The 144,179-nt window shown below is 35.7% G+C and overlaps 1 protein-coding gene and 1 long non-coding RNA gene across 5 annotated transcripts; both read right to left on the minus strand.

The window, feature by feature from the left end:
• Positions 1–234: 234 nt before the first annotated feature.
• On the minus strand, positions 235–5,191 carry LOC127878952 (uncharacterized). The gene is made up of 2 exons (XR_008048860.1): positions 1,442–5,191; positions 235–1,396 (listed from the first exon to the last, which is right to left on the minus strand). It is a non-coding gene; the product is annotated as an uncharacterized LOC127878952 (long non-coding RNA).
• Positions 5,192–5,664: 473 nt separating this feature from the next.
• Positions 5,665–111,739, minus strand: LOC127876986 (uncharacterized). Of its 4 annotated transcripts, none has more exons than XR_008048181.1 (11): positions 111,698–111,739; positions 94,481–94,645; positions 31,838–31,984; positions 28,489–28,611; positions 20,379–22,742; positions 19,717–19,803; positions 19,025–19,278; positions 13,206–17,256; positions 9,448–9,537; positions 8,700–8,858; positions 5,665–8,000 (listed from the first exon to the last, which is right to left on the minus strand). XR_008048181.1 is itself a non-coding variant. In XM_052422552.1 (10 exons), the coding sequence occupies exons 2-10, from the start codon at positions 94,614–94,616 to the stop codon at positions 8,788–8,790; spliced, it is 7,323 nt and encodes a 2,440-aa protein (XP_052278512.1). In that variant the 5' UTR covers positions 94,617–94,645; positions 103,658–105,022; the 3' UTR covers positions 5,665–8,787. The 4 variants fall into 4 exon arrangements, 1 of the variants encoding a protein (XP_052278512.1); XR_008048180.1 differs by having other exon boundaries at positions 111,686–111,738; XR_008048179.1 differs by lacking the exon at positions 111,698–111,739 and adding an exon at positions 103,658–105,022.
• Between the last annotated feature and the right edge of the window lie 32,440 nt (positions 111,740–144,179).

The raw sequence follows: 144,179 nt of genomic DNA on the forward strand, positions 1-144,179 counted from the left end.
TCAACAAGTTGAATGGGAGGGGGGGGGGGGCTGGTGGAAGGACAAATAAAACTAGCTCAGACAATGTGTAAGTAACGTTACACTATTGCTTTTTAAATATCAATGAACACTATTGACACACAAACAAATTATGACAGTATATTGCGATGAAAAATCTTCTGGCCCTTATGGAGAAGCATTTATAAATTATCAGATGATATCAGATGACATTCTTCATACATAAATAACAACCAATTCTTTGAAACTACATTTAATCTTCTTCTCAAGATAAAGCATTACACTTGAAATAATTTAAACTAGTATTTACATCGTGTTACAAAATAACTATATACATAGCATAATACAAAACAAGAAATGTGTTTATCAGAAACACAATGCCCCCTAATGCACCGCTTTGATTTTTTTTACCTTTGACCTTGAACGATGACCTTGACCTTTCACCACTCAAAATGTGCAGCTCCATGAGATACACATGCATGCCAAATATAAAGTTGCTATCATCAATATTGCAAAAGTTATGACCAAGGTTAGAGTTTTGGGACACATACAATGACAGACAGACACATACAATGACAGACAGACAGACAGGCCAAAAACAGTAAACCCCGGATCATTTGATCCGGGGGAATAAAAATACTGATGGCCATTATGTGTACATATTCTAAAATAAACAAAGTATATAAATTTGGATTACTACTTTAACATAATTGATAAAACAACTTCAATCATAGCAATGTTAAGTGCCATTAGTTTGGAAACAAGAGAGTCGTGATAGCCCTTAGCGCTCACCTTAGTTAACAGACACCAACTGTTGAAGACTTGACTTGATCTAGTTTATGACTCCATTTGACCCAGATTCAAACATGACCTTCATATTTAAACAAACATTTTGGCAAAGTTTCATAAAAATTAAGTAAAAATGTGGCCTCTGCTGTGGTAACAATGTATTTTTTTTAACTTGAACTAGTTTTTGGAAAAACTTGGCCAAAATTTGAACTTGCAATTGATATTTTTTTCAAATACACATTCTGACCACATTTCATCATGATTAAGACAAAAATGTGGCCTCTGTGTGGTTACAATATTTTCCAAGATTTGACCTGGTTACCTAGTTTATGAATACACACAACCAAGATTTACCCTAGATACTGTTATGATAAACACTATTAACACGTTTATCTGAGACTGAGTCATAAATGTGGCCTCAAGAAACGAATAAGGGCTTCTTTTAGACAGGACCTTATTAAATAGTTTCTAGACAGACATGAATAAGATTTAAAAAGCAGTCTAGATATTGTACAAATATACATTATGATCAAGTTTCATCAATATTTAGCCATATGTTAATATATATTATGACCAAGTTTCATCAATATTTAGCCATATGTTAATATACCTTATGACCAAGTTTTAATAAATATTAAGCCATATGTTAATATACATTATGACCAAGTTTCATCAATATTTAGCCATATGTTAATATACATTATGACCAAGTTTCTTAAATATTTAGCCATATGTTAATATACATTATGACCAAGTTTCTTCAATATTTAACCATATGTTAATATACATTATGACCAAGTTTCTTCAATATTTAGCCATATGTTTGGCCTCTAGAGAGGTAACACGGTTTTTCTTAGGATTGATCTGATGAACTCATGTTTTGAGGTACATCACTTACATTACAACTTTGCTTAGAGCGTGTCCATTTATATATTTTAACCAAGTTTCATCAAGGTTTACTCTTAAATTTGCGCTCTAGAGGGGTAACAAGTTTAAAAAAAAAATATAATACTTGAACCTGCTGACCTGGTTCTTAGATGCATGTGACCCAAATTCGAACCCAGCCTAGATACTTTCTAGATAAAACATTGTGACCAAGTTTCATTAAGATTTGATGAACAAATGTGGCCTCTAAATTTTCAGCGAGTTAAAAGTTGACAAAGCACACTACAAGCAGTACAATGCTGGACATAGGGCGATAGCAATAGCTCACATTAAGTATCTCTTATTCTACAATAAGTAGACAATAACATGAAAAGTCTGTTTCTATTGCATGTAAGAAGTTCCATCTAGAATTAGAATTTACACACTTACTTGTTCAAATGTATCAACAGTACAAAGAAAATATTCCCAGCCATTATTTTAGCATTTCCGTTAGTGTGAAATTTGTTATTTTCAGCTGTCAATCCTTTATCATGGATTGTTTAAATTCAATGTCCATTAGGAGCAATATTCAATTTGGCATTTATTAATGAAAGTGACATCTTTGGATATACATAAACAATATGGAATATTAACAGATGAAGTATGCAAATTGACATTGCAATATGAAATGAATACAAACATTGAACCAATAATATGTATCATATATATTAAAATTACATATGCATATGCAAAATTGTCCAATAATATCAATGCGCATTGCAGTGTGGTAGGCATGACATGGAAAATTGATAAAACACGTGCATAGAAAGGTGGTATTCCAAATTTCATAAAATACATCTTTTAACAAACTGAAAAACAAAAGCACTCTAAAACTTTGCAAAATTGTTTTTGGATTGTTCAAATACTGAACAAGATTTATAAGCCATTTCCAAATAGTACATACACAACCAATACGTCTCTTAAACACATATACTTGGACAAATGTTTTATAAAACAGTATGCGTAAATTAATACAAAAATATAAAAATATTATCTAACAGCAGTTTGCTTCTTGCATAAACCAGTCAAATGACTTGTATACAAAACATGTTCATATAAACACAAACATATGCATAGTTTTACATACATGTCCAATATAAACATTCAGACTAAAATTTACTGTATTAAGGTCAAACATGCAACATTTACAGATTTTATAAGTTGTTTTTAAAGATATTACCTTGTGACCTAGACTTTGACCAAACTTGACCCCAAAAAACAAGTCCTAAATTTAAGAAAATTCAACAAAAAGCGTGACATTGATGATTAAACTGTGTTCTTCTTAAAATTGATCAAAAGTATTTGCTTTAGTATTTGTCCGCACACTATGTTATTAATAGGGTAAATAACAGCTCTTAATATTAAATTCGACAAGATGTACAAGCTGTCAAAATTGACATATGTACTGATATACTGCACCAATATTGAGCGCTGTGTAAGCATATGTAGGGATATAATTGTATTGTAAGCAATCATGGCTTTTGATATAACCTTGACAAAATATGCTTGATATATCAACATACTTTTCAGCATTTTTTTGTTTTTGTCAAGTTGAAACACTGTACATAAGCATTGATAATTATTGATATACATAAACAAAATGCTGAATTTTAGTCAATTTTTTTTTCAAAAAAAGGAAAAGAAAACCAAAATGTCTTCTTCCGACAACATGATAAATGTTTAGGCCTCAAAAATAAACTGTCAGAACCAGACACATATATCAATACAGAGAGAGGATACAAAAACTACAATAACTAACACTAAACAGTTTAATTACTATATCCTGGTTTTTACAAAACAAAAATTTGTCATTTTTATTAACAAAAATAAAAACTAAACATAAGGGAATAACAAGAGATGTGTTTGTCAGAAACACAATGCCCCCTTCTGCGCCGCTTTGAAGTCATATATTTGACCTTTGACAATGAAGGATAACATTGACCTTTCACCACTCACAATGTGCAGCTCCATGAGATATACATGCATGCCAAATATCAAGTTGCTATCTTCAATATTGCAAAAGTTATGATCAATGTGAAAGTTTTCGGACGGACGGACAGACTGACAGACCAACTGACGGACAGTTAAAACAAGAAACAGTCGGAGACGGGTGATGCTCCCAAAGGTTTCTTTTGTCACAATATTGCACTATATATTCAGATAAACATCTTGAGGGCACAGTAGTTGGGGGGACAATATTTTTTTTTTATATTAAATTTCAAAGGGCCATAACTCTGTGAAAAATCATCCGACCATAACCCGCTGATAATATGCACATTTCCACTTTGGTATTGAAGCTTCCCATAAAGTTTCATTGAATTCCGGTCATTAGTTGCTGAGAATTGCCCGAACAAGAATTGCACTACATGTACAGTTAATGGTAAATTTCAAAGGGCCATAACTCTGTGAAAATCATCCGACCAGAACCCGCTGATAATATGCACATCTCCTCTTGGTAGTGAAGCTTCCCATAAAGTTTCATTGAATTTCGGTCATTAGTTGGTGAGAAATAGCGGCGACAAGAATTGCACTATATGTACATTTAATGGAAAATTTCAAAGGGCCAAAACTCTGTGAAAAATCATCCAACCAGAAACCGCTGATAATATGCACATCTCCTCTTGGTAGTGAAGCTTTCCATAAAGTTTCATTGAATTACGGCCATTAGTTGCTGAGAAATAGCCCGGACCAAAATTGTGCACGGACGGGCACACGCACTGACACATGGAAGGACGGACAGACGAAGCGGCGCCTATATGCTCCCCTCAAAATTTTTTGGGGTTGCATAAAACTATATGCCGCCCTTCAGGGGCATAAAAAACAGGCATAAAACATCAACAATATGTTCTTCGTCACTAACAACTCTGACACACACCATCTAAAAAATCCCGTACAATCAGCAATTTAATAATGCCCATGAACTTTGTAATAACTGATCAAGTAAAAATTGACTAGCACTTCAAATACTTATTAACTGCCCAAACACGCATAAAGAAAACAATTAAAATATAAAAATAAACTTACTCTCGATTCTTTTAAAAAAGGGGCACATTCAAATGGTGCCTTAAACAAAAAGGCAAAAGCCCCTATGCCGCTCACCAAACACCTGAAGGAAGTGAAATGTTCAGAAAAGCGTTTGTGATGTTTACAGAACCATTTTTGAATGGGATATCATTAGGAAAAATGTTCTGAAAAAGTTTCATAAGTTTGGGAAACAAAATGTGACTTCAAGGGTGTTCACAAGATTTCACTATAGCCATATAATTGCAATTATCATGCCCCCTGGCCACCATTCTTTTTAAAACATTTTCAAAATCAAAGCATATATAATTATGAACAAGAGCTGTCAGAGGACAGCGCGCTCGACTATTCGAGTGCTTGACAGTATAACGTAAGCCATCATGGGGAAATTGTTCATATTCAATAATTTATTAGACGATCTTTCACAAATAAAAAAAGGCAAAAAAAAAATTTTTTTATGGGGGGGGGATGAGAGGGGGGTATAATGTGGGGTGTGGTAATTTATTAGATGATGTTTATAAAAAAAATTGGGGGGGGGGGGGTAGGGGGGGTGAGAGGGGGGTATAATGTGGGGTGTGGTAAATTAATAGATGAGGTTTAAAAAAAATTGAGGGGGGTGGTGGGGGGTGAGAGGGGGTATAATGTGGGGTGGGGTGATTTATTAGATGATGTTAAAAAAAAAAATTGGGGGGGATGGGGGGTAGGGGGGGTGGGGGGGTGAGAAGGGGGTATAATGTGGGGTGGGGTAATTATAAGATGGTGTTTAGAAAAAAAATTGGGGGTGGGGGGGTAGGGGGGCAAGAGGGGGTATAATGTGGGGTGTGGTAATTTATAAGATGTTTAAATCAAATTGGGGGGGGGGGGGGGGAAGGGATTCTGGGTAGGGGCGTGTGGTATTGTTTGGGTGGAATCCATTGTGGTATTCAGGTGTTGTTTTGTCAAAGTAATAATAAAATGTGATCATAAATAAGTTACGGCAATTTAAGCAAAATATTTAATTATCTAATTAATTTATATATATCAATATATATATATATTTATTGATATTATAGATATAATAATAATAAATATCTAATAAGTGTAAAAGGGACCATAATTATGTCAATGCTTGATACAGTGGTCTGCTCTTGTTTATAGGTTGGGGTCATGTTGGTAAACAAGTATGCAACATATAAAAGCAATATGTCAAAGCATATAGGAAATATTTGGGGTAGTACGCAAACTTTAACATAGATTTATCAATAATATGCATATTCTAAGTATAACAAGATGTGTTTGTGAAACACAATGTCCCCCTATATGACGTTTGACCTTGAAGGATGACCTTGACCCTTCACCACTCAAAATGTGCAGCTCCTTGAGATACACACGCATTTCAAATATAAAATTGCTAGCTTCAATATTGCAGAAGTGACATTACATGAGCAATTTTGACCCATATATTTGACCTTGAAGGATGACCTTGACCTTTCACCACTCAAAATGTGCAGCTCCATGAGATACACATGCATGCCAAATATCAAGTTGCTATCTTCAATATAGCAAAAGTATTCATAAAATAAGCGATTTGGGCCACAAATATTTGACCGCTGACCTTGAAGGATGACCTTGACCTTGACCTTTCACCACTCAAAATGTGCAGCTCCATGAGATACACATGCATGCCAAATATGAAGTTGCTATCTTCAATATTGCAAAAGTATTCATAAAATGAGCGATTTTGGCCACATATATTTGACCTCTTACCTTGAAGGATGACCTTGGCCTTGACCTTTCACCACTCAAAATGTGCAGCTTCATGAGATACACATGCATGCCATATATGAAGTTGCTATCTTCAATATAGCAAAAGTTATTGCAAAATGTTAAAGTTGGCGCAAACCAACCAACAGACCAACCAACCAACAGACCAACCAACAGACAGGGCAAAAACAATATGTCCCCCACTACTATAGTGGGGGACTTAAAAAGGGCAATAAATTATAACAAAATGCTTGATAGAGTTGTCTGCTCTTGTTTATTAGGTTGGGGTGATGTTGGTTAACAAGTATGCAAAATATAAAAGCAATATGTCAAGGGAAAATGAAAATAAATGGGGTAGTACGCAAACTTTAACATTTGCTGCATATTCTAAGTGGAAAAGGGGCCATAATTATGACAAAATGCTTGATAGAGTTGTCTGCTCTTGTTTATAGGTTGGGGTCATTTTGGTTAACAAGTAGGCAAAATATGAAAGCAATATGTCAAGGGACAAAGAAAATATTTGGGGTAGTACGAAAACTTTAACATTTGCACGCAGACGCCAGGATGAGTAGGATAGCACCACTATATATATTTCATATATAATAGTCGAGCTAAAAATGACCAGAGCAAATTTCATTATGATCAGACAAATAACAAGATTTCTAGAGCGTTGTTTTAAAGATTACACCAAACAGCAATAAACGGAAAACTTTCCTGCAAACTGCCAACCATGATTTTCAAGCAACAGGACCATTTAAGAACTTGGCTAAGAAATCATTTAGAACAAATGATAATTGGAAAGAAAATATGACTTGTAGAATGACTACAGGGTTTCATTATTGCCGAATAAAGTAAATTGCCCCACCCGCTAGTGGCCATGTTTTTGAATGGACTAGAACCATTTTTGAACAGAGACAAGCAACAACTAGATCAAAATAATGCTCCGAGCAAGTGGTATGATTAATGGCAAAAAATGCTATGTCTAGAGAGTTCACATTGTTTAAATATAGAAATAAAATGAACACTGCCTAACAACCTGGCCCTTCTTTTTTTCACACACCAGAATATTTTTTGCACTCAGCTAAGATAACTCTAGAAAAAACATACTGCACAGTTTTTGCAATCATTGTAAAAGCTTTTTGCTTAGTTTTACCAATCAACACATTTTTTTTTACACCACACAACCCAATATCCAATGATGCTGAGATTTAATGGGGACAAATGTTCTTACAAAGTTCATGAATATCTGGCAAAAAAATTTGCCTTAAGAATGTTCACAACGTTAATGTTTCATAACAGATGACTCACAAAGGATGACAAACAAAAGGTGATAACAAAAGCTCACCATGAGCACATAATGCTCTTATGAGCTAAAAATACATAATACTGTACAACAGATTTAAGTTCAAAAGCAATTTTCCAAGAATAAAAATTGCAAGGCAGAAACATTTATGAGTAACTTTCAGTTATTATCATTTCCTTTCAATCTTTCACATCCCCTTCATTTCAGGAACATATTGATACAGGCCTCAGGGGTGTCAATTGTCCCAAATTTGAAATCCGGAAAATTAAGCCGAGAGTCTGAGGCCGTAGGATAAAGGGAAGAGAGGCCCCCCCCACCGAGCCCTAGCTTATTGTTCTTTTCTTATAGTCTTTCTAGGTGCAATTTCTGGTGAGTACAATGCGAAATATTATAAACCAAACCATCCGTAACACCGCATGTGTATTTGTCATTCTAAACAAATGATATTAAGAACTTCAAAATTAAATTAAAATCGACAAACCATACCGTATCCGAAAACGACTGTCCGAAAACATGTCCCGATACATCATTTGCAAATGAAATAAATATGCATATCGTTTGACTGCAGAAAATGTAAACCAGTAACCAGTAACCTAGCAAATACGCAGTCAATAAATAATTTGATTAACATATTGTTTTAAAATGATATTGCAGTGCTTTACTTTGTAAGTTACTGCTCATGTCAGTGCCAGCCGCTTACCAATCAAAAATCAATAAATAAAATCGGTACCAAGCGCAAATGTCCGGAATGCCGACGATGCTATAACAATATTCGTTTTGAAATGATCCCGCACTAAAAGAATTTTGTCCCTACCCCCACCCCCCTTAAACAAACTCATCGGATTTACATTCACCTCAAAATCAACCCTGGACGGCTCAAATCCGGATTTCCGGAATAATCCGGAAAATTGACACCCCTGAGGCCTATATGCATTTAGTTGAAACTAAATGTGTCATATGATCGTTGATATGCCCAAGCCCGACATTCCAGAATATATATGGTCGCCGTTCTAGGTGAAGACTTTGGTAGGTAGGAGTCCTGACTTCTCTAAAAGCTGAGCAGTCTCTGCTGAAATCATACCTGAAACAAACACATAAAAGACACATAGGTTTTAAAAGTAACATGATGATTATAAAACATTAAGATGATGAATATGCGTGTGTATTTTTTTCTAACCGTCATGTTGCTATCTTTCTATAGACAGGAAATTAACAATAGCACTGCTGTAGCAAACTGACTACCTGTACAGTGATCTGACAAAAAAATACTGCTGAAGTGCAAACAAAGCAGTCTAAAGGACAGCTATATCCCTCGCTAAATTTTTTATTATCTTGGTGACCTTGATTTTGAGCAAGCATGAATGGCTCACGCCGTTTGCACATCATCCAAATAACCTTAACACTTTGACCAAGTTGAATGAATATTTGTCGAAGAGATTTTGGAGAAATGGAAATATGAAGCGAACATGAAAATGTAGGCTCAAACTTCTATGACCAAGTATGACTGACTAATGCCTTTAAAACATTGAATCAATGCTCTTACGTTTTGAAGCAAGTTCTATACAAATATTTCACATTGTGCTAAGATAAGCTGAAAATGTGTTAATTGGTCTATTGGACTCCTTACACAGATACATGATATACATAAATGGGTGTACATGTACAAGTACCTCTGTCAGCAAAGAGATCAGCTGTCATGGTATTCTCCAAAATCACAGCAGTCCAGTGTCTCATCGGCCTCGAAAAGTGTGTAGCCTCTTCTTCAAAACGACAGATCAAACCGTTGATAAAATAAGTATATGCATACAGTCATAACAAAACATGTTAACAATAGGTAAGTTCTATCAAACAAGAGAGCCAAGATGGCCCTAGTTCGCACACCTGAGAGGAGTCGGTTCATTTAATCTTTACCAAATGTCAAACATGACCTAGATATTGTCCAGACAAACATCCTGGTCAAGTTTCATCATAATTGAACCAAAACTCTGGCGTATGGAGTTTTTTTTTTTTGTGACCTATATTTTGAGTTGACCCCCCTTACCAAACATCAAATTTTGCTTACAAAAATAAATATTTTGACCAAGATTCCTTAACTCTGAAACAAAATTGTGACCTCTAGAGTGTTTACAAGGATTTTGTATATTATACTGTTAAACCATTAAATTTCGTGTGGTACGAATTTTGGTAGATTTCGTTGGTCTGTTGAACCACGAATTCAAGTACCAACGATAATAAATACATTTTTAATCCGAAATCGGTCATTTCCAAATGTCATTTGTACTTTTCAAGCACAGTATTTAAACTGAACATCAACGATTGTTCTCTTTTACGTGACGTCGTCAAATTCATAGTTTTCAGATTTATCACATATGTCAATTAGTGCCGATTAAAGTTAAAAGAAATTTAACGGTTTTCACACGTGTATTTTGAGGACCTTATTACTCAATTGTTACTACATTTTGTATTAGGGGACTGCTTGTGCTGAGAATTGCAAATATTGTCAAAACATTGATGGAAATTAGCGAGCAGGGACCCACATGTGCGCCGCTTTATTGCTCTTATCGAAAATTATCAGCAACACTTTCATGCTTCAGCGCACATTAACCTCAAGTCTTGCTGTCAACACAGATAGCAGATTATGCTTCGTTATTACTCTGGTTGTTTTAATAAAAGTTTAATTATTATGACGGTCAGTCATACCGGAAAATTTGAAATGCATGAAATTACGTATATATATATATATAAACAAATTAGTTGTTTTTTATTTGAAATCCATGAAATTACGTGTCAACGAATTAGTTGTTTTTTATTAAACCACGAAATTTTATACCAACGAATTTATATAATTATGTTTACAGTAATGAAAATTTGGACAATTTAAGGGCAATACTTATGGCATTAATTATGTGATTTTGCTCATTATCAAACTTGACTGAGATCTTTCAGCAACTTTCATAAAGAATGCTTGAGAAGTGTGAATGCTAGAGTGTTTATGAACCAAATGTGGACGAAAGGACGGCGGACAAAGACCAATTAAAAAACCTCACCTGAGCAATCAGGTGAGTTAAAAAGTGTGTTTCACCGATCTGAGCCATTTTCCAACTTGTCCGAAAAATCAATAAAACCAATGTATTGACTAAGTTTCACGATGATTAGGCAAAAAATGAGACTTCTATAGTGTTCGATCACAAGGTTTCTCTCTAGTCACATAAAGAAAACTGCCCCCCCTGGCGGCCATGTTTTTTGACCTATCGGGACCATTTGCAAACTCATCTGAGATATATATAAAACCAATCATTTCACCAAGTTTTATGATGATTGGGCAAAAAATGTGACTTCTAGAGTGTTCACAAGCTTTGTTTACCATATAAATATAAGAAAACTGCCCCCGCTCCCCCGGCAACTGAACGGAACCATTTTTAACTCAACTCTCGTATCAAGGAAACAAATGTTCTGACCAAATTTCATGAAAATTGGGCCAAAAATGTGACTTCTAGAGTGTTCACATGTTTTCACTATATACATACAGAGAAAAATGCCCCGCCCACTGGCGGCCATGTTTTTCACCAATCTATACCTAATCTATACCATTTTCAAACTTGTCCGAGATATCAATAAAACCAATGTTTTGGGCAAAAATTGTGACTTCTAGTGTGTTTACAAGGTTTCTCTAGAGCCAAATAAGGAAAACTGCCCCACCCACTGGCGGCTATGTTTTTCAACGGACCAGAACCACTTTTGAATTCAACCAACATATCATTCAGGGCTCGACACTTAACGGTGGTCCGTTGACCCGGGGTCAGTAAAAAATAGGGAGGACCAGTGAAACTAGAAATTGGTTGATCCGTCGGACCAGTTAAAAATCCTGGCCAGCTTATTGTGAAATACTGTTGGAAAGCAGTTTTAATCAATATAACAACTTTATATGTTCATAATAAACTGATAATTTCATCATTATTTTATGGGCCGACTCGAGACCGGGATAAAAATAGCAACATATTGGAAATTCCAACTTTTCTAGATGCCCGGATAACAAAAACCTGTTGTTGGATCAAAAAATCGATTTGCGTTCCACAAATGTCTCTGGACTTTGCAGTGATCGATACACAAATTAACATAACATTCAAAGCATTTGGATCGAGAAATGAACAAAATGGTATTTATTATTTTGAAAAAGCAGCAATAATCAGCATTTTATCGATCTTAGTACCATCAGAAGATACTTTATTTACCGTGCGAATTTACACTGGAGGGCGCCAAATAATGTTTTGATATTGCCGGAGAGTAAACGTGCGTATTTTTAAGATTACAAGTTATCGCAATGTGGAATTTCTTTCCGGGGTTGGTTGAACCTCCGCCTAAAAAACCTAAAACTAATGAAGAGAAGCTTGAAATTTAGGTAAAATAACATACAAAAATTGTCGGACCACTTTATATCTTGCAGGACCAGTAATATCTGAAAGCTGGTGGTCCTTTGGGATAGTAGGTACAAAAGTTAGTGTCAAGCCCTGTCATTAAGACAAACATTTTGACAAAGTTACATGAAGATTGGGAATGAAATGTGACTTCTACAGTGTTTACAAGGTTTATCTTTTTTTTGACCTAGTGACCTAGTTTTAGACCCAACATGACCCAGTTTCCAGCTCCATCGAGATATTATTGGGACAAATCTTCTAACCAAGTTTCATGAAGATCGAACAAAAAATGTGGCCTCTAGAGTGTTTACAAGGTATCTCTATAGCAAAATAAGGAAAACTGCCCCGCCCACTGGCAGCCATGTTTTTCAACAGACCAGAACCACTTTTGAACTCAACCAACATATCATTAAGACAAATATTTGGACAAAGTTACATGAAGATTGGGCATAAAATGTGACTTCTACAGTGTTTACAAGTTTTTTCTTTTATTGACCTAGTGACCTAGTTTTTGACCCAGCATGACCCAGTTTCAAACTCGACCGATATTTCATTGGGACGAAGCTTCTGACCAAGTTTCATGAAGATCGGACAATAAATGTGGCTTCTAGATTGTTTATGAACAAATGTGGACGAACGGACAAAGACCGGTCACAAAAGCTCACCTGAGCATTCAGGTGAGCTAAAAAGTAAAGTAAGTTTTCATTACACGTATGGCTTTTCTATTTTTCTCTACTTTTTAAGTGTGAATATGCTATGCAGCAAATCTTGCTTTTAATGTTTAAATTCTGGCTGGTTTATTTATAAATTGTATGAAGTTAATGAAATCCTGAAACTTTGCAATATCAAACAAATCCAAAATAGCCGACAGTGTTCTTAAAATACAGATAGCAAACAGCAAATCATTTTGAAATTGGTGAAGAATACATTATCCTTAAATTTGTATAGTTCAACAGATATATTGTTTAAAAACAAAATTTAACAAATCAGAGTGGAAAAGCAAATATACTCACTATACACAGACTCTAATTCATCTCCACTTGCACGATTTGCTTCTTGGATCAGTTTGTCAAGTTGTGCTTGTGCAGAATCAAGTTTGGCTATAGCATCAAGTCGGAACACAGTCTTTCCATTCTCCTTTTCCAAACTGAGATCTAGCCTTTTATATGACATTAGGTCATCATCTGTGTCATCACTGGCATCATGAATTAGACATGAGGAAACCTCTGTGTTTTTGGGGGGTTCTGTTGGCATAAACATATCACTTCCATCATTTATGTTCCCAATGGTAAAACCATTTTTTATGAGTTTTTCAACTTCAAGTGTGTCATGTTTTTTTGAACACAGTGGTGATATATCTGTTCTTTGTATATAATCAGATATTTCATCAGTTGCTATTGAAATGCTCATATGATTGTCTTGTTCATTTTCCACCTCACTGTCACTAACATTTTCCAGTTCAGGCAGGTACATGTAGTAATCTGCATAATTTAAACTTTTAACATTACACTTGTCTTTTTTTTCTTCTATCACCACCTTTTCATTAAACACTTTTCCATGCGAAGCACCCTGTAGGTAATCTTGCTTATCACAATCAATGTTGTCTTCACAACCTTCAGAATCTGACATTTCGGTACCATCTAATTTCCTGCTATTGATTTCAGATTTATTTTTGCCAGCATTATTAAGCGTCATTGCATTTGAGTCATGAGTTTTCTTTCCAAAGCACACAAAACGTTCCGATGAGTTTAACTCTTTATTGGCATTAACATGCTTAATTAAAAGTGTATCATCTGCATATCTGATACAATGCTCCATATCTAAACCTAAACCCTTAAGTGCTAACTTACGAAGACTGTCAAAGTTTTTTTCCAAATGTACATGACAAGTGGTGCTTTCAATCTGGTCTGTACTATCAGCATTTTCTTCCATCAAGTCTGCACTTTCAATAACTTCTACATTTTGATTGACATCTTGATTTTCAGTTACCTCATATATTCTCCTTTCAACATCTGGATCTTTCACTTTTTCATGAGAAACACATGATATGTTCATTGTATCTTCAATATAGGTATCAATTCTGCTTTTAACATCTGGATCTTTCACTTTTTCATGAGAAACACATGATATGTTCATTGTATCTTCAATATTGGTATCCATTAAAACAATCTCCTCTTCGCCACTAGTATAACAATAATCATTTCTGATGGAGTCTGTATTCTCTGGATTCACTTCAAAAGCATTTTCTTTCTTCACATGTGATTTCTTGTCAGCATTTGCAACACGAATCAAATCCTGAAGTTGTCTCTGAGCAAAAGCTATGAAATTAGAGGGCAATCTAGGAACAGTTTTCAGCTTATTTTGTTTCTTTCCATCAACCGTATCATCTTTGTTAACATAAGCTGTTGATGGAATTGCATCAACAATATCAACTTTGTTAACATAAGCTGTTGATGAAATTGAATCAACAGTATCATCTTTGTGAACATAAGCTGTTGATGAAATTGAATCAACAATATCAACTTTGTTAACATAAGCTGTTGATGGACTTGTATGAACAGTATCATCTTTGTAAACATAAGCTGTTGTTGGACTTGTATCAACTGTATCATTTGTGTGACCCAAAGCTGTTGATGGACTTGTATCAACTGTATCATCTGTGTGACCCAAAGCTGTTGATGGCATTGCATCAACTGTATCATCTTTGTGACCCAAAGCTGTTGATGGACTTGTATCAACTGTATCATCTGTGTGACCCAAAGCTGTTGATGGACTTGCATCAACTGTATCATCTTTGTGAATATATGCTGTTGATGGAATTTCATCAGACTCCATAACTACTTGGCACACTTCTTCTGTTTTAGCCTTATCTGCTTTCTTCACAGGTGAATTAACAACATCGGGCATATCACAGGGTAAAGATTGTAGTATCATATCCTCATTGATCTGTTGTTGACAGCCTTCAGTATGGATGTCATCTTCTACTATTATTACATTGTCACTTTGAAAATCATATATGTTTTTATTTTCTGTTTGGACATTCAAAGGACCCTGTCTATCATCTTCTGTTGAAGCTGTTACAGCTTTCTTCTTGCCGTTATCATTTTGTGTTATAGTTACAAAGTTTCTTGTTTCATCTTCTTCCAATGAGATTAAATAAAATTCTTGGTTTTGCTTCTCAATGCTTTCTTTCAAAATTGCATCCTTCTTTAATTCTTCATTATTAATTTGTTTTTCCATGACCCCTTCATCATTTTCTATTATAATAACAGCCTTTTCTGTTTGCCTTTCTTCCAGTGGGATCAAATAGACTTCTTGAGCTTGCTTCTCAATGGTTTCTTTTGAAACTGCATCATTATTGAATTCCTTATTATTGACATGTTTTGCAGTATCTGAACAGTTTGTTGACTGTACTGTGCTCTGAATTCCTGGTTTAATTACTTGTTTTTCATTGGTTGTAGACTCAGTAATGTTGCTTACGTACGCAACTGAACTATCCATTGATTGGGATTTCATATTTGATTGTTTTTCAAATTCGCCAAGTCTGTTACCAGCTTCACCATCTACATAGGGAATAGTTGTGTCACTTTTGTATCCATCTTCCTCATCAGAACACAGGTCAATCACCTCCTGTCCCTTGTGCATTTCAAGAGACTTAAAAATATTTCTCTCTGGAGTTTTAATTTCAGTTTTAAGTCCTGTCTGCAATTTCTGATTTCCAGATTGTTCTTTTGTTGCTTGTTTCTTTGACCCCAACCATGGCAATACACAGCCATCTCCACAGTATTTTTTATCACACACATAGTGAAAAAGCCTATTTGCATCTTCTTCACAAATAACTGAAAATGTTTTTGGCACTGTTTTTATCACTTTGCGCTCTTTCAGATTTTTCACAACAGTTTCATAAAATGTTTCCTCCAGATTTAAGTCTGGTATTTTCAACTCTTTGTTCTTTAGAATCAAAATATTCTGAATTTTGATGTTTTTGTTAGGTTCTTCTATTCGAAAGCATCTTCTTAGTATTTCGGACATAATGAAAAATTTTCCACTTGGAGAAATAAGTTTTGTTACCACTTTTTGATGAAATCTAACCCAAGTCATTTTGTGTGTGGCAGAAATATTTACAACTTTTGTGCCAATACAACCATAAATGTCATTGCTTGGTTTAACTCTAACTGCGCTATTTTTAATTTTTTCCTTCACTACAGCCTTGGAATCTCTTTGCATATTTGTGTCAATGGAGGATATAGATGATTCCTTCCTTTTCAGCTCTGTACTACCAATTTGTTCCTTGTGTAATTCATTCAGACAGGAATTTCCTTCCTTAACATCAACTACTGACTTGATTCCTTCTTTTTCATTAACAGTGCATAGTGTGGAAACCTCATTTACTGCACTTGTTTGTTTCCCAGCTGTTCCTTCTACAGAATGATCTTGTTCTAGAGATGTTAAATTCTTTTCTTTATCTGATGACACAAGATTTGTTGCAAAAGCGACCTGTTGAGTCTCAATATCTGATATTATAATATTCTCACATGTCTTTGTTTCATCTGTCACTATTTCGCCAGTATTAGTTTGTCCAGCCTTTTGAGCATTCTGCAAAGCTTTGTGATTTGCAACTCCCTGTTCCTGAACATTCTTTTCCTTATTTACCATATTTTCTAGCTTAGGAATGCAAACACGTACGACTTTTTCTGGACAAGCTTTTTTGGCTAACTGCAAATCACTTGCTGAACACATATCCTCAGCTAACAGTTTTCTTTTTAGGCTTGGTTGTTTGTCGGACTTTTCTGACAAACTGAAGCACTCTGCATGCAACGACTCCGAAACATTGTTATTTGCTTCAGAATTTGCATCATGAACATTAGCATTTTTATCTTTAGCTAAAACAGGCGTTTCAAGGTTTGATTGGCCTATTGAAGTTCCACTTGTACTACTTTCAGTTACCCTTAATTCATTTCTTTGTCTTACAGGCAATTCCTCTACATGGTCTTTATTGGCATCAATTCCTTTATTTTCTGATTGCACTTTCTTTGCATACTTTATGACATATTCCAGCATCACCTTAAAGAAAACATGAACTGTTATAACTATCATGCATTAATACTAAAACATGGAAATATAAAAACAATATCTGACAAAAATGCATATAAATCAATCAATGAATATAAAGTGATATTAAAATGTCGATACCAAAGATATTTTCGAGTACTATGTAATTCGGTAGATCTTAAAACATTTAATAATCATGAATTCTCTTCTGTAAAGAAAAAAAACTTCAAAATATTATGAGTTGAGACAGTTAACAAAGGTTACAAAACATCAAAAAATGATACAAATGTCAACAAATCTCCATGTGTAATGATTAGTTAACTTTTTTCTTCATATGCCAGATATATTTTTAATATTGACAATACTAGTATCTAATTTTCAGTCATTAGACTAGTTAAATGCAAAGCAAGTCATTGGGACTACTCATGCAACAAATACATTGACAGCATAAAGGGCATATCAGCCTTGTACATATATTCTGATGCAGCCTTTTAACTTTCAAGAATCAATTTATTTTATAAAGACATTTGATGAGTATTGCCTAATAATTCGAAAAAAGAAGTCAGTTTTTAAAATATGTGGCATAAATTATTGTGTACCCATTTTAAACAGTTTTCATCAATAATTACAAAAGTAAGCCAAACACTTAACAAGAGCTGTGTTTGTGAAACACAATGCCCCCTACTGTGCCACTTTGAAGCCATATATTTGACCTTTGACCTTGAAGGATGACCTTGACCTTTCATCAGTCAAAATGTGCAGCTCCATGAGATACACTTGCATGCCAAATATCAAGTTGATACATGTATCTTCAATCTTGCAAAATTGTAAGTTTTGGGACAGAATGACAGACATAATGACAGACAGACAGGCCAAAAACAATACAACCCCAATCATTCTATCCGGGGGCATAAAAATCCATGAACAAATTATTATTTAAAATCATTTTGATCAGAATGGCCTTATTATTTTGTGACAAAAAAAACAACTGAACAAATAAGTTTATACCGTCAGTTTGTTCCGTTTTGCTTGCTGCAGGTACTAAGGTTCATTAACATGTACATTTGTGGTGCCAGTCATGGGGTTCCTAAACATTTACCTAAATGGTGTTGGTCGCCTACAAGAGTCAGTCGGTCTGTCTCGTACCTTGATGGTGTCAGTTATGGCGTTCTTAACTAACATAGGTGTCAGTAGGTCTGTCTCATACCTTGATGGTGCCAGTCATAGCGTTCCTAAACACATACCTTAATGGTGTCAGTCGGTCTGTCAGGTACCATGATGGTGTCAGTTGGCCTGTCACATACCTTAAAGGTGTCAGTCGGTCTGTCACATACCTTGATGGTGTCAGTCGGTCTGTCACATACCTTGATGGTGTCAGTATGTCACATACCTTGATGGTGTCAGTCCGTCTTTCACGTACCTTAATGGTGTAAGTTGGTCTGTCACGTCGCTTGATGCTGTCAGTCGGTCTGTCATGTACCTTGATGGTGTCAGTCGGTCTGTCACGTACCTTGATGGTGACAGTTGGTCTGTCATGTACCTTAATGGTGTCAGTCGATCTGTCAGGTACCATGATGGTGTCAGTCGGTCTGTAACATGCCTTAAAGGTGTCATTTGGTATGTCACATACCATGATGGCGTCAGTCTGTCTGTCACATACCTTGATGGTGTCAGTCTGTCTGTCAAGTACCTTGATGGTGTCAGTCGCTCTGTCATGTACCTTGATGGTGTCAATCGATCTGTTGCATACCTTGATGGTGTCAATCGATTTGTCACGTACCTTGATGGTGTCAGTCATGGGGTTCTTCAACTCTTCCTCAGTCAAGGAGTCCATCTGTGACTTCAGATACAGAGGGTCCTCGTCCCCACGTTGAATGGCATCCAGGATTCTACGGAGGTTGCTGTCGAGGCCAGGAGACGACACCCCAGAGGTGGTTTCTGAGGTTACACATATTTTTGTTGTCTCCATAGGGAACTCATCCTCATGTAATTGCTCTCTAGTAATAGTTTCTGCTGATTTTCTTCCTCTTCCACCTAAACATTGTGCACAAAGACAGCTGTGTATTATTGAATTGTAACTTAACCCAGTAAAATATGAAAACAGATCAATACATTATGAAGGCATTGATAAATAATTGATAAAAGAAATTGTTCAGTTTTAAAAAGTACTTATTCAAGATTTCCAGTGTACAAACAATGTACCTTAGATATAGAATAACTCCGATGATTTCTGTCAACAATTACTGAATAAGCATGAAATGTTCTACAATACATTTGTATTAGTTTTTTTCACAACTTTGGATAAAACTATTGACATTTTCTTCTGAAAGTTTAAGAACATATGTTGAATTATCTTTTAATTTGTTTTAGTATACTTAGTCTAATGCATATGGCATAAAGTAAATACATTCCATTTAAAATATCTTTGCGAAAGCCAGTTAAAAACAATTTTTTCAAAATACAAATGCTCACCAATTCCACGACCTCGCCCTCTGCCTCTCACATGGGATGGCTCCTGGGTCTTGGGCTCGGCCCACCTTACTGTCCATGCTGGAGGTACTGATGCAAGAACAAAACAAGGTTGCTTAACCCTTTACCACGAAGATACATATTTTTACGCATTTGTAGTCCCTATGAATCTTAAATTTAATTCAAAACCTTTCTTACTAGATTTATGTTTAAAGGTTTCATTTGCAACCATTAGATACTCGCAGGCTGTTCTGGTTTTATGCTGTTTGCACATAGCCATTTCAACTTTGGCTCTGAGTGGGAAAGGGTCAAGGCTTTGTCTTATGGTCTTGGTCACTTCAGTGAATAAATGCTTACTAAATCTATTTACTAACACACTTGACATGTGATGCTTTTCAGTGACAAGTCATGAATTTAAATTGTTAACACTTATCAAAGAATGCAACATTCGTTTATTGACTTTGTTTAAAAATGACAAATTTGATAAGACGATATGTCAACATGTGAAATTCCACTTCTATATACAGTGTAAAGCTAAACATCACCAGACAATAGTAAATTTTAATATGGAAAATACTGCTTCTCAAAACCTTATGCAAGTTCACATAATACAACAGAGTTATCTTCTTTTTAGACCGTTTAATAAAATATATAAACAGCAATACCTCTCCTCTTTGGGGGCCTTCCAACCCCTCTTTTTGGACCTTGAGCCCGACCCCTCTTTGGTGCTGGAAGAGTTGAGTGGCTGCTCATGCTTTTCCTTTTTTCTCTTTCCATTGATAACACTTTAAAACAGTCATCTGTTGAAAATTCATCTAAATTTGGTCTTGGTTTTGGAACCAAAACCTCTGACGTCATGTCAACTTCTGCCATTTCCGAACTTGCTGCTACAGGCATTTCAGGGCAGTTGCTTTCATCAGAATCACAACTGGCTACTTGCAATGGCACATGTGGAGTAGTCACGGACAATATTACAACTTTTTGGTCCATATCTGTTATATCACTTGCTCTATTTACTGATTGATTGGTAGGAACTTCTGGTTCAAGGGATTCATCATCAACAGCCATTGAATCAGCTGCAACATTAGCTTCAGGACTACCGGCTGTCATGGAAAGGGTGTTAATACTCGTAAGCAAAACCGGATATGGTGAAGTTCTCAAAACATTTGCCTCAGATTCTGATGCCAAATGACTAAGAAGAGTCAAATTAGAATTAAAATTTGGTTCACTCGTCATATACTCATAATCTGACAAAACATCTTGAGATCCAAATGGACTAAATTGCAACTCATTTAAAACTCTAAGCTTTTGTTCCTCTAAGATCTGGCTTGCGTTCTGAAGTTCATCAAAGACTGGATCGTTGACATTCATGGCCTCATACTGAGGTTGCTGAACCTCGGCAACCATTTGTGGCTCCTGGTACTCATACTGCTGCTCTTGTGAACTCTGAGGTGAGACAGGTCGCTGAGGAATATTAGGTTCCTGAAATGTGTTGGAAGGTCCACTGGGGACTGAAGGCAATGGCGGTGGCATGACAGATGCCACAATTGTGGAGCTTGAGCTTAAAATACCCGCATCTGACACATGACCACTCATTGTTTCTGTTTCTGGTGTTGAGAGAACTGGTTTAACATCAATTGACACATTCTGATTCACAAATTCACAATTCTGAGAGTCTAAAGAGCGTCTTTTATCACTGATACTTCCAGAAAATTGTGATGTTGGCGTTGTATGAACTGATGCGTTTTCACTGGAAACAGAGGTTTCACCTCTAAGGTTAACACAGAGAGGATCAAACATTTGACCAGTATAGTCTGAAACACTTCTAAGTAGAACGCCTCTGTTCTCCCTGTAACTGCTTTCTAATATCCTCTGAGTGTGTTCATTCTCTGAGGGCAATGCATACCAGCGTCCCATTAACAGTCTGTCATCAGCTTCTATAGGAATATCTGATGGAATCAATTGGTTAGTTGATTTTGTCTGCTCATTCAAATGGTCATCATTCACATTTCCAGACATGTGTGAATTGATCTCACTAGGTAAAAGCTGATGAGCAGATTTGCCAAATAACATATTCACAAGTAAAGAACTTTGGCTTGAAGTACTGGAGGGTGAATAGTTTGCTGCTGTGTGAACAGGTCCAAGAGAAGAAACTTTCTCCCGCTGTGCATTTTCATTCCTGACAGTGCTGTTTGAATTCCCAGCATGTACTACTGGATTTGGAAATCTGTACTGGTCAGGCTTTTGCTGATGAGCAGGAGGTGGGGCAGGCATTGTTGACAACTGGGTTCTAGGGTAATTCATTGACTTTTGCCCCATTGGAGGCACCTGTAGATTGCCCTGATTTGCTGAGATTAAATTATGAAGGTTATTTATAGAGAATGAATAATCATCCCTTGATGGTATTTGTACATGGTACTGGTATGGTGTTGCAGTTTGGGGCAGGGAATGTGACTCACCAGGATATAAAAGTCTACTCCTTGGGTCTGAGCTTGAAGGCGGCATTGAGGATGTTCGTTGGTAAATAGTTGCCTGCGATATTGCAGGCGTTGAGAGTGTTCGTTGGTAAACATTTGTCTGCGATATCACAGGTGTTGAGTGAAGATTTGCCTGCGAGACCACTAAAGGATCAGTTCGGGCCAAAAGCCCTGGCCTCTGCATAGTTACGCCCGCATCTGACCGTGCAGGAGGGAGTCCATATTGATTGTAATGACCGGAAGACTGTTCCGGAACCCGATACCTGCCTCCAGGCTGCATTTGTGTAATCCCCTGATTTGGGACAGATGTAAAGCGAGGTTGTTGTTGCTGTAAGCGCTGTTGCTCCTGCGAATTCTGTGGCTGAAGGCGTTGCTGAAGGTTCAGTTGATGCTGATGCTGCTGTTGCTGAGCATTTTGATGGAAATTGTAGGGAGGTGGCTGCAGTGATGGATAACTATACTGTTGTTGCTGTTGGCTGATTTGCTGTGTCTGCTGCTGTTTTTGATGCTGGACATATTGGTGGAAGGCATTCAGAGTATTAGCAGAAGGGTCTGGAATATGAAAAGATAAAACAAAACAAAATTTCTACAATATTCAGAATATGCATTTTATGACAAAAGGACCATTGGCCCTAAGGTGCTCACCTGAGACCCAAAGGAACTTGAATATTCTTAGAAAGTGGGAGATCATTAATGACAAAAGTACCATAATTGTGACTTGTGACTTCAATTAACGTTTTTTATTTGACCTAATGACCTGATTTTTGAGCACACATGACCCAGTTTCAATATCAGCCAAGATAACATTGGGACAAAATTTTCTGACCAAGTTCCATGAAGATTGGCCAATAAATGTGCTAATATAGCATCAACAAGTTTTCACTGTAGCCATATAAGGAAAACTGCCCCACCCACCTGGTCGCCATCTTTTTCAATACACCTGAATATTTTAAAAACTGGTCAAAGAGGTCAACAGGACAAGTTTTTTAACTAAGTTTTATTTAGATTGGACTAAAAATGTGACTTCTAGAATGTTTATATGATTATTCTATAAGCATATAAAGAAAATACCCGCCCAATAGCGGCCATGTTTTTGTATGAATCATAACCTTTTTTGAACTCATCCAAGATAAATAGAACAAAATAATGTTCAGACCTAGGTTAATGAAGATTGGACTAAAAATGTTAACAATGTTAACAAGGTTTCACCATAGCCATATTAGGAAAATTGCCCCACCGCCTCACGACCATGCTTTCCAACAAACCATAACTATTTTTGAACTCATCCATGCTATTATTAGAACAAATCGAGGGGTTAAAGCCAGAACGTGATAACTCCTTTTTTCAAATAGTGGAGAAAAACGCAAAATTAAGGTTTGACAGACTACAACTTTTAAATGAATATGAATATCAGCGTAATATTTGGTTATAATATAGGTAATAGTATTGTTATGACATTGTAAACATATTATATGATTGCATACAATATTTTAATGCTTTTGTATTCAAAATAGCACTTACTTCATTCTGGCATAAACGTAAAACATATATATTTTCAGAGTACAACTGTGTTAAGTGCACTTGGTGCTATTTTGCATAAAAATTGAACGCTGCTTTTCCTATGCCATACAGGACTTAGTGCAATTAAAGCATAACAGCCTTGTGCTATGCATCTATTTTACGAGACTAAACGAAACATGTGCACTTAAAACAAGTTTATTTTAATAATTATAATGGTAATTCTTTTTGTAGAAGTACATACTTATTTTCTTTTGCATTCTAGATTTGAACAGGACATGCAAATGTGTCTCCAACCTTAACAATGGAAGAAAGTTAAGATTCAGATATTCTTTTCCACATTTGCATCTTATCTATCTTCTATTGTATCTGGGTCTGGAATAATCTTGAAATACTGGTGATATTCTGAAGGAATTATCCCTTCAGAGCAAAGTGATGGCAGGTCTTTCTTCTTTGTTGCTGTAATTGGAAGTTTGGAATCTACAAGGGTTGTATGTCACATTTTATAGAAGGTCCTTTGATAGAGGATTTGATTTGATTTTATAGAGGATATGAGTTTACTACACTGAAAACTGGTGTCATCAAAACTGCACTTAAAAAACACACACCCTGATCACAATTGTAGTTTTATCAATTTTATTTTTGTCCATATAACCTTTTGTCCACTTACATTTACAACATTTGGCGGCATTACAGTTTAAGCTACATGCTTGATATAAAAAGCGTCATAGTTTTTCATAGGCACTACAACATACGCAGTTCTCTTTGGTGTAATCCTCACAATTGGTTCCCCATTAGTAAATATACCAATGTAAATTTCTTTGCTCATTCAATGTAAGCAGGTACTATACCACACTCCATCTAAGTATGTCCACTTTCTAAATACCTTTGTTCAATGGTGTCTATGTTTTTACATTTTTCAATGCAACAGTAATAACCTAATTTCGATTTTGACCACTACAACAGTCAGAATAAAAACAGACATTCTTTACTGTGATGGGAAGGGATTTCATGTAAGTAAAAAGACAGTTTCCCATTTCACAGCCGCATTTTCCTTCAGTTTCGTTCCACAATAAACATGTCAAACTTGTGTTTTGTAAACAGTAAAAAAATATTGAAACTTTTTCTTTTTCTTTTGTAATAAACTTGGCTCACACGAGAACATGGAATCGGTAAAACAGCCTCTAGATCAAATCTTAATTTACCATCTTAGTGGGAGAATAATGTCTTTTAGATAAGCACCAATGAAGGCATATTCTCCCTATCTAATTACAAATTAGCACAATAGTTTGTGTATTCCTGTTTAAATAAACAAGATGCAATAATTCCTTAACAAGGAAAGGGCTTCATATTTTGTTTTTACCTTAAAATATATGCACACATGGCTTATGTTTAAATGATTTAAGTGCACGTAAATCCTTTTGGCACATGTTTTTCCTCTCAATATGTATGAAAACTTATTGTGCCAAAATGACTTAAGTGCACTTGAAGCATTCTGGCATACACCAGATTTGTCGATAAGCACTTAGTGCACCTTGGTTCTTTCGGATAAACTATGTTGTATTCATTATGTGATTCCAGGGAATAGTGCATATTGTAGAGCGTTGGAATAACTCTATGAAAGTGCAAAAAAGTGATTTTTGATAAAAAGTGCACTTATCACGTTCTGGCTTTAACCCCTCGAAATATTCCCAACAAGTTTCATAAAGATTGGACCATTAATGTGACTACTATAGTGTTGATAAGGTTTTACTAAAGCCATATTACTAATATTGCGCAGCCCCCTGGCGTCCATACTTTTTAATAGACCCAAACCATTTTTCTAACTCATCCAAGATATCATTTGAATAAGTTTTTTTTATTTTCATGAAGATTGGACAATGAATGTGACTTCTTGAGTGTTAACAAGGTTTCACTAATGCCATATAGGGAAAACTGTCCTGCACTCTGGAGAAAATGTTTTCAACCAACTGAACCCATCTTGACACTCTTCCAAGATATGATTTGTGTTCTGAAAAAACTGGGCATAATGCATGTGCGTTAAATGTCATCCCAGAATAGCCTGTGCAGTCCGCACAGGCTAATCAGGGACGACATTTTCCGCCTAAATTGGATTTTTGCTAAGAAGAGACTTCATTTAAACGAAAAATGTCATAAAGCAGAAAGTGTCGTCCCTGATAAGCCTGTGCGGACTGCAAAGGCTAATCTGGGACGACACTTTACGCACGAGCATTATGCCAAGTTTTCTCAGAACGCAGCTCATATGTGGTCATTTTCCTAACAACACTTAAATCTTACCATATTACATTTCAGTCAGCTGAATAAGCAATGCAACTTGTTATTTAGTTTATGGCGGGTTGAAAGACAACAAAAGATGATACATTCACATATTCACATTGCATACAGTTATTTTTCTAGGGCAACGATATATACACATAAATGAAAACACAATGTCTTATTGCCAGCATACTGTTATCCGACAAATCTATTTTTATGCACATCATGTGTTTGCTAAGCTAGATGTGTTATTTTGTTTTGAAACTCTTTGTTTATTGCTTTAGACATTATGAACAGTGCCAGCAAGTATAAATGTGTCGCGTTCTGAGTAAACTGGGCTTAATGCATGTGCGTAAAGTGTCGTCCCAGATTAGCCAGCACATGCATTAAGCCCAGTTTTCTCAGAAGGTGGCTCAAATATTGTACACTGAAAAGGGTAAGAGAATGCCTTTGGACAGAAAGACATCCACTGTGATTCCAGCATACACCCCTAACTTGGTATTGGGGGTTGGGATGGGGCAATAATTAAATTCAATCATTAAACTAACTATATATATTACAATTATGACAGTGCTAACTGTTACACATGATACACAGATGGACATACTATGGATGCACTCATATTGGCTTGACTCAACAAAACTTGAACCCTGGGCCTGGTTTTGACCAACCACTCCACCTTGAGGCGTTGCTAAATCAATAGTTTCAATATTGAAATGACACAATTTTCAATATAGGACACAAGAATGCTAAATAAATAGTAACAAGAGCTTTCACCATAGGATGATTTATGCCCCCTATAAACGCTTGATAGAAGTTATGAGCTTTTTTCGAAACCTAAACGCAGATTTCGAAACCTAAACACGGACCCTAAGTTCAAGGTCAAGGTCACAGGGATCAAAATTGTGTGCGTATAGAAAAGCCGTGTCCATATACACATGCATACCAAATATGAAGGTTATATCTCAACGGACATAGAAGTAATGAGCATTTTTCGAAACCTAAACGCAGATTTCGAAACCTAAACGCGGACCCCAAGTTCAACGTCATGGTCACAGGGGTCAAAATTTGTGAACGTATGGAAAGGCCTTGTCCATATACACATGCATACCAAATATGAAGGTTATATCTCAAGGGACATAGAAGTCATGAGCATTTTTTGAAACCTAAACACAGATTTCGAAACCTAAACGCGGACCCTAAGTTCAACGTCAAGGTCACAGGGGTCAAATTTTTTGTGCGTATGGAAAGGCCTTGTCCATATACACATGCATACCAAATATGAAGGTTACATCTCAAGGGACATAGAAGTTATGAGCATTTTTCGAACCCTAAACGCAAAGTGTGACGGAAAAACGGACAGACGGATGGACAGTCCGATCACTATATGCCCTCCTACCTGGGGGCATAAAAAGAAGTACAAAATAGGTCAAATCCCTTTTAGCCTGAAGCTGCCACATGTTATGAAACTGACCATCAACTCTGGTATACGTTTAACCCTTTACCACTAAGATATGTATTTTCACTTATTTGTAGATTTCTTACTACATTCAAGTTTTTAAGGCTTCATCTCCAAACCTTAGAAACTGATGAGCAGCAAAAGCATAAAATCTGAACAGACTAAGAGTTACTCCCAGGCTTTTCTGGTTTTATGCTTTTTGTACATAGCCATTTTCACTTTGCTTCTGAGTGGGAAAGGGTGAAGCAAAATCTTTACCTTCTATTATATCTATATCAGTTTAACATACCTATATGTACAGAGATATCATGAAGTTATATTAACTACACAAATTGAGAAGCAATATCCAAGATTTGCAAATAGTCCGACCAACACAAATACCAAAGACCCGCCTCCAGATTATTTTCAATAAACTCATTCATATCATACTATTGTCAAAAAGCTGGGCATGGCTCAGTAGTGTATTCCTATGTAATGATTAAACAAGAGCACCGCATAACGGGTGCCACGCTCGGCTGCGAAAGCTTGTCAGAATTTTTTTTTATTTTTTTTAGAGGTCACAGTGACCTTGACCTTTGACCTAGTTTCAAAAACAGCCTCGCTAAAATCAGGAAATCCCTGTCCTGTCCTCCTTGGATGTTATTGTTGATATTACACAGCTCACTTCATTGGAAAACACTTCAATTATGTCAGTAATGAGGCCAACGAAAATATGATAAATTCTGACAGTGTTAGGAAACTTCGGAGAGCACTGGTTTTTATTTTGTTAAATATACTCCCAAACTTTGGCCACTATTTTATTGTAAAGAATCAGGGAGATCTTTGACAATATAATTAGGTTGCTGCCGTGAAGCATATTTAACAAAGAACTGTATAATGACACATGGTTCTTTTAGACAAGCTGTTAACCCAAACAATACTCTTTTCAAATAAGTTTCTGTCAGTGCAATTTACTTCAAAACATATTATACATTAAATCTACATACCCATCTGTCTGAAGTTATCAGGCTGTACAAACTAATACCGATTTAAAATAAAATAAACCTGTCATTCCAGGTACAGGGTGTGGTGTCATCCTAGGTCTGGGGTGTAGTGTCATATTAGGCCCTGGGGTTGGGGCTCCATGTCTTAACAGAGGTGGCAAAGGGGGTAACACACTGGGGGGACCTGCAACAATGGAAAACTACCATAACATGTCACTGCTTAATTGAATATGACAAAGATATAACCACATTAATGATAATATTTTTTTCACCATCTTTATTACTTACTTAACAATCCCATGCATCTGCTTTTTTTGTTAGAACTTGATTAACAGCACTTTAAGCGTCGCTTACATATATTTGTTATATTTATGCTTATTGATGTTGATTAAACTGTATTATTTAATATGCTTTTAATACAAAATATGAACATTATCTGTGGCTTTTTTTTTATAAATTTGATGCAATGTCAGCTTGAGCATTTTTGCTACAAAAAAATAGCATGACAAAATATAGTTAATACCAATAACTTTTTGATTACACAGTAAAAGGTTTTTTCTAATTTTCAAAAACAATGTCTTATTAATTTAATAAAAGATTATGATGAGAACAAAATACAATACACTTGATGACCATAAGTCACCTACTACCATAACTCACTACTGCTTTACTTGAATCACAGGTTCAGGTGGTGAATGACTGTAGAAAATATTTCATTAACAATCCTACATAAGGGTGAATGGCTGCAGAAAACAAAATTGAATTAACAATCCTTAAAGCCACACACTTTGCCTCTGACCTTGAAATAAAATACAGTGCTCCAGCTAGGCCTAAATTGAAGGGCACCCCGCCCTGCCCTCCCAAACCTCCGCCCTGCCCTTCCTAGGGCCCCCTGCCCTTAAAACAAATTTTTTTTTTTTTTTTTTTTTTTTACATAACTTATGATAATATTATTACAATTATTATTTGATGTTTCCTCCAAATTAATTTCATTTCAAACACGCTGTATCTTTATCGTTATGGTATTTTAGTAGAGTAATTACTGTATACTGATTAAAGAGAACATCTGGACGGAACTGGATTAAGTGTTTGGCGTCATGAAAACACGCAAAGCTTGTCTACTGACCCATTGTGTAGACTGCTGTCTGTGGTGTTTTGACAAAAGGGATTAACATGTGTGAATGGTCACTCTGCCAGACTTTGTTCCGACAAGTAAAACCAGTCCTTATGCATTTGTTGAACGTGTTTACTTGAGTAAGTTATGCCTTCAGACAGGAAGCCGCATTTCTTTGATAACGTCAAACTTTCAATTCACACAGATTTGCGAGACTTTTAATAGGGTCCTCGGTCATTTGTTTACATGCTTAGTATAGAAAAAAACACCTGCTAACATGAAAACTTTGGATTAAATTATCAAAATAAAAACAATGTTGCAAACTGTGATAATATTAATTGGTAAGTATCAGTTTAAAGACGACGTTTTGTTTGTCGTAAATCAACGAGTTTTCTATACAACAACAACTACGTCTACAACCACGTGGGGATCGATCTATCTTGTTTTTTTAAATATATATTTGTATATATTATATATATATATATCAGGGGTTGTTATGGACTTGAAGTCCCAATCCTGAAAATCAGCCGGGGTCCAGGGGCTTCAAGCCCAGGCGGGGTCTAGGGGTGAAACCCTTGTTGGGGGTTCAGGGGGGCGAAGCCCCCCGAAGCAAAATAATTTTGAGCCTTTGAGGACTTAAAAAGTGAATCCTTGCTATGTCAAATTGTGTTTTATTGTTAAGGTAAATGTATTGACTGACAGACTAAAACTTGACCTTGCTTTGAACACATAAAATCATTAGAAGCCTTTTTTCCATGTTGTCACTTACAGGGCTCAACATCAACCTAAAAACCAACTTGCACTGCCGGGCAAGTACTTAGAAAATCTACTTGCCCTCAATGTAAAGCCACTTGCCCAAACATGAAATATCACATTAACTGTAAACCTCTTTTTTTTATAAAGATCAAAATGATACACTACAAAACCTTTTTTTATTTTTTGCTAATTTAACAAAATGATAACAGCAATTAAAGTCTAATTTAAGTCTTAATGTAGATTTGTGCCAATGTTTGACTTAAAGTTACTTGTAAAGCCGAAGCTAAATAAACTAGACATGTCTCGTCTGCTAACAGTACTGTAAACAACACCTGAACCGTAACAAAAATGTGAATTGATGTAAAGCAAAAGATTGTTGAAAATGTATGTCGCAAAATATGAAATATATTATATATGGAAGCTAGATCTATATAATTTTAGTAGTTTTCTGCGTGACTGAAAACACCAACAATGTTATTTGTAACTGAAAAGTAAAGAAAAAGATAAACACAATTGCATTTGAAAGCCAATGTTTGGAATCCCAAGCCATTTACGGCGTTTCTAAAAATAGGTTTGGAAATCCATGCGCACCATGCGTAGTTAGTTTTGACTTCCGCAAACAACAAACCCAGAGGTAAATTCTTGCATTTGGCAAATTGTCCGTGATTATTTGTACTATTTAACCACATAAACACACGATTTTTGTTGTTCTTTTTTGCACTTGATTTAGCAGAATCCTTTTCAACAAAAGAAGCTCCGGAAATAACTGGCCAATCAATTTATTGCTTTAAGACATACGGTATCATACGTATAGTAACGCATGCAAACGATTGGCAGCCGGACTTTTACATTTCTGCTGAATTCGACACGGTCCGGATTAATCGCAAGTACCCGGATTTCGCGGTACGTCACCAAAATACTTTGTAAAAAGACTTTTTTGGCACCCAAACCCCCTCACCCCCCTGAAAAAAACTCCTCAGATTTATGCCGATCTCAAAACTGGTCCGGGAGCCTCCAAATCCGGATTTCCGGATTTTTCCAGAATTTTACAACCCCTGATATATATGTACTTGTAATAAATGTAATTTTATTTGAAAATCAGGAAGTCAAACAAAGTTAAATTGATCGTTATCTCGTTAAACACGGAGTTCTCCCCGTGTTGCCAATGCCGAGGGCCGCCGCGGCAGCTTATCAAATTTGCCGATCGTTAACCGCAGAGTCCCACATCATGCAAACACTGCGTATCACGGGATTTTCTTAATCTACCACGGAGATACTTCCTGCGGAGTAGCGAGGGAAATTGGGGAAGACGCGTGGACTGTACTGTCATTATCGGCAATCAGCCTTTGTTTCACACTATATGCAAACGACTAGTTCGGGTAACGACGTAGCAATACTACTAACTGACCAACCATCTAACAATTGTGATCTGAAAACAACGGTCACCTGTGGACAACGGCCACTTTGGTCATTTCCCTTGACTGACCGCTGTTCTCAGGTTTGACTGTACATAACTAAGAGGTAAAGGGTTAATCCCTACCTGGTTGCTGCCCTTGTCTCTGAGCCATGCTGACATTAGTGGCTGTGGCGCCTGATTTATAAACAGGACCATAGGACTGCAGGTCTGCTGGCTGCTGGGTGCACGCCCCCTGGGGTACACTGCCGCCTGGCCACTCTGGGTTCAAGGCTAAAGAGATAAATATAGGACATTTGTGTGATTGCAGACTCAGTATTAACCCATTTATGCCTAGTGGACTCTCCCATCCTCCTAATTTGGATCAATTTATTTCCAAAATTCGGGATGTCTAGTATATTTATTTCTATATTTAGAATAAAACCAGTTAAATAAAGTCTTTGGCAATCACAGCAGTGTTACCTATGAGATCAATTAAACCTATGCCTTAAAAAAACTGCAAGCTTGGAATGCTGATGGCAGACATCAAAGGTCTTTGATGTGAATGCCCAGATGGGGCCAGTTTCTAGGAAGTTAAAACTGACAATTTGTTACACATCAGTACGTTGCAATTTCAAACAGCATTAATAAATACTATATTACTGGAAGCATGCACATACTGTTGCACATCAGTAAGTAGCAATTTCAAACGGCATTAATAAATACTATATTACTAAATACTATATTACTGGAAGCATGCACATACTGTTAGATACAAATGTACACCATTACTGTGTTTGTTCCTTAGAGAATGGGATGTGAGAGAACTATCCTGACATTCTACTAGATTGAATTACAGATGTGAGCAAACATATTGTTTTGGCTTGAATTTAACCCTTTTAGTGCGGGAACCTGATTTTAAAGGCCTTTGCAAACAGTTTGGATCCAGATGAGACGCCACAGAACGTGGCGTCTCATCAGGATCCAAACTGTTTGCTGTTCTGATAGTATTATTTGAAAAAAATTGAAGAAAATGCTAATTTTAGAAATTCTGCAGACAACATTTTAGCAGACGACAAATTTCCCAGCATGCAAAGGGTTAAATAGGAGGCTGCCTTACAGGTATTGTTTGTTTGCAAAAAGGTGAAAACCGGGGACTCTAAATTGGTTTCTGAAAAGCTTCATTTGTCAAATGTATGCACACAAAAACGCTTGATTAAGCATTTCTGAGTGCCCTGAAAATCCCTGTTTGAAATAAACATGCACCAAATGCAGAAGGTGTCAGCCGAAAAATGCTCTAATAACCAGAACAAAATATCTTCAACCCTTCTTAAAACAAGAATATCAGTAAAACTGATGGATGCTCCCCGATGATGAGTGTTGTCAATCTATGTGTTAATACCCACCTAAAAAAATCTATTATTAGCCTCGGTGACCTTGACCCCACTGACCTCAACCCTCATCAAAAGGTAGAGGTCCATACAAGGTACCTACATGCCAAATATGTAAGAGAACGATAAAATATTGATGGCGCTATGAGAAACTGTAACAAAAGTGTTAAGGAAAAATCTAGTATTAGCCTCTGTGACCTTGACCCCAACAACCTCAAATCTCATAAAAAGTAGAGGTCCATGCAAGATACCTACATTCCAAATATGTAAGAGATCGGTAAAATATTGAAGGCGCTATAAGAAACTGTAACAAAAGTATGCCGGAAGGAAGTAAGTAAGGAAGGACAAATGGGCAACTACCGTAAATCCACGAATATAATACGCCCTCGTGCATAATACGCACCCCCGAGTTTGGTCAAAATGTATCGGTAAAAATTGAAAATCCGAGTAAAATACGCACTAAAAAATCAGTGTCCGAAATCGGCCATTTCCGAAAAAAATGTGTCAATATATTTTTGTGTTGTGAAAATAGCAAATCAATTTGGTGTTGTCAACTATCTGTTTCACAGTAATACCCCGGTATATTGATCGGGATGTGTTATAGTGCTGTTGTTATGACAGTTGCATAATAAATATCTCTGTCTGTTGTTTGTATTACCATTGATTGTTACCAATAACACACGGGCCCCTTGCTGACATCCGGGTCAAGCAGTCATAATTACAAAAGAAAGAAGCAGAGACGCTGTTTTTTGTTTTCACATTTAATTCAATTTGACAATACAGTATTCAGGATGATAATAATTATAATAATAATAAAGAAATAAGAAGACAAAATGGTTACTTCCGTTTTTATAGTTGTCTAGATGAATTACTTTTCCGAAGTGTTAAACACTCGTTACTTTAATATAACTTAAAATACAATTAAACCGCTCGTGTTTTTCATGATCTCTTTAATTAAAATAGGCTGCTGTCATTAAGGCTAGTTTTGGAGTAAAACACAAATTAATTAATTATCACCTTTCAATTTAATTCGGTAATCGGCAGACAGGTGTAAAAGACTCTATTAGCATCATAAAACTAATTATTTAATTACCACTTTTTACTTCAGATATGGTAAATATGCGGTAGAAAGATAAATAGTGGTCAGCTAAGAAATATTTATTTACTGGTATTGTCAGTTGTTTTTTTTTTCCATTTGCAAATCTCTTTATACGATTTAGCGTCCAGTCGCTATTTTGTAGGCAGACAACGATATTAACTGTGTATTCAAATTATATACAGTGTCTGCGCATGAATTACCCAATATTATCCGATAGCTCCTCCCGTTCTCACGTTTCATTCGACAACGTCATTTCATGAGTAAGCGAGCTCAATGTTGATTGGCCAGCTACCATGCGCTCTTCAAAAACAATAAGGTCAAGCAATGTTTCATAATCGGGTACAGACCGGGTTTTGTTTACTGTTCGAATTGCAAACACTTTCATTAAAACAAAGAGACAAATATAGAAAACCAGTCCGATATAAATGGCGGATGTTTTCAATGAAATTTTACTAGATTTTCGCATTTTCACAAATAAGATTTTTATTGAGCCAAATTCTCAATATTTTCGCAAATGACTCAAATGGCGAACGACAGCGCGAGCCCTGTTGCACCCCTTTGATGTAATGGTGTAGTTCAAAATGGCTGCACTCGTATATTATACGCACCCCCTACTTGAAGAAAAAATCGGCAGGTAAAAAAGTGCGTATTATATTCGTAGATTTACGGTATATGCTCCCTGAAAATTTTCGAGGAGTATAAAAACAGCTTTTAAGGGGGGGGGGGGGGGGGGGGAAATACCTGAATAACCCTTTCCCACTCAGAAGCAAAGTGAAACGAGATATTTGTTTGTCAGAAACACAATGCCCCTTACAGGGCTCACGCTGGGTTCAAATTTTAGGGAGAAGTGACTTCTCCCTAGACACTGATTTAGAGAGAAGTGAGGAGACTTTAGGGAGAAGTGGAGAGACTCGGACAAAGGGTTTGCTTGTAAGGGGTTACAACATACATATATGTGATAGTAATAATCGACACAACAGATAAATAACCATAATTTTACTAGCTCTTTATTCAATCCATTTTGATGTGAACATACATAGTGTAATAAAGACTTAAGTATTTCAAAGATGATAATTGAAGCAGTAGCCAACATAAATATTTATGTTTGAAATATGACATATGCCAGGGGTTTTTCTGCCTATTTTGGGAAAAGGAGTCTGACCAAATTGGGAATTTTGTATCGACAAAATTGGTCATTTTGGGAATTTTTGCTTCGATGAAACGGCTCATTTGGGAAAAAATTGTGAATTAATCATGCTTAAATAATTCAGTGGTTTAACAAATAAATTTGTTTTTATTTGTTATTTTGTCTTCTTTATATAAACAGATGCAATATTGGGCATGTTCAACGTTAATTCAAGTACTGCAGTTTTGTTTTTCAGTTACAGTTACACTCTGAGATAAGAACTGAACAGTCAAAACCTTATAGCAGATATTTTTGACCAAAACAAACACTGGTTAGTCACACAAATTATAAGACAATTCATTCTTAAAAAAAATTGGGAATGTTTATTATAATATCGGTTTGGGATCGGGTCCGTTTGCTTTGGGAGTGCCTCCGTTTTCCGGAGGCGCAGACAGTGCTGAAAAATCCCTGTATGCTAAGCAGCTTTGTTAATTTGTGGTAAAAAAAAAACGTTGTGATTATCAACACTTAAATTCGTTGCTTTGAATAACTTTGAGCCAATGTTTGTCAATGTTTGTCAACAATAATAATATTAATGAAAACAAAAATCTGTATTGACAAATTTAAAGTCCAAACAATGATCAATGTCACCATGAAGTAACATCCAGTCTGAAAATTAAAATGAAACATAGTTATTGCTAATTATAGGATATATTTATTTTACAACACGTTATTTCAACTAATGTCAACAACGTTGACAGTTTTGTAAGGTCGCGAAAATATATGACAATATAAGAATTACATTTTACTTGGTGAGTGATAAATCCTCCTTCCAAACAAGCTCATTATTTGTTGAAATAACAACTGTCTGTCCCTATTCATGTTTAAATTCATCATGATTGAGGACAGACAGTGTTTTAAAGTTTAGAAATAAAATCCAAACACAAATATGATTTTCCATGCCGTAATTTTGGACTAAAAATTGACCGCATATTCGCATTAAAAAATAGATTAATTTTCAAATTTTAAAAGGTACTTTGAATTAAAAAAATCAATATTTTTGCACAAAAAAAAATCATAGCCAAAGATTTCAGAAGTTAAAAAAAATCAATAGTGCTGAGTTTGATTTCATTCGAGTGTGATAGTGCCTAACCAAGCGTGACCTGAGCCGCGTGACCTCAGAGATAATCTTTCACAGCATGTGACTATCGTCCGCAACAAAAGGCTTATTAGTGATCTGATAACAAACCATGCCCTTTGGGCATAATTCATCGTAATCACATTAATTGATCAATTAATATGGCAACATCACCCCCTTGGATTATCCCTTATCAATATCAAATCAATAACACTTGAAAGACGTCAGCAAACTTCAATTATCACCCCACACGCACGTGACTGCATTCGAGTTGAACACTGACTTGACGTTCGCCGATTGGATAAGTTTGGAGGTTGGGAGAATCGGGGGTGGGGTCTACCTCAAATTACATGTCGCTCGATTGCGACACGCTTCGGGCAGTGACAGTGTGTATTGGAAAATGTAATCATACCTTGACATCCAGAAAACCGGATGTAAACAAATTCCGATGAAAGAGCGACTGGAAGTCGCTTTTTATCTACGATGTCTTACATTTTAGGCGACATTTGGCGTAGGGAAAGCGACTATGTCGCTCATGTCGCCCCCTAGCGCGAGCCCTGCCTTAATGCGCCACTTTGAATTTGTTTTTGACCTTTGACCTTGATGGATGACCTTGACCTTTCTCAAAATGTGCAGCTCCATGAGATACACATGCATGCCAAATATCAAATTGCTATCTTCAATATTACTCAAGTTATTGCAAAAGTTTAACCAAGGTTGAATTTTGTGACAGACAGACAGACAGACAGACAGACAGACAGACAGACAGACAGACAGACAGACAGACAGACAGACAGACAGACAGACAGACAGACAGACAGACAGACAGATACAATGACAGACAGACAGACAGATACAATGACAGATACAATGACAGACAGACAGATACAATGACAGACAGACAGCCAAAATCAATATACCCCCGATCATTGGATCCAGGGGCATAAAAAGCTATGTGCAAACAGCATAAAACCAGAACAGCCTGGGAGTAACTAACAGTCTGTTCAGGTTTTATGCTGTTTGCTGCTCATAAGTACATGTATCTTAGGGTCGGAAATGAAGCCTTTAAAACTTGAATCTAGTAAGAAAGGTCTTAAATTTAACTTTCTATGGGACTTAAACAGCTGCGTCAAAATATGTTTCCAAGTGGGAAAGGGATGACCAGAAAACCGAGGTATGGATATTGGTAGACTGATATTACTTACAAACATATTGTTACAAAACCCTGAAAACTGATGGCAAGGTATGAAAACATTTTCCATGACCAAAAACAGAAAACTTAATTCAACTGTTATTTTGTGGTGAATTTTGTTTTGTTTAAGCACTGACATTTCCATGAATATTTATATTAATAGAGAGCCTGGACAAGTAAACATTGAAGACAGGAACAATAAATTGATAGAGCCAAGTTGACATTTTCAACCAATTACCAGCATTATAAAGCTGTGGTAGATTTACTGGCATTTGGTGGAAAACATTGAATTATTTCACATAACTTATACATGTATCATTTTGGTATAAAATGAATGAACGAAGCCAACCTCAGACAGATTCAAATGTAAACAATTCTATCAGTGAAAATTGTCAAACTTATGTATCAACTGCAGGAAAAGACCAGCTTATAAATATAAGGTTTGAAAAATGCCTAAAATTTTAATTATTTCAAACTGGTGTAAATGCACCACTAAATTTATTATTAGCATGTGATTTAATGTTGTTCATTAAAGACAGGACACCTGGTGCTAACCCTGAGTGGATGCTAGTAAATTTATATTTTACTGACATGTGTATCATGATTTGGATGTCAAATGGCGAAAAAGGAATTGAATAACAGTCAGTGGACTGCAAAGGTGACTCTGAGGCTGTTGCAAGAATGGCATGTGGAAATGAGGGCATTCTTTTAACCCATTTATGCCTAGCGTCCTGAAAAAAGGACATTGCAAACAGCGTAGACCCAGATGAGACGCCGCATAATGCGGCATCTCATCTGGGTCTGCGCTGTTTGCTTAAAGGAATATCTATATGAAATATTCTAAAAATAGAAATAAATATGGTAGACATCCCTAATTTTGGAAATAAATTGATCCAATTTAGAAGGATGGGAGAGTCCACTAGGCTTAAATGGGTTAATTATAACCCTGATAACTTGGGTGGTAAACTCTTACCGTATTTTCTTATTGAAATGCTACATATGGGCCGTGCTCTGTGAAAAAGGGGTTTAACCCTTTGCATGCTGGGAAATTTGTCTTCTGCTAAAATGTTGTCTGCTGAATTTCTAAAATTAGCATTTTCTTCGATTTTTTTCAAAGAATACTATCAGAATAGCAAACAGTTTGGATCCTGATGAGACGCCACGTTCTGTGGCGTCTCATCTGGATCCAAACTGTTTGCAAAGGCCTTCAAAATTCGGTTCCTGCACTGAAAGGGTTTAATGCATGTGCAGTTTGCAGAGGCTAATCAGGGACAACACTTTTCGCTTACATGGTATTTTTCGTTTACAGAAAGTCTCTTCTTAGCAAAAATCCAGTTATGCGGATATGTGTGGACTGCACAGGCTTATCTGGGACAACACTTTAACCACATGCATTTAACCCCCTTTTCACAGAGCACGTATTGACAGGGAAACTGTTGTTTTATATCATTCTATGGTATTTATGAACATGATGATTGCGTTCCGGGTATTCTCCAAATTAGTTAGGGGTATATTTAGAAGCTGGATTGTGGGATAATTCAATATTTGTTAAACAATGATGTCATCTTCATGGTTTTATATAGCATTATTCTACCTCCCTCTACAAATTATTTTCGTTTGAGTATTCATATGAATATTGTTGTACCAAATTTCTAATTGTTCCCCTTGGTAAATTCATAGATACTTTTTTTTAGTGAATATTATCATTCTTCTTAATTAATTATGTAATAAGAAAAAGAAAAAACACACTTAGTTATTTGTAAATGGAATTTAGTTTTCATTTCAATTATTTTTTATTTGTTTCAGTTGAAATCAATGTTATGTGATTTTAATAATATCACATATCATTATGTACTTGTATTTGGAGCCTTATGAAAGATTTCCTTTTGTTTATACACTTTTCATTCAATTACAGATACTTAAGTATTATCCTAGTAATTTTCATCAATGTCTTTTTATTTATCATCATTGCCATATCATCATAGACGACAATCACAAAAGAGAAACTTGACAGTTAAAAAACACTATGGTTCCATAATAGATTTATCCCAAATTAGCTTTATTATGTCCCCTTCAGATCCAGTCTTTCCGAAATACCGTTGGTCCTCGGATTTTTCCGATAATAATTTGGAAAATCCGGAAATGATTTTTATATTGCCGGATCTTGGGTCCGGTAATAAAATTATGGCGAATTTTTGAATTCCATAAGCTATTTTCAGAAAAGTTTCAAGGCAAAAGTCGGAATTTACCGAGTTATTTATGAATATTCATGTAGAACATTTTTCCATTGGTTGCATTTCTTGTATGACGAAAGTGCATATAAGGTATCAGAAGATTATTGCTGCGTCGCCAATGCAAATTACACACTACGTCATCACTATACGAGTACATTCGCAAAGGGAGACAATCGATACCATTTAAATTTGGTTCTCGCAGGTATGTGTATTAGTGTTTATACACATACCTGGGTCTAGTTATGTCTGATTAATTCGTAAGCAAGCCGGGTATTAACACAGGTAATTGTGATCTTCCCGCGATCTGTCAACAGCTACACGGGAGTTCGAAGCGATCTGTCAATATCTATAATGGGGTTCGAAGGAAAACAGAGTATCCAGATATATAACTGGTGATTTCGTTTTCATTTTATTTTTTAAAAGCTTTCCATCAAAATTTGGTGAAGGAGTCAAACCAAACTCTCTCAATATGATCAAACTCAGCACTACAGATGTTACAGCTTATGACCCTTCAGCAGCTGTAGACCAGTTGCTGGTAAGATTCGATGGTTTTATGTAAAATTAAATATTGAATGAGGTTGTTAAGTAACAAACTCAAACCTACATACAGGACCAACAAAGTTTTATCCCTTAATTTAAAAAAATCATCCGATATTTTCTCAAAAGCATTGGGATTGACTTTAAGACTGGTATAATATTATAAGGTATGCTAGCCTACAACAGCTTTAAAAGCAAAATGATTTGTATTTTAGGCTCATGATACGGAGTGATGGTCTTCATTGACTAGATAATTATCAGCGTCCACTCAAGGATATGTCTGATGGTTATCCAACGAAAGAAGAAGATAAGTCAGAGGATGGGTCTTCAGACAAGGATTCAGACATTCGGGATGAAAAGACACATGCTAAAGAAGTCTTGGCAATGCATAATTAATAAATGCATTATTTGTATATTATTATGATAATATCAAAATATTGTTAACAAGATGTGTTTGTGAAACACAATGTCCCCCTATATGATGTTTGACCTTGTAGGATGACCTTGACATTGTGAAGGATGACCTTGACCTTGACCTTTCACCACTCAAAATGTGCAGCTCCATGAGATACACATGCATGCCAAATATCAAGTTGCTATCTTCAATATTGCAAAAGTATTTATAAAATAAGCGATTAGGGCCACATTTATTTGACCTCTGACCTTGAAGGATGACCTTGACCTTGACCTTTCACCACTCAAAATGTGCAGCTTCATGAGATACACATGCATGCCAAATATCAAGTTGCTATCATCAATATTGCAAAAGTATTCATAAAATGAGCGATTTTGGCCACATATATTTGACCTCTGACCTTGAAGGATGACCTTGACCTTGACCTTTTCACCGCTCAAAATGTGCAGCTTCATGAGATACACATGCATGCCAAATATGAAGTTGCTATCTTCAATATAGCAAAAGTTATTGCAAAATGTTAAAGTTGGCGCAAACAGACAGACCAACAGACCAACAGACAGACCAACAGACAGGGCAAAAACAATATGTCCCCCACTACTATAGTGGGGGACATAAAAATCTCATCTTTGTTTTTCGTCATTTTTCCTTTTTGGGCCAGAAATGATCAGTCCGGGCCGGAAATGGCTGCATGATTACAGGGCCTCATGGCCGGCAATAAATTATTATTTTGGGAAGGACTGCAGATCCATTTATAATCTTTTTAAAATCAAATACCGGTACCTGTGTCACATAGTGTTTGACACATAATAAACGTACACAACTCCATTTCAGTGTTCATAGATATTTATTTCTGTTGATTTAATTCTGACACAAACGCTTTCCAATGTCTATAGAATTTTCTAACTACAAGTTACATGTGGTGTAACGGCCCCAGCCACCACGCTTCAAAACAAATTGTGCTCCTTCTATCCAGCTATGTGCGCAAAACTGTTGTTTCTTTACAAAGCATACCAACTTATATTGACCGTTACATAAACATAAAACAACAATAATTCTTATTAAATGTTTGATTGGTCAATATAGCTGTACCTGAGTACTTGTTAATTGTTGATTTGCCAACCACTAATGTATTCACTCAATGACATGACAGGAAATGTACTTTCACAAAATCACATCTGTTGAACTGGAGGACTATGCTGATCAAAATGTAATCTCATTGCCTCCAGAATTGTAATCTGGGTCAGCCATCATTAACATTAAAACAAGAATTCCTAGGCTACTAATCGCAGAATGGAAAGGAAAAGAAGTGTGGAAAATAGACGGGGTGCGTTTACCAAAGGCCAAATAACTGGAACACACGCACGCAGGCACGCGCACACACATACTTGCTCTATTTAGTTTAGTCCGAGTATATTAGTTCATATGTTTATTGAATGTGTCTGTTATACATTTTTATTTTTTATTTTTTTTTATGGCAAAACCCTTCCCTTTTTGTTATTGTAAACAGTTTTATTAATCATGTGTACCTGTTGCTTTTCGGGATGTAACCAAAACTTTTATTTTAAGGGTCGAGTTACAAATACTTATAACACAGTGTCGGTTAAAAAGATGAGAACGACGAATCCATTTTTTTTTAATGACAGTCGAAATATGTAGTTATAACACAAAAGGGTTAGCATCATCAGCAAAACGTACCATTATGTTTCAATGGCTTAAGGAAAACAAATTTAAAATATGCTTTCTTCAAGAACTACACTGTAACGCAGATGTAGATAACATACCTTGGGGTAATCAATGGGGAGGAGACCTTTTCTTGAGCGGAAATAGTTCTAACTCTCTAGGCATTGGCATTTTTATCAAGAAAGATTTAGACTTTAAATATAATATTTTAGAATATGAGGAAATTATAATAGGCAGGCTACAATTATTGAAAATAGAAATACAAGGGAAACTAATTGTTATGTTTAATATTTATGGTCCAAACACGGATAATACGGATTTTTTTAACACCTTGGATATACATATACAGAAATATAATGATCATTCACTAATCCTTGGTGGGGATTTTAACACTGTTATTAACTATAAGTTAGATAAACTAAACGGTCGATCAGATACAAATAAAAAATGTAATGAAAAAATAAAAGAAATAATAGAAAACAATGACCTATATGATATATGGCGTTTACAAAATCCACATAAAAAAGTTTACACATGGCATTCAAACACTCTACCGCCTATATTTTGTCGCTTAGATTATTTTTTAATATCTCAGGACATTGTAAATTGTCTCGCAGATTGCAACATTTCCACAGGGTTCAAATCGGACCACTCAATAATATCAATTAAATTAAATCTACATTTATATTGCAGAGGTCCAGGGTACTTTAAAATAAATAATTCATATTTATTGGAACACGAATATCAAAGTTGTATCCGGGCGTCTATATCGGAAATCGCAAACATCAATCGCGAAGCTAATCCAAATACTTTATGGGAAATAATTAAAGGAAGCATTCGAGACGAGACAATTAAATATGCCAGCAAAATAAATAGGAAGAAAAAGGAACAGGAAGAAACACTTAAATCGAAAATTACAGAGCTAGAACAACAACTCATAATAAATAGCAATGATTTAGATAAATGCAAACAACTGATCCACTCAAAAAGTGAATTAAATAATCTAATTGAAAATAATATAAAAGGAATACTGCTATGAGCTAAGGCACAGTGGATTGAAGGCTCCGAAAAAAACACAAAATATTTTGCAAATCTGGAAAAAAAACGAGCAGAAGCCAAAAGTATACAACAACTAAAAACTAAAAATAATAGCATAATACAAGACCAAAAGGACATCCTAAATCACACAGCAAACTTTTATAAAGATCTTTATAAAAAGGACACCAATATAAATAAAAACAATTATGAATGTTTCTTTACGAATATATGCAATAAGATAAGTCCAGAACAAACGCAAAATGAACAAAATTAGTATCTATCACAGCATGAATGCGCTAAAGCATTGTTAGACATGAAGAACAATAAAAGTCCAGGATCTGATGGTATCTCTGCAGAATTTTATAAAATATTTTGGACAGATATTAAGGAATATGTTGTTAATTCTCTTAATTACTCTTTAGACACAAATAGTCTTACAGAATTGCAAAAACAAAGCATAATTACTTTACTACCCAAGACCGGAAAAGACACCCTTTTGATCGATAACTGGAGGCCTGTCTCACTTCTTAATGTGGATTACAAAATAGCTACAAAAGCCATTGCCAATCGCATAAAACCTTTCTTAAATCACATAATTAGTACAAACCAAACCGGCTTTATCAAAGGGAGGTACATTGGCGAAAATGTAAGACTTTTACAAGAAATTATTGAACGAATTGATGAATCTAACGAAACCGGCCTAATATTTTTTTCTGATTTTAATAAAGCCTTCGACAGTCTTGATCATAAATTTATGTTTAAATGCCTGCGCCATTTCGGTTTTAGCGAACACACTTTACAGTGGGTTAAGTTATTCTGTAAAGATGCAACATCGCGTGAAAAATAATGGACATTTTTCAGAGTTTTTCTGTATAAAAAGAGGGGTGAGACAAGGATGTCCTTTATCGCCGTACCTTTTTATTATCTGCATTGAATTAATGTTGATAGAGATAGAACTTAACACAGAAGTAAAAGGAATAAAAATTAATAATATAGAACTAAAACAGTCACTTTTTGCTGATGACGCTTCTTTCATACTAGACGGTTCTCGTATATCGTTCGAAACATTAATAAAAATCATAGAAGAATTTGCAGAAATATCCGGACTTTACATTAAACAGACATAAATGTAAAATACTTAAAATAGGGGCATTCAAAAATAACCCAATCGAGTTTTGCAAACATAAACAATTCATCTGGAACTCTAAACACGCCTCAACTTTAGGGATAGAATTTAGTAAAGAAGCAACAGAAATAATGTCATTAAATTTTCCTGAAAAAATGCATGCTTTTGAAACTTGTTTGAATAAATTGAAACGGTGGAAACTATCGTTAATTGGAAAAATCACAGTTTTAAAAAACTTTGCAATACCCAAGCTTGTATATCCATTAACAGTTTTACCAAATCCATCTCAAGAAATCATTTCAAAAATAAATACACTATGTTTCAAATTTCTGTGGGATGAAAAACCTTATAAAATTGCCAGAAAGCGGATCATACAAGATTATGCCGATGGTGGTTTAAAAATGTTAGACATTGACCTATTCTTAACATCCCTCAAAGCCAGTTGGGTGAAAAGATTTATATTTCAACCCGATTCAAAACTGATTAGAATATATACCAATATGCTAAACAACTATGGAGGAATGTTAATTTTCAAATGAAATTACCATGAAAAAGATGTTAGAGACCTTAACATAAAATCCGAAATCTTAAAAAACATCCTCTGTGGATGGCTCAGTGTCTCATTAGAAAAAATGAAACACCAATACAAAAGCAAATTATCTGGAATAATACATTTATAAAAAACGAAAATAAAACTTTTTTTATTAAAACATGGTTCGAAAGAGGTATTCAATATATTGAACATATATATGATTTTAGAAAAAGAGAATTTTACAGTTTCCAAGATATAGTAACTCTTTATGAAATAGATAAAGTAGACTTTATAAAATACCATCAAATTGTCAAAAGCATACCCGTCGATTGGAAAAATAAACTAAAAGTAAACGATATCATTTATACCACCCCGGAATACATGCTTAACAAAATAACAGAACATACAAAAGCTTGCAAACTAGTTTATAAATCTCTTTTACTAAAACACAAACCTGAAAAGTTCAAACAATTTGACAAATGGAAAGACACGCTTAATAATCCAGACATTAATCAAAGAACTATCTTCAGTCAATCAGTCCAATTAACTATTGACACCAAACTTACACATTTCCAATATAAATATCTCATGCACATTTTACCAAACAACACTTACCTACATAAATGCCATCTCGTTCCGTCAACCTTATGCGATTTTTGTTATATGTACTCAGAAACGAATATTCACGTATTCTGGGATTGTCACTTCATCCAAAAATTTTGGATGGATATCAAAAACTTTATTGACAACAAATTAAAAAGGTTAGAAAACATTGAACTAAATTTTGCAAAATATCATTCTGTAATTTCACCATAGCTGACTCCAAAAATGCACACGTTATAAACTCCGTAATATTATTGGCTAAATACTTTATCTTTAAATGCAAACAGGAAAAAGCAACACCGCAAATAGATGCTTTTGTATCTTTTTTTAATAATCGAATTAAACTCGAGGAATTAATAGCGACAACACAAAATAAATTACATATATTTTATACTCACTGGACATTTGTAACATAGGTACACCTACCCAAAAGCAACATACACTTTTCCTTTTCTTATTTTTGGTTTTTGTATTTCTATCAATATATTTATGTAACTTTGTGATTCTATTCCATGTTGGTGAACCTTAAAACATATTTATTCACACCAACCATAGTCTTCACTGATGCTTTGTATCATAATTATATCAAGAAAAATGTGAAACAAATATATTAAAAACTATGTATTTCATACATTATATGTTCTGCAATTATGTGATAAATATATTACGATGGAAATAACAAAATGGAATAACAAATAAATGGAATGATGCTCAGCTACCAAACATTAGACGGGTTTTACATCACCGTAAATTCCATGAGAGAATGTGTCAAGTTTTGCTTAAACCAAGGAATGGACTTTGATTTGACCGAAAAATTCAACCAAGACTCGATCGAACAACACTTTGGAATCCATCGAGCTAGTTTGGGCAGCAATACAAATCCACGGTTGTATGACTTCAACAATTTCATGGTAAAAATTCGTACTGCAGGTAGCCAAGCATTAGCACCTTTTCGTGGAAATACAAAGAGAAGAATTGAACTTGCTCCGTTAGATGACTCACCACTACGGAAAAGAGTTAAGCATATGAAACAAAAGGCCAACCTAACTGCTTGCCCACCTTTTATTTGACTGGAAAAGGGAAACACTATTTTATTGTTGTTTTCAGATACATGTAAATATATAGATGGAATGACATTTGGATATCAACAAACTTAACAAATTCTGAAGCAAATTAAGTTTTTTCGATCTTGTTTGCAGTGACTCGACACATGTATATGTAACTGGATAGAAATGAAATTATACATGATCAGTAAATCTTAGTACATTTGTTAACACTTTTATTTACCTATGTATGCTAGTAAATATAATTTCGCTACATGTTTATATAATATTTATGTTAAAAATTACATTTAAAAGTTCAATACTAATCTCATGGTGTGCAGCTTTAAGAAAAGTAGAATTGAATTTTGATTTAACCAATATTATTGAGAACTTGTTCTTTCATTCTGGATATCATCAAGTTAGGCTTTTCAAGTCTTGTAAAAAGTCCTTCTGTTTATCAGAGTTTGTTTTGTCATGAAGCACTTTTCTCAATGATTTGGCAGCATCTTTTTGTCCCCTATGAGTTGTCTACGTTTAAGTTTTGCCACTGCAGGACCACGAACATTAAAAAATATTGTAATACATTGTTCAATAACATGTTGGGATATTTTATCATTTAAAAGTTTTTCTGAGTAGAACTTTACCATATGATCTTCCATGATAATTTCCTTAGCATTAATGAAGCCTTGCTGATTTCACATTCATTCACATTTCTTCTGAGACATATTTCACATTCCCGCATGAATAAGAAGAAATCATCACTCGGGACTACTAGTCCAACACGACTAATGGTTGTTGTCCAACATGAGTATTTATCTATGAAAGTCTTTTCTGAGTTATTACAATTTTTTATAAGACTTGTGATGGCTTCTGTGTCTCTTGCATGGGTCTTCTTCTTCAACTGGTACAATACGTATCCACTAATATGTATAATCCCAGACTGTTAAGTATCATTCAAAGGTTTTGTAATGCCTTTAGTATAAGGTATTTTGTACATAGTTGCCCTATTTTCTATTAGATCTGTTAGTAACTGACGGTGTAAAACTGCAATGAACTGTCTAGTAGGCATTGATCCAACAGCAACTTGACATATTTTGGATATTTTGTCTATAGAATCCTCCCGATACATGAATTCATGGAATTGTTGTAAGAGTGATTCACTAGTACTACTCGCGCTACTACTAACCAATATATAAAGTGAATATTAATGAGCTATGTATATTTTTGAAACTGCTTCACGCATTCAGGCTACATTGTATTCTGGAGTGAAACAAGTTTTGTATTGTGACACGTATTTTCACCTTGACTTGTATAAATTTTCAGAATTTAAATTATAAGTATTATTTGTCATTATTTGTCATTTTGCAAAATAGTTAATGTTCAGGTGTGTATACTTGTATAGATATGTACATATGTATTTGTATTTACAGAGAGATATATGGAGATACTACATTTAGACTTAATAAATATCTTCCTAAATCTTATGTATTTAATATTCGCTTAGGAAACAAATCCCTATGATGTCATCTATATTTTCGCTTTTTGTATAGGTGGTCAACAAGGGGTATTACAAAACATAAAACTTAATCTGTAACGAGGTGTAACAGATGGAGTAAATATTTATATGATATCACCTTAACACAACAGCTCCCAACTCTTAATATATGAGTCGCATTCTGAGAAAACTGGGTATAATGCATGTGTGTAAAGTGTTGTCCCAGATTAGCCTGTGCAGTCCATACAGGCTAATCAGGGACAACACTTTTCACCTTAATTGGATTTTTACTAAGAAAATACTTCATTTTTACGAATAATGCCAAAAGTGGAAAGTGCCGTCCCTGATAAGTCGGTGCGGACTGCACAGGCTAATATGGGACAACACTACGCATATGCATTATGCCCAGTTTTCTCAGAACAAGACACATATAAACCTATTTAACTACGACTGATTTTCTGACTGTTTTTTGTATTGTTATTTCACATGAGCTTTGCTCCATTTTATATAACAGAGACATAAGGAGCATATTTATTATCCAAACACTGACCCTGTTTTGTATTTATTAGTAGATATTGTTTACAATTATAATATTTATCTTGAAAAAAAAACCCAACATAGGTGCATGATATTGTAATATTTATTGCAATTATAAAACTATGTTGGACATTATGTGGTCATGAGGTATTAACTACCATGTGACACTTTCACTAAAACTGTTTTATTTCGTGTATATTTAAAATGATCTTTGTTCGAAATTATGTATTTTATATTTACTTCATATGTATGCTGTTTTTGTATATGTATGTTTATGTCTGTTCATATTGTTGTTTGTGCAAAATTCGATAGATATTGAATTTGATGCAAAATTCTAAGATGGATATTAAATTGATGTACAGTATTTGCTCTTTATTATTCTTTATTAGTCTTAATACCACCAGGAAACTTGGTTATTTTCAGTACTGGTAATAGTTACCTAGAGAAAGGTTTAAACTGCATGCATTATAAAAAGAACATGGCATATACGTATGCCAGACAGTATAGCAGTGATTGAATCTTGAATTGTTATAAAACATAAGCAATTTCAGATGGAAGTTGTGACATGGTAATTACAGAATGTATGCCTCTTTAATTATTACTCCAGTACTGGTTGACTCCAGGAAGCAGACTAACTTTAATTATGATCCAGCACTGGTATGGTCTTACCTTTTATATTCTGCTTCCCATGCTTTGTGCGAAGATGGCCACGCATCCCAGAAATTGAGGCATAAGACCTGTCACATTCATCACATTGATACAATTTCTTCTTATGTGTCTTTGTTTCATTTATCTCTGTATTCCTACTAGACTTGGTAGATTTCGATTTTGGTTCCTGTTCTACTTCAAAGTCACAATCACTAAAATAGTATTCACTTTCTGTAAAATCAACTAATACCTCTTCAAGATTCTCAATATCTGAGAAATTAACAAAATCATCTTTACTGTATGCCATAATGAACAACACTGAGATTGTACATACAACCTTGTGTAAATTATGATAAATGTTACATTTAGTAGATAATTGTTATTATTTGAACTTTAATTGCAATACCGAAAAATGAAAACGGCGTGAAAACAATCAATGTAGGAACCATTTTAAAGGACGCATGCTAATTATCATGATAAAACCAATTTCTAAATTTGTGGCAAAGATCTATTGTGATTGTACTTTGTAACATAACGCACACAAAACGCACATTTGGGGCATTGTTGGATTTATATAATGATCGAAATTTGTACCACATTTCATACAATCCTAAATAGGCAGCCATCTGGATCAACAAATCATTAGCCTCTGGTTATAATTACCGGACACGAATATTTGCTTACCGTTTGTGCCAATCTTCGGTCATTTTCGTATGTATTCGTTAGGTGTCCGTTGCATACGTATATTTAGGTTGCAGACACGTGACTTAACAAACGGCCAATCAGAATTGTACATGTAGACACGTGACGTTACACAGCCAATCAGAATTGTACACATAACAATTATCAAAGCTTTCGTTGTTTATATCTATATTTATAGACAGTCTTACTTGAACGGCCGAAGATACAAGTCGCATTATTGCTGGCTTTCGCAGGATGGGCCCATTGCGGGCTTCGCATGTCTCTTGTATTTGACAAACATTTTGGAAACATTGTGTTGTGTTAATAAGCAGAAATAAAACGCAAAGAAATCAGAAATGAACTTTGTTGGTTACTGTGTCTTTTCCACGAACGATACATAATTACGTGACACAGTACATTTTATGGAGCCGTGTACCATGGATACGACCGAAGTACGATCACAAGTGCGATCACGTGCCGAAAAAATGAAAACATCACAACCACAACGCGACATGAATTCAGGTCAGTTGTTTAAAACAATTATGGCAAACTTGGAGAGGGAATTTCAAAATTTATAAAGTAGAAAATGAAAGTAAAAGGCGTCATGACAACGAAATTTTTAAGAATTGTTTTAAAGAATTTTATGTAGTTAGATGTTAAAAATAATAATGATGATAATAAATTATGTACGAACAAATTTTGCAAATATAAAAATCATGCCAATTTTGCATTTATCGGTACATTTTTATAAATAGCGGTGACTTGAGAATAAAAAGAGATATTTGAGTTTTACATTATTTTTATGAGTTATGGAAATCATTAAATTAAAGGTGTACACACAGAGAGTATTTAAAGAATTTTTATCTATATTTTTGGTATTGTTAGAATATAGGATTATGTACGGACATATGGGTTTTTTTGCTTACCAATACATTTTAAAATGTTGGAATGTTTGTAAATTTTCATTAAATTAAAATGTACGAGGAAAAATAAGAGTATTTAAAACAGTTTTGTTTATTATTTTAATAAAGAAAATTTGTGGATGATTGAATGATAAAGAAAATTAAAGAGGACGAATAGATAAAATTATTGGAAAATTTAAAAATAGTTTTCCGAATTGTAAAAGAAAGAAAATAGGAAATAAGAAAAATAATGTTGATTGCGAATATGAATAGGGCAGACACAAAAAAAAAATATTATGTAAATATGTATATACGTCATTGTGTTGATGCAAATATATGTAGGATATCGGTAATATTGAAGGTCTTGAGTAATTTTAAGTAAGAATTTAATGCGATCTGACGCGTATAGCACAGTTAAAATATAACGATATGTACGCATTAAATTTATAATATAATTGTTTAAGGGTTACAATTATATTTTATGAGCACGGCTGACTGATCAGCGTTCGGACATACCGAGCCCGAGGTTCTGATAACCTTAGCGTCCTCATGAGTAAGAGAATTTATCCCTGGGCCATCGAAGCAAATTACGCTATGGACAGAAGATGCGATGTCGCATAAGAATTATTTGAGTAGTTCGATTAGGAGCAAAGACCTGAATTTTGAAGTATACCGATACGTGTTCTTATATTATGAATGCATATATATATATAAGTCTGCCTTGTCATATTTGTGCATTTTTACAAGTGCACAGGTCAAACATGTCAATAAATCTATGCCCAACGGCAAAACTATAGTGATAAAGATGAGGTTTATGAAACCATGATATGAACAGGTAAGTCTATCATTACCCATTACTCTGGGTCAATAAAGTGGCGAGCGCCTGTCAAAGATTTAATGGCTGCACGTGCGTAAAATGATTATGCCTAAGGCGGTACACAAGTCATATTAAGTAAATGGCTTGTCAGATGTCAAACTGTCATGTACTTATCCGAAGTATGTTTTGAGGAATTGACTAATATTTTTTCGTTGTAAAGAATTTATTTTTTTGAATAAGATATCACAGTAAGTTGTCATGACGATATTTAACAACAACTAAGGGGATATTTATAAATGTTTGCCATGATTTTGAACAACTGATACTTGTATCACCACGACGCAGATAAAAATATCGAGATTTGAAGACAACGCCGAAGAAGAGCGACTTCGCGAGACAACGCCTTCCACAACGAATAGAAGAAACAAACAACATAATTAGAATGGAACATCACGGCGTTTACTCTCAAAGTGAATACCTGGTTCTATCGCTAAAAGAAGACCAACGCCAGAAGATTTCGAAGGACAACAAGTGACGCAACACTGGACACAATACTTGTGACGTTAAACACTATAGAGTAGATGCAGCCGTTCAACTGTTTGACGTGCGTAGATAAAGCATTTGGAATGATACTTCCGAGGCCTAAGACATCAAGGAGAACACTGCTATAGTTAATGCCTCGTGAGCATTATGGCCAATAGAAGATCTTAATGTCCCGAGAGAAATGAAGACGCTGGGGCCATCAACAAAAGTACAAACGACAACGAAAACAACAACAACGATGAATACAACGGAAATGACAATCGACGACGCAAGTTAAACATCGGAAAGCAGAGCTGAATCAACAAACGCATTCCAATTGCCACGGGCGAATCCACAATCGGCTTATCTTCATGACGGCGGCAATGACTTCAATGAAACATCGTATTCGCCGCGAGCTACAACTTCAAGACAACATGGACGACACCAGATGTACAGATGGCCAACGATCAACATATGATGTTCTACACAACATTTCGATTGACATTTAAATTGTATATCAATTACTAATGTTATTTATTTCAGCAGAGATGCTTGTCAAGGAAATTATATTGTTATCCGCATATTTTCCATCATTTGAGTGTGTTTATATGAATGTAGTTTTTGTTATTTAATTAGTAATTCAATAGTAAAATTTTAAAAGATTTTTTTTAAATCATTAAATATAAAAAAATCAAATTAAGGGGGAAAGTTGTGTAACATAACGCACACAAAACGCACATTTGGGGCATTGTTGGATTTATATAATGATCGAAATTTGTACCACATTTCATACAATCCTAAATAGGCAGCCATCTGGATCAACAAATCATTAGCCTCTAGACACACATGTAGTTTTTGTATTTTAATCTTTTTACCATTTTAATTGATATTGTTATTATATAAATAATTTATATAAATTAACGTCGATTTGTGAATATAGTTAGCAACTGATGGAAAATCACAGATGCAATATCTGACGCGGTCGAGAACACACAAAAAATCGGTATCACGATTTCCGTATAATTTATTTTTTTCTGTTTTCTAATTAAATTATTTAATATAAACAATCAATTTCCAAGCTTTTGAACAATGGTTACTTCTTTAATATTTAATAAGAAATGGTCATAATTTGATGATCTTAAATTGAAGATCGCGTCTTGCAGCCGCTTAATTTGACCGCGGCTGCTAGTAAAAGTTTGAATTTTAACTCAGCGCAATAACTCGAATAGTTCAAATAAACAATTGAAAATAACACAGAAAAAAACGTCAATCTATAAGCTTTCTAAAGAACGTTATTTATTAAATTTCTGATTTAAAATGACAAAGCAATAATTTATTTTACAATGAAAGTGACGAAATTTTTTACCCGAAACTCAGCCGCAGTTGGGAGACTAAAACTAATTACTTTGTGTTTAACACGTCATATCTTTTTTAACATGTTATGCATTGACATATAAATTAGATATTTAGAAAGGGCAACATTTCAGCTTTCTAAAATGGGTAACATTTTAAATATTGAATAATAAATGACGTGACAATCGGGATTTAAATTACCAAGGTCAAATATAATCTCGGTAACACTGTTAAGCTATTACGCGTTATCGATAAAATCACTAATAATCGGCTGCTCTGACTGGATTATCAGCCACGACAGCATATTTTCGCCGTTATTGAATTTATGCAGGGAGTTGAGGATACCGTTAATACACATACCTGATTAAGGTATGCTAATTTTGCCAAATTTCTTAATCAAAATTATTTGATTTTATTTACAATTATATTCTTCATAATTGAACACTTATTTATAATTTTCAAACTCTGTGTATTCCATTTCTTTAATTATGGCTAATATAATAAAAGAGTTAGTATTAAATTTCCAAAATTCATTTATTTTATAACAATAAAATTGTATTTATAACTTTCAAATTCAAATATTTTCTTTATATAATCATGTCAATTGTGATTTAAAATTTATTTATAATTTCTTAAATTTTGATTATTATATTTATTCAATAATGCCTCAAATATTCATTATGTTACAGCTGAGTTAAGTTAATTGTTTCATTATTAGAAATTACTGGTAAATATAAGAAAGCAAATCTTTGTCAAAATAGATTACTTGTAACTGAAATAGTAATAAATAAATCTGTTCCATTATCTTGACATAACTACAATCAAACTCATGTCATAATCATATACATGTAATTCATAGTATTTTAACCACAAAACATAAACAACAAAACAATTTTAACCATGTTACACCATAACTTACAGGCTGCTCCATAATTCCAATTTCTCCATGAAATCATTACACAATATTCTGTTTCAAACCATGAACTAATACACAACCGAGATTTAAATATACAGTTTCTATTGAATTAAGCTCCATATAATAGGAAAGTAATTAAAAGTCTCTTTAAAAAAAATATCTAGCTAAAGAAACTTCAGTGTGGACTGCCAGAGCCACTGACTGCATCCCTTGTCAAAAAATAACCCACTTTCATACCAAAACCCACTTTAACCAACATAAAACTGTGTTTATTCTGGGTTTTTCTGATTGGAAGTTGGTTTTTGTTAGTTAAAGCGAGTTTTATGTATTTTAACTGAGTTTAACCCATTAATGACCAGCATCCTATATTTGGGACACCTAGGAAATCTGGTCAGTGTTAATTATGTATTTCACTGATAAATATACAGTTATCTCTGTTGTGTGGCTGTGCTATCAGTCCTTTGTATCAAGTTACACCAATTTGAGATGAAACTGAAAGAGATTTCATGCATTCATAAGGCTGCATTTAAGGAAAAGGGGCAAATTTTTCTTGGACTGACAATGGCTTAAAAAAGGTATGTATTTATTTATGCTCAATTATACATTTTTTGTAATAAAGTCAAAATTATAGATTTGTAATATTGAAATATGTGATTTGTATAATGCGCACTTATGGAAATATAAGTATTTATTTATTTTCCCTTAATTTTTTACTCATCAATATGATGTCCCAAATTTGGGACGCTAAGCACATATGTGTACAAAATTGAGATTAAGTATGGTCAGCAAAAATAACAAATAATAATATTTTACAACTACATTTATATAAATTTATGTTAACAAGCTCACTCTAAATGAAGTGTTGCATCTTCTTGAAGATGATACAGACTTTCAAGAAGATGATGAGTTCATGACTGGACCTGAAGATGCTACAAAAGTGATGAAGATAGCGGGGATGAAGACCTCAGAGGCAATATAAACAATTTGACAGGGAACCAACTTCGTGCTAATGTGACTGTTTCTGTGCGAAGTGCCACCGGATCAGTCTCAAACATCACAGACACTAACCATTCGGACACATCGCAGGATTAGGGTAATGATGTAGATTCTGTGTCCGATGCATCGGACACCACTAATTACTATGACGTTCAGATCCCTGTGTAACAAAACCAGAAAAAGCAACGGATGCCCAACATTCCTAGAAGGGGAAGAAGAACATGGTTGTGCAAAATGCATGGATCCTGTACAGGTTATCCGCCTAAATATCAGAACCAACCCATGGATCTTCTAGATTTCAGGCGGGAAATATGCAAAGTTTATCTTATGCGGGATTCCCTACGACCTTGCGTGGACGTCCGGTTGGAAAGGTCATGCACATTAATTGCAGAGTACCGGCTGCTGTCAGGTAAGACAGGCGTGACCACTACATTGCGCCAAATAACAGATAGAGAAGGTGTACCTTTTGTGGCGGAAAGTCAACCCGGATCTGCGTGAAGTGTAATGTTGGGCTCCATGACAGATGTTTCATAGCATTTCATCGCCAGTGATAAGTGGATATATATATTTCACAATTCATAGACAGGTGATTGGATTGGCATAAACATGTTAAAAAAACATACATTCGTGCATATTTGGAAGTAAATGTGTCATTACTGAAAGATGGAATATATACGAATATTGATATCTTATGTGTCTGGCGTCCCAAATTTGGGACATGACTAAAATTGCATAAAGCAATGATATTCCAATAGTAAAATCATTATAAAGTTGTTTAATAGCATTATTATATAGTTCCTTACAGATTTTAATAAAATTGCAAAAAAAAATAATTTGGTCATTAATGGGTTAAAGTTGTTTATTTTAAGACTTAGAGATTGTGTGTTTTAGCGAGTTTTTCCCGGATATGAGTTGGTTTTTTGTGTTTGAAAAGTGAGTCTTTTTAGTAATGAGTTGGTTAATGTGTGTCTTTTTGATTCAGAAGCGGGTCTTTCACAACAGAAGTTGGTCTTTTTTTAAAACAGAAGTGAGTATAAGCGAGTTTAAGTTGGTTTTGTTAAAAATAATTTGAGAGTTGCAACGAGGCTAAAAGACTCACTTTAACACACTTTTTTTAATAAGTTGGTCTTTTGTTCATTAAATGTTTATCTACTTTTTGTACGGGCAATAATCTGTCAATCAAAAGATTACTAAAAAAGTGTAGAAATCATTCCATTCAACTAATTTATTTTGCACTAATTATTACTTAATGTTTTTGTTTAATATGTTCAATATAACGCAAATTCGAAATGGGACAATGCACTTTTTTGTGTTTTTATGTCAATTTTGTTTTGTTTGGTATTAATCTTTTTATTAAGTATGACATCAATTTGTATTAATAACCTGTTAACTCAAGAAATATATATGTGCAATTGTGTACTTTGTTCTGTTATATGAATGTTGTATAATTGCCATGTCTTTCATGCTGTAAAAATGAATATATGAATTTTCGCATTCAGACGGTAAATTTTGTATTCATTTGTTCCTGTTCTGTTTGATTATATAATGTTCATTGAGTGAAAAGTACGCTTTCAGTGAGTTAACATATGCTAATATTTTTTTCACAGATACAATACTGTTTAAACTAGGTTTAAAGCGAGTTTAAAGCATATTTTTTCTGTGCAAAAATTAAAAAGGCTTGCTTTTAGCCCACTTTTCTCTCACTTATAAACTGAGGTAAGCCCGCTTTTAGCTCACATAAAAAGCACACTTTTTAACCACTTAAAACCAACTCTTCAGACAGAAGTTGGTCTAAGCATGTTAAAAAACCCTCAAAAAACCAACTTGTAGAAAATAATGTTCACTTTAAACCCACTAAAGTTAAAGCGACAGCGCTTCCGTTAGTGGACGTCCGGGCGTAAATTACGCCCAAAAACGGCAGTCGTACGTCCATTATGCAAATTGTAGAAGTCCCTAGGACGTCCGATAATCCGCATGTACGCTATTTTCTAATACACAACACGTACAAATGTCAACAGTAAATCGGGTTATTCAGACCGTTAACTCCGCCTTAGAGCTACTGTTTTTAATGAATTTCACAGCGAGTGGCCAATATTGATTTCTCCAGCTGTCAATCAAAGTCTTCTTGGTAAGGGCATCAGCCAATCAGCGCTCATGCAGCCGAATACACGCAGACCCCATGTGAAGCTGTATACATTAGCGACCTCTGCGTTACGATGTGTTTATTAAGCAATCAAATATTTCAGTCCACGCTTTTCCCGAGGAAGAATGACCTGATGTCGTACATGATTTCTAATTTTCGCATGATCTTCATATGTACACGAAATACACGAGAAATGTTTATGTGTTGCTAGAATTTTCGTAACTTTCTGTGAATAATAAAATCTGGAAATGATTTCGGATAACACGTTTGTTTATACGCATTTGAAAATAAGCAGTCTGCAAAATTAACCCGTCGCCTGATCGCCAATGCAATGAAATCTAGGCTCTGGCGATAGAAAAATTGTCTATCAATCGCCTGATTTGCGATGAAAAAATATCTGAAGACAGTATGGAAATAACCGACAAATAATATATTCACGAAAATTCGTTCACGTGCGCAGTAATTTGAGAACGAATTTAATAGTCGGCATTCCGGAAATTTTCAGAACTGATTTTCCCCGGTATTTTATTTATTTATTTCCGATTTGTTAGCAGATGGTACAGACATGAACTGCAACTGACGAAGTATCTTCACTAGTTTCCAAAAATCTTACAAGTCAAATGCCCGCCATCTTGAAATATTTTAAGTGTCGATTAGCAAAGTAAAGTAGTGCAATAGCATATTGTAAAGCAATATGTTAGCCAAATTCTATATTGCTTACGTATTTAATTAGTTATTGGTTTTCATTTTCTGCAGTCAAACGATGTGCACATATTATTTCATGTGCAAAACACGTACATTTTTTTCGGACAGTCGTTTTCGGATACAGTATTTGTCGTCGATCATAATTTACATGTAACATTTAAAATTCAGTCATTGATTTGTCATAATTACTAAATATGAACAGTGCTCTATTTTCTCAAATCGCGTCACGTGATTAATGCATGTTCAATAGGAATTCCCCCATCCCACAATTCAACTTGCGTAAAATGGCGGATGTTTGCAGACGTCATTATTGTCCGTATTTTGGTTTTGAAAATAGAAATCGTTATAATACTGGATTAGCGGGTTATAGATAGAGTTGGAACATGTACGTATATTAAAATTATAAAATGAAATCAGGACTTCAAAATTTATGTGTGGGACGTCCAAAATTTTAGGCTTGGAAGTCAGGACTTCCAACTTTTAAAAGCTAACGGAAGCGCTGAAGCGAGTTAAACCAAGATAAAACATTGAATAAACCAAGTCGGTAAGCTGAAAAACCCAGTTGGTAAGCTAAAAGCGTGTCTGAAAAACTCGCTTTAAGCACTGTGCCAAAACGGCAGAGATTAACACAGTTTAAGAAAAATAACTTTAATTCCACTTTAGATGATTAAAAAATCCACTAAGTTGGTTTTAAGCGAGTTAAACCAAGATTAAACTTAGAAAAAACCAAGTCGGTAAGCTAAAAAACCAAGTCGGTAAGCTAAAAGCGTGTCTAAAAATCTCGCTTTTAGCCTGGTGCCAATACCGCAGGGTTTAACACGGTTTTAAACTGGGTTATAACCGGATTTTGATCACTTTTTTGACAAGGGCTGAGGACTGTTGCAAGACTGGCATGTTGACATCAGAGGGATATCTGTTAATTATAACCCTGTGTTGTAAATTTCAGTTTTGAACTTAATTTAGACTGCTTTGTTTATGCCATCAGCCTCATGATGGACATCAGTTATCAGAGCATGATACCATGTAGTGATTCATTGATGTGCGTCCCGCGTGCCAGACGCACGTTTTTTTCTGGGGACGGATCATTCTCAAACATATGCGTACTTGGGACGCATTGTTTAAAAAGTCCGATTTTCAACATCGTCAAAGTTGTGCATGATACAGAGTTCGATTCGTGGAGATAAGCGAAACACATGTTAACACTGTTTTGAAAAGTAGAACGGAAGTAACATTACTACATTCAGAATGTAATACGCGTATTTTGATTGGTTGAAATATATCAATTATCCAATCAGTTACGGCGTTTTATTAAAAGTTCATTGGACGTTTAATTTGTTGTCCCGGACGGTAAACAAAGAAAATGCCTACCTAAAAGGTTTTCAAAATTGATCCTCAACAAATAAACTCGCTCAGTGTGTAGATATTTATCGATAACGCAGCCTCGATGTAAAACATGTTGTTCAATGTGAAGAATAAACGGCGGAAAACACATTTTGTGTTCGTCTGTTGTGAGCGCAGACAGTTATATTGTAAAGCGATGTTATTATAATTTTCTGGATTAATTGATCATTGTTGTTTTTTCTAAAGTGACAATTAAAAATGAGCAAGTTCTGAAATAAATAGCATCTTTTATTTGTATACGGTACATACATAATAGTGATGCAGATCGTACAGCATTCCGTCCTATGTAACGTAGAATGTAAGTACATAGCACAGCACACACTTCTGCTGTTCATACTGCAGGATGTGAGAGGGGTTTTTATGTACAGAATAAGGTCTTGACCAAATTCAGGAACAGTTTAACTGTAGGAAACCAAGACAAACTTATGAGAGTGAAGTTGTGCAATTTTGTCAGGGATGAATTTATGGAAAAAGCTCTCCCTGTTTGAAGAAAAAACAAGGCGAGAAGGCTATACACCTTAAATACAGAATGAGTGTTGATACACTGAATATTTATTGAAGGTTTAAACCTTTTGACCAAAGAAGATATTGTCTTTTGTCACACTGTTTGAAAGGGGTAATTTTGACCAAAAAATTATTAACACTAGTCCTCCAATTTATTAAAACTCTCGTCAGTCCAAATTGTTAAATAAGTTAAAAATTCTCTGTTTAAGATGATATATGTTTCACTGTTTGTTATTTAAAGTAAAACAAATAAAGATTTGACTTGCTATAAACCTATTTCTTTTTTTAGCTGTTAAATTGCATAAAAGAGCCCCTGGCTAAGGCGTATCATGTTAAGTAGATTATTTGTAACGTATTTACAAATACACAATCTGGGACCCATTGTTTTCAGTTTGGACCCATTGATTCAAAATATGCCAGTCCCAGGGACTCATTGATGTAGTTTTCAAAATGAATCACTGACCATGTGGTCATCATTTCATAATATTATACTGGTCTGTTTTGTTGCTCTGCAGAGTCTGCTTGTCAGATATTTCAACAGTTGCAATAATAAATATCAATTAAATGTTAGGTTAGTGTTTTTCCCAGGAGGGCAAAGGGGCATGGTGCATTACTTTCAAAAAGGGTATTTTAAAGCGCTGTTAAGCCTTTAGGCAAAAAAGTTCTGTGAATACCTGGTTTTGGGAGAAACATGTAATTGCATCACAGGCAGTTGTGGGAAAAACATTTAAATATAAGCATGCACAATTAAAAGTAATTGATGTATTTAACTTACCTTAGTTAATATTCATAAATTTACCTTGCTATGTCCATTTAAGTTCCATGTTGTTTCAGTAAACTATACAGCACAACATAATAAAGCAATATACGTGTACAGGCATTTCATTAATCCTTTCTAAATGTATGATCTCCATCGTTAATTCGATCGTTATTTGCTATTTTTGCTGAGAGCAAAATTTATTTTCTGTATAGTCTGCCATCTTGTTAAAATAATGTAAGCAACAGGTGAGCATAGCAACGTAAAATCGTATAAAGTATATCCGCCATAATATACGATTCACATTTTGTTAAATTAGTATACGTTACAGTAATTCTTTCAATAATTAATTAAAGACGATAACGATAAAGATAAAACTTTTTTTTTATATATGTATTTAATAACGCATAGCAAAAATTCTTGAGATTACTGAATTATGCATGAAATGTACTATTTCCACAAGGAAAACATCGAGGTTTTGATCACAAAGTCTCCCAGGACCGAAGTAAATCCACGATTTTATTGTGGAGGAGCAGACATTACGCACCGATTAGTGTGCTTGGTATAACAAAGCCACTAAAATTATCGATTGATATTGACACGTGGTTATTCACGCATAACTAATTCACAATGGCGCAATCTTCGCTGTCTTAGGGCCATTCTCTGATACTTGTCGGCTAAGAAATTTGGTCAAGGGGCAATTAAGATTTAATCAAAAAGGGCACTCGGCGGCTTTTGCCAAAAACAGCGGGTGCTCATGACAGGGCAGGGCGGCAGCCTTTGAAAAGGGCAGTGTGGCGCTTAATGGCTTTGAATGGGGGCAGCGTGGCGCTACAAAAACGGGCATGGCGCCATGCCACGCTAAAACGGCCTGGATAAAACACTATAGTTAGGTCCTATCAGTGTCAATCCACACATTCAAATATGGGGGTGTGGGCAGATTTGTATAAAAAGTCTGGTTCAGTGAGAAGCTGGGAGAGAGCGAAATTGATCGTAGAAATGAATGATATAGCCATTTGGTCAATTTAGTTGGTGTACCTATTTATTATCAAAGAGTGTAAATAAAATGTAGAATATATTATACTGTGTTGTGAAATTATGAACTTTAACCCTCGAAAATTGTAACACCTGATAACTTGGGTGGGAAACTCTTTTTTGAGCCTTGCTCTGTGAAAAGGCGGTTTCATGCATATGCATAAAGTGTTGTCCCAGATTAGCCTGTGCAGTCTGGTGTAAAATCCATAGTATTTTTTAACTAAAAGCAAACTCATGTCATGTATAATCCATAGTATTTTATAACTACAAGCAAACTCATGTCATGTAAAATCCACAGTATTTTATAACTACATAACAGGCAAACTCCTGTCATGTAAAATCCATAGTATTTTATAACCACAAGCAAACTCCTGTCATGTAAAATCCATAGTATTTTATAACTACAAGCAAACTCATGTCATGTATAATTGTCGCATAATTGGTGTATTTCATGTATATTCCTTGTTCGGTGTAACTGAATACATAATATCTGTCTTCATGAAGAAATGCATAAATGGGCATCATATGTCATCGTCAAATTAGACGAGAAAAATGCACCAAGTTATTGCCCATGGCTGGGTTCACTAATTAGTTATGTCTATGGTAAGCACATGCAGCACTGTTAATTTGTGTATATTTTCATGTTAAATGACAGGTGAACTTTCATATATGCAGTTAAACAAACGTGGTCTCGCTTAATTATTGGCATACATATGCACAAGATATGTAAGTCACACATAAAGCCATCCCGTATCAGGTAATTCAACTCATGTTAAAGTCAACTAGAAATGGCGCGGCAGAGGCCGACGCGTATCCCCACGCCGAATGTTTGACCTAGGTGTGCCCCAGGGTTGGTAATGGGGCCATGCATAGCTGAGATTGACCGTATTGTCATAAGAGAAGTTCATCATCAATTAGAAGTGAATTGGTGTAGAAATGAAGAAGTTATAGTAAAAGGCAATTTTGGGTGGGTGTGACATATGTGGGCAGGGCGCCCCAGGGTTGGTAAATGTGCCATGCATAGTTGAGATTGACCGTATTGTCATAAGAGAAGTTCAGTATCAATTTGAAGTGAATCGGTGTAGAAAAGAAGAAATTATAGTAAAAGGCAATTTTGGGTGGGTGTGGTCTATGTGGGCGGGGCCCCAGGGTTGGTAATGGGGCCATGCATAGTTGAGATTGACCGTATTGTCATAAGAGAGGTTCAGTATCAATTTGAAGTGAATCGGTGTAGAAATGAAGAAATTATAGTAAAAGGCAATTTTGGGTGGGTGTGGTCTATGTGGGCGGGCGCCCCAGGGTTGGGATTGGGGCCATGCATAGTTGAGATTGACCCTAATGTCATAACAAAAGTTCAGTATCAATTTGAAGTGAATCCGTGTAGAAATGAAAAAATTATAGTAAATGGAAATTTTTGGTGGGTGTGGCCTATGTGGGTGGGGCGCCCCAGGGTTGGGAATGGGGCCATGCATGGTTGAGATTGACCGTATTGTCATAAGAGAGGTCCAGTATCAATTTGAAGTGAATCGGTGTAGAAATAAAGAAGTAAATGTAAAATAACCTAAAACAAGGGACAAAATTGTCACAAAACCAGGTTTTCATTGTGAAAAAAAAATCTGATAAAGGGAGAAAACTCAAACTGAACTTTTGAAATGACCAAAAACAATTAACCCCCTTTGTAAGTTTTTTTTTTTTTTTAAATCTATTTTTAGTCGTGGCGACCTTGACATTGGAGATATTGACGTGATTCTTTCGTGGGACACACCGTCCCATGATGGTGAACAAATGTGCCAAATGATTTTAAAATCTCACAATGAATGACATAGTTATGGCCAGGACAAGCTCATTTATGGCCATTTTTGACCTTTGAACTCAAAGTGTGACCTTGACCTTGGAGATATCGACGTAATTATTTCGCGCGACACACCGTCCAATGATGGTGAACAAATGTGCCAAATGATTTTAAAATCTGACGATGAACGACATAGTTATGGCTCGGACAAGCTCATTTATGGCCATTTTTGACCTTTGAACTCAAAGTGTGACCTTGACCTTGGAGATATCGACGTAATTATTTCGCGCGACACACCGTCCAATGATGGTGAACAAATGTGCCAAATGATTTTAAAATCTGACAATGAACGACATAGTTATGGCCCGGACAAGCTTATTCCGCCAGCCCGCCAGCCAGCCAGCCCGCCAGCCCGCCCGCATTCGCCAATCTAATAACCAGTTTTTTCCTTCGGAAAACCTGGTTAAAAATGAGTGATAATTTCTGACGCGGCCCCACCCCAACCGCTATAACTTTTGACCCAGGGGTCAGATCAAAATTCCAAATAGTGCAGGGTCGCACATATGCTCATAGCTACCATGTGTGTAAGTTTCAAGGTTCTAGTGCTTTTAGTGTAGGAGGAGATAGTGGCCAGAACGGACGGACAGACAGACAGACAGACAGACGGACGGACGGACGGACGGACGGCGGAGATAACCACAATATCCCCACCTTTTTTTCAAAAAGCGTGGGGATAATCATCCAGACAGCCGTCACCCAATTTATTTGTCCATTATTGTATAAATTGGTATCTGCGTTGTATGAAGGGGAGTCCTAAGTTTGACAATCGAGTAGAGTATTCACGCTTTCTTGACGCTGTAAAAGTGTACTTCATGAACATTAGAAGCGTTGTGTTAGAAATTATTTAACAGAAATAAATCTCGATGAAAACAGAAATGAACTTTGGTTGTTACTGTGTATTATCAACGAACAACGTGCAATTACGTGACACAGAACATTTTATGGTGCGCAGTGCCAGGATCAACCTGAAGTGCCACTTCTTTCACGGGCCAACGGGAAAAAAACGCAGATGGAAAAAACGGTCAGTGTTTTCATAAATTATGGAAAACAGGGGTTTATTTCAAATTTTATCAAGTAAGAAATAAAAAGTAAAAGGCGTCATGACAACGAAATTTTTAAAAATTATTTTAAAGAATTCTACGTAGTCAGATGTTAAAAATAATAATGATGATAATCAATTATGTACGAACAAATTTTGCAAATATCAAAATCGTGCCAATTTTACATTTATCGGTACATTTTTATAAATAATGGTGAATTGAGAATAAAAAGAGATATTTGAGTTTTACATTATTTTTATGAGTTATGGAAATCATTAAATTAAAGGCGTACACACAAAGAGTATTCAAAGAATTTTTATATATTTTTGGTATTGTTAGAATATAGGATTATGTACGGACTTATGTTTTTTTTTTGCTTACCAATACATTTTAAATTGTTGGAATGTTTGTAAATTTTCATTAAATTAAAATGTATGAGGAAAAATAAGAGTATTTAAAACAGTTTTGTTTATTATTTTAATAAAGAAAATTTGTGGACGATTTTATTTATTAATATAATAGAAAAACTCGAAGAAGGAACAAATATAAAAAATATTCAAAGAATTTACCTAGTATTTTACATTGGCAGAATTAAGAATTTAGGAATTTAGATTATTTAAGACAGTTTTGTTTATTATTTTAATAAAGAAAATAAGGCGGGTTTTGTTTATTAGAATGATAAAGAAAATTAAAGAGGACGAATAAATAAAATTATTGGAAAATTTAAAAATAGTTTTCCGAATTGTAAAAGAAAGAAAATAGGAAATAAGAAAAATAATGTTGATTGCGAATATGAATAGGGCAGACACACAAAAAAAAAAATTATGTAAATATGTATATACGTCATTGTGTTGATGCAAATATATGTAGGATATTGGTAATATTGAAGGTCTTGAGTAATTTTAAGTAAGAATTTAATGCGATCTGACGCGTTTAGCGCAGTGAAAATATAACGATATGTACGCATTAAATTTCTAATATAATTGTTTAAGGGTTACAATTATATTTTATGAGCACGGCTGACTGATCGTTCGGACATACCGAGCCCGAGGTTCTGATAACCTAAACGTCCTCATGAGTTAGAGAATTTATCCCTGTGCCATCGAAGCAAATTACGCTATGGACAGAAGATGCGATGTCGCATAAGAATTATTTGAGTAGTTCGATTAGGAGCAAAGACCTGAATTTTGAGGTATACCGATACGTGTTCTTATATTTTGAATGCATATATATAAAAGTCTGCCTTGTCATTGTTGCGCATCTTTACAAGTGCACAGGTCAAACATGTCAATAAATCTATGCCCAACGGCAAAACTTTAGTAGTAAAGGTGAGGTTTATGAAATCATGATATGAACAGTTACGTCTATCATTACCCATTACTCTAGGGCAATAAAGTAACGCGCGCCTGTCAAAAATTTACTGGCTGCACGTGCGTAAAATGACAAAATACCAAAAAGTCGAAATAGTAATCATATGATGCCTAAGGCGGTACACAGGTCATATTAAGTAAATGGCTTGTCAGATGTCAAACTGTCATGTACTTATCCGAAGTATGTTTTGAGGAATTGACTTATATTTTTCGTTGTAAAGAATTTATTTTTTTTTGAATAAGATATCACAGTAAGTTGTCATGACGATATTAAACAATAACTAAGGGGATATTTATAAAAGTTTGCCATGATTTTGAACAACTGATACTTGTATCTCCGCGACGCAGATAAAAATATCGAGATTTGAAGACAACGCCGAAGAAGAGCGACTTCGCGAGACAACGCCTTCCACAACGAATAGAAGAAACAAACAACATAATTAGAATGGAACATCACGGCGTTTACTCTCAAAGTGAATACCTGGTTCTATCGCTAAAAGAAGACCAACGCCAGAAGATTTCGAAGGACAACAAGTGACGCAACACTGGACACAATACTTGTGACGTTAAACACTATAGAGTAGATGCAGCCGTTCAACTGTTTGACGTGCGTAGATAACGCATTTGGAATGATACTTCCGAGGCCTAAGACATCAAGGAAAACACTGCTATAGTTAATACCTCGTGAGCATTATGGCCAATAAAAGATCTTAATGTCCCAAGAGAAATGAAGACGCTGGAACCAAGAACAAAAGTACAATCAACAACAACAGAAACAACAATGCGATCACAAAGGTTTTAACAGACGTCACAATTGATAAGCAACGCGGTACGCATCAACACCATATCCAGAGACAACATCACGATGGATTCAACAACAGAAACAACGACGTGATGACGGCTGGTTCAGCGACAAAAAAAACAGAAACCACGATGACATATCCAGCCTCGATGTGAACCTTGATACGCAGATTAGTGCAACCGACCACGTGCGATTTGCCTACACAGCTTGGCGATAGATAGAGCTTCTTCACGACAGCGATGGTAGATAACAATACCCATGAATCAACATAGACAGAAAACAACAAACCAAGACATCTACTTGACAGCAACAGGTACATATTCAACCCGGGCAATACCTACTTCGAATGGACAGCACAGGAGGTCACTAGTCAAACAACGCCTGTAGTGTTACGTGGACAATCGATCAACGTCATTTAACATTGATACATGATATTGTGAGACACTTGTCATTCAGGATTTGATCTTTCTAAAGATTTTAAATCATAAAATATAAAATCTTTCTTTAATGAAAATGAGGTGTGTCGCATAATTGGTGTATTTCATATATATTCCTTGTTCGGTGTAACTGAATACATAATATCTGTCTTCATGAAGAAATGCATAAATGGGCATCATATGTCATCGTCAAATTAGACGAGAAAAATGCACCAAGTTATTGCCCATGGCTGGGTTCACTAATTAGTTATGTCTATGGTAAGCACATGCAGCACTGTTAATTTGTGTATATTTTCATGTTAAATGACAGGTGAACTTTCATATATGCAGTTCAACAAACGTGGTCTCGCTTAATTATTGGCATATATATGCACAAGATATGTAAGTCACACATAAAGCCATCCCGTATCAGGTAATTCAACTCATGTTAAAGTCAATCATCCAGACAGCCGTCACCCAATTTATTTGTCCATTATTGTATAAAGTGGTATCTGCGTTGTATGAAGGGGAGTCCTAAGTTTGACAATCGATTAGAGTATTCACGCTTTCTTGACGTGGCGGCCCGCGCTGTAAAAGTGTACTTCATGAACATTAGAAGCGTTGTGTTAGAAATTATTTAACAGAAATAAATCTCGATGAAAACAGAAATGGACTTTGGTTGTTACTGTGTGTTCTCCACGAACAATACGCAATTACGCTACATAATCCTGAGTATTTTTTAACTACAAGCAAACTCATGTCATGTAAAATCCTGAGTATTTTCTACAAGCAAACTCATGTCATGTAAAATCCATAGTATTTTATAACAACAAGCAAACTCATGTTATGTAAAATTCATAGTATTTTATAACGTATACAAGCAAACTCATGTAATGCATAATCCATAGTATTTTAACCACAAAAAGTTAACCACAAAACAATCTTAACCATGTTACACCATAACTCACAGGCTGCTCCATAATTCCAATTTCTCCAGGAAATCATTACACAATGTTCTGTTTCACACAACCGAGATATAAACATACAGTTTCTTTTGACTTAAGCTGCATATAATAGGGAAGTTATGTGAGCCTTACACAGAGTAGGTTATGCATTAAAATAAATGGTCCTGACCTCTCATGAAACAATAGCTGTGACCTCTCATGAAACAATAGCTGTGTTTCCTGTAACACAGACTCTGGAGAGCTCTTAGCATGCCGAGAGCTAATTAATTGACCCCATGCTTTGACTGAGCTTTATCACCAATATAAAATGTATACCATACACCTGGTAAGCCCTGTCAACACAATTAGGCAAAGACAGTGTGAGGGAGTGTAAGAAACAGATTCAATCAAAGGATAATAAAATGAGCCTCCCTCTGTGAAAAGAGGTTAATTCATCTGTGTAAAGTGTTGTCTAATCACCATATTGTGCAGCATCCTATTATTTACTCATCTGGGATTTATGAGCCCCTAGGCATCTTAACTTTGGCATATTGTAGGGGACAAAAAACATTGTATTGCTGGTTAAAAAAAAATGGCTTTAAAAATTATGAATCACCTATTTATTGTAATGTAACAGTTTATAACATATCGTTTATCGGTTATTCTTAAGAGTTTATTATTATGATGAAAATTAATAAGGATAATATGTATATTTCAATGATATGTATATGCAATGTTAAGATGAAGTTTGTGTGTAATGTAGCAGTAGTTTATAACATATCGTTTATCGTTTATTCTTATGAGTTTATTCTTATGATGGAAATTAATAAGGATAATATGTATATTTCAATAATATGTATATGCAATGTTAAGATGAAGTTTGAGAATTTAATAATACATCTTGGGAGGTATTTGCATAAACTAAGATCTGATTTAAGATTTATTTCAATTAAGAACACAAATACGCTTACACCCAGGGTGGGGTATAATTGGAATCAATAAAATGGAAAGTCCCCTTCTCAAAATAAAATACACTTTTTAACAAAATACGCTTTAAAAAGTGTATTTTTTCTGCATTTTTACCGAAAAGTGTATTTTTTCTGCATTTTCTTCATAATTAAGTGCACTAAAGTGCATTTTTTCTGTATTTTCATTATCTTTAATGTATTTTACTGTACTTTAAGTGTATCTTCTGTAGACAAAGTGCATCTTTTTATGCATTAAGTGCATTTTTTCAATGAAGTGCATTTTTTGTGCATATTAGTGTATCTTCTGATTTGCCAAAAAAAAATTCTTTCTGTACCAGTGTAGTTTTAGTGCATCTTCATAAAAAAGAGCAACACTATAGCAAATAACTAAAGTTAAAGGACAGAGATATTGTGTTTAATAGGAGGATTGTACTGAATTCTTTTTTATCTTCACATAATGTTTATAGTCTTATTATTACAATTTGTCTGCTCATAAAATATGTGAATCAGTAGAGCAGCTTTTAAAGGGAAAAGTACAACTAAATCAGGCTGTGGGTAAAAAATTAAAAATATTGAAAGTGTCAAAAAAATTATGTGGGCTTGCCAGAATCAATTATATCTTCACAACATAAAAAACAAGTATTTGAACTTTCTTACACTGATATTTAACCCCAATTCAATTAATGTCTACCACATTGACTATTAACATACATTTTAAAAGACAATTTAAATAATATTTATAATATTATATTTATTTCATAACACCATTCAGTATGTAATATTGAAATATTCACAATTAAATATAATATGCTAAGTGTGCTGTGTATTATTCAATAAATATCAGATAAGATCAGGATCAGATAAGAGATCAATTAGCATCATAAACACTAATCCATATCAGTGCTCCATCTAGCCAAAACAAAGGGGTGTTTATAGAATTTTGATTGGTTCTGGGACCATCTATTTGAAAACAAACCACTTTTGATTGGTTGGAGCACAGCAAGTTATTTGGAGCACAGGAAGTTATTTTTGTAAACAATTTGGTTTCAGCAACTTAAATTGAGCTAAATTTTTAGGTATAATTCTGCAACATTAATTCTAGTGTCAAATGTCTTGAAATTCTTTCAGCACATGAACTATTGTGTGATGAAAACAATGTGTATTTACTACAATGTGTAAATTAACAATAAGTTTGTTGCAAAGAAGATTCAAAGTGGGTGGTTAAAGTGATCAACAACTGCCGTTTTTGTTTTTTTGGAATGCTGAAGAACAGCTGTAACAGGTTTGTATTTTCATTTCTGCATCTCTTTTTTATTAAATTAATTATGATCATTATCATATTTATGTATTGTCACTGGGAAATGTAACTGGATGAGTAAATGTAATGCAATTTTAAGGAAAAAAAACACCATTTGAATTATTATGGCTGTATTTTATGGTTATTGTCATCTTAAAATTTATTTATACCTATTTCTTGTCATTAATGAACAGATTTCTTTCCCCCATATTTAATCAGAACTTTAATATTTTATATTTGAAGGTTAAACCCCAAGGTGAAATTTACATTGATCGGAAGATCCATTGGACAGAATGTGCATCATCGCCTGCCAAAAAAGGGAGCAAAAAGGGGACTACCTGATGTATGGACATGTATACCAGGCCAACTTGAGGGGAACAGGAGTGGGAAACCGTGCCCTGTAGCTTGTCCTTGACCAAGAAAAGATGGATTTGTTGAGAGGTAAAACTATATAATAAAGGTTATTGCAATTCAAAGACATCACACTTCCGACCAGTTCACACAGCCAAAGGGGACCACATATATTAGTACATTTATTAACAGTATTTTCTATCAAACATAATTTCTTTAAATTATTTATGAAAAGCGTTAAGTCACATGTGATCACAAGATTAAAATTGCAAAAATAAACAAACAAAAACAACAAGCCAACAAACTTGTTTTGATTTAAATTTATGATATTTATAGCAACTGTTGAACAAGATTACCATAACAGCAATATTTAACACTTTCATTATAAAATATCTTTCAGGACCTGATGTCAAATGAGATCATGCACGAGAAGCGCCTCACAGACCATGACAGTAGTATTCAGACCTGATCAGCTGGTGAAGTGCTCTATAAAGGGTTGTTTATGAATGCATTCTTTGTAAGGAACAGTGTATAACAACAAATATAGTGACAGGGGCTAAGCTGCTAAATATTGTCAGAATGTATGCAGTGATTTTCTTTGGAAATTCAAAACAACCTGTACGTACTGGCTCTCAGAAGGGCATGTTTTAGCGCAATAATGAACAAAAAAAGGAAGATCTTAAAAATAAGGTATAGATTTATATAAATTTCATGAATACTGTTCATTTATCATATATTAGGATCCAGAATATGATTGAATTGAATGTGCTGCTTTTGTCCATATTAAAAAGGGATTTGGAATTAATGTAATATATAAAAATCTAGTAAATGATAGGGAAAACATTCCAGCTTAAGGAGGGGAAATCTTTAATAATTTTGAAGTGGAAACCACCTGTATTTGGCTGTTAATCAGTTACCGATAATCAGAGGGGAGAAAAATCACTGGTATGAGCTTGATATTTTCAATTGTTAATTCAAGATAGGCAATAGCCCGTTTGAATCCTCTCTTTTATGTAGATATGTAACATTTGTTTTTGTTTTTTAAGGTTTAACATTCTAATAAAAGTGTGTATTTATCTATTGAATTGTACTTTTTGTTTTTTATGTATGTGTTTACACTAACCTTTCATTTAAAGAATGAATGCTGACTTCAAAATGCTGGGATTTTTTTTTAATTTGGTTAATTTTTAAGCATATTAATTTGAAGTGATGAAAAGTACACTTGAGCGTATAATGCGCTTAAAAAATTAACTTCCAACACTTCAAAAAGTGTATCATTTGTATGACTGAAAATGCACTCAAGTGTATTAATGCGCTTAAAAATTCACTTTTAATATTGTAAGGTGTATTATTTGTATGACCGGGAATGCACTCAAGTGTATTAATGCGCTTAAAAAAATTCACTTTCAATTTTGTAAGGTGTATTATTTGTATCAGTGGAAATGCACTCAAGTGTATTAATGCGCTTACAAAAATTCACTTTGAATACTCAATGAAGTGTATTATTTGTATGATTGGAAATGCACTCAAGTGTATTAATGCGCTTAAATAATTTGCTTTTAATTCTGTAATGTGTATTATTTGAATGACTGGAAATGCACTCAAGTGTATTAATGCGCTTTAAAAAATTTACTTTGACCATGAAGTGTATTATTTGTATGTCTTAAAATACACTCAAGTGAATAAATGCACTTAAAAATAAACTTAAGCGCACTTATTATCATAATAAACGAACTTAAGTGTATTATTTCGTGGAAAAAAAATACACTTAAATGTATAAACACACTAGTAAAAAGTGTTTTTTTTAACAGATTAAAATGCACTTGTTAAGCAAAAAATACAGTGCCAATAACATGCGCATTAAATGCGCATTTAATGTGCATTTAATGCACATTAAATGCGCATTTAGTGCACTTTTTCGAGAAGGGTCAGACCTGATTTAAGATTAAATTCAAGTAAGAACACAAATACGTTGACACCCAGGGTGGGATAATTGGGGCAAAAAATTGGAAAGGCAATCAGACAAAAGAATCAAGGGTCATATACTTAACAATGAGTCCAGAGTCAGCATATAGATACGAGATTAAAAGTAACACATATGGTCATCAAACAGCACAGATGAAAGGGTCACCTATTGTCTGGGATACAAAGGTTATGGTACTGACGAATATAACGGAATTACTCTATACAAATATAAATTGAATAGTACCAATATAAATTGATTAGATTTTAGTAAATTCGCCAAGCAAGTAAATACATGAAAAATTGTTCCTTCTAAAATTCTGAAGAATCAACCAATGAATAATAACCATACTAGCTGACGAATCAACCAATGAATAATAACAATACTAGCTGAGGACCAATCAAAATGTTAAAAGAAAATATATGCAAATTAATTTAGAGACAAAATGGGGATGTTTAGAGGGAAAGCGGCACTCCGCGGTTAGGTTAGAAAGATACTACAGCTAGACTTAGAAAATAATGTTTAGACTATAAATACAATTTTGATGTAGGAAATAGTTAGAAAAATAAAAGAAATAATTTTGAGAAGTCAGAGACTTGTTTTACTTTCACCAAATACATTGACATTCCATTACGTGACATTATTAACCCTTTCCCACTTGGAAGCAATGTGAAAATGGCTATGTGCAAACAGCATTAAACCAGAACAGCCTGTGAGTAACTCACAGTCTGCTCAGGTTTTATGCTGTTTGCTGCTCACGAGTATCTAAGGGTTTGAAATAAAGACTTTAAGACTTGATTCTAGTAAGAAAAGTCATTAATTAAATTAAACTTTCTTAGGGACTACAAATGCATTAAAATACCTATCTACGTGGTAAAGGGTTAAGAGACATTGTGTACCAAAAGAACAATAGGGCAATGATTGCCCTAAAGCCCTCAACTAAGTTCAAGGTGAATTTATTGTAGAAGACTTGACCTGGTAGTAGTTTTTCACCATACTTTAACAAGACTCAAACATTGCCTAAATATTGACAAGATAATCATTCTGACCAAATTTATTGGAGATTGGGTCATAAATCTGGCTTAGTGAATTGAAACGGTTTTCTAAGATTTGAATTGGTGACCTTGTTTCTGGATACATATGACCTAGATATAACTCTTGATTAGATATTGTAAATGTAGCAGGGTTTAATTGTTCTTATGGTATTCTTATTTGGACCTTATTTCATTCACTCATAGCATTATTTTCATTTATAACACAACACTTTGATAATGTTCTTAATCTGTATTGTTACTTTTCCTATGAGCATTTATTTTTATTTTACCACAAGTTTCAAAATATATTCCAAATTAAACATTTTTTACCTTATCACATGATTTTAGTTCCTTCCTTTTGCTTAGCCAAAATGCAACAGTTAACTGTTGTTTACTAATGACTGGTCAAAATTCAACTAGCCATTAAATGCCTAAAAACTGCCAATTTCTGAAGAATATGGTGTCTGCATCATTTCAAAAAAGACAAAGCATTGACATGTTGGCTATTTTAACCACAGAGAGAGCTTGGAAATGACAACATAGCCCCAGCTCTGATCCAATTAATAATGCCAATTAACCCATGTTTTCAACACTATCATTGGGTCTGGTAAATTGCTGGTGAATTAATAGCATTCCACGACAATGGTTGAACATATTAGTAAATTAAGGCCTAAGACTTGAAATGACATCTTTAAATCCATTAAAACATATTCATGACAGCATGAAATGTGACATGCCAATTGCAAATATGCACCAATGAACTCATAGACCCCATTTTTACTAATTTACCGCCTCAGGCAATTTAAGAATGACAGCCTGAATAATTGACCTTCGCACACCTACAGATATATTTTGATGCAAAAGCTGTCAACTTATTATTGACTATTGTTCAATATGTGGCTGGACATGTATATTCAGTGTCTTTTAATATACATTTATTATAAAAAAAAATTATGCCTACATATAACTTGTAACGTAATAACACATACATAAACATTGACAAAGTCCAATTCTTATTTCTTTACGTTTTATTTCTGCTTATTAACACAATACAACGTTTTCAATTGTTTGTGCAATATTCAAGATAAAACGCGAAGACCCGTAATGACAGCAAGCAATAAGGCGCCTTCTATGTTCGGCTGTGCGCTTCAGACTGCTTATTTTTTAACAAAATATAAAACAACGAACCTTTGATTCTTACGTCTGCACTTTTGATTGGCCTTGTGTAAAGCCACGTGTCTATGACGAATGCAACAGACACATAACAAATACATACGGAATTTATAGAATGTTGACACGTAAGGTAAGCAAATATTCGTGCCCGGTACTTATTGAAGTTTGATAACCCTAGGCTACTGAAATGTTGATCTAGGTGACTGCCTAATTAAGACTGTATGAAATTCGGTACAAATTTTGATTATTATATAAATTCAATAAAGCTCAAAATGGGCGTTATGTTACAAACTTTAAGGCATATATCAAAATCAGGTCATATGGTCTGAAATGCCCTTTTTAAATAAAAATCTTATGCAATATTGCATTGTTCTGCAAAGCTTAATACTCTTAATTGCAGAATCTACATTCTATAACAGACATTTAATGCGCAATAATAAGTATTTTTAACTGCAATGCGACAGACAACACATTAAAGTCTTACTTAATTTAAACAATACCTTAAATATACACACACTTCATGTACATAAATACACCTGATTTTGTCCTTTTGCACAATTATTTTCATTTTTATTGTCTTCCACACACATATTATTTGTAAGAATTCTTGCTCATGTGTACATTCCAAATTTCTGTATGCTTATAATATATATAATAAATAAAATTGTAAAACAAATACCGTATAAAAAAACCTCTTCAAATATTGGTTGTCAATGACACTTTTTTCGGCGTAGCTGTATAAGCCAGTTTTTCACCTTATCTGACCTTTGTAAGTGTCCAATAAAATTCAAATAAAATTTCCCGCGGCTAGATACGAATGAATACACTTCATTTATTCAATTGGCTGATTTGAACATACCACCAGAACATTGGAAACATGACCGCTTCTTTGTAACACTGTTTTACTGCGTGTTCAGCATGAAACAATTTTATCTCTAATGAAAAGGCTTGATAGAAAGAACAGTTTTACACTCAACTCTCGACATCAATACAGTTTGTGCGTGCACTTTTTATTTTCAGAGGATTGCCAGCGCCAGAGCGTTTGTACTTTTTAAAGGCTATGTTCTCATATTTAGTAATTACTTCCATATTCCTGTCTGTGTATTAGTATATTTAAGTTCATAAAAGTATCGTTTTCCCTATTCTGATATTCGTTTTGGCCAAACCAGTTTATGGTAAATTGTTTTCAAAATTGAACATTTAACATGTAAAAGTATAAAGGTTTGAACAAGCTGTTGTTCCAGCAGTGGAAGCGTGGCCTCCTTTTAATACATTGCATTCCAACCCGCAAGGTATCAGGGTCAGTTCACGGCCAGTACAATAATCTTTATATAATATAGACGCTATCGCGTGAACTATGTGAACTGGAATTTTATTCAGACCAGAAATATGTTAAATGATGATATTCAGCGATATAATTATGGTATGTCAATAATAGATTCTTAATGTGTTTTCAACAATACCATGATAAATATTATTTTTGATAAATTTAACAAGAATTATTCCACCATATTGACTAATGTATTAAGCATGAGCGCGATGATTCTCGATACTGTTAAACATCGAATCAAATAGCAATGCCCACCAAACCACTAAAACGGGTTTGTTCCAAGAACGCGCGCATAAATATTAAAAATATGTACGGATACTTCGCGTGTGGCCGGTTGACTCATATGTTTTAATTTCACTTCCATTCTTCTTTTGGTTTTCTGTTTTGTATCTATAGGTTTATGACCAGCAATATGTAATAATGTAAAATAAGCCGCGAAAATTTCGCGTAACATCCTGTACTGCGTGTGATGCAGCTAAGAATTGCACAGAAAGACATTCGCTATCTTTGATCTCATTCATTGAACTCTTTACCTTTCACTGACTCCAACCACAATCAACGCCGTATATCTTTTTAAAAAGATATTTCTTGTTATATCCCCACAAACGAAGTTTAGGGGGGTATATAGGAGTGAGCTTGTCTGGAGGTCTGTCGGTCCGTATTAAGTGTCCGCTCTCTAATTCAAGTTGTTTTCATCCGATCTTCACCAAACTTGGTCAGAAGTTGTATCTAGATGATCTCTAGGCCAAGTTCGAACATGGATCATGCCAAGTCAAAAATTAGGTCACGGGGTCACTTAGTACGTTTTAAACAGTGAGCATGGTGTCCGCTCTCTAATTCAATTAGTTTTTATCCAATCTTCACCAAACTTGGTCAGAAGTTGTATCTAGATGATGACTAGGCCAAGTTCGAACATGGGTCATGGCAAGTCAAAAACTAGGTCACGGGGTCACTTAGTGCGTTTTAAACATTGAGCATGGTGTCCGCTCTCTAATTCAAGTAGTTTTCATCCGATCTTCACCACTCTTGGTCAGAAGCTGTATCTAGATGATGTGTAGGTCAAATTCGAATATGGGCCATGCCGGATCAAAAACTAGGTCATGGGGTCACTTAGTGTGTTTTCAACATTGAGCCTGGTGTCCGCTGTTTTTGTGAAGACAACATGCAAAATATTCTGTGTCAATGCGGCATGTGGGGGTATTCGTCACGTCTGTGACAAAGCTCTAGTTTCTTTCTATTTGTAACTTAGCATTTCTGAGATTCCCATCTGAAAAATGAATGCCATTATTTTTAAAGTTATGCAATTCATTAAATTGAATAATTTAAGTTTTCTTTCATATTCGTGCTTGTCTTCAGCTCTTTATCAGCTGTGTGGCATCACTTTTGTCATTAATCCTTTCTGTTCATGTTTTTGAGTTTTGGGCTCATGTTCCTTTATGTGCCATTTCTTTGGTTGATCCTAGGTCAACATGCACCAATTATTTAATTTCATACAAGTTTTTTCACACTGCAGCTCATACAACTTTTCATTGAAATTCTGTTGATTAGCAAGACTTTTTAGCCATACAAACAATATGATGAAACCCTCATACATGAGGCCCTATAATTATAAGAAGTAACTTCCCTTGTAGCTTTACTGCTCTCTGAACTTCTCTTAAGCTACTGGTAAACTGTACTCCATACATCAAATGTGTATGCTTTTTATACTGGTTGTATAATCAAGCCTTGACAGTTATGAATGATCTACTGTCAATAAATACATTGAATGGGTACCTTCCTGTCAACTCTGTTCCATAATCTAATGAATAGTTAAAGGGAAATCACTGTAGTATACTTAAGTATTATCCATAAGAGTTATCTTTATATATGAATATGCTATACAGTTTATTGGACACTTGCAGCTTAGACATTACTGAATAAACATGTAGCTGCATACGCCTTGAGTTGTAATCGCTACACCGGCTAGTCTACAACCAACTCTACAGGAACACAACCTGTACTTGATGATTTTAGACATTACTGAATAAACATGTAGCTGCATACGCCTTGAGTTGTAATAACTACACCGGCTAGACTACAACATGGTGTCAAAAGTTAAAAAACTTCACAAACAAATGGAATTTTGATTTTAAAACAATAATATTTTCCAGGATTGTTGTGCTAATTGTGACATTCTGCTCATTTTAAAAAGATGGAAAGCGAACACAATATAGGCCAAACTCCGAGGATGGACTGGGACAATGCGGACTTACACCAAGCATTCAAATCCTTCAAATCGCACTTTGATTTCATGTTCAAAGGTCCATTAAAAGGAAAAGACAAAGAAACCAGATGTAATAATTTAATGTTATGGGTTGGCGAAAAAGGACGTTCAATTTATAGTACATGGACATAAATTATGACCAGAAGAAAGACTTGAAACATCATTTTGATCAATTTGAACAATATTGCAAACCCAAATCTAACAAAAATTTACTCAAGATATGTTTTCAAGACCAGAATACAAAAAGATGGAGAAACATTTGAACAGTTTGCTACAGATTTGAGATTATTAATCAAGGATTGTGATTACCCCAGTGATTTTTTTTTTTTTTTTGTTACAGCCTGTGGCATTTGGATTGGGAAAAATAGCGCGATAAACCATGAAATTGGGAAAATTAGCGCGATAAACCATGAAATTGGGAAACATTATAAAAATGATTATAAGAACAGAATAAAAATTGCTAAGTTCATGTTTGACAGCATTTTTATATTATAAAGTGTTGCTTTCATGTCTTCTTACAACGTTTAGTTAATATCCTTCCACATGCATATTAAACTTGCAATAATCTATAGATTCTTCAATATACATGTACCATTATGATTTAATCATAATCTCTTTAAGAGTATGAATTTAATTCAGGATGTTTTTTAAAGTAAAATATGATATGGTGAAAACATTAACAAATATTAACAAACACGCTTTTGTGTTCTTGCTGTGTTAATGTTGTATTAAATGGAGCTAAAATAATACATTTTATTTGTTTACCTTTTAATATCTTGCACAATTGACATCCTCAGTTCAATGCTATTTCACCAAACTATACAGCGTGACAAACATAATAAAGCAGAATATGCATATGAATCTGAATATACACAGATCCACTTAAACATATAAATCAAATCATGTTTGTCTCTTTTCATTTTCGAACGGTTCTTGTCTTAAATGCTTTAACTTTGTGAACTCCAATTTCCCAACACAGATTTCCGTGACGCACATTCACTGTGAACATTTCTAATAAATATTTGTTGTTGTTCATCTCAAACATAGTATTTTGCGTTAATTGTCTCACACATTAAATTATCTCCTAATAACCATGTGATATCCGCTGTTTTTAGTGTTATTTATCATTTTCGCTGCTCATCGCTAACTTCTCGTCTGCTTGCCACCATCTTGGACGTGTGTAAAAACAGGCGTTAACAATCGGGATACATCGACTATCGTCGGTATCCTCCGCAATATAGAGAGAGATGTGTGGATAGCAACGTAAAATCGTATTTGGCTACATTCGCGAACATTCGTAAGTCAGTTGTCATTCGGCGAAGACTCGACAAGCTCGATCGGCACTCGTTCTACGAAATTAACGCTAAATGACATTATAATCTTATTGGCTTAATTGGGAAAATGTGGTCATTTTTTGGGAAATTTTGGTCAGATTTTTGGGAAAAAACGTCATATTTTGCTATTGGGAAGCAGCCGAATATCGGCGGTAATTTTGGGCAAAAAAAATCACTGTACCCTGATGGAATAATTGATGAAATGATACGGGACCATATCATATTTGGAATACGTACCCAAAAATTACGCGAAAGAATGATCAGTGAAGGTAATGATCTAACACTTCAGAAATGTCTCGACATTGCCAGAACATACAAGCTGACGAAAACCCAGGTGAAGTCCATGGACAACAGTGGTATACATGCTGTCGCCAGTGGATCAAACTGTCCAACAAGAACCGCATCCAAGCCCAAACGGAAGGGACGGTATAAGCCTCACTACGCGAGGGATAAGCCTCACTACGCGAGGGATAAGCCTCACTACGCGAGGGATAAGCCTCACTACACGAGGGATAAGCCTCAATACCCGAGGGATAAGCCTCACTACGCGAGGGATAAGCCTCACTACGCGAGGGATAAGCCTCACTACACGAGGGATAAGCCTCACTACCCGAGGGATAAGCCTCACTACCCGAGGGATAAGCCTCACTACCCGAGGGATAAGCCTCACTACGCGAGGGATAAGCCTCACTACGCGAGGGATAAGCCTCACTACCAGAGGGATAAGCCTCACTACCCGAGGGATAAGCCTCACTACGTGAGGGATAAGCCTCACTACACGAGGGATAAGCCTCACTACCCGAGGGATAAGCCTCACTACGCGAGGGATAAGCCTCACTACCCGAGGGATAAGCCTCACTACGCGAGGGATAAGCCTCACTACGCGAGGGATAAGCCTCACTACGCGAGGGATAAGCCTCACTACGCGAGGGATAAGCCTCAATACGCGAGGGATAAGCCTCAATACGCGAGGGATAAGCCTCACTACGCGAGGGATAAGCCTCACTACGCGAGGGATAAGCCTCACTACGCGAGGGATAAGCCTCACTACCCGAGGGATAAGCCTCACTACCCGAGGGATAAGCCTCACTACGCGAGAGATAAGCCTCACTACCCGAGGGATAAGCCTCACTACGCGAGGGATAAGCCTCACTACCCGAGGGATAAGCCTCACTACCCGAGGGATAAGCCTCACTACGCGAGGGATAAGCCTCACTACGCGAGGGATAAGCCTCACTACGCGAGGGATAAGCCTCACTACGCGAGGGATAAGCCTCAATACGTGAGGGATAAGCCTCACTACGCGAGGGATAAGCCTCACTACGCGAGGGATAAGCCTCACTATGCGAGGGATAAGCCTCACTACGCGAGGGATAAGCCTCACTAAGCGAGGGATAAGACTCACTACGCGAGGGATAAGCCTCACTACGCGAGGGATAAGCCTCACTACCCGAGGGATAAGCCTCACTACGCGAACAGGGGACGATGTACAAACTGTGGTGGTAGTGGTCATCATACACGAGAACTTTGCCCGGCAAAGGGAAAGACATGCAATTATTGCAACAAGATGAACCATTTCGCATCAGTGTGTTTCCAGAAAAACAAGGACAACAGCACCAGACCCACACATAGAGCCAAAATTAAGCACCAGACCCACACATAGAGCCAAAATTAATGAGGTAAATGACTTTTCTGACTCAGATCAAAGTAACACCAATGATCAATATTTTATCAATTCGGTTGTTTATGATAAGCAAAAGAATCAAGCTCATGTTAAACTCAATGTTGGTCCACAAGAAACAAAAATAATGTTCAAAATTGACTCCGGTGCACAGGTCAATATCATTCCAGTGCATAAATTTGCAGCGTTAGGGATTAAAGGTTCACTCAAAAACACTAACATCAAACTATCAGCTTACAATGGAACATCACTAAAGGTTCATGGCATGATTCGTCTCAAGTGTGGCTACGACGGTAAACAGTCGACTCATACCAGGACTTTTACGTTGTAGACAGCCCCTCCAGTCCCATATTAGGTTTAGACACCTGCATGTCTATGAATCTAATCAAATTTGTGTCAGAAATTAAACCTAAACATTTTTACACAAAGGACACAGTTGTATCTAAATACTCTGATGTATTTACTGGTCTAGGAACTCTTTTAGGGGAATCTGACATTTGCATAAAACCCAATGCTGTTCCAGTTATTCACCCACCTAGACGTGTTCCTGTAGCAATCAAAGACAGACTCAAAAAAGAGTTAAACAGAATGGTTAAGGATGGCGTGATAACCAAAGTTACTGAACCGTCCGAATGGGTCAACAGTATGGTCACTGTTGAAAAGCCCAGTGGTTCTTTGCGGGTGTGTATTGACCCAAAAGACCTAAATGATGCTATTATGAGACTGCACTAATTCCATCAAGATCAATTGACGACATTTTACCTGACCTGACTGGCGCTAAAGTGTTTTCAAAATTTGATGCACGTACAGGCTACTGGTCTGTCAAATTGAATAAAAAGTAATCTTTCTTGACAGTGTTCAATACCCCATTTGGGAGATATAGGTATCTGAGACTACCATATGGGATAAACTGCGCACAGGACATTTTTGTTCGGAAAATGGACGATTGTCTTGAAGGTCTACAGGGCATCAAGGTCATTGTTATGATTGTAGATGATATTGTTTGTTTTGGACGTAACAGACTAGAACATGACAAGAATCTCTAACTATTGATGGACAGGTGTCGACAGATTGGACTAAAGCTCAATGCCGACAAAACTGAAGTCGGACAGACAGAAATTCCATTCTTTGGTCATGTACTGACAGAAAAAGGACTGAAAATTGATCCTCCAAAAGTAAGGGCAATTCAGGACATGCCATCTCCACAGTCAAAGTCTGAACTTGAGACAATACTTGGAATGGTAAACTATTTGCAAAGATTTGCACCAAATCTTGCTGAAATGACTAGTCCACTGAGACAATTGTTGAAAAAGGAAAGTATATTCCGGTGGGACCCGGAGCATGAAACTGCCTTAAATAAAATAAAAGGGGTTATCACTCAAAATCCAGGACAAATACTCTCGTATTTTGATCCAAAAGTTGATGTTGTGTTGCATGCTGATGCATCACAAAATGGACTTGGTTGCGTTTTACTTCAAAATGACAAACCCGTTTGCTTTGCATCGAAAGCATTGACGGAGACAGAACGAAACTATGCGCAAATCACAAAAGAGCTCTACGCTGTTTTATTTGGCATGACAAAGTTTCATCAAATGACATATGGACGACACGTAGTAGTCCAAAGTGACCATAAACCACTTGTTAGCATAACACGGAAAAGTTTGCTAGCAGCTCCGCCAAGATTGCATAAAATGCTATTACAATTGATCAAATATGACTATGAAATAGTGCATGTACCTGGAAAACTGATTCCAGTAGCAGACACGCTAAGTCGCAATTTCTTGCCGGACGAACAGACTGATGTTTGTCAAGACATGGACTCATATGTACATATGATTATGAAAAATATTGCTATTAGTGATCAGAAAATCCAACTGATTAAAAGCAAAATTGAATCTGACTCTGAAATGCAGTCACTGAAACAAACCATTCTAAATGGTTGGCCTGAAAAACGACAGGAATGTTCAAAATGTTTGCTACCATATTGGAATTTTAGAGATAAATTGGCATTCATTGATGGTTTATTGCTCAAGGGAAGCAATGTTATTATTCCGACAGAACTCAGACAGTTGATGTTGGACAAAATACATGACTCACACCTAGGAGTTGAGAAGTGCACACAACGGGCACGAAGTGTTATGTTTTGGCCCAATATGACAAAAGACATTAAAGACAAAGTTCTCAATTGTCCTATTTATCTAGAGCACCGAAACAGTAACACAAAGGAACCTATGATTCCTAATCAAATTCCTGAAGGACCATGGCAGGTTGTTGCTACTGACATATTTCACTGGAATGATTGCAACTATGTTGTAATAGTCGATCTATACAGCAGATATTTTGAATGTAGTTTGCTGAACAATATGAGAAGTGAGACAGTGATACACAAACTAAAGGGTCATTTTGCCACACATGGTATTCCTTTAAAAGTGATAAGTGACAATGCAGGTCAATATACTAGCCAGGAATTTGACAAATTTCGAAAAGATTGGGATTTTGAACATGTCACATCATCTACATTACACTCACAGGACAATGCTGTTGCTGAGAGATGCATTCAGACAATCAAGAAGATTTTCACAAAATCTTTACAAGCCAATCGAGATCCTTATCTTGCAATTCTCAAGTACAGAAATTCTCCACTAGCTTGTGGACAGTCACCTGTTCAATTACTCATGAGTAGGGAAACAAGATCCATATTGCCAGTAACACAAAAGCCAGTAACACAAAAACATCTGGAGCCAAAAGTACAAAATCACAAATAGATTAAAGATAGGATGTCAAAATCACAAAATATTTCAAAAGCAAGATACGACAAACACGCAAAATCACTTAAACATTTATCACAGGGAGAAACTGTCAGAATCCAACAAGCTAAACTTTGGAAACCTTCTATTGTAAGAAAACAAATACATGACAGGTCATACATTGTTGAAACTGAAGATGGTGGTGTTTATAGACGAAATCGTGGTCATTTGTTAAAAACAAATGAAAAACCATCGCATATTTTCGATCCACAATCACTACATATCAGTGACAAACCCAACAATATCCCAAATAATGACATACAGCAACAACAGCAACAACAAGCATCGGTACCAAATGATAGAAGCAGCCGAATACAGGCAGGGAAACAATATGTCACTAGATCGGGCAGAACAGTCAAGCCGCCTCAGAAAATAGACATGTGAAATATCTGTAATTTGATTTTATAATGTGTATGTTTAATATTGTTATGCATGTTTTAATTATAATATACTAGTATTTGTATTTTATATACGCAAGCCATAATAAGCTCATGCTGAAATTATTTTGTGATGGTATCAAAGTGTTGAGAGTTAAGAAATTAGGTAAATTAACGGTTATTAGTCAAGTTTCAAGGTATTTCTTTTCCCCGTGAGAAAGTTATATGTTGGATTATATTTCTACAGTGTTAATTGCATATATCAACAATGTTTAGATGAGACTAGAACAACCTCGGTCAGCAGCTGGAGCGTGCGCGTCGCGACCAAGGCGAGAGTCACCCGCAGAAGATTTTCTCACCTGTACATATTTCCTTATAGAGGGGAACTTCTGCGGGTGGCTCTGCTAATCCAGCTGAGTCCGTCACCCTCGAGCCGGACGTCTTCTACACTGCTGGTTTTGCTGTCTTCTCCAAGATACAGCGGACTTGTCATCCGCTGTTTATCGTCGAGAGTTCGCCGGCCTGGACCTGCCAGAGGTCCCGTCTGAAGAGGGCCGGGGACGGCGGGACAGCGAGACCACCAGTGTGGGGTACATACGGGACGGACGTGGGTCCATTGGCTTAAATGGGGGCAACCCATGAACTTCGAGGGGGTGGCCCTATAGTGACCCCGGGACGGCGGTACTCAGTACGCTCAACGTGCTGGGGAAACCATCTCCGGGATGAAGACGACGGCCGGTGACCTCAAGCGTGGCCTTAAAGGCAGAGCGGCGAGCTGCAGACCCTTGGTGGAGCTGCGTCCAGACAGAATTTTATCTTTGAGATTGTCTATTGTCTACCAGTGCACATTAAGGTCTCATTGGCCACCGTGCACTGGTCTATTTGGATCTAAATGATATCTTTGGCGAATACCCGGGAAGCCGGGGTAAATTTGACCTACTTTGGCTCTAAATTAAATTTTCTCCCCTGAAAGGTCACAGGGGCAGGTCCAGCTAAAATGACTCCATGAAGGGGCGTGGGACCTGAAAATAAACTCAGAACAACACACACAACACACAGACTAGAACAACACCACGCTCTGTGTCATTTTAGAGAAACTCGAGCAGTGTTATCAGGGTGTTAACATTTACCAGCAGTGTGTGAGATTATTTATCAGTGCTTCACCCATTAACGTGTCTGTGAAACATTTGATATAGCTGGACACAAGCTTTGGTTATATGAACATCATTGAAATACACATACAGATTAAATATTTTCCCAAGAAAACATTTATTTGAAAAGAAGGGAGATGTTCCATAATCTAATGAATAGTTAAAGGGAAATCACTGTAGTATACTTAAGTATTATCCGTAAGAGCTATGTTAGCGTTTCCGATCGCCAAAATCGCCAAAGGCGATTGAATCTTTCAGCTGGCGATTAAAGTTTAAAATGTGAATGAAAATGGCGATTGCAAAAAACCCTGATATTTCTCTATAAGTATATAATATTCCCTACTTTTAAAGAGAACTCGGTACCGATTTCCACATGTAATCGCCATAAAAGCTCCAGGTGGTAATAGATAGTCCACTGATAAGAGATAACCGGATGCCCTTATCGTATATTTAAGCCACATAACACAGTCATGTATGCTGACAGATGCATCACGGGAAATTTTCGGGTAACTTTCCAGTCGCCAAACTGTGATATTTAACGTCCAATCGGTTACGAGAATGTTTATGGAGGCGGAGTTATATAGCGATTATTATTTTTGATTGACGTTGGTCACAGAGTAAGCGTTTATCGCAGGTTTATTAACAATGAATCACAGTTGTAGCATTAATACGTGATATAAAACCGGTAAATAAAGCAGTACATTAAAGGCGGTTTCGGGCATCATCATCACACCTATTTACCGTACTGTAAACAATCATTAATTATGAGAAGTTAATTGCAATTGGTGAGCAGTGTAAATTTACTTACGGCGAGTAAGTTGTTAAAAACAAAACCCGTTAATAATTTGATGCGGTAACAAATTAATTCAGTGCATGTATATTTTATCATGTCTATTTGTAGAACTGATTTACACCGTTTTTCTACAGCCACGTGATAATAACTATTCACTATGCATTAATACCGGTATGCCATGTAGAACCCGTGTTATAAGAAAGAGCGCGCATTTATTGCTGTCGTCTGCAATGCCAAGTTCTACGCATGCAAAGCATGCATTTTTAAAAACAGACATTGTGTAACTAAATATAGTCTAGCCGCTCAGTACATGCAGTATTTAAGACTTACAAATTTACCGGTACGTTTGCATAAATTATATATTGCAACTATGGAAAAATATGTCAATTCAAGAATACATTGCAGTAAATGTATTTTTCAAGAATCAAGAAGCACCACACTATGGCAAAAATTATTGGGAGAAGAAGGGGGGGGGGGGGCGAAAAGGAGTTACGCAAGACCCACCCAATCAAAGACCGGGGCATATCTGAAAGTTCTAACATTGTATACCGTTTATGCCAGTGCATGAAAATAAATATAAATGAAAAATTAAAAAAAAACATGAAATTATTTGATTTCACGTAACAAATAATTTATTTAAATGTGACTTCATTGATAATTTAATACAGTCATTATTGATACCTATAGATTCATGATAATGATTATGTCGTTCATTGAGCAAATAAGGTTATAATGTGGGTCGTCATCGTAGTGCTGAAATTTGGCTACTAATTTTTTTTCCTTAGCGCCAACCTAGTAAGAAATATCTTTATATATGAATATGCTATACAGTTTATTGGACACTTGCAGCTTAGACATTACTGAAAAAACATGTAGCTGCATACGCCTTGAGTTGTAATCGCTACACCGGCTAGTCTACAACCAATTCTACAGGAACACAACCTGTACTTGATGATTTTCAAGACAGGTTTTGAAATTCTATACACTGGTTGTTAGGTACTAATAAGTGAAATGGGACTTATTTCCTCCTACATTTGGGAATGAGGCCAAGCCCCCTTTAAATTGGGAAAATTCACACTTTTTTATCACTAAAATAAGGTAATTAGCATTGTTGTTTTTTTTATAACAAATTATTCATAATTGAGAATAAAAGTGTTTTAAATTTAGTATTTACATTGACTTAAGTTCAAATAAAAGTTACCCATGGAGCTGGATGATAGATGAAAACTAAATGTTGAGATTAAACAAAAACAATATTGTTTTTTTTTGGGGGGGGGGCTGATCCTTCATTTGAGAATTAAAAGGTCCCATATAGTAAAAATTGGGACCATATATTTCACCTGATTTTTTACACAAAAACAACTGTGTATGAATAGTAAATAACATGATTACGATACATGCATGTTACATTTTACATATAATTTATCTATGTGACTTTGTCCCTGTGGTAACAAAATGTTTAATGGATTTAACATTTTGAAATAGTTTTTGGACACACATAACCAATGATTACAACATTGCCAAGATATTGTCAAGATGAGATGTGGAGTGTAATTCAGTGCAATAAAGACGCACTCAACTTGAAGAACTGTTCATTGAAAATTATTCTGCTATTTGTGCACGCAGCTTCAGTCAACAAAATATTGTTTTAACAAGGTATTCTAGTCAAATAATAATGCATAAGGACAGGGCCCCAACTTGGGTCCTGTAAGAAAATATCTCAGGTTCAGGTGGTACAATCAGCACCACCACCGCAGTGTTTTTTTTCACCATTATGGCAATGGGGCCAGGTCACTTTGCATTAGAAAAATCTGCGTCATTTTGACTTAATTTGGTAAATTAGTCTTGTTCATTTTTTGCTTACAAATACTATTAATTGAGAATAAAAGGGATAACTAAGGTTTAACTTGCAGAGCTTGATTTGAGATGAATGAAATGTTGAGACTTTTTTAAAATCTTCAATTTGGAATTTTCAGGTCCCATTTCATGATTTGGGAAACATATACTGTGAAACCATTATTAATCGTCAGGCATTAATTTTCATAAATTTCGTCAGTCGACCGATCGGCGAATTTAAGATCCTAACGAACAATCATGCTCTATGTTTGAACAAAAACAAACACAAAGTTGAACAATATTTTAAAACTTTACCGTAGACATGAGGCATTAAATTCCAACATAATCCATGCACACATTCACTGCTGTTTCGTTATCAAGATTAATCCGGTTTTTACACAAAGGGATGTAGATTACACAAGGTATTTAACTGACACGTTACACTTCTTTAAAACGCGTGTGCAGTACAGCTGTATCGAATGCATTGACTTCGTTTATGTAGAATGGTTATGCATTAGCGCTAATTGTTTATAACTTTATTACCCATTAGGTGCATTGTGTTTTTCAGGGGTGTTGCATATTAGTCATCACGCAGCGAATGCCGATGAAAGACAATAAACCAAATGGAAAGATGACGATGTGTGATCAACATGCGTATTTATCACAAATTAATAAAGAATATTTTACAGGTCGCCGTGGTGTAATGGATATGGTGTCCGCCTAGCGACCGGGAGGTCACGGGTTCGATCCCCACCGTGGGAGCGTTCTTTAGATTTCCCCCCAAAGACACCAAGTACTGGTTCTAGGCCCAGGAAACGGACTCGAGGGCGTTTATATAAGCCTAAGGCTTTCGATGCAATCGAGCTAAAATAAATAGGTTTAAACTAAACTAAAGAATATTTTAATTGCTGTTTGTTGTTTGATTGTTTGCGTTTAACCACACTTATTACCATTTTATATGTATCAATTTATTTATTTTTAAATTATCGACATTATTGATTTATATACCGGTAGTTTACTTTTTAAGACGAACACACACATAGAATTTATAATTTTAATGTTGATATCAGAATAAAAAAGCTTTTTATATGAAAAAAAAACACTTAACAAACTGGAACCTCTTTCGTATTACACAAACAGTTTTAAAACGGTATTGACAGCATTTTAATAAAAATCATACCAACTAGAACACATACCCATACGATTATTATCAGTATGGCAATTATAATAATAGAATAAGACTATAATTGGAAATTGTCTTCGTTGTTACAAACACTCGTTAACGGTTATTCGATCCCACTTGTCCGCTAATCATAACAATGAACGTGTGAATGGCATACATTAAGAGGGTCCATTACTGTTCCTTGATAACAAAAGACTAGTTAATTGGCATGTGACAAACAGGCCCCACCTCCTGCACTGATTCTTAAGTGTGTTCCCGCATTCGTACCACGAATTTTCGCAACTGCGATTGATCGCGAATATGTATTACACACAAATCGGATATTGACTGACGCATTTTTTTTAAATTCAAAATCAGAAATCGGCGAATTTAAGTGCTGACGAAATCGTCATTTTTATAAAAATGACGAAATTTTGTGCTGTCGAAAATAAATGGTTTCACAGTATATGTTTAACCATTGGGAATGGGTCCCCCTGCAGGACCCAAATTTGAACAAAAAACCCCACTGCACTAGCTTTCAAAAGTTGGAAGACCTCACTTCCAAGCCTTTAACTGTGGACATCCCAGACATAAAGTTTGAAGTCCCATTTTTATTTCAGTATTTTAGTAAACCATACAGAAGGTGTTGATCGCTTGATACATACATGTTCCAACTCTATCCATTACCCTGTAATCCAGAATAATGACGATGTCTAGTTCAAAACCAAAATATGACCAACATTTACGATCATGTGTTTTTAGAATTTTGTATAAACAAACCAATTTTACGCATGTGAAAGTGATTTTCTGACAATTCAAAAGCATCTTTCTGTCAATCTGTATGTAGAATTTTAAATGTAAACAAGATATGTGTTTGTCAGAAACACTATGTCCCCTTTTGCGCGGCTTTGAAGCTATATATTTGACCTTTGACCTTGAAGGATGACCTTGACCTTTCACCACTCAAAATGTGCAGCTCCATGAGATACACATGCATGCCAAATATCAAGTTGCTATCTTCAATATTGCAAAAGTATTCGTTAAATGAGCGATTTTGACCGATATATTTGACATTTGACCTTGAAGGATGACAATGACCTTTCACCACTTAAAATATGCAGCTCCATGAGATACACAGTGCATGCCAAATATCAAGTTGCTATCTTCAATATTGCAAAAGTTATTGCAAATGTTAAAGTTGGGGCAAACAAACAAACAAACACACAAACCAACAGACAGGGCAGAAACAATATGTCCCCCACTATAGTGGTGGGGGACATAAAAATCAATACTGTAAATAATTAGTGCGTGATTACCGCATCATTTTCTGGTTAAGGGGTGTTGCGGCAGTTTATTTAACCGAGGATATATTTATAGCAACACCGATGATGCTATTATCACAAATCAATATTTTTGTTATCACTATCATCAGAAATGTTTCATAATAGAATTGTCAGTGGTTCGATCCAAGGTGGGGTTAACTTTTATTTGTACATTTTTTTTCTTTAATTTCATTCTTGTTTTATACTGGAGCTCTTTAGTCCTGTTGTTTACATTTATCAATTTAAAGCATTTAATCACAAACTTCAAAACATGCCGAAATCTGTGAACAAGTACATGCAAGTTATAAATGATTAAGGTCGAGTTTGACACTGTATGGTATTATGTTGATGAATATTTATAACAATCTATGTACCGGTACTTGGTATTTTGCCTAATAGCTGTATTTAATGAAATTTGACGTAGACAGTAGGGATAGTTAAAACAAAAAATCTCAGTTAAAGTGCGGTGATCCCCGTTTTTATTTGTGTTTTATGATGACAATACGTAGATGAACATATTTGAGCAGTTTCGCAGGATTCTATTAGACAGAATTTTTTTTAATTCTATTTATGTGGTTACAATAGTAAAAAAATGACGTATTTTTGGGGTGACATAAACATAATAAAAAATAAATTTCTTAAAATTTAACTTGTGTACTCCATTTTATTGGTAGTGCGTGGTTTAATTAAATGGTATATGATGTATCTTAGCTTATATAATATCTACATGTTGCCAATTTCATGGGTTATTAGTTATTTTTACAAAATTAGAGATTTTTCAGTTTTATTGAAAAATAACATTTTATATAATGGTGAATAAAATCAAACCAAGGCCGGTGACCCTATGTTTTTATTTCATTTTTCATATAGTATTTGTATATATATCTTAAACATAAATTTTGGACAAAATCTATTAGATTGAGAAAAATTAGCAAAACTGCAGCAACACCCTTAAGTAAGAAGTTTAAAGAACAATAATTGAGACCTGCACTATTGTAGCAGACAAATGAAAATCTCAAGCACACAGGTCTGGTCTCATTAAGGGATTTCTTTTGCGCAAGCGCATGCTATGAATATCCCCCTGCAGAAGTTGCATATACTGGGACAAAATTTGTCAAGATTATAATTTTAAACTATGATACTTGCGTTTTAAGAAATTGATGCTGTCTACTTCAAGGAACAATTGTATGTATGTATGTGACAAAACAAATTGTGGCGAAGGATAACGATACACAAAAAAAAGAGTGTCCGAAAAATACTGCTGTCCCAGCAATACTCTCTTACCAGTAAGGTTTCATAGACCAACAAAATTTGTTGGTCCATGTTATTTAATAACAATTATTATTAAAAGCCTATCTTAAAGTCATACCAAACAGAACATGATATGAATGTATTGCATTTTATCCCACTTTTACAGCGAATTCGGTTGATTAAAGCCTCATTGATTAAATTTCATCTATAATCAATGGCACAGCTATAATCAACGGCATGAAATGACGTCATCAACTGCCGAACCGGGACTACTTTTTCCCACGCACCTCGTCACCTGTATTTTCTTAAGTGCATCAATAATAAAAACAATCTCAAATGTTTGTCAATCTTAATGACCTAAAAACAAAGAAAAGTAGTAAAAAAAAACTTGTTTGTTGTCATTTATTGTCACTAAACTTCTAGTATTAGGTAAATTTAACAGTATGTTGCAAATAGGTTCTGTTGTTGTTGCTCCCCTTTGAAGAAGTCAGTTCGAGTTGCTCCCCTTTGACAGTAGAAAACAATCGTCTGGACCAAGAAATCCTGTGTTAATTTACAAGCTGTGCTCGGATATGCGTCCATCTGATTTTTCTTCAAGTTAGCACTGCATCCCAGCGGTTCTTGCGGCAACAATTGGGTGTCAACAAGCTAGATCAGATGCTGAAGGCCATGGCAAAAGACGCCGGCTTTCTCAAGCACAAGAGAATAACGAACACCCAATTCGCAAATTCCTGGTCCCAAAACTTCGAAATGCAAACATTCCACCCACTGAAACCATGGCCATAACAGGGCACAAAAATGTCCAGTCCATAACCAATTATTCCAACATACCTGTTGAACAGCAGCAAAAGTGTTCAAACATTCTTGCTCAGTCCAGTAAATGTAACAATCCAACAGATTCCTCTTGTTCACTTTCATGCACCGAAACTATGGCCGAAATGCAGCCTAGACAACCACTGTCTACCGTCGAACAAGTTGATCTTGATGTTTGCCCCACCCAGTCACTTCACCAGCAAATGTCTTTCTCTAGTTCGAACAACTTTGCCTCACAATTCTTTGGTGCCACTTTCCAAATTCAAAATGTTAATGTATATAATTAGCTTAAATCCAAGTAATCTTTGTTATTTTGTCACGAAATAACCTTATATTATAACAAAGAAGCAAATATTGTGCACCTCGTGATCGACTTGATAGTTTGATATTGAAAGTGAATTGTGTGTGGTGTTAGGCTACGTTGGAAACAAATCTAGTTCCTTGTATATAACAACTTAATGTCATATTGATATTATAAAACTTTAAGATTTGCAATTCAATACGATTAAAATTGTAATTAATAACGCTCGACTCTTTGTTACAGAACGATATTCTGATTAAAAAAAAAAAGATGATTTGATCAGCGGTTATTTTTGGAACGCGGAGTACTACACTGACCTTGGTTACACTAAAGTCATTATCAAAGTACGACAAACACTCATGAAAACTAATTTTGTTTAAATAAAAAAAGTTAACTGAATAAAAAGTGGGATAAATAGAATAATAGGTTAGTGTTGATTATAGATCAGGTTTATCATGCTCGGCACGAAAACAAAAAAGCACTCGCCAAGGCTCGTGCTTTTTGTTTTCTACGCCTTGCATGATAAACCTGATCTATAATCAACACTAACCTATTATTCTCTATGTGTATAATTTATCATTTGAACTTACATTGAGAAGAATGGAATGCTTCAATGTCTTCAGTGCCTACTGGAATACTGGCCAATGTGGCCTTTACTTTTTGAGGCCTTTGTTGTTGACTGGGAGTTGTAATGTAGCCGATATCACCCTTCCAGTCCAATGGCATTACTGCTGCACTTTTTCTACTAGCATTACCTGAAATAAGAACATTTATGACTCAAAATGTTTTTTTAAAACGTTTTTGCAACCTTTACCTCCTGAACATAATCAAACACCGATGCAATGCTTTGAAATCTTGGTCTTAAAAACACTCTCACTGTCACAGTCTCTGAAAGCAGGTCAACACAAGAGATATTTTTGCAAATAATAACAGAGAACAACTAGTGCTGAGTGCTTCAGCAGTCTGTTCTCTCGCTCACCACCTTGTGTCTTCTAGAGTATTTCAATAGCTCTTACAGCTTATTGATCTCTTTAAACTTCTCTAATCCAGTTGGAATATTATTTGTTATAAATTAAAATAGTTAATTAAATTAACTCTTATTAATGCTCTATTGGTCATTGTTGGCTTGGGTACTACTTACATGTACCCTGGGTACTCTTAAGTATACATACATGTACCCCGGGTATGGTAAATATACTTTATCATACCCGGTTGAAATTAGACGGTACCCGAGTTGTATTCCGTCCCAAAATCCGATGTTGTAAAATGAGCTACCAATTATCTCTAACAAACTTCTCTTAAAAAATAACTGCATCAACATGCTTTTTGAGTACGAGTTTCCATAATATAGAGGCCATTTTACAGAAAATTGACATAGATGTGAATATAATTATTAAAAAAAAATAGCCAACAACAACTGATTTACCGCGTACGTTTAAGTATATTTACCGTTCCTGGGGTACATGTAAGTATACTCAAGAGTACCCGGGGTACATGTAAGTAGTACCGTAACCCGCCCTTGTCAAAAAAGTGGGCAAAACCCGGTTTTAATCCGTGTTAAAACCGTGTTAAACCCTGCGGTATTGGCACCGGGTTAAAGCGTGTCTTTTAAACACACTTTTTGCTTACCGACTTGGTTTTTTGTAGGTAAAACCTGGATTTCACTCACATAAACCAACACGCTTATACCTTCTTATACCAACTTAAACCAACTAAAACTAACTTAAACCAACTTAAGTGGGTTAAAAGTGAGTGTGTTTTCCTTCTCTATGTTGGCTTTTAAACCCGCTTCTACACATCAAGTCGGTTTTTCCTGTTCTTAAGCGAGTTAAAAAGTGGGTTTTTGTTTGAGTGTTAAGTGAGCTAAATGTGTGCTTAACTCAGATTTAACGCAGTTAAAAAACGCTTTAAAACCAAGTTTTACCAACTTAAGTTGGTTAAAAGTTAGTGTGTTTTCCTTCTTTATGTTGGCTTTTACACCCGCTTCTACACATCAAGTCGGTTTTTCCTGTTCTTAAGGGAGTTAAAAGTGGGTTTTTATTTGAGCATTAAGTGAGCTAAATGTATGCTTTTCACAGATTAAACGCAGTTAAAACTAGCTTTAAAACCTGTTAAATGCTCAGTAAAAACCCACTTTTCACCCACTTGAAAACTGAAAAACTTTTTTATGATAAGAACAAAAATATCATGAATAAATTCTAATTACTTTTTTAAACGATAAAACATAAAACTTTACATATATATCCATATACACAGCATCTTAAAACTATTTTGACAGACATGGCATTGTTATAATAAAATATAATAGTGTTATAACATAACATTGAACACTAAGAAAGAACTGAAAAAAGTAAGATTGTATGGAATAAATACAAACAAGAGATGTGTTTGTCAGAAACACAATGCCCCCTACTGCGCCGCTTTGAAATAAAATTTCTATTTATCATTTGGCAGGTTTAGAAATTATCTCTCTTTGCTTATGTCTTCCATTGGATTTTGACCTCTAACCTTGAAGGATGACCTTGACCTTGCACCACTCAAAATGTGCAGCTCAATGAGATACACATGCATGCTAAATATCAAGTTGCTTTCTTCAATATTGCAAAAGTTATGACCAATGCTGAAGTTTTCGGACGGATAGACAGACAGACGGACAGTTCAACTGCTATATGAGACCCTACCGGGAGCATAAAAATAAGTTAATGTTGAAACAGGCGCAAATCAATATAACAAAGTGAAAACAATGGTTAAATAATCATTTTAACAGCACATTTTATTTACAAAGACTTCAGTCTACTTGTGCATCAGCCGCAGATGCCTTAAACAACCTCTCATCTTTTCTTCAACATCAACCAGGGGCTTGTCAAAGGTTTTGGCTATGACATCTGAAAAAATATAATAGACTATTCATTTTAAAAACATGCAAAAAAACAACAAAATCTGTTCTTAAATAGAAAATACTCTAGCCAGAAAAAGAGGTTAAATATTTGCATATTAAGTAAGTCAACACAAATGAGTTTATTACTGATTGTCCTGGAGACAGTGACTAGAGACACGGACAAAGTTTTTCAATCCCTGTCTTCATGAATAAAAGAAACCTATTGTTAACTGTCACTTGGATTATAAAAACTCTCCCTTTTCACAAATGATGTAATAAAATGATCATTTATGCGACTGTAAACAGTAAGTGATCTGAAAAATATTTGTAGAATGTGTATTGAATTTCTATATGGATAACTGGTACTTCAAATTTTTATGATGAAGAAAAAGTACCAATGATTGCATTTCTCTCAGCAGCGGGGAGGCTTGGTCTTGGTGACCCAGTTGTAGTTGTTGCTCCCTTCATGGAGCAAGTTACAAGCTGGTGGAAAGTGAATAGTCGGCACATGGCCTGTGCGATGGCCATCACCTCCCTTGTTTCATGCTGGATTTCAGCTTAAATGATACTCTGGAACCAAAAAAAGAAAAGGAGTTTTGACAAAATATTTACAATTGGTAATTTTCCAAAGCTTGTAATTTACTTTCATCACATTTCAAACTCTAAAAATATTTGTCACATTGGTCAGAATTGTGACGCTTTTAAAATGCAATAACCTGTATAGTTTTACCTCTCAACAAATCCAGCTTTCTTGTTCAAGGACAGGGCGAGGTTTGCCCACTTCAGTTCCCCTCAAGTTGGCCAGCTCGTGCAGGGTAAAAGCCTGGTGTAAAAGTCCATACATCAGGTAGTATGATTACCCCTTTTGCTCTTGGGGCAAGAGTTTAACCTTCAAAATTAAAATATGAGGGAAAGAAATCTGTTCAGTAATAACCAGAAATATCTATAAATAACAATAAAGATGACAATAATCATAAAACACAACCACAATAATTCACTGTACACAACATTTACACTTTGTCATGTGTATGTTCATCTATTTTTGCTTCAAATTGTGTTGTTTTTCCTTTAAGTTGCAATAAATTAACTTATCAATTTACATTTCCCAGTGACAATACATAAATATAATAATGATCATAATTAATTCAGTAAACTAAATAACAAAAAGGATGAAGAAATGACAATACAAACCTGTTAAAACTGTTCTTCAATATTCACAAAAAACACAGTTGAACTTGATTTCCAACAAACTTATTGTTGATTTCCAAATTGTAGTAAAATACACATTGTTTTCATCACACAATACTTCATGCTGACAGTATTTCAATACATTTTATAAGTCTTAATGTTAATTTAATTTAGCTCAATTTAATTGCTGAAACCAGCTTGTTTTTCAAAAGTTGTTGTTTTCAAATAATTTCCTGTGCAAAAAATTGAACCAATCAAAAGTCTTATACCTCATTCCAGCCTTATGTCTGGGCAAACCCTATCAGTAGCCTTATCTGCCCCTGATAATCAGTACCCTGTTTAGCTCTGAATGCCTGACAGATTGTTATCTGTTTATTGTTAGTGGTGTGAAAAGGGGTGTTTTTAGGTATTGTCTTGTTATTTTGTTGACTGTTTATGTAACACAGGTCATGTTTGGCATCTTATTATTTTATTGCAAATAAAGAAAATGGATATAATGGTATCATATGAAAATATCAAAATCTTGCATAACTTATGTACACAAATTAATAGATTATTTCCAAAATAATGTTTCCAATACCATAATTATTTAAATATGCAGATTTAACAAGTAAATACTGTTTTAAACAAATATAAACAATCATATAAGATTGTTTTAAAATTAAAAAAAATCAAATAATTTTAAGACATAAAACAATCATAAGATATTGTTTATAATAAAAACAAATATAAAGAAAAAAAATCAAAGTGAAACACAAACTCTTTCATTTTCAGGTATTAAACTAAGTTTTATCATTTTTATAGTTTTTGGCAGTGATACTTGTTGTCCATCTGTGAACCTGTGATGTTCTGAAAGAGCCATTTTCATCCAATATTCACTAAAAAATTATGGGGAGCACACACATTTACAATAGGGACAATGGCAAACAAGCTGTAAAAAAGCCCCTTTACAATTGACTTGTATTATATATGGCTATAAACATGAAACAAAGACCTAGTTGAAGAATTATTGTTTCATTGATGAGTATTATTTATAAACAAAATACCAACTTATTGAAAAGTGTGTTAAAGTGAGTCTTTTAGCCTGGTTTCAGCTCTCAAATTATTTACAAAAAGACCAATTTAAACTCGCTTAAACCCACTTCTGTTTAAAAGGATCAACTTCTGTTGTAAAAGACTCGCTTATAAAACAAAAAGACACACTTAAACACACATAAACCAACTCATAAATAAAAAGGCTCACTTTTGACACACAAAAAACTGACTCCTTACAGAAAAAACTCGCTTAAACACACATCTTCTTAAAATAACCAACTTTAAACTTAGTTAAGCACAGTTTAGCGCACATAAAACTCGCTTTTAATAGCAAAAACCAACTTCCACTGAGAAAAACTCAGAAAAAACACAGTTTTATGTTGGTTTAAGTGTGTTTTGGTATGAAAGTGGGAATTTTTTTTGACAAGGGCGAGCCGACAATGACCAATCGAGCCTTATTAATACACTTCTGATATGTCAAAATACTTACATGTATCCAACAATTATTTGTCTAGTTGAGTATCAAAAGAAACTACAGTAACACATGTAACAATGTCTTATGGAAAATTTAGTTGCAAAAATCCAACTCTCAGCTATTGACCCTCTGGGTCGCTGAGCTGTATGTCTGAACTCATAAACAGTGTGCGAATTTCACTTTTAAAACCACTAGCCCATTCGGGCTACCGGATGGAATTTTTCACTAGCCCGAACCAAAGTTTACTAGCCTGAACTGTTTATCACAAGTTTTTAAAAGAAGTTTATATTTTTGACAGTTCTGCAGGGCTTTCCACAGGCCATTTAACGATCCCTCACCGGGGCGCTTGAATTTCGAAATCAGAGTCCCCGGGGCGCTTGAAATTTTCCGATCAGTGTATTTTTCAGTAAAAGAAAGTGGAGATTGTAAAAAAATCAAGGTTTCTCTATCAGTGTTTCAATATTCCCTGTTCTAAAAGAGCACTTGGTACCTACTTTCACAAGTAATCGCCATAAACACCACATGAGGTAATGGATAATCCACTGATAAGAGAATAGCATGACGCGCGTATCGATTATTCTAGCCACATTACACAGTCATTTAAATGCTGACAAGGATGTATCAGGTAACTTTCCAGTCTTCTAACTGTGATGTTCATCGTCCAATCGGTTACGCGAATGCTTATGAGGGCGGGGTAACTATCGCCCATTATTTTTTATTGACGTTGGGCACAAAGTAAGAGTTTATCGCAGCTTGATTAGCAAGAAGTTGTACCATTTACGTAATATAAAACCGGTAACTAGTACAGTACAGTACATTTAAGACGGTTTCGGGCATCATCATCACACCTTTTAAAGTTGTAAACAAGTGTTACCTATGACTCATAATAAATACAAGAGATTAATTGCAAGTGGTAAACAATTAATTACTTAGAGCGAGTAAGTTGTGCAAATAACTCCCGGTTACAATTATGCGATGACAATTTAATTCCAGTACATGTATATTTCATCATTTCCATTTAAAGAACTGATTCACCTCGTTTTTCTGACATTTATTTGACACGTAATGCGCTTTAACAAATTTTCGTTGAATTAATTACGCACACTTGTGAATGTTTCGTCCGATAATCGTTACTTAGAAGACTGATGATGGCAACCAGCCGTATTCCTCGTGGACAACGTGAATTTCATGCATAATTCCGTCAAAACATTTATTCGACTCGTAAAGTGTTTAAACAAGTAATTGTTGAATTCATAATGCAACTTTTTATATTTGTTGAAATCTCAAATGGGAATAATTAAATTTGTAGTCAGAAACCCATTCCCGTAAGTCGGTGTTAACGCGTTTTTAATCCGAAACACACTTCCGAATGAAAATGTTACCGAAACGTTAAAATATTCTTGCTTCAAATTAGCAGTGCAAATTTATTTTGTGTCGAATCTTTTTCTCAATTAAAAAGAGTGCGAAAATTATGCAGCATGTACAACGTCGCCTCATTTGCATAGAACGCTTGCGTGTATTTAGCGTTTTCAACAAGCACACAACACGTCAGGGGATTGACGCATGTTCAGGGTTTGCCAAAACTTGAAAAATCTGTCAGTCATTCGGACTGACAGACTTGAATTTTTTGTCAGTCCGAATCAGTTTCTGTCAGTCCCACTGTCCGACTAAATTATAACAGCAAAACACAACAAAAGAGAGTAACTTTTTGATGTTTATTGGTTTTGATCACATTAAAATAAATATAAACATGTCCAAAGTCGATATAATTAAACAATTATTATTTTAATAATAAACCACATATAAACCAAAGGTATTCTTTTTAGACTTCTTTTTGTCAAACTGTTTTTTAGCCTGCACAGCTCTACAAATCCGTGTTCTTGAAAAGTTAGGGTGACATCCAATCAAGTTTGACTTAATTGCACACACCCATTCACACTACTTTGGATGACTTTAATTTCTGTTTATTAGCCGATTTAACAAGTTCTAAAACAACACCTATTGTTAAAATATTTTCTCTTAGCTGAGGTGGTTGATTTCCAGGTTCAATTAAATGAATGTCTTTCACACCTATTTCTTGATAGAAAGGCCCATGATAATTACCACCATCCATTCTTGTTGTCTGAAATAACACAAAACATATTGCTACAAACTATCAACAACAAATCAAAACATAAATATCCCTATGTCCGAATTTTAAAATATCCGAAATATAGTACATCGGGTGAAAAATCTAATTTTGATTTCATAAATTGTTGGTGTGTAAATTAAAATATATCCTTCCCAGAACAATATAAAAATGAAACTATTTAACAGAAATGCTCACAAATGCCTGTTGAAACAAGTTTTCATGCGGTTTTTGTTGTGGAGAAATTAAATGTTAAATGGAACAAATAAAATGGCGGACGCACTCTGTTGCTTTTTTTAACAAAGACCGTTGATTTTGAACTCGCATGTGATAGTCAATTCTAATCCAACTTTAAACATCAAAACATCAAAATGAAGGTAAGAAAAAAAGGATTTTGACAGAAGTTGAACAAAAAGTATTTACCTTCTATTAATCCAATAGAATATTATACACTTTGAGTGATCTTTTTGAAACCATTTTTCATCCGATTGTGTCGGTCAGTCGGACCGATTATCTTAAATCACTTGTCGGTCCTTAGAAAAAATTGCCGGTCAGGACCGGCGGACCGACGGTTTTGGCGAACCCTGATGTTCAGGGGCAATATTTCATCAAATCTATTAATAGTCACTTAAAATTTATTTGATACTATGGAAAATGGCAAGGTTTGTGTTAAAGAAATAATTGAGAGCTTTTATTGTAAATATTTACCAGAAAGTGATTTGTAAAAACGGGATTATCGGGTAATAAAAAGAAACTTGAAAATTAGTAAGTATACAGTAATAGAGTCGGGTTGAAACGGATGTATTGGGGAATCCTACGAGTCGGGATTTTACTATCTGTGCGGAAAAGTTTTAAAACAATTAAACAATATAAAAAATTATATATATTTTTAAATGACCGTGAGAATTTCTTAAAGAGTCATAGCGCACCAAATGACGTCTTTTGACGCTGTTTTTCTTTGAGTTATAACACACCACAGAACGTGAATTGACACATTAAATTGAAAAAAAATCAACGTCGGGAGGGCACACCCCTCCCGAACCACCCCTATCAGCCCCGGGGCGCCTGACATAAATCCTGTGGAAAGCACTGTTATGGATAGTTTTTATTGCAGGTAGGGTGTAATTGATAAGGATTGCAAATAACAGTTCATCCCAATTAACTGGAAATGTTATTACAATACTTCAATGACTCTATACGATTATACTATTTATGTATGAAGGTACCAGTCAATCAATACCTAACATGCAGTCAACATGCAAAGGTTTATATCCAGTCTGTAAATTATTTTAGGTGTCAATTGTCCCAAATCTGAAATCCGAAAAATTAAGGCGAGAGTCTGAGGCCGTATGATAAAGCGAATAGAGTGCAGTGTCCCCTCCCGCTAGTTTATTGTTCTTTTTTATAGACTCTCTAGGTCCAATTCTGGTGAGTACAATGTGAAAAATTATCAACCAGACCATCCGTAAAACCGCATGTGTATTCATCATATCATTAAAAATTTAAGATGGCGGATATTTAAAATATTCATAGAATTGTACGGTTTTCTGAAAGTACAGCATATTGAACAAACAGGGTAGATCCGCATTTTAAACACACGGTATCAAAAAACAAATCGTCATTCAAATTCTCATCATGTCAACATAATCAGGAGGGTGAGGAAACGCTATACGACGCTAAATTAACACTAGATATGGTTCAAACGATGTATGAAAATAATATTTTTGTGCATTTTTAATTTTCAAAACTTTGAAAAATCACTAGCCCAATCGGGCTAGTACCTAGGGAAATTCAGTAGCCTGAAACGAGATCAACTAGCCCCGGGCTATCAGGCTAGTGGGAATTTCGAACACTGCATAAATGCTCAGGGCATTCAAGTAGAACTAGAGGTTCTACTAGCTGAAATAATTCGCGTTCAGAATAAATCTGAACGCTGAAACTCCGGTCTGTAAAAGCCATAACGAAAAATAATTACAATATTATTATGGGAATTACAGTATTTACAAGTGCATCTGAAATCTACCTTTTATTTGACAAATATGAACTTAGATCACAAAAATTACCTGTATTTCATTTAAAATCATAGACATTGAGCGATCATTTTCTCAAAGGCAGCCATTTTGGCATTGTTGTCGTTGTTGTTATTTCGTACCATAGCTATTTCGTACCTATTACTTTTGGGGTATTTCGTTACTGTCGATTCTAATATTTTGAGTTATAATAGTTATAATTCTTTTTTTGCTTCATCTTCTTACTATTTCCAATTTCATTTCTTACTGTTTTGCGCATATTGCACACTTAATTTTTGTGTTCAAACTCAGTTACAAACATAGTTGAATTTAACCTCCAGTTCAAGGGAGATAACATGAACCCTTTACTATACAAGGATTTATATTGGATGAAACAAACTCGAAATATAGTTTATTAACAGGTAAATTTCAATATATTTTGCTCAATATATACTATTTATGCAACGTTCTTTCATAATAGTCACAAATATGTGTGTATTTAAATTCAGGAGTGATGCGACCGAAATTCGTGTCGGAACTCTCGCTATTAAAAAGATAGAGTGGACTATTGACGCCAAGAGTCTGCCAAAGCAAAAATCATCAAAAGACTCTAAGGCGGCAATTTATATTGACTAGAGGTTCTACGCTCAAAATACCCAAATACTCATAACCCTAACCAAAACCCTATCTTAATAAAAATATGGATAACCCTAACCAAAACCCTATCTTAATAAAAATAGTGTTGTGCCGGTGCCCGGCCTACAAAACGCGCACATACCTCGTGACTGGGAACCAGCGACAAATCGATATAGTGCATGCTGGGCAGCACGAGTTTGTACGGTCTCTTGTGCACGGGTCGTTGAGGTGAGTAGATGTGTTTATGTGCCTATGTCCCTATGTGAGTATTGTGTGTGAAATAGTGAGCCTGCGTATAGTTTATATTGTATTATATGGTATTGTATTGTATATGTGTGTCGGTAACTGTGAGCCTGTAATTGTGAACCTGTGCGTGTAACCCTGAGTACGTAAGTAGTTCCAGGGGGTTTAGCCTGTGTATGTAAGCCAGTGTCTAGCTGTGAGCCTGTGTGTATTGTATTATATTGTATTTTATGTGCGTTCAACACGTATTTACCTGGAAGGCCATTCCCAGAAGATATAAGTGAGTCTGTGACTGTGTATGTAAGCCGGTGACTGTGTGTTTAAGTATGTGTTTGCCTGGAAGTGTATTCCCAGAAGTACATGTATAGTGCCATTTCGTGACGTGGACGAGCTGACAAGTGTACCCGACGAGCCGACGAGTGTACCCGACGAGCCGACGCGTGAAGCCGACAAGTTCCCTCGAAGACGACGAGGACGATTGGTGCCATCCAGACGTGGATTCCAGTCGATGCCCATGTGAGTAGTCTAGTATATTATCTTTGCTAGCGGTTGGGATAATTGCATTAAAACCCACAAATAGCTAACCGGGTGAAAACACTACAATGGTAGTACGGATGGGGTTTGTGTAATTGTGTTTTAACGGTTAGGCTAGTTCTATATATAACTTTGTTGCAAATAAATCGGCATCGTGAAATTTAGTTTGGACCGTCGCATCAAATTTAATTTAAAGTTCTGTGTTCGTTTTAAAACGTTATTTCTATAATTTAACAGTTGCACGCATTTTTCGTCTATTTTTAGTCGTGTGTAAAAACAGACGGCATCATAGTTTTTTTCATTGTTCACATTCGCCGGCCGTGTTATCAGTTGGCGAAATATTTGTTAAAAAACGTGATTGTCCAATGCTGTTTGTAACAGGTTCATTGCTTGTGTAATCAACGGACGGCCACGTGTTTTTTATTGGCAATTTTCCCGTTATTAGTTGGCGCGTTTTCTGTGCGCAGCAGTTCATGAAAAAACGTGTTTGGTTGACTGCTGTATATAGCAGTGTAAATTGCTGATGTATCGGTAACTGAAGTCCGAGGAAATAGAAGTTTACGGGGCACGAATTTTGTCCTTGGCAATTCTATTTATAGCAGTGTTATTGCGAATGTAAACTGGGTCCCGGGAAATTGGTGCTTAACAAGTTAAAGCGGCGTGCTTTTTATTTGCAGTTTTTATTGATTATTTATAGAAAAAACAGCAATAGCGATTTTATTAATTGGTAATTATTGGGCAATTTAGTTTTAATTGTGTAGGCTAATTGCTATTTTTATGTAGGTATTAATTTTGATTAAGTTAATAGTAATTTAAATGAGTAAACTCCGCGAGGCCCAGAAAAAGGTAAAGGCCGAGCTGGCCGCCCAGATATCCGACTTGGAGGCGGATATCACGGCTTGCTGGGAAGAGCTTCAGGTTAGAATGAGGGAACCATTGCCCCTTTTTACAAAACCCCAGGTACCGATAAACCAGCCTATCATAATATTATACAATCAGCCTGCTACGTTGGCGTCTATTAACCAACATAGCATGTACAATCAGCCTGCTAACCTGGCGCCCGTTAACCAACTTAGCATACCAAATCAGTCTGCTATGTTGGTACCCATCAACCAACTGGTAATACCTAATCAGCCGGCTACGCAGACGCTCATCAACCCGCCTGTAATACCGAGCCTTCCTGTTGCACTCCTGCATGCAACTACACAAAACCCTGCTACTCCGAGTAATCTGGATGTGATTACCCGGATACCTAAAAACTTGCAGTTTGACGGTCGTAGCAATTGGCCAGTATTCCGGGGCAAGTTTGAGCGCTATGCCAAATTGCACAAATGGTCAGATGATGAGCGCGCCGATGGGTTGGTTTGGTGTTTGGTGGGAAAAGCGTCAGATTTCTATGCAGTAATAACTGAAGGCAGGGAAACTGTCTGCTATAAGGAGTTACTGCATCGTCTGGAAGAGCGTTTCGATGCCAAAGAGCTCCCTGCTACTGCGCAAGGGCGTTTCCAGGCGATTTCTCAGGCGGTAGGAGAATCATTGGATGAGTGGTCAGATCGCGTACTCACGCTAGCCACTAAGGCATTCCGAGATCTGCCCCAAACATACGCCACCGACCGAGCAGGCAGTGGCAAAGTTTTGCTATGGGCTAAATGACAAAGAAGCACGCCTGCAGGTGAGCATGCAGCAACCAAAGTCGATAGGAGAGGCAATTGAAAAAATTAGAATGTTCCATCAAATTCAATTTGCATGTGCCCCTACCCAGGAGACTGAGCAAGAAGAGTCAATGTGGGTTCATGAGGTGAAGAAAGCACCCACTGCGGATGAGGTCAGTGTGTCGGCGGTCGACAAATTGACCCAGGTGGTCGAGAAGTTGCTGGATGCTGTGGAGAGATTGTCAAACTCTTTTGGAAGTTCGGCCGTTAATCCCTTTGTCCGACAACCGGGTAAGCCGTTTCGAAATAAAAAAGGCTATGCCGAATACCCTGTGGAGTGCCCCTACCCAGGGAAGGTCCGGAACCGGTGGTACGACGACCAACGCCAGGTTATGTATCCTGCGGGTGCGGGTGGCGGAGGTTTACGTGGGCATCAGAACCAAAATTCAAAAGTCCGCCCTGAGGGATCGTATCGCGGCAGATATGGTTCCAACTGGGGACATTTCCATGCCATGTCCTTGCCCAACCATAAGGAGAAGGAGCCCGTTGTGGTAGCTGCGACGACTAAGCAGTTGGGCCAACCGGAAGTGGATCATGTAAACCAGCTAGGTCCGGTTTCCCAGTTCTGCATGAAGGTGCAGCATGCCAAGGACGTGCACGATGCAGTTCCCTTGGTGCTGCCAACAGTGCCAGATGTCGTCAGTGATCCAGGGATGGTCATTGGCAATATCACTGAAGGAGACCATGGGGATCCTGTGTGCGTGGATGCATTTCGCGTACAACGGGTGTACGGGGAGTCTGCGGAAGCAGCCAGCCGAGAGGCGGCAGAAGTTGCCCAGGGAGGGGAAATTGGCCAGGCAGCGCGAGAGATGGCCAGGTCGGCCACTGGAGATGGGGCCAAACCGACCGTCGGACATGTGGATCCGGCTGATGTCGCTGCGGCGGACCGCCGGAAGTGTGCGACCGGATACGGAATCGCCGCGGGTGACAACCGAGGGGTCGGCGCATCCGGATACCGAGTTGCCCCGGACAAAAGAAGGGAGGATGAATTTCGAAGGCCTGTTAGGCGTGGCTTAAGAGGGTGGCGACCCTCTAGTTCTCGCCGCTGGGAGCGGTCCCAGCGTTGGAAATTAGGTTGGCGACCACCAGAGCGTCTAACTTCCAAAATCTGTTCCGCCTAACATTGTAAATGGCGAGGTTAATTGTTAGTAAAACTAGGAAAACAATTAAAAATACAATATTCCCCCAATTTAAACAATAACAGTAACGTTGCAGTCACATAATACTAAACAGCGGTATGGTCACCTATTTTTGTGATCCTCTTTACTACTGGAAACTCTATCCTATTCGCGGTGTTGTTAATGTATTACGTTGTACGCAGAATAACAAAAGTATAGTTCTCTTAAACATTTTGATTATAATAAATTTGCTTGTGTTAAGACATATTTAATGTTTTTTGGAAATATTGCATTTTTACAATTTAAAGCCAATACTATGATTGGTGGTAGTAGTATTTGTTATAAAAGTAGATTTGAAATAGGATTGTTGTATCAAAATGTTTTTTATAGTAAGGGTATACTCTAGTAGTAACACTAAAAGCAGCAGCAGCAGAAGTAGCAGTTGTAGTAGTAGTAGTAGTAGTAGTAGTAGTAATAGTAGCAGTAGTAGTAGTAGTAGTAGTAGTAGTAGTATTAGCAGTAGCAGTAGTAGTAGTAGTAGTAGTAGTAGTTGTAATAGAAGTAGTAAGTAGTAGTAAAAGTTGTTTCTGTAGTAGTAGTTACTTTAGTTGTAGTTATAGTAAAAGCATAGTTCATATGAAACTAAGTTCTAGAGTAATGTTGAAAATTTTAATGGATGAATGAAGACAAAGTTCATTAAATAAATTCATTTATAAATGATTGATGATTGTTTCCTGGGAGATATATTTTATATCATAATAGTATGCCCAAATACTTAATAAGAACTCCACATATACTACCTCCATACAATAAATGAATATTACCTAAAGTACGCGGAGTATAAAAGTAATAGTTCTCTTAAACATTTTGATTAATTTGATTAGATTGTTTTGAATATATATATATGTCCTATTGTCTCAGTTTAAGCCCAATCTTTTATTGCAATATTGTTGGAACTATAAACTTGAAATTAATCTGAGCAGTGCTCTGCGAAATGAGGGTTTAATGAATAGGAATAAAGTGTCGTCCCAAATTATCTTGTGCCGTCCGCGCTTTACTTCCTGTAATGTTTGTGTTACCGCGCTAAGTAGTGCTTTGCACAATCACGGATGTGTTTGATTATTTCCCGTGAAGTCTGGTTTCCCTTATGGTCGGATGTGACATTGTCGGACGACCACTGTCACACTCCATACTGTTTGTGGCCGGAAGTGGTATTTCCCGGAATTGTTCTTTTAAACAATATTTGCAGGTCTTTTGAATTTTTTACGTGACCATGCTTGACGGCAACTGTCATGATGCATCAATTTCATTTTTTGTTAATGGCCGGAGGTGTTTCCAGGTGCATGTACACTTTATTTTGTTTTTATTTTTGTAAAGTACATTATTTCTCAGTGGGATCTCCACATTCTAATACATAAGGGAATGTACTTGTTGGACGAAAGCCAACAATAATGTTTTTTCTTGATTAAGTAATTGTCAGACGATAGCCGACAAGAATGTTCTTTTTTATTTTTACTAATTTGATGGAATTTTAAATATGCAAGAAACATATTGGTCACTAACCGCTAGAATGCAGCGGTCTGTATGTACCCCGCTTGGCAAAGGCACTCCTGTGCCTGCGGGAAGGGGGAAATCATAGTCCCATTTGAGTCTCTGTCTTTTCTGCCTTGGGTGCGACTGTACGATTACCATGATGGCGGCGGCCCAAGAGGAGAAAAGTGGGAGGAGTGTAGTGGGTACAATAGTTTTTGTTTTATTTTAGTTGTATTTCCCTCCAGATAATGTCAATAAAATGAATTTGTAACATTAAAAGCAATTAAAGGTATTATACTTGGACAAAAATAAGATTATTTTTATTCTTATACTTTTAACCTTTTGCCACTTAGATATGTATTTAACGCATTTGTAGTCCCTTTGTTAAAATTCTTGTGATTGTATAATATAACCAAGATGATTTTTATTGTAGATAATGCATTTCCATGTGGGGGTGAGGACCTTCTCATGTGTGCTGCAAAGCGGATGTATTTGTCGCATTTATGTTATTTGTTAAAATTTGTGAAAATAGGTTGTAAGGTGGGTGCTCCTGTCCATTCATTGTGTAGACAAGAAAAGGACAGGAGTTACAGGACCTTGTTTTGAAAAAGAAGGCGAATTTTTTGGCAGATTTGTTTTTACACAATTTTAGGCTTATATGCATCATCAAATTAAAAGCAGTCACAGTGACTATTGATTTAATTTAATTATGGCTTTATGGTTAAAGCGTATAGTTTCATAGTTGTGCAAATTAGCAATTCACTGAAACTGTTTTTGTTTATCATGTCTTTGCATTTTGTAAGCAAGCCTATTTGCACCAAGGCATAACCAATTGTGGGTTATTGTTGGTTATTATTCTAAGATTATGAAAAGGGGGTTATTGACATTTAATGGAGATGAATTAATTTAAGTTGTTGTATATTGCAGACGTTGCGCAGAAAGAGAGGTCGGACGAAAGCTGGCCGGCATGCAGACCTGACTTTGAGGTGTTAGGTCAAGGTGCTTACGCGAGGGGCACTATTACTTCATCGGTAGCTCCGGTACGATTCCTTCGCTGTGTGGCGTCGTCCCAAAAGGAGAAAAGTGGGAGGAGTGTTGTGCCGGTGCCCGGCCTACAAAACGCGCACATACCTCGTGACTGGGAACCAGCGACAAATCGATATAGTGCATGCTGGGCAGCACGAGTTTGTACGGTCTCTTGTGCACGGGACGTTGAGGTGAGTAGATGTGTTTATGTGCCTATGTACCTATGTGAGTATTGTGTGTGAAATAGTGAGCCTGCGTATAGTTTATATTGTATTATATGGTATTGTATTGTATATGTGTGTCGGTAACTGTGAGCCTGTAATTGTGAACCTGTGCGTGTAACCCTGAGTACGTAAGTAGTTCCAGGGGGTTTAGCCTGTGTATGTAAGCCAGTGTCTAGCTGTGAGCCTGTGTGTATTGTATTATATTGTATTTTATGTGCGTTCAACACGTATTTACCTGGAAGGCCATTCCCAGAAGATATAAGTGAGTCTGTGACTGTGTATGTAAGCCGGTGACTGTGTGTTTAAGTACGTGTTTGCCTGGAAGTGTATTCCCAGAAGTACATGTATAGTGCCATTTCGTGACGTGGACGAGCTGACAAGTGTACCCGACGAGCCGACGAGTGCACCCGACGAGCCGACGAGTGTACCCGACGAGCCGACGCGTGAAGCTGACAAGTTCCCTTGAAGACGACGAGGACGATTGGTGCCATCCAGACGTGGATTCCAGTCGATGCCCATGTGAGTAGTCTAGTATATTATCTTTGCTAGCGGTTGGGATAATTGCATTAAAACCCACGAATAGCTAACCGGGTGAAAACACTACAATATGGATAAACATCAGTAGCCGACATACATGCCATAATGTGTCAAAATTATGAGTATTTGGGTATTTAGAGCGTATTTGGGTGTCTTTGGGGTGTATTTCGGTAAATCGTGCTGCCCCTATTGACTAATGGGCTTTCAGTTTTGCAAGTTTAAAACAATGACCTTTAGTCCCACTATTTTCAGGACAATTGAAAAAGGTTCCGTTATCAATATCATAAATTTAATGGATTATCTTCAAAACTTCAATCATATGAAATGTTTTGCGTCGATAGTCCATTGTTTAATGAAGGAAAATGTCATTCAGCCAGTTCAATTTAATGTAATTAATCTTAACTAAATATATGTTTCTTAACTACATATTTTATATTCATTGTTTGTAACATTTTAGTATTGATGTACTTAATTGTTATACAAAATCAATAAATACGAAATAATTTTACCAAAACTTACAAAACTACTCACGACTGTTTTGCTAGTCCGCCATCTTGGTTATTGAGGGCCAGGTTACACACGACTATGTTTCAAAGAAAATACTAAAATAAAAATCAGTCAATAATCAAAGCGCTGAAGGAATTATTTGTTCGCTGTTGTTTAATCTTAGACGCAACTCAGTTTTCAAAGTTATGTTATAGCTTTTTATATCGCAAGTTTGAAATGACAACAACCCATTAAAAGTGTGTCTTAAAACACAGGTCGAGATGTGTTTTTTCTTCTCCAAATCATTGATACAGCTAATCAGTGTGCACAAGCTAATCTTATTTGACATGCATTAAGCTCCGTTTTCCCTGAAAGCAGCCAATATGTACAGATTTCAATGATAAACACTAGACTGGCCAACGCTGTCTTACAAGCTGTTAAATACACACTATGTACTGTACCCGTGAGAACAGGCAGATGCGGTGGTTAAAGCAGACGCTTTTAGCATTCATCGTCTGCTAAAGTTTACTGCAGTTATCCACACAGGCAGTCACGGGTTACGGTTTCTGCCGTAGCTAAGGCATACTGATTTGCAAAACGCTCACAAATAAAAATCAAAGCGCTGAAGGCACTGAAGTTGTTCGCTATTGCATAATTTAAGATGATATTCATTTTTCAAAATTAATCGCAAGTTTGAAATGAACACACGCCATTCAAATTTATAAAGAGTGTGTCATAACGCACGGGTCGAGCTTTGTGTGCACTTTTTGTCATCCTATTTATTTCATAGAGATAACTTAGACAAAATAACAACAAAATGGCTCTTTTTGGACGTTCTGAAAGCATAGAAAGTATGATGAAAATGGTAATGAGAACTGAATATAAAGACAATTTGCAATCACCATCATATTAAATGAATATTGTTGGAATATCGCATACCTATTTTACTAATAGTTTAAGTTTAAACCTATTTATTTGAGCTCGATTGCATCGAAAGCCTGAGACATTATCTCACTAATAGAGCACTAATGCGCTTTTTTCGGCATAGCTGTTTTTTTACACAGCTTTTCATCTTAATGACTTTTACATAACGCCAACAGACACGCATGAATATTTTCAAATATTTTATAGGCTGATTCGAGATACAACCTCTGAACTTTGTGTCACGTAATCGTTCATAGTTCATGGGCTACACATAGTTACTAGCGATGTTCATTACTCTTAAATTACTGGTGTGTAGCCTATCATTCAATATCTCGTCATGCGCGTATTGCCATGATGACGAGATTTGCATTAACTACCATTTACCCGTGTCGCGGATGGGACAAGTCCGTCCCTCTCTATTAATGTCAATTTCTCTGCATAATGTGGGATAAAACATTCAACAATACTATATATCAAGTTCTAGTCCAATTTAATGTCTGACTAAACTAATATTATCAATTATACAAATACGTTGTGATTGCTACATGATTGTGTCTTTTTCCATCTGTTCACCTCTAGATCTAAATGCTAACCGATTATTTTCCTCTAACATTTGCCCCGTGAAACTCAGTTATGAATCCCATTGGTCAGTGTTCTATGCGTGCTTATTGCTGGTTGGCTAGATTACTAAAGATACTGAATCAATGAAGCCCTGGGAACGGGATAAACAAACCACCCAAATATTTACAAGCTTTATCTGTATAAACACTTTTGCTTGACCAATAATAACATACACGGCCTTGTGTCAACTATACTATTCTTTAATCTCTCCCTCATCGATAAGCTTATTTGTACATATGTGACTTTGTGACAAGTAATCCCAAAATATTCCACCTACAAATTCCTACCATAACGTGACACAACCTATCCTCTCAATTTGATTTTTATGTATTTTATGATACACAAAAATCTTTAAGAATTTAAGTATGGAAGTAAACGTAAACATATTTACACATACGATGAAAAAATAAAACACGCAAACATGAAAACATCAGTGACTAAAACATATATATGATGAAAATCTGCAAATTATTAATGAAATTTTTAACGAATGTTCCTGCTGAAATAATAAAATGTTGGAATATTTAAATAGTCAATGTTTATCACAATGAAGTGGAATGCGTCACTGATTTGGGAAATCCAATACGAATAGTGTCCATTTTCTGGAGGCGATGTGGCGTCGGGGTGAAGAGATGAGACGTCAGGTTGGAGCGTATGTGACATCTGGTTGTAGATGGTAACATGCAGTCGATTGAAGACGGCGGCTTCCGATTGAAGACGATGATTGTCGGTCGGAGAAGCTGTTGGTGCTCGGTTGTCGCACGATTTAGAATACTTCAAACGTTTATTATATAAAGTTCTGAAGAATGTCTGCGCTCATGACTGTAGTATCATAAAAATTGTTTATGTACACGTAATTAAGGTTACACACATATATATAAGTTCATAGACGATGAAATTTTCACCTAATATATGCACAAAGTACACGCGATTTTTCATCATCAAGTCCATTCATATCAACGTATCTTTAAAAATCATTTTCGACGACGCGTGAAATGTCCATTAACAGTCCACTCGTTGTATGGTACTGATGCTGGTTCACAATTTGGATCAATGTCGACAATGTTGAATCCAAGTTGACGTCGTCTGTTGCGTCATCTTATCCTCGACGGATACATCGTCGTCGAAGATATCTGTATGTCGATGACATATTCTTCTTCTTTGTCGGGGCGTTAAGATCTGATCACGGTCTCAAATGCGTTATGAACGCATGTTGCTGCAGGCAAACCACGCCGACGATGTCAGGAGCGCTGTTTTTCTCCTTAACTTGTATCGCATTGGCAAATCTTATAGGGTCAATTACATGAAATGATAAACGGGCCTTTTATTTACATATTTATAGTAAATGGAATTTGCTATATTAGCACTCAGATTACTTATCACACCTATGATAAGATATACCCAAATAAAATTAATGTGCTAAAAAAACGCTATTCTCATGACGCAAATTTATTATGTTTTATTTAAACTATTCGCATTTGTCTATTCAATAAAATGCATTGTGCTTTATTATGTTTTATTTACTAAGAGAACAAAAATTTACAAACAAAATCCCTTGTCTTAATGTAGTCATTCTTATAAAGAAACGAAAATAACAAACTACGGAAATGATCAGTACCAAAAATTCAATGATTTATAGTAATATAGTTGTATCTTTTACAGTATACTAATAAAAGGTACAGTGCTTTGCGTTTAAGGATATTGACAAACTGGATTAAATGTTACTTACGCCTAAAATGGTGTTTACTTGAGCGCTGTAGGGCATAAGCTAGCGTTAGTTAATGTCATTGTCAAGTGTGTTATCATAAGCTGGTCTGATACGCGTATATTTGTATAATGTCTTATGTGCAAACATACTAAAGCGTCGGTCAATAGGATTAGATCGATATACGATACAGGTATTTTGCGTCGTTTGGACAGGTGAGACCTTTCTCTTCATGTTTGTACCTGATCGAGGTATATACAAACGCAGTTGTGGTGATATGTACCTAACACTTCTTTAATCAATTATGCAAACCCCGATATACATTCAATCCGAACTTTTATCGTTATGTACCTTGGGAAATTGAAATTACACTTATATAATCAATTATTTAAATTTCATTATATATCATATCTAAATATGGACTTGTTATGGCTGTTATGTATTGGTTTGAAGTAATGTTGACCTACGAGCCTAATTGTTTATCCAGAACTAAGACCATATCAACAGATGTTCCCGATAATTGAACTACATTGGGGAAATGAAACCATATTTCCATAATCAATTATTCAAACTTCATTATATATCCCATCCGAACTGACATCTGTTATGTTAATTCCTAAATACCCGCAACATACAGCTACTTTACAAGATGAACTCTCAAATAGTTTGATCACTTTAAACTTTTAACTTCTGTTTACGAATAAGATAGAAATATTGATGTAAATAACCTTTCAACATTTTCTTACATATCAGTAATTATAACAGTTACTAATTAATTACTCAAACATATTATTGAAATATTTCCCTATTATTAAATCTATCTGTACTTAAATTTCTATCATAAGAATAAACACTATGGATATACCGTTATGTCACATTTGGCTACATCACTGTGTCTGTGCTCAGTGCAAAGGATGTAGCACTGTTCAGTGTAAGGAATTCTGGACTACCGGTACTCTCTGTATGTTCAAACGACACAAATTGTTTCCCAGTTACAATTACGCGTTAAAATCCATCTCGCATAATTTCAGTTTTGCTTTCAAGATGAGAAAATAATCATTACCGAAATAGTATAGTGTCACGATAAGAGGAAATCGTTAAATTATCCAACCACAATGTTTGCCGTACTTGGTCAGCACGTCTTGAAATCGTTTCTGAACGTCTGGATAGGCTGCCATTATTAACAAGTTTGCCATTTTGAATTCAATTTTGTATCAAAAAGCGTTGTGCTAAAATGTGCCATTTACAATTCGCAATGAGATTTTTCGTCATGCGAAAATGGGTCTTATGCGCCCATCATATATATAGCTCACTCAGCATGCGCATCTCTCAGTCTCGTCAGGAGATACATAATGAGACCATAACATATTGAGTGATTTTATAGCGAACAGCATCGCCTCTGACCTGACTGCAAATGCACATGTTGGGTTTAACAAACGCTGGCCGAAACGCATAAGACCAATTTTCGCATGACGTGGCTATGAACGTGTAATTTAAATGTGTTGAAAGAAAACTGCGTTTAAATCAAATATTAACATACGATATATTTCGATAGTGAAGAAATATACTCATAATAAGGCATGTGAGGACACATATGATGTGCACTCCTGTTGTATATTTTTTATCTACTTACACTAATGTGTGGTTTGACAATGCTAACACACATTTCATGCGTTGAATATGCAACTTACAAGTGAAAAAAACCCACATAATAGTTAAACTTTTGTTTTCATTTTATTTATTTATTTAGAAAAGCAAATTGCAAACTTTATTTCAAAGTCAGCGTATACACCGACTACATTTTTAAAATATATTTCTTGCTATATTTAGTTGTTTTCGGTATTAGCGATTAAAAAGCATTTTTGAGGTTGTCTAAAGTGTGCCTGTAGTAATTGGTGAACTCATGTCCAAAGTTTTATAAATTGAGAAGTGTGAATATAAACAAGCTTAACCTTCTACTAACCTTCTACTAATGCGTTAGTGCTGCGATTGGTCATTGTCGGCTCGGGTACTACTTACGTGTACCCCGGGTACACTTAAGTACACTCACATGTACCCCGGGTACAGTAAATATACTTAAACGTACCCGGGGATTTTAACGCTCAATCGGTCATTGTCGGCTTTTTAAAAAATTAATTATTTTAATATTTATGTCAATTTTCTGTTAAATGGCCTCTATATTATCGAAACTCACACTCAAAAAGCATGTTGATACATTTAAAAAAGAAGTTTGTTTCGTAATTACGGTAATCGGTAGCACGTTTTACGACATCGGATTTTGGGCGAGAATAAAACTCGGGCACAGTCTTATGTCGACCGGGTACGTTTTAGTATTTTTACCGTACCCGGGGTACATGTAAGTATACTAACATGTACCCGGGGTACATGAAAGTAGTACCCGAGCCGACAATGACCAATCGAGCGTTGCGTAGCATCCGTTAATACAAAAGGTTGCCGCTATCTGTGCAGAACAAAAAAACGTTTCCCAGAAATCCCCGCTGTAGAAGCATGAACGAGCTAGGTTACGAAACAGAACATTCGTATTATTATTATAATTGGCGTCGCACTGAAGTGCGGCGACTAGTATGTAATACGTTTTTTTCGCTTATGGGAGGAGAAGTTATTTTACGGATCAATGTATATATTTTTGTTGTCAAATATCTTGCATAGTGGTAATGTTTTGTGTAAATTAGTGTAAATAAGTACTGCATTTGTGCCGATTACATTTACTAAAATATTTATTGCCAATAATGCAAAGCTAATTGTTTTAATTAATAACTGATCACAGGGGAAAGATCACAGGGACTGGGCAAATACGCGAACCGGTGAAACTTTCTGGTTTTGTATAAAAACAAAACATCTTTGTTCCACTATCCTAGCAACCACCTAGTAACTAATAAAGGCGCTATAGAGCGCAAAGCGCGACACGTGTTATTAATTGTTATAATGAGTCTTGATAAAGGAAGCAGCCGCTTATCAATGAAGAGCACCATCACAGCACCCCAGTCTCATTACTATCAACTCCTCCTACAGGTTGTTTTTTTAAGAACCACATCAAGAAGGCCGCAGGCCTGACCCGTATATTGCCAGTGGTATGGACACTTTGGTATGGACCTTTAACCCCGCTCACTATCCAGCGTTTAAACTTCCGGGTTTATATTTAAACCGACTATTAATAGCTTATTAATATCTTAGTTAGAAGATGATTTTTCAATCGGTTCCGTAGTGTAGTGGTTACAGGCTCGCTTCACATGTGAGAGGCCCAAGGTTCGAGCCCCAGTAGAATCAAATTATTTTATTTGTGTTCTATGTTAACTTTTTGTTTTGATGTAGACATTTTAGTTTAAATAAATATGCTGTTTTATTGTAACCATTTTTTGTTTTTATTATGCCAATGAAATATATGTGTGAGAGGGTGAGGGGTTCGTTAACACATTAAAACTTTTACAGTGTTTTCATATCAATGAGTACTCAACTCCTATCGTAAATGAGCAACGTCAGAATAAGTTCAGAATCATCTCCCCTTGAAGTTGAGAAAATATGAAATGACGCTTACAAGATGAAGCAGATTTTTTAAAACCTACACAGTTCTGTTCCATTAATGAAAACTGCACACGGATGCCAGTAAAAAAAGGAAACAAATGTAAATAAAATGAACTATGACATATTTGGGGGTTACAACACAAAATCATAGATAATGGTTATTTGGGGTTATAACACAACATCATAGATAATGGTTATTTGGGGGTTATAACACAAAATCATAGATATTGGTTATACCAGTATCTTTTTCTATTTTGTTTAAAATAATCGGCCAATATATTAATATTTACAGTAGAAAAAAAATCGTTCCATGTAACTTCATTGAGTGCCTTTTACACTGAAATTCCCGACGCCCTTTGATGCTTTGCATCAATACTTATCGTGTCAATTGTTTGTTATATTCGGTTTAAGCGATTATGGAGCATTTTTGTTGTTGTCTATCGTATCGCTGAAGTTATTGTTGAACTCATGTTCAACGTATAATAAATTGAGAATATAAACAAGCGTAACCTTATAATATTGCGTTGTTTTCACGAATCTATTAATAGGCTCAGATTATGAATGACCTGTACTACGTCATTGAGGTGTATGTGAGAGCAAGGAACGACAACTCTGCGTGGAGATTGCCGTGCAATTGGACTCTCCCTTGTTTATCGACAGCCGCATCTATTAATAGCCTCACACTGTGAATGAGCTGCTACGTCATTAAGACGCAGCAGTAAGTGGACTATTTTAATCATTCATAAACAATCTCTTCCGCGACACGTATAATACAATTATTGTTTATTGATTCTTTTCTATATAAGCTCCGTTTGAAACTATTACATTTAACACGATATTCATATCATGTTTCCATTTGTGAATGAATATAGTTGGAGAACTCAAACCTGTTGCATACATTATTCAACTCTTTCTCGCGCGGATGTGGCAGTTATCTAGGCTCCCCGTAAATAAGCCGAACCGACTAGAAATGTTGCGTCTTCATTATTTGTGAGCTAACGCTCACACATAAAAATGTACTGTCTTATTAATGAGACGTTTAATGCGAAGTTAGTTGTGATGGGCTGATTTCATAGCTTCGTCAAATAATCGTTCCGATGGAAAAAGCTTAAATAAAAAATGCACATGTATTGAAACATCAAAACCGTGGTCTGTCATAAAAATATGTAGTGTTGTGTAGTTCTAAACAAGTCAATATTGTAATGAACAGCATATAATGTTAAATAAAATATTACAAATTTAATTACATCAGTAGAGAGAAATAAATTAATTATCCATGCAACATATTGTTTTTAAATATAACGTAAATATTATGTTATATAATATAACAATATATATTAAAGGGACCGTCCAACAGATTTTGGCATGCATTGAAGCTTGTCATTAAATGCTTTAAATGCTTTACTGTATATTGATAAATTTAAACATTTATACAAAAAAACTCCTGTAAAAAACAAGAATACAATTTAAAAAAGGAAAAAAGTAAACTTCAACAGGGCTCGAACCACTGACCCCTGGATTCCTGGAGTAAAAAGCTTCCCGCCTAGACCAATCGACCATCCACGCTCATGTTTTGAGCGGATGTATTTTATAGCTATACAAAGCAATCCTCGTAGTTTTCCAAAATTTTGTTTTGCGTCGACACTACGCTTTATCTGTTGGACGGCCCCTTTAATAATGTGATAGGAATTTATAAGTAAATTTAATTATCATAATTGTATGCCAGAAATTATCAAGAGATGTTTTAATAATTTGACAAAATCATGTATGCATTTCAGAAATTAAATAAATGTTTTAATAATGTAAGAAAATGTTAAAAGTTTATTTACATTAATATTTATAAATAAAATAAATGTTGTAATTAAAGGGATCTTTTCACGTTTTGGTAAATTGACAAAATTGAAAAAAGTTGTTTCAGAATTTTCGTTTTAGTTATGATATTTGAGAGGAAACAGTAATACTGAACATTTACCATGCTCTAATATAGCCATTATATGCATCTTTCGACGATTTAAAAACCTGAAAATTATAAAGCGTTGCAACGCGAAACGATTGAAGAATTTGGAGAGTTCTGTTTTTGTCGTTTAATTTTGTGAAGCTACGAAGATTGCTTATTTAGAGTATAAAATACGTCTCATATATATACTTGGCAGGATGACCGAGCGGTCTAATTGGTTTTTACTCCAGGACTCCGAGGGTCACTGGTTCGAGCCCTGCTGCGGGCTACTTTTTCCTTTTTTAAATTTTATTCTTGATTTTTTACTGGCGCTTTTTAGATCCAATGTTTACATTTATCAATATAATGCATTTAATGACAAACTTCAAAACATGCCAAAATCTGTGAAAAGGCCCCTTTAATGATACATCTTATATCATAATAATAAGGGTTCTATAAAGAAAATATTTGAATTTTAGAAACAATAATAGCATAAATTAAGTTTGGAAATTTAATAATAAATCTTTGTGATATATTGGCCATGATTATAGGATTTGAAAATTATTATTTTTTAATTAAGATCTCTCGCAAGTAAAAACCAGACATACCTTTACATTCATTGTTAAGTAGGTTAAATCAACAATTTGAAAGGTCTAGATACGATACTCTACACGCACGAATCTGTTACTCAGCGACGTGTATTTAACAAGGTATCCAAGTTGATAAAATGGTCAAATGGTCAAAAGTACTGCCGCGGGAATTCTAATCTTATTAAATTAGCTCTTACATCCATTGAACTATGCGATGAAGACGATTACAATAATACCGTATTATCACCTGACGTACAAAGTACTGCCGCGGGAATCCTAATCTTATTAAATTAGCTCTTGCATCCATTGAACTCTACGATGAAGACGATTACAATAATACCTTATTTTCACCAGAAGTAGTCAAATCGGATGTCTGAAAGGAATATCCGATAAATGGGTAAACACGTGAATAATTTGGTTACACCATTCCCGGGGAGTGTCATTTTGGAACAGTACTTTAGCGAGCAGCCAATCGACAAGTAACAAGTAGTAGGGAAACTCTTTGACCAAGCCCATTAGAAATCAACGAGTAGTCAGTAAAACGCTTTGACCAATCAAATATGTTATAAGGAATAGTATTATTTTATGATTATGTGTATTTCAGTATAAAACGAGATGTTTTATGTAGAAAGGACATTCTGCGGTTGAAAGAACATTGAAACTTATAAATATAATTTTTAGACTTGGTGTTAGAAAATATTTAAGTTGAAAAAGAAAAGAAATAGTTATAAATCATTCAGAGACTTGTCTTATTTATATAAGTTAGATTAAATACCTTTGACATTCAATTAACGCTACAATATAAACATAAATGTATGTTTGTGTATTCAATTCAAATGTCATTTTTATTTGTTTTTCCAGAAAATGATTAACGTCATTTAATATACATTTTAATATCGATTATCTTATTGAATATTACAATAAGCACAGTATATTTAAATTAGCATGTTTATCCGTAGTATCAGCCCTCTTCATGAAGACATCCCGGGAATACATCTAAATATTTAAAGTGAAAAGATTGAAAAGATTGAAAAAAAACCCACACATGTTTTATATGTCAATATATACGTAGATGCGTATTCTTGGACATACCAACCAAACTGTATTTTAATCGGCCATATTTGTGACAAAATATTGGCCAGACTTAACTGCGTGTGGTTATCTGAATCATGTACATAGTTTCTCATAATATAGGCCATTCTGGTGATTGATAAGGCTCGTGACTATGGGCATGTGCTTGTTCTAAAAAATGATTCTTAATTGAACATTAAACTCTTGCTCACGCTTTCTCTAAAATATTTTTCCATTTTTTTTCCATAAATAGGCGGCTTATTAAACATTTGATAAACCTACTAATGAACTTATACAATAATGTGTTTCGTAATTTAAAAATTATAGCATCATTCTGGAATAAACATAACCTACTTTCGAATTAAAACCGGAAATCATGAAAATAATCGTCGTAATTTTCATTAATAAAGAGTAAATAAATTAAAATTTCTAAACATTTTTAACGTAATGACCATTATTGAACATCACTATACATACATATTATAATTGAATTTTAGAATATAATAAAATAATAAGATAATAGAACTCCATTGTACATTATTATGTATGTATAATTTTATTTTGGAAATTTATTTATACAGCTTTTAATATAATGTAACGTGATGAATGTTATTGGTAATTATTATATATAATCATTATTAACAATTATCCATAACATTATTCATAATAGAATACTTGAATTTAAGAAATTATTAAGATATGTTTTATCATAAAGACTTTTATGTCATAAGAAATAATAGACGCACATTGTATATTATTATGTATACATAATTTAATTTTGGAAATTATTAATACATCTTTTACCACAATGAAACGTGATAAATATTATTAGTAATTATTATATATAAATTGGTTATTATTAATACATCTTTCAACGAAAATAATTAATAATATAATACTGTAATTTTGGACATAATTGATAAATGTTTACTTATAAAGAATATAAGTGTACAGTTAAATAATACAATTTTGCTTGAAATATTTTTGAATATGTTTACATTAAAACACATTTAGGCTTTTGCGTTGCAAATCAAATCGTGACTTACCTAAAGACATGAACGTAAAAAGTTATCGAGATGATGGGTTATGAACCTACCGTTCGCCTTGCCTCAGGTATATTGCTTTTAATTAAATGTCAATAACATCCGGTCGATAAAGATCGAACGGACAACGAAATTTGGGCTGTTTCCGACCAAGTGTTTTTATTGGTATATTATTGATTTAGCCTATAATTAATTAGCACATGCGAGGTCGGAAGTATATCGACTAATTAAGTACGGACCATGCTGTCTGTTAATTATGTACTTGCTAATATGAATACCATTGTTTTGCTAAAAAGCCACACCGTTACGGTTATGTTTCAATGACTAGTTGTTATACATAGAAATTGTGTTATTGTTGTAATTGATTAAGGTGAAAAATAAAATAGAATTTAGAAACTATTCGGATATGTATTTTATATAATAGTAAGTTATTCAGTACACACAAGAAGTGCATAAACATATAATTACTGTACAAATTTAAAAACATTAATTTTCCCGCAATTCTTGAGGTTTTTCGTTTAAGTCACGATACAAGGAGAAGGGCCGATAGTATGTGAATAAGGTATACTGTCTCTTAATTGGTATTTTTATTATTGTGTTATGCTATGGCGTATTGCTTTATTTCAATATTTTTAGTGAAAAGATTGCGAATAGCGATCGATGTCTTTAAATCGCATTTATGCAAAGAGAGTGAGGCGGTTGGAAAACAGCCTATGCGTATGTAACATAACAAATATTAGGGGCATAATTTAAAAAATATAAAAAATCGAACTTATTACGCAATAACCGAAATTTCATAAATCTTCAAAAGACAGTCACGCATAGACCATCATTTCATTGCCTCGGGTATAAAACGTCAATAATTGTCAGAAACTCCGGGTTTTATCATACTTGAAGATTCCTTGTTAATTTATGTATCATAATTAGCGGCAAAACATCGGTCGATTCCGTCTGTATTCGTTATGTGTCCGTTGCATACGTCATGTTTACGTTGCAATTGTTAGACACGTGACTTTGCATACGGAACGTCAGAATTTGCACACGTTGCAATTGACTGTTTCATTGTGTATATCTGTTGTTTTTTACAAACAATTGCGAGTGCGCCAAGTGTCGGCTGCAAAAATTGAGCTCTGATAAAACGTTGGATTTAAGTGATTATTTGGACTTGTAGAATCTGGATTTTCGTCACATTGTTACATGAACACATAGCTAAGTTGCTTATTTGTTGTTAGTTTTTCATTTTAATTAGTAAAATAATTAGATACAAATAGTCTCACAAATATTGTGTATATAACTTTATACGTTGTACATAAACTGTTACCTTTTAGTGAGCGAAAAATCAAGGGATTGTGTCGTTCATTCAGTACAATAGAGATCAATTACTGCATTGTGCAGGTTTGGATAGAAAATTGATAAAACCGGACAATGAAATTCTTTCACTATTGAAATCATACAGTATCTTGAAATACAGAGGCGCTCGGGGCGGAAAACATATGCTGAAACGAAATCATGACATAAACCAGAGTGTTCACTTGGAGAATATTAAATTACTAACAAGAGAAATTCCTACAATAACCAGTAACTTGTCAAATACAGCAAAACCTCTGCAAACCGCCCAAAAGACGACCATTCATGATAACCTTATAAAAGTCAAAATTGAAGCTAAAATCACCGTTAGCGGGCAAAAAAAAAGCAAAATATGCAACATAAATCATAGATCTGTAAAAAACAAGACCCTGTCTCTCAACGATTTTATATCAACTAATGAGTTTGATCTTGTAGCCATAACAGAAACCAGGCTTGGCACATCGACAGATAAAACCTGCTTTACCGAGCTCTTATCTGAAGGCTACCAAATACAACATGTACCATGTCCCAGTGGTCGCCGTGGGGGCGGAGTTGCTCTAATACACAAGACTAGCATTGAAATAAAAGTCTTGACTTTAACTAAAGACAAACAATTCACTACCTTTGAACATATGGACTGTAGTGTACAGATTAAAGACTACTCTCTACGATTGGCTGTAATAAACAGACCACCTCCATCAAACGACAATGGCTTGAACTCAAGTACTTTCTTAGAGAAAGAATGTGTCCCAGTTTTTATCAAAATATGCAACAACAGATAAAAACATCATTTTGACCGGCGATCTGAATTTCCACCTTGAGGATCCGTCTGATAAAGATACTCTAAAATTCAATAACATACTCCATTCTTTTGGTATGATACAGCATGTAAAAGAGCCAACACACGTACGAGGACACACTCTGGACGTTGTGATCACCAGGGGCACTGTGGATACGGTATCCAACGTAGTTGTTACCGATCCCGGACTTTCAGTCGGCTCAGGAAACATTTGTAAAAACCATTATGCCGTCATCTTTATGCATGAGCATCAAAACCAGCTCCGGTAAGAAAAACTCTAACCTTTCGGAAACTACGAGAGATAAATATTGAAACATTTAAACAGGATATCACAGAGTCAGAAATCCAATTTGAAAATATACATGACCCTGAAACCCTTGTCCAAACTTATGATACTGAACTTTCATCTTTGGTCGACAAACATGCTCCAATAAGAACACAATCTATAACCCTGCGGCTGACTTGTCCGTGGTACACAGATGAGCATCATGACGCTAAACATATCAAACGAAATTCGGAAAGAAAATGGCTAAAATCGAGACTCACTATTGATCATGAAATTTATAGAAACCACTGCGCCAAAATGAACACAATGTTGAAAAAAGCACGCGTAGATTTTTATTCAGATAAAGTAACATCCTGTGGCAGTGATCAAAAGAGCATGCACGAAATCACAAAACACTAACTAGATGGCCCATTTGAAATAGCTCTCCCGTCTGGCAAAACATCTGATGAGTTAGCACAAGATTTCAATATTTTTTTCATGAATAAAGTTGAAGGTATCAGAAAAGATATTTCTGAACATGCCCTATCTCAAGCAAATTCAAAACAGAGTAATGATAATAACCCAACAGCAGAAACATGCAGTTTGACACATTTACGTCCGACAACCGAGGAAGAAGTTGAAAAAATCATTATGCAATCCCCAAATAAATCTTGCGAGCTTGACCCTATTCCAACTTGCGTCCTGAAAGAATGCAAAACTGAACTGCTACCAATACTGACAAAAATCATCAATCTTTCGATGGAAACAACAAGTGTGCCAAGATCCTTTAAGACATCACGTATAAGACCTTTATTTAAAAAGCCCACCTTAGATAAAGAAACACTACGAAACTATCGCCCGGTTTCGAATCTGCCATATGTTTCAAAATTATTGGAGAAAGTTGTCAGCAAAAGAATAGATTAACATTTGACAGAAAACAATTTAAATGAAGAAAACCAGTCTGCACACAGGAAGTTTCACTCAACAGAAACAGCTTTATTAAAAGTTCAAAACGATGTCCTACAATCATTTGATAAGAAAAAGGTCACTGTCTTTGTTAGGCTGGATCTCTCTGCCGCTTTCGACACCATCGACCACATAACCCTTTTAAACCGCCTCAAACAACAGTTTGGCTTTGCTGAAAAACCACTACAGTGGGTAGCTTCCTACCTATCCGACCGCTTCCAAACGGTGAGCATTGACGGCAAGGTATCAGAACCAGTGCTGCTTACCTTCAGCGTACCCCAGGGATCTGTGTTTGGCCTAAAATTTAATACCATGTATACTAAACCTGTTGGGAAAATTTGCAAAAAAATGGACCCGGGCATCAATCCTACGCCGATGACTCGCAGCTCTACCTTTCCTTTGAAACCCACCGATGGAGCAGCCCAAGACGAAACACTAAATCGAGTTGAATAGTGCCTCCACGATATCATCTAGTGGATGAATACAAATATGCTCAAACTTAACACCGACAAAACCGAGGTCATAGCATTTTCAAGTCAAAACAACGCCAAGTACGTAGATGGGTTAACTATTAAAGTATGGGACTCGACAATTAAACCATCGCAATACCTTCGAAATCTCGGTGCTTGATTTGATTCAAGAATGAACATGGATCACCATATTAATGCTATAAGTAGATCATGTTTCGGTCAGATTAGGCAAATAGGTCACATCAGGCAATATCTTACACCAAATACCACAAAATCCTTGGTCAATTCACTTGACACGTCTCGGCTAGACTATTGCAATGCACTGCTGTATGGAACACAAACATCAGCTATCAAGAAACTACAAAATGTTCAAAACACTGCGGCGCATGTTATCACAAGAACATCCCGCTATAGTCACATAACACCGATCCTAAAAGAATTACACTGGCTCCCAGTAGAAAAAAGAATCCACTTCAAAATACTTACAAATGCGTTCAAAGCCTTTAATGAACAATCGCCTGTATATCTGAAAAAACCTACTTGAAGTCTACGAACCAAGGCGAAACTTAAGATCAAAGAACGAAGCGTCTTCATTAGTGATATCAACGAAGATTAAATCCGTATCATACGGGGAGCGAAGTTTCATGTACGCTGCTCCAAAACTCTGGAACTCACTTCCATCAAACATTTGAGGTTCTTTAACACTGAATTCATTCAAAAAGGCACCGAAAACTCACATCTTCCTCCAATCTTATGCAATATAAGCAGTGGTTTCTTCAATTCATTATATAAAATCTCAATCATCATGAACTTGAATTAACACTTGTAAAGGAAGCATAATTATTCGTTTGAGGGTTTGTGGACTCGTGGTAATGGTATCCTGATGTTACCCTTGTCTCAATAAGCATGAACTTGAATATACCCTTTTAAAGGAAGCATAATTATTCGTTTGGGGGTTTGTGGACTCGTGGTAATGGTATCCTGACGTTACCCTTGTCTCTGTCTCTGTTTTGTATCTGGTTTGTCTTGCCGATCTTTCAGATCTATGGTTAATGTGCAGGTTTTTTGTTGTTTTACGTAGTACTTTTTGTTTAAGTTTTAGATTTTATTGTTTAATTAATTATCTTATCACATAGGGTAGTTTTATAGTGTCTTGTTGATCTTTCTAATCTAGGGTTACTGTGCATGTTTTTACGTAGTACGTATAGTATAATAGAATAGTTTTATAGTATAATTGAGTAGTTTTGATCGATTTCTTTTGAAACAGTGTTGCAAAATGTATTCGTATATGCGATACGTAAAATGTTCTTATGTAAAGCGCCTTTGAACGTGCACTCTTGCATTAAAAGGGCGCTATATAAATCCGGTATAATAGTAATAATAATACTTAGGCAATTGAACAGTATCACGCACACGTCCTTCTATGGCGATCACACAATTTGTTATTGTCATGGGGCCGATAGGCCGCTGCATATAGCTTGTAGTTCAGACTATTTGACGAACATTAGGAATTGTTGTGTTAGAATTAAATCAATCGAAATAAATCGCTATGAATACTGAAATTGAGTTATGTACGTTTATTGTGTTTTAAAGACTACATGGCACAGTCATTGATTTGAAACTGATTCAACAGATGATCAAATGCAAATCGACGAAGTAGGCAATGCAACATTAATTATGTTTAAGTGACTCCAAATTTTGTAAATCGCTTGTAGTATAGTAACTATGCCATTATACTATGCTTTTTATTTGTTAATATTTCAGATGATTATACCATCATTTGTGGTTATATTGTCGTTGGGTGTGATCGCTAGGCTTTAAATTAATGAAAATGTCAATTTTAAAAAAGTTAACGAACATGACCATTCAATTTCGCCGAAATGACAAAGAGATATAAACTGACGCTTTTGCAAATCACTACCACAACTCCACACAGAAATCGAATAAATCCGTTATGATTATGACAACGTACTTGGCAGTTATCTAGATTATAAAACGCTGAGTCATACCCCAAAACGCTCCTTATTAACTCTTGCATGATTTAAAATTTATCCTTGGCACAGTTGACGATTCTGACATCCATAATATTCAAGTACATGCTGATCAACTTCAAGAAAACCTGACAACTGTTATCCATGTACTGCATTTTATTAACTAATCTAAATGTGACCCAACAACACATATCTGAAAATCGCCACCCCATTAATACTCTGATATATACACTCAAACAACTAGATGAGAAAATAAGGAACACACATAAGCGTTTGCAGACAATGCCTCATCCTATCCAAGAGTACACAGTTAATTACAACTACCTTAAACTCATAATTGACTAATAAAGCCAGGCTATTTTACACGCACTTCTCTACCTAGAAGCGTTTAAGGAACAGCTAAACATGCTTAGCACTCGTACACTTTTCCATCTCTTATTTCACCTCTTCATCCCCAAAGACGTACTAGTGGACATATCGACAAAAACTACCTAATAACGTACAACTACCAGCTGACCCCAAAACTGACCTCTGGCATTATTATCAATCTACCTCGAGGACCGCTATGACACCAACTACTATAATAATTACAATCAACATACCTTTACTCGAAGTTGGCACCTCTTTTGACAAGTACGAAATATTGAATATTTACATGCCATACACACCTGTCAACGAAACCATCAATGGCAACAAGATACATGATAAAATGTCCGCCAGGTACGAACAAGAAAAAAATGGCTTATGAATTTAATAAAGCGCGTACTCACTACTGCCTTTAGACAGATCATGAACGACGGACATGTCAATCACACCGTACCAGTGACATACAATCTACATTCTATCAAGTGGACGTGTCAAAAGTATGTTTCATAGCTATACTGGTTTACAAAACTCAACACATCAAATACTATTGCAAGGTTGTCATCCATCCTTGCATTATTTTACCCGCTGCCAAATACATAGGATCTGGTAATTTCGCGATTGTCTCCAGAAAAGACCTACGCATTGTAACAATATGTCAAGACAACTCTCAAAATAAAATAGCTGCTCGCGCAATTGTACCATTGACATTGTTTATATACCCATGAACTGTCGCTAATATAATGAACACTAATCGTAAAATGCCTGGTTTATAAACTCTAGCCGAAACCCGTCTTCAGAACGAAAAACTTAACTTGCCGACCTTTACGGGATCTGCCATTTTGCAGCCATTCCATAAATCTCTTCTCAATTTTTCTTAGACAGAAATTCCCGTTTAACTCTCACACATCAGAGAAATACTAATGGAAGCTCTTATAACAAAACTGCAGAGTTAACGCCAATTAAATGACATTGAGCTAACGTTTAATTGTTTTGTCTCAACAGCAACCAAAGTTCCAGTTTCAATATTTATTTATCAGAACTTTCAAGGTAAAATGCTGAAACAGAAAATAGAGAAATACTTTACTTATTTCTAAAATTACTCTAAGACTTAATATATTTAATGAAATTATCGTCATGTCGATCCATCAAAAGTTTTAAAACACAGTCAAGACTTAAGCTGAAAATACAGTCTCACTAAAACCACTTACAACTGACTTATTTACAAACTGACTGACTAGTGACTGACAAAAAAGGTTCTAAATAATATAATCATACGTTTAACAACAATAAAAACCTCAAAACTTACAACATGCGGGGGCTATAGACTAAATATGGTCATTGTTCAGCAAATCGCTGCTTCGTTACTGAATTTCGCCAAATATGCTCGTAATCCAAAAGAAAAATATAAAGCAGGAAAAAAACGGTCGGAAAGAAAATCTACCGTAAAGATAACGAGGCAACACACTCCCCGCCTGATATCAAAAGATATCACCTAAAATTTAACCACACTTATATGAATAGAAAAATCAAAAATTTAAATCTAGGCAATCAATGTATGATATTGCTACAATGTTTCATACTCGTTACCAAACATTTTTTCTTAACCAATCTAGTAACATATATGATGTATAGCTTAGTTTGGCACAACAAACTGACTCAAATAATGTCACATTTGGCACTTACATCTCACTGGCGTCAACATGGCACTTAACATATATCTGGCAAAATGTAATTACGTCGCACCAAAACAAATAATACTGATCATGGTGAATAGATGTAATCAAATCGCACAGGTTTGCTAATTTCTACTCGTTTTTCACAAGAAGGACCAAGTCTACAATTAGCCTTATGTAAGTAAGAAGTTTCTCATCCCTCAAGACAGTGACCTCGACTTTACGAACTTTGCCGTCCTGACTAGGAAAGGTCTTTGGGACACGGGCCAAGGGCCAAGAATTCCGACAAGCATCTGATTCCTTCAGAAGAACTATATCATCTAAATCAATCTGTGTACAATCATTTTGCCATTTGCTTCTCTTTTGCAAAGACTGCAAATAATCTTTTCTCCATCGCACCCAAAAATTAATCCACAATGATCTGCACTCTTTCCCACTGCTCTTTGTACAAGTTTTTGAGATCTAGATCTCCAACCATTTGCTGATCACATTCAATTTTGTGTTAACAAGGCTGATGGACTAAGCACTTTTGGGTGTTCAGAGTCATATGATAAGGGCACAATTGGACGAGCATTGATTGTGGCACTGACTTCGGCCATCACAGTAACCAGTACTTCATGCGTAAGAGTTCGGATGTTTTAGAGTACAGACTCGAGAATTCTACGAGCAATCCCAATCATACGCTTCCATGAGCCTCCCATGTGTGAACTGTGTGGGGAATTGAACAACCACTGACAATTATTCCCTTTTAAGAACACGTCAGTTTCTTGATTCTCCACATTTATGGCCTCAATATTCAAATGATTCACAGCACCTACAAAATTTGTCCCTCGATCAGAGCGAAAGGTTTTCACCTTTCCTCTTATAGCAATGAATCTTTGCAATGCATCAATGAATGAGGATGACGACATTTTCTCAACCACTTCAATATGGACAGCTCGAATGGTAAGACAAGTGAATAAAACTGCCCACCGTTTTGAAGAAGCCTGGCCACCTCTTGTGCGTCTTGTAACAACTTGCCAAGGACCAAATACATCAACTCCAACATGACTAAATGGGGCAGTTTCAACAACCCTATCAGTAGGTAATTCTGACATCTTCTGTTCCAAGAGACAACCTCTCAATTTGCGACATTTCACACAATTGTAACACAATTGTAAATCATCGAGGAAACTAAGCGTTTTGCACCTGTAATCCAGTACCCGGCAGATTGTACAAAACCTTCAGTGAAATGTCGACCTTGATGCTTCACTTGCTCATGAAAATGACAAATTAACAGCTTTGCAATGTTTTGCCTGGAATGTTAAGTGGATGTTTTTCCCCAAAGCTCAATTTGCATTGACCAATGCGACCACCTACACGCCACGCAGCAACCCATTCTGATCTAACACCGGATTTAAAGCCACAATATGAGAATCTCTAGGGAGATTCTGTTCTTTCTTTAAACGCTGAATTTCCCTGTATTAGAACTCTGCCTGCACAGTTCTAACAATCATGCACTCTGTCTGCTGCTGAAAATCCAAAGACTTGGTAAGACTACATCCACGCAAAACCTTGCACTCAGACCAACTGAAAGATTTTTCTAGGTTTCTCAAGACAGTGATAGCACGAACTGGTCTCTTCCACGACGAGAACTTTTCAAACCTTCAACTCAACGAACTTCTTGTCTCAGCAACACTTGTGGCAAATGTCTTAACATCATGTCTCACTTCAGAATCATGTTCTGGATCTACTAATGGGAAAAACTCTGGAACTGGTGAAAGCTTTTCCCACAAAAATTCAGGACCATTGAACCACAAGCTTTGTATTAACCTATCCGGTGTAGCACCTCTACTCCCTATATCAGCTGGGTTCGAACCTGAAGGAACGTAGTTCCATTGACCTGGTAAACTAACCAATCTAATCTTTTGCACACGATTGTTAACATATGTGACAAAGCGTTTGCTGTGATTGTTGATGTAGCCTAAAACAACTCGACTATCCGTGTAAGATTTTACAGAGCAAAAGGTAACATCAAGTTTGTCAGTAGTAAGTTGTTTGAGTTCGACAGCAAGAATAGCAGCACACAATTCCAAACGCGGTATGGTGTGTCCCTTGCTCGGAGCGATCTTTGACTTTCCTAAAAGAAAACCAACATGTCTTTCACCATTAGCCAAGACTCCTACAATGTAGGCAACTGCACTGTTTGCCTCTGAAGCATCAGAGAAGACATGTCATCCCAGTCTTTCTGCTCAAGGACAATATATCTCAAAATCAATCTCCCTACATTAGTGAAGGGTGCCAAAAATCCAACGGATCAAATACCCTATTGACCGTTGAGAGAACTCCTCTCTTGGTTTGTGGGCAATCATGAACATCAATTTTGAAGACAAATGAATCCGAGTTCAAATCCCATCCTCATCCCAAACTGCTTTGCAAAGGGAAGTCACAACTAAATTCAAGACGTTGTGTACCTTTAGCAAGGTCACTCAAAGGGAAGCTACTCATAATAGCTACACTGTTTGAAGCAATTTTGTGAAGTCTCAGAGAACTTTGCGCCAATACCATTTTAGTCCTTTTGACTAAACTAAAAGCCACAGAGACAGAAGGCTTTGACGTTAAGCCATCATCTACATAAAAATCCCTTCTCACAAACTCTTGCACATCTTGCTCACTACCCTCAAATGACTTCCTGAGCCCATATGCGGCGATTGCCGGAGAAGGGCTGTTACCGAAAACATGGCGACACATGCGATACTCTATCAAAGGGTTGACATGGTTATTTCCCTCATACCAGAAGAACTTGAGAAAGTTCCTATCAGGCTTATCAACTTCAAAACAATAAAACATCTGTTCAATGTCTGCTGCAATTGCAACAGTATCTTTTCTAAACCTCATTAAGACTCCTAACAGACTGTTTGTAAGATCTGGCCCACTTAGCAATACCGATTTCAAAGAAATGCCTTGATATTCAGCAGAGGAGTCAAATGCACATCGAATTTGACCCGTCTTTTTGGGGTGATAAACACCAAACACTGGAAGGTACCGACACTCCGCCCCTTCTCTCAAAGGGGGAGCAACCTCAGCATGTCCATTAGAAAATATCTTTGGCATAAACTCGGTCATGTGGGTCATCTTATCCGAGTGTTTATGCAAATGGGAATCGAACGATTAAGCTCGCCTTAGAGCTTCAGACCGGTTGTTTGGCAAACGCCGTCTGCAACTCCTGAAAGGAAGGTGAGCACTCCTCCTATTCTCTGAGCCCATTTGAACACCCCTATCCATTATGTCAAGAAACTCTCTATCATCTACAGACAAAGCTCTTTGTTATCATCTGCATTACGTTCAAATACAGGATCATACAACTCATTGACCAGAAACTGACTGTCACAGGGTTTAAACAGGGATGGGCGGCCATTTTGCAGGATTTGAGTTTTGTAAAGATTGACATGATCTTATTTGTGAACCTGCCCCAAGCAAACCACTCCAATGGCAACCCAGCCTAACCTAACCTGCTGTGAAAAAGGTGCACTTGGATGACCTAACACTTGTTTCCTATTTTATGGGCCTCACTTACATAACGACCAATGAGCATTAAAATGTCAGCATTATCATTTAATTTCGGTAGGTACTTTGCTTTGCCTGAAAGATGATGATGGCACGAAGCGATCTCAGGTGTACATATCTCATGGCGATTGTTTGTTACATTTTTGCATTCAATAAGTGAGGGTAATGCATAACATACAGTTCCATCTAAAGATCTAACAAAACAATCATCTGCCCTACGACCATTTTCAACATGTATACCAGTATAAGATTTGATTTTGTATTCATGTTTCTGACCAATAATGCCTAACAGAGTAAAGAGTTCTGGTCTTACTAATGATCTATTGCTCTGATCGTCCAAAATTGCATTACACCTAACAGAGTTTGATTGATTACAAGCATGAAAAACATCAACTTTAACAATTTTTGCACATGATCTTCCATAGTCTTGACCACAAATTTCAGTACAAGTATTTGAAACACTGGTTCTTTGGCGCTGGTCTTGTTGCTCCCCGCCGTTCTGTGTCGCTGGGCCTTGCCGAGGTCGCTGCTGCATGGGCCACTGCTCACGTGATGAGAATACATGCATTGCACCTGGGTGCTGCTGCTACCACAAATAACAAATATTATTTCATTGCACTCACACGCCCTATGGCTTGCGGAATCACAACACCTGAAACAATAGTTATTTGCCTTTAAGAACTGCTTACTATCAGGCACACTTTTTGACCTAATCATTGATACTGTGAATTTTCTTGTGTATGGGACAAAACGGTAATGGCGAACGGACTGCTTCCACTTTGTTGACCGTTTCCTCTCTCCTTGACGGCCGCGGATATGAGGTATGAACTGTCGATGAATGGCCACTTGCCACAGAAGGAGTTACCCATGGATCGTTGCGTATGCTAGCCTCATCATAAATGAATTTAACAAACTGCGAAAATGTCGAGAACAGTTTCTTTGACGTCTTTTTCATTTTAGATTAGCTTTAGAGGCCCATTTTACTTGAACATTTTGCGTAAGTTTAGACAATATCGGTGACACACCAACTGAAGAGTCGAAGTAAGCTAGTGAATGAGAGTAGACAGGGTCTTCTTTTAGAGCCTGTATGCTTTCTAATGTATCTGCCAGGTCATACCATCTAGAGGTCTCATTCTGTAAAAGCTTTGGCAGGCTCTCATATTTTCTAGTAACTGTCTTGTGTATTACTTCAGGAGATCCATAACGTTCGTCAAATCGACCCCAGATCTTCACGAGGCCGTGTGTCTGGCGTAGACAGTTTTAAGACTGGTCGCATGCCTCCTAGACTCTTTTCCCAAGTACTAAATAAGCAAGTCTATCTCTTCGCTAGGTTGGGTTTCATTTCGTCAACAATATGTTTGAAGGTTACTTTCCAGCCATTATATGTCTCAGCCGTATCATCAAACACAGATATTCTATTTACAAGGAGCTCTTTTCTTATTAGATATTGTGCCAAGTTGTTAACGACATCATGGTTGTTCACTTCAGAAATTCTTTCTGCTTCATGAATCTTTTTCTTCTTTTTTTCTCATTATTAGCACCAATGACGAAATGCGCAAACTTTTTGTTTGGGTTTTCCGAGGGAAGTGTAAATCTCTAACTTCGTACACTTGAAGCGTCATCATCAATCTGAGACATTGTTTCTAAAGCTTTCATTTCAGCTTTTGCGGCAGCGGCTGCTATTTTGTATGACAGTACTTCAAGATCTGTTTTCAACTCTTCCATTTTCCTTGCTCTAGAAGCGTTAGCTATTCTTTCCTGTTCCTCTAATAAAGCCTGTTCCTTCTTCAAAATGGCTTCTTTCTCAGCGTACTCTGCATTCGTTATAGCTGCCTGAGCTTCAGCATATTTAAATGCAAAGTTGGATGCTTTTCTTGTTCTTGAACTCTTGCTCTGTTTTTCAGACGAGAATATAGATATTTTATATTCAGTTTGTTTCCTGTTAGTTATCTGATCTCTGAATTCTGTGGCCTTTCCGATCACTAAGGCATGTTCAGCAGAAAGCTTTTTCGCCATAGATATACTCTCTTCAGTGTGAGTAGTTTGCAGATATGAGCGAAATTCCTGGTACACTTTGATGTACTCATCGAGTTGTTAATTAAGTTCATAATCAAGATCTTTGATATTTTCCTCGGCGACTAGTGTGTCTGTCAGTTTGATCAACTGAAATTCTGCCCTCTGAAGGGACTCTTCTAAACTTCTGATTTTATCTTCATAAGCATCCATGGCTTTAAATGTGAGTGCTCGAACTCTTTTCATGTACAATTCAGTTGTATAGACGTTCGTAGCCGTACAAGAATCGTATATTCGTCTGTTGGCGTGGCGTTCGTAGCCGTACCTGTAGAACTATACAGTATATTTAGCCTCTGTAGCCGGTATGTTCATTTTACTGTTTTGAATCAACAGCAACCAAAGATCCAGTTTCAATATTTATTTATCAGAACTTTCAAGGTAAAATGCTGAAACAGAAAATAGAGAAATACTTTACTTATTTCTAAAATTACTCTAAGACTAAATATATTTAATGAAATTATTGTCATGTCAATCCATTAAAAGTTTTAAAACACAGTCAAGACTTAAGCTGAAAATACAGTCTCACTGAAACCACTAACAACTGACTTATTTACAAACTGAGTGACTAGTGACTGACAAAAAAGGTTCAAAATAATATAATCATACGTTTAACAACAATAAACACCTCAAAACTTACAACATGTGGGGGGCTATAGACTAAATTTGGCCATTGTTCAACAAATCGCTGCTTCGTTACTGAATTTCGCCAAATATGCTCGTAATCCGAAAGAAAAATATAGAGCAGGAAAAAACGGTCGGAAAGAAAATCTACCGTAAAGATAACGAGGCAACACTTTTAATGCTTTTTCTTTATGGGGGTACATTGCCATAGAAGTTATGATAGCTCTGAGTTCTGGTACAGCACTTTTTATTTACTGTAAATGTAAACGCACGACCCGATTTATTTATCGTGTAATTGCCCAAGTTGATCTGCCAACTGTAATATGCGCCTGGGAGAACTCAGTCCCCCGAGTAATGTGGGCGTGGCTTCCTGCGATTCGGCGTGAGAACCTCCCGCATCCGAGGTCATCAGGCCCTCGGCACTCCCGCAACAGACACGAACACTGTCGTCTCTTTACCCGTCTCTACGAGGGTAACGATCCCTTTCAGACGAGGACTTCCTGATGACACTTGACAATAACAACTTGTTCTCATTCCATATCTTTTATCCAAGTTGTGAACCATAAATCAGCGCCATGGGATGTTCACTGGATATTATCACACATCGTCAGTAATGAACATACCGATACCATTCAATAAATGAAATAAGTGATTTAAATGATTGATAACCATTGAACAAATGTTAAGTGCACTAATGACATGATCGAACCAATTGCGCAAATTAACTGTACATATGCGGTGACGGCTTATATTATATTCACCAACGAACGGAGCTTAAATTTTTTGTATATACGCGGTGAATGTTTCTCCATTATTCATCAATGAACATTTGAATTTATGACTGTACATACGTTGTGAAAGTCCTTATAGTATTCTTCAGCAAACATTGGAATTTATCTGATTGCGATATCGTTTATAATTTAATATGACTAGTATCCGCACATTAGTACACCATAAACTGTATATGACAATGATTGTTCATTCCACAAGTTCTATTTCCGCAGAAAAACCTACCACCATAAGCACATCGACGCTGGCCGACGTCTACCACAACCACAACCACATCGACACAGCCGACGCCAACGGCAACAAACACCTTAACAACCACTGACGCTCCGCATCACGTTCCTGACATCAATTGTCGCCCCGCATCCATCTCCGACTCTGACGTCCGCTGGTGCTCCTTACCACACATCACCACTGACGTCATCCACTTCTAAAGCATCTGCAGCTACATCCGCCCTCCAACCCGGCCTATATCTCCGGGAGAGCCCTATATTTGCTCGCCACTCCAGCCTCTAAAGCCACATTCGCCCACCATCCCATATTCTACAGCCACATCCGCCCTCCACGCCATACTCTACATCTGGGAGAGCCCTACGTCCAACGCCGCTCCAGCCATCACCACTACACCACTGATCTTTAGTTACAGTAATTTTGAATCTTAACTTATCGTTACCATGTACACCATTGACCTATTCATACGTTTCAGTTTTGGCTTCACCATTCTTCCTTTATTTAGGTCCTTATTCGGTTTTCCCCACACATTTACGTTCAAGATTTCATACTCATCACACTCCCGATCACTAAATCACAGTTGCATTTAATTAACTACTTCTTCCATGCAATTCATTATATGGACACCAGCGAACAGACACATTCAATCTCAGTTTGCAAATACATGATGGCATCAGGCGCAATCCAACTTGAAACTCTGGTCTTCCTCATCGACTATTAAGACATTCATGTTTACACCAACAAATGTATGAACACTTATTAAACGTCGAACATATTAAAAATTACCACCCTTGCAAGGTCATTATTGACACCTACGGTATCTATTCAATACTCTCCATTTCGTGGGCTAAAACGATCCGCCTTCCTTCCCAAACAAATCCGAAAAGACATGTCTATCACTACATTGTACCACACAGACAGTTACTAACTATACGAACGCATCCACAAAATCGTGACTCAAGGGCACCGCAGAAGATGGTAACCACATTACTTTTATCAACTCTGTCTATGTTACGCCTTTGGCAGCATCCGCACACATTGCTGCGATCTCTGTTATCGCCTCAAGTGTGGCAATTCAAGCCAGGTCATCAACCACAACCGTTTCTGCAACTTTGCCTTACATAAGTAAGTGAGTCCACTTACTTTTAATCCACACTCGCCACCAACAACCACACGTATATAGAATTAGAAAACTCATAAATGAAACACACACACAAACGCATCTTTTCACCCTTTCCTTTTCAACCCCCTCAAAAACTAAATCAGTCATGGTGTTATATGGTTATCCACGTACGTCATGTCACAATAATAGTGTTGTTACGAGTATAATTGTGTCTTTTTTAACCTTCATATTTGGATAAGTTTTACATTTGTTTTCCTTAATTGTCACAAACTATCTTATATATCGTAGCTATTCAGGAGCATATTGTATTTTTCAATGTAAATTACCATCACAGCTCGTTCTTTGTTTCAGGAGTAATAACTTTTATATGTTTATATAACTAGATACATGGTGTGTATCTAGTCTAATGATATGTTAAATAATTGTGTCATAGCGGTATATACTTTAAGAGTCTTATTAGTTCATAGTAGCAATTAAATTTAAATTAAATAATTGAATTTTATAAATATTTTGATTTTAATATCATAAAATACAACAAATTAACTTAAAGAGAAATAGAGTGTGCAACGTATTGACTCTGTTTGAACATATTATACCAACATATGATAATTTAATTTTAGAAAATTGATTTTTATAAGAAATTCATACAATAGGTATTTTATATTTTACTGCAGAACATTTAATAATACCAATTCTAATTATGATTAAATAACATCTATTCTTTATCTTAATTTTGTAATAATAGTTGTATATGTTCTGTAAATATACATTATACAGTACATAATTACGGTACATATATGCAGAAAGTAATAAATTGGAAGTGGTAGGTATACAGTGTGTTTAAGTTTTTTTTCAAATGTTTAACAATACAACTTATGGATGGTTTTATTAATCTTGTTGGAACTCGTATCTAAATAGAATAAGCAATCATAAGAAGTTGTAAACATTATATAAGAGACTACTCATACTGAATATTTAAATAACCGGATTGGTTATTGCTCATTCGAGCATTTAGGCAGGTAAATTAAATTGATTTGACATTTTCTTAACTGCCTAGGTAAGGATTTTGATGTCTCTTCCTTTTGTCTTCAATTTGCTCACTGAATATGATGGTTTCCAGCTCTAGAAAAGAGGTTGTCCGAATGACACCACTAATGATTCTCGCCGACCGGTTTTACACGTTGCTGACTTTGTAAAAGTTGAACTTGGTTGCTGTTCCCGATGCCGTCACTTCATACTGAAGAGCAGGTCTTACACTGCCCACATACATCTTATTGAGGATTGCTGCATCTACCCATATGTTGTGCCGTTTAGCCTTTTCATGAGTTCTAGCCGCAACTTGGCTCTAGCTTCGACTTTCTAAGTCTGCTGTTACCAGGTAAGTCCCCTCCCAAAAGTCACGCACAATTACGCGGGGCAATGTCAATTTGCATCGTCTGTTGGCAGAGCTTGAGGTTGGATTTCAGGTCTTTCGTGGATGAACTAAAGTATTCTGTATTTAATCTTCCTGAAATTAATGGCGATGTGCCACTTCTTTGTCCAGTAACCAAGAACTTTCAGCAGCGCCTCTTGCATCCGGTAGTTGGCTTTTATGTTCTTTTCTTAGCATCGAGTGCAAAATCGTCCATATGGATGGGCGTATGGGCATTTTGAGGGACGACTTTGACAATGCCGTTGATGAAGACTATGATCAAAGGTAGGGCTTCGGACTCCTTCTTTCGGTACTCTAGTGTAATCATCCAACTCTACTGTCTAGTTTTATAAACTCTTGTTTTCCTGTTGTTGACGTACCGGCAGATACATTTGAACAAACAACCGGCAATACCACTTTTTGGACTGTCAATTGCAGCCCTTTCATCCAGAGATGACTGAAAATCTTTTTAACATTAACCTAGATCGTCTGGGTGTAATACTTGTAATCGAAGCTATCTTTAGTCTTTTGTGCGACATATGTCATCTAGTCCATAGTCGAACAATTTCGCCTGAAACATGTCTGCTCTGGAGAAATGATCTTCTTCAGATGCCAAACAACACTGGTGTTGATAAGCCATTAGTTTGCCAACACAGCTGATTAGACTGATGTTGTTGTAGCTGTCCGATTTTGTTCGATCTTTTCCCTTCATGCGGATCGGGACAATATAAGCTTTTCGCCAGATTTGTAGAACATGACATGTCTCCCACTTGTTGTTCAAGATTTAGAGTAGCTGTTGTGTGTGCGTATGCTTACATGTAAAAACATCTAGCTAAGGAATTTGTCTGGCCTTGGGGATTGTAACTCATGCAGGGTTGTCATGGCCTCTGCTATTTAGTGACATTTAAAAGTCGTGTGTTTCTCTGGCTGATCGTCCTTGGATGTGTTACTTTCCTCTTGTACCTTCGCTTTTTTCCCTTTAAGTACACTGATGGTACACATAACTATATTTAAAAAGGTTGGCTGCTGTTTTTCCTTTTACAAATGTTTGCCATTGTTAGATGGTTGCTGGTCTGTCTGTTGTGTCGTTACCATGTATGGCTTAGGTTAGTTTCCACTGCTGGTTTTTGTCCCAAAATACATTTTAGAAAGTTTTTTCTCTATGCTTGGAAGTGGATGCTTTTAGGGCGATGTTCATTTCAACAGAAAAAATCTTATCCACTTTCTGTCAGCTGCTGCTTACTTCATCATCGAGTTTACGAAACGTTTTTGCCCATAGTCTGTAGCTCTTGAGTGTGCGGCGTGGTACTGTCTCTGAGAAAATGACGAATGGATCGAATGACGTTTCGACTTGTTAAATGGCACTGGTGTAATGGATTGTACATACAAAATACTGGTATACCAATTGGTCCCATGGTAAGTCTGTCACACTTGCTAATATTTTATGCCTAGTTGAGATTGTTGAATACCCTGTATGGGGATTCATTACGGTAGTTTTCTTTTTCTCATCTTGTTTATGTTAACAAACATGGTATACATGGTATGCAAAACTGTCTTGGTTTCATCCTTTGGTATAACAAAAGCTAGAAACATCATGTGTATAAAAGTCAAGAATTAAGAGCAGTTCAAGCTCCGACTTATTTTCTTACAATAACGACGCCTTCTACATGGGGGTCACGTATTATCGTCTTCACGCTCAGTATGTAATGTTAAACTAGTTAATGTTACATAAGCATTGATATAAAGTGAAAAGAACAAGTTTCCCGTGTTGTGTGTGTTTTATTTAACAAATTATTGTCCGCATAAGAGAAATGGGTCATTGATAGGGCATTGAAGGGCCTTGAGGGGCAGCATGTGTTGCAGGCGATATCCAAATTTGTGGAGGTACATAATAATAGCATGACAACCATATACTTGCATCATTGACAGAGCGCGCGTGACATGGGTACGTTTTATTTCTGATAAACTCATTATAAGCCCGAATGAAATGCCAATTATGGTCATGTCATTATAGACATTGGTCATGACGTTAACAGTGATAAAAACAAAACCATTAGTATTTCTTCGAAGTACCCATAATCGAAGTCAGAAAAGGAACAGTTCTTTGTTAGCTGAATAACCTGCAAACATTGAAAAACAATTGGTTGAAATTACAACTAATAAATGTGCTATACTCAAGAAAAACATTTAATTCGTATTCAATCAGACGCAACTTGAAATAAATATTTTGTGACACAAAGCCTAATTTAGCATACTTTGACGATAGTTAGTTACGCTTGAATGTGATGTAAAAATACATGTTGGCGCCATCATTTTTCAAGAAGGCAAACCTATTGCTTCTGCAAGAAAGACATTGAACCCCATACTTAGCTCTTTGTTATTACAAATGAAAGTTCCTAAAATCAGTATAAACAAAGTCTTCTTATAAAATCATAAAACAATGTTTATTATATATTTATCATTTTTATATTTTAATGACACTTTATTTTGAAAAAAAAAAGATGCACGGTCTTCTTTTTACGTCATTACAATGCTCTATTAAAACGGTATCGTCACAACAATTAAAGGCAAGTGCATTTGAACTCCAGGTATTTAAATGTGTTAGGACAAGGGTCCCCGAATAAGGCCCCAAATAAGACCGTGGTAGCCGTTAGGTCGCACATGTTCTTTCCGTCACACTTGCTGTTGCAGTGGAGTTTGGATACGTGCAGTTTGTTGATTGGATTGAATCATGAGGACAGATGGCAGCCCCCTGTGTGCGACCGAAGACCGCCGAGACAATGCGGACGAGAAATGGCTGGTTGCAGGTCAGTTTAGTGGTTTCTCCTTCACAGGCCATTATGTCTGTAGATAAATTAGATACAATATTGTCGAACATTATAATATGCGGTATAAATACATTGATGGATGCATAATTACAGATAAACCGAGGGATACTTATAAAGTATAACAATGCCATAATTCAACAATACAGCAGTACAATAATCTGCTCAGAATATTAAACGTTGATGTTCAAATGATATTAGAGATCTGTTATTAAACCACGTTTTATTACCTATACAAAGACGGGTGCGTTATATAGAATTCGAACATAACTGTAGAAAGAGAACAATTGTAAATACATGTAAGTGCAATTTCGAATTAATGTTTTGCTCAAACACTTTATATACAAAAAAACATCGTGTGTCGTTGAATAAAAAATGCCAAAGTCATTCATATTTGATTATTGGATTACGAATAATATTAACATCAAACTTAGTTATTTAAAATATGTACACGTTATATAAATGTACAGTGCTTAATGTTGTAGCATAACAAAGTAAATTACGGACAACAAGGAATTAAATATTATATGAACTATTAGTATATTGAATATAATACGCACTTGAAAATTATTAACAACACAAAATTCAGTGTTATTAGCGG

Source organism: Dreissena polymorpha, chromosome 4, assembly GCF_020536995.1.
Source record: "Dreissena polymorpha isolate Duluth1 chromosome 4, UMN_Dpol_1.0, whole genome shotgun sequence".
NCBI lineage: Eukaryota > Metazoa > Mollusca > Bivalvia > Myida > Dreissenidae > Dreissena > Dreissena polymorpha.

Bases quoted from the DNA above. Each gene is read 5' to 3' on its own strand.
- LOC127876986 (XM_052422552.1), bottom strand. From the start codon at position 94,616: ATGCCATTGGACTGGAAGGGTGATATCGGCTACATTACAACTCCCAGT. The intron at 28,612-31,837 runs GTAGGGATTAAC...CCATTGTTGCAG, and splicing joins GAGACAAGGGCAGCAACCAG to GTCCCCCCAGTGTGTTACCC. The intron at 8,859-9,447 runs GTACTTGTACAT...TGTTTGTTTCAG, and splicing joins TGATCTCTTTGCTGACAGAG to GTATGATTTCAGCAGAGACT.